At 45.2% G+C, this 144,179-nt stretch overlaps 4 protein-coding genes across 4 annotated transcripts; 2 read left to right on the forward strand and 2 right to left on the reverse strand.

The window, feature by feature from the left end:
- Positions 1–23,305: 23,305 nt before the first annotated feature.
- On the forward strand, positions 23,306–59,642 carry LOC118785935 (calcium/calmodulin-dependent 3',5'-cyclic nucleotide phosphodiesterase 1A-like). The gene is made up of 16 exons (XM_036540885.1): positions 23,306–23,647; positions 25,328–25,354; positions 47,490–47,603; positions 51,443–51,625; positions 52,290–52,356; positions 52,621–52,737; positions 53,565–53,705; positions 54,162–54,262; positions 55,458–55,583; positions 55,833–55,934; positions 56,679–56,799; positions 57,284–57,365; positions 58,021–58,141; positions 58,538–58,722; positions 58,951–59,235; positions 59,493–59,642. The coding sequence occupies exons 1-16, from the start codon at positions 23,547–23,549 to the stop codon at positions 59,537–59,539; spliced, it is 1,920 nt and encodes a 639-aa protein (XP_036396778.1). The 5' UTR covers positions 23,306–23,546; the 3' UTR covers positions 59,540–59,642.
- Positions 59,643–61,982: 2,340 nt separating this feature from the next.
- On the reverse strand, positions 61,983–74,316 carry LOC118786163 (protein phosphatase 1 regulatory subunit 1C-like). Its single transcript, XM_036541238.1, has 6 exons — positions 74,115–74,316; positions 73,020–73,080; positions 67,199–67,236; positions 66,810–66,876; positions 63,260–63,421; positions 61,983–62,809 (listed from the first exon to the last, which is right to left on the reverse strand). The coding sequence occupies exons 1-6, from the start codon at positions 74,193–74,195 to the stop codon at positions 62,721–62,723; spliced, it is 498 nt and encodes a 165-aa protein (XP_036397131.1). The 5' UTR covers positions 74,196–74,316; the 3' UTR covers positions 61,983–62,720.
- Positions 74,317–78,138: 3,822 nt separating this feature from the next.
- On the reverse strand, positions 78,139–108,800 carry LOC118785405 (protein ITPRID2-like). Its single transcript, XM_036540019.1, has 19 exons — positions 108,694–108,800; positions 99,139–99,356; positions 98,629–98,671; positions 97,493–97,542; positions 95,549–95,602; positions 93,033–93,075; positions 92,837–92,932; positions 92,483–92,691; positions 90,026–90,657; positions 89,609–89,663; positions 87,704–87,792; positions 85,408–87,102; positions 83,739–83,810; positions 83,420–83,547; positions 82,851–82,995; positions 82,275–82,340; positions 80,698–81,135; positions 79,931–80,043; positions 78,139–79,188 (listed from the first exon to the last, which is right to left on the reverse strand). Exons 2-18 carry the CDS (start codon positions 99,314–99,316, stop codon positions 79,936–79,938), a joined length of 4,101 nt encoding a protein of 1,366 aa, XP_036395912.1. The 5' UTR covers positions 99,317–99,356; positions 108,694–108,800; the 3' UTR covers positions 78,139–79,188; positions 79,931–79,935.
- Positions 108,801–115,073: 6,273 nt separating this feature from the next.
- Positions 115,074–118,448, forward strand: LOC118785353 (neurogenic differentiation factor 1-like). The gene is made up of 2 exons (XM_036539965.1): positions 115,074–115,221; positions 116,046–118,448. The coding sequence occupies exon 2, from the start codon at positions 116,055–116,057 to the stop codon at positions 117,087–117,089; it is 1,035 nt and encodes a 344-aa protein (XP_036395858.1). The 5' UTR covers positions 115,074–115,221; positions 116,046–116,054; the 3' UTR covers positions 117,090–118,448.
- Positions 118,449–144,179: the final 25,731 nt, after the last annotated feature.

Consider the following 144,179-nt stretch of genomic DNA (forward strand, 5'->3'; position numbering starts at 1 on the left):
GATGATGATGTAGTTCACAACTTGTTGCGTAGCTTATCTGGTATTTTTGATATCTAGTGTTCTTTATATGGATATAGATAAAACTGCAAATGCATGTAAAATAAGTGAGTGCATAAGGCCCATCTTTCCCCTGACAGTGTCTTATTTGATGCTTACTGCTTTAGAGCGAGCTCATCTTGTTGCCGTGATCTCCCTTTTCGGAGCACGGTTCCAGAGGAGCTGGCAGGTGTCTCAGGGGCTGTCACGTCTGGAAGAGACAAAGCGTAGGACGATCAGGGAGAAGGCTCAACAGAGCACAGCAATCTACAGTAACCACCAGCTGAGGACAGCGCAGGCAGACGCACCAGGTCTAGCAGTCAGGGCTCTTTGTCACTAGCCTCCACCATGCTGGATGGCAGATTCAGACAGTGTACACCAGCCTCCAAGTGAGATGCTCAGTAGGTACTCATGTCATGCTGACTAATAGGCTAAAATATCCTTTTTTAAATTACTTAAACCATTCACTGAAATGTTGAACATTCAACCAACAAGGCACAGACTGCAATCCAGCAGAACCGAGTAGATTTGACTTTGGGTAGAGGGGTCAAAGCCACACTGGACAAGGGCTTACTTTTTCCAGGACACAGCACTTGCTGTTTTGGCTCGGTGTTGGATCGGGTTAAATCCCTCTTCTTTTCAGTCAGTTTGGCATTGACCTCAGCCAGTCTGGACAATGATAAAAGCGTACCAATCAGATACCAATATCAGCTTCTATATCTCTTAAAGGATATCCAAGTGAACTGAATACATTCACCACCGCAACGGACAGCACTGAACTTTTAATTGACCCAGGTTTACCATTTAATATCAGTACTTTGCCATTACACATCCCTATGCTCATTGGTCACCCATTTAAGCTGAATTCACTGGCTACTGAACTCACTGTTCATGAAGCACGGCTGCCTCTTCCCTTTGGTCTTCCAGAGCTCGGTGTGATTGGCAGGCAGACATCTGGTGACGAAGAAAAGAAGAATAAATATTCTCTATTTTCCAAACGAATAAAAACACTTTGAATTGTGATTCTGTTCTTCCTACCAGATTCTCTTGCGCCCTTCTCTGGTGGAACTTGATCTGGAGAGAGACAAAAAGCATAAGATCTGATATGAAAATCACTGAAAGCAGTAGACAGGACAGGCAAACACCAGGAAGAGCTCTTTTGACAATGACCAATGAAAGTGGTGCATCTATCTTAATCTGAATTGTCAGTAAACATGTCCTGGAGATTGGAGTTAGCAAAGCTATTTCTCACTAACCTACTTCTATAACACTCTTGTCTGTAATTGCATCATTACAGAACCTTATTAAATGTTTATTAAAACCTTATTAATTCATGCCCAATTGACAGGAATAAACTTGTATTAAATTCATATTATGTGGACTGATGTGAATATTTTGATATAGGTGATGACTGTCCTGTATTTGATAGTAGTGCTAGGTGAACATGCTCACTTGGGCTGTGAGGGAGGCCTCCTTTTCCCTTCCTGCATTAAGCAGCTCCTGTATCCTCCGCTCATAATTATTCCTGATTTTATCCAACTCGAGCTGGTATTCATCATTCTGTGCCAGAATCCTGCAAGAAAACACGGGGCCTTTTACAGCACAAGTGATTATTTTCTTCACGAGCACAATTATTGTTAACTTTATGCACAGATGTAATCACGGCTAAAGTTAAGATCCTGAATCCAAATGTCTGTTACCTCATTTTCAGTGCTACGAGTACACAAAGTGTGTCTTTCCCTGTGTACTACCTTGTTTCACACTTACCGCTGCAGAGCAGTATCCTTCTCCTGGCAGAGTTTGGTGACGGCCTCCAGCTCCTCTTGAGTCTTCTTCAGGTGTTTCCCAAAACTCTCTCTCTCAGATTCGATGGACTTGTGGAGGCCAAACAGCTCCTCTGCCACATCTGTGTTCCTTTTGGACAGCTCGTTGATCGTGGTCTTTCGGAAATACGAAAGAATGTTAATATAAAATCTTTCCATTTTAGCCATGGTTTTTGATGCAAGCCACAATTCTGAATGCACTTCAGATGCCAACATGGTATCACAATGGTAGGTACTGGTGACACTGACAATGTTGATAAATGGGCCAAATCTCAATTTCAGCTCCTTACCTTCAGCTCCCCGTTTTCGGATTGTGCTGCTCGCAGGAGTGTGTCAGATTCCTCTTTTGTAGATTCCAGCTCCTTGATCTAAAACAGAAGAGCACAGACACCGTGGTGATGAAATGTGTTCCCAAGACCTACATTTATGTAAAACAAAATCCAGCGACGGAAAACTACTGTGTTAGTATCAGCTGGACTTCTTCACCTTGGCCTTGTAGGTGCTCTCAGCTGACTCATTGTGTTCCTGGAGGTTCTTGATGGTTTTGCGGAAGTCCTCAATTTCACGGGTGATTTTAGCCTCCCTTTCCTTCCGATCCGTCCTCTCCTGAGCCAGTTCCCTGCAACGCACAAAGCACAACATTCTGCCTTCCACTGCACAACTCGTTATTACTTTCACCCCATTTTCTACATACTGTCTGCATTTTCAGAAAATGTTACACGTCTCTCTTCCATCAAAGGATTTCAACAAGTTTATAAATTAGTAACTTTTTTTGTATAGACACAAGACTAAGTGTACCAAAGCTATGGCATATTAATTTTGATCATTTATGGTTCTCTGTAAGCACTTTTGGTGTTTCCAGATCCTTATAAATGTAACAATGAATATATGTACAGATGTATTTCCTTTCATCACGTTTTCCTTGATACTTACTGCTTTAGAGCATCTTCTCTTTCCTGGCCCAGTTTGGTCAGCCTCTCCAGATTACTCTCTGCAGACCTGTGTTGGTTTTCCTGGGCTTTTGCCTGATCATCTCCAGTCTTCTTCAGGCCAGATAGCTCTTCAACCAAGCTGCTGTTTCTATTCTGAAGCTTGTTGATTTGTTCCTTTTTTTAAAATATGAAATGGTCAAAATCGGAATTGTATGAAGTGAAGTTCCATTTTTTGAAGCAACAGATTCCGTGTAAAAGTCAACTGAGATGTGTCACGATTATTATTATTATGATAGGTGTTATTAACAATGTTAATAAAATGACCGTTTCAGCTCCTCACCTGCAGCTCCCTATTTTTCGTTTGTTTAAAGGAGGCCACTGCTTGTGTGAACAGCAGGGTCATCTCCAGCGTCTCACTCTAAAGCAGACAAACACAGGAAACATGATTCGAAGGTGTTCCCAAGACATACACATACAGGAAAAGTGCTTCTGAAATGTACCTGTTCTTTCAGGTCTGCTAATTCCAAATCCACACATTTCTTCTCGTCTGAAAGCCGCCTGGCTTTTTCCTTTTCTGTGGCTAAAAAAAAGAAATAAAAACAAACATTGTCACAACATTTAATAAATTTCACAATAACCTGGCAGGTATGACATGAATGATAGAATAAAAGTAGCAACACATACCCAGGTATTTTCTGTTTTTAACCTGAAAAAGACAAAGAGAGCATTATCAATACACAGTCTTTAAATACATGCAAGGGAATGTTGTGCAGAGTAGCTAAACCAGACACGGTGGGAACATATGAAGGAAGGACCACAGAACAGTAATAATACAAAAAGGCTTACATGGAGCACCATCTGCCAGATGAAGGTGGCGATGGTGAGAACCTCCACTACCACAGCAAGGAAGACCGGCCGCCATTCCCCCAGCAGACTGGCGAGCTGAACAACAACCAGCAAAAACAATTCAGGTAACACCACCCGCTACCTGGGGCTGCACTGGGCCAATCAAACCCACTTTTACTGACAAACTTCACCCCCATACACCCACACTTAAACTCTGCAGGCTGTGTTTGTGATTTTAAAGCCATTTACAAATCAACATTACTAGAACAGTCAAACAGTAAAATCCTAAATGGCATTTAGGCCAACTTGATGCAGTTATAAAATCAACTAACTCAAACCCTAAAAAATGTAAAAAAAAAAAAAAAAGTGTCATAACATACCATTTCAGAAGCACCGGGCAGGAAATGACCATTTTCGGCACAATAAGAGGTATTATCTGAAAACAGCAATAAAGTTTTAGATATTAAAACATGAGAAATTGCCCACCTTACCACTGAATGTTCATATTAAAAGGAGTCGTGTAAGCCAGTCACCTGCAGCTGGGCGGTCCACCTCAAGGCAAAGGAATTCGTCTTGTGGTAGACAAATACGCTGACGCAAAGCACTGAGGTCTTTGGTGTCATCATCATTTGTTACCTGAATTGAAAAAAGAATGACTTTTTCATGACACAAGGCTATTTCTTGAATAGAAATTCACGCATTCTAATCAAAATTCCAGACCAGTAAAACACTGTAATACACATTGAGCAACGGTTGTCATTGCTGAAGACCGACAAGGCCACCAAACCATCAGGTAGTGAAGTACACCTGCCAAACAGTGCTTCTCAACAAAATGCAATTCTTACGTCAATGCGTTCAGCTCCGCTTTTTAATGAGTTTCAACAAGGTGCTTACAGTGTCTGAGCAATCATTTATCCCGCTGACGCAGGCATCAATCCGCGAGTACTGCGGATCCTCCCATAGGCACTGCAGCACTGCGGGAAAGGGCATTCTGGTCAGTAACGCTACTCCTGACCTCGCAGCTCACTTAAGACAGAATTCTCCACTTGGTAACGCAGCTAGCTATTTCAGATAAGTACCTCCAGGGCTGGCTCTCCCGTCCACTGTATATAGCAATTGCTCAATCTGAGAAAGGGTTGATGCTCATATACATGCTTTGCTAACTTGCCAAGTGATTCCAAATATCAAAATTATATTTAGCTAGCGAGATAACTGGGTTTCCCGTTTATTGTTTGCTTGTATGGATAATGAACTGTATGATGCTATTTGGATAGCTAGCCAGCTAAGTAACCAGCTGTAATGTTTTAACTGCTAAGTATTTGTTTCTGTATTGGCTATAGCATGTAAATTGTTCGTATATGCCGATAATACACTTATATTTCACATTGAAAAGAACAGTTAATCACAAAAGTTTAGCAGTGACAAGTTCCCATGTCGCCGCTAGGCATGTGCTATTTCCAGTTCCTCCGCTAGTGTTATTCTGACCTTTACAGCTATACGGATCGGGGCGTCAGCTGTTAATAGTGGCGTGATTACTTACCCTTACAGAATTCGTCTTCACATGGATCGCACTCCGGAAACTTATGGATACCGTGTTTCGGTATGCCTAAATTCAATAAAAAAACAAACAAGTACCAAGGCCAAATAGCTGCCATAATGGCAAGCTATTTTGCTGTTGGTTGTTGGTCCTAGACCAACGCAGTTTCAACAAACTAGCTATCACTCAGAATATGAGAGTCGTAGTAAATTCGCTTTTTTCATGCAGTCAATCGAAGAATGTTGCTTCCCGAGTATAAGACCAGTCAATTAAAAGGCAGCGGACAGGTAAGTTCATTGTGACGTAAATGATGGAGTTGTATGATGTCACAGAAGGCTCGAATCGCACAGTGGAAGCTCTTCTGTTGAGTGCTGTAATGTTCAATGTTATTATCAATGTAATGATAATAATTATGAATTCTGCCGTGTGAGATATGAAAATACGTTTCTTTGGAAATGTTCACGGGAAACAGCAGACTTAACTCAGCAGAACGCCTTGGTTCCACCAAGACAGAACCTGCAATTTCCCCAGCCTTAGTGCACAGCTAAGGGCTGCGTAGCCAAGAAATCAGTCACAAGCCCAACCCCAAACTGCACCCCCACACCAACCTGCTCACCGCATTCTCCAGCCAGTGCATTGGATCATGAACTTTCTGCTGAGTGAATGTGCCTTCCAGACCATGTCATACATCAATGGGGTTTATGACACATGAAGGAAAAAATGACTGCTGCAATTTGCAGCCTATTTCCGCACGCTGGATGTGAGGAATTATTTCTGAATATGTTTGATATTTTATTCAAGACTTATATTTCCTTTGATAAAGAGGGGAACGTCATTTTCCAATGTAGCTGCGGAAGAGAGCTTTAAAGTCGTAATTACAATATGTGCACAGGAGTGATAAAGAGGTTAGTGTGAAGTAAATCAGCCTTGTCCCAATAACTCCCAATAACCACACAGTGGCCACTTGCTCCATGCTGTGAATGACTTCCCTCCAAGCCTATTGTTTTCAGTGAAGCAGACCAGTGATAATCATCGCTTGTCTGTAGAAGTCTAATTTTGAAAGATCTACCTTTGAGTGTTCCATATGTCATTTTCACCCTCTTTTAGTAAGGATGCTTTGATTTAAATCCAATTCTGTGCAGATTTGGAAATCTCTAAATAAAAGACACACAGGGGGTCACTAAATTATAAAATTTCATTGGTCTTGCTGGACCCAAGTGCTGGAGGGTACAGCAGTCACAGTCCATCCTCTGTTGTATGATTTAGTTATGGGGATGAGTAACAGAGAATCATATAATAATTCTTTGTTATATGATTTAGTTATATATTCCCCTGCAGTTTGATATGAAATCTTATCAGTTATTTGAAAAAAATACCATGGTTTAAACTCTATTTAAATAAAGACATTGTATTGGAGACTCAGCCTTAAGGGTGTGCTGTTTGTTTTCTCTCTCCACAGTTTTGATCTCTGATCAGTCAGCATGACCTTCTCCTTTAATTGTATGTTCAATGAGCAATAGTCATTACCAGCAGCCTCACAATGCGCTTGTCTGGATTGGAAAGGGTCACGCTTTTGCTAATGTCAGGGACTGCCTCTGGAGAGTGTTAGCGTACAAGCAGCAGTAAGTGAAAATCAAGGAAAAAAGATCTTTTATCTTTTCAAAAAATTCTGAAACCTCATTTAAACATCGGAAAAAAAAAGCTTTAAAGCTAATTATTGCTGCGGAACTAATTAACTCAGAACAAATTAGCGACAATGACAGATTCCCCGAGTGCGGAACTAGTTGCTATTCTGAGGAGTGTCGGCGGAGCGGCACTCTGATTTGAGGTAACATGGAGCTCAAAAGCTGCGTTTATGTGCTCAGTTGCAGTGGAATGTTTGAAAATGTTTGGCCGCATGCATTAAATAAGAATCAAATCTGTCTTCAGACAAAGTCCTCTGATGTAGCACTCATCAGCTGCAGTGTTCTAGAGCCCCACCGTAGAGACAACACCATGTGGGTGAGGTGGAAAAAGAGCATTCTGACGATGAGATCTTTGATTTGAATGACCCGTAACAGCTCCGGTGGGCTCGTAGACAGTGTGTATTATGTTCGCTCTCTGCACAACATGGCTGCACGCCACTCTCGCTTTAGGGATGGATGAGGAAAATGCGACTGCAGTATGACTTCCACACATCAGAATGTAGGCCATTCAGTATCTAGAGATTTTCATCTCTGACAGAACTAGAGAGGGACACTGTTAACAGAGATGGTCTCATGTTATAACAAGTTTTCAATTGCCTGATGTGCATTTTCTAAGGGTGATACCGTTACCAATATTTTAAATAGCAGGATAGGTTGGTGTAAGCCAACACATGGTTTTTCTAACTTTAGTTGTGATGGTCCTTATGTTTATTTCAAAAAGGCCAGTGATTGAAGTACTTATCTCTCTTGTTCTTAGTACCATTCTAATATTGATTGCTCTCTTGACATGCTCTCACCTTATTGTGGTTGGTTAACAGCACGTGGCTTGAATCACAAGAATTTCTCAAACACTTCTGTTTTGTATTGCTGTCTGTCTGTCAACATCAGTGATTCCAATGAGGGGAACTCAAACCCTTGATCTCATTAGCAGTTTGCAGTGGAAATGCGATTCCGCACGGGTGTGGAAGTGGGCTACACAGCCCACATTTCCGGTGGTTTCTGCTGAGCTTCTCTAACTGAGTGTTGAAGCTGTAAAGGTCTCCGTTCCCTGACACACTGTCAGGGCCAGCAGGGAGTCTTGTCCTCATGCTGAGTTTCCAGCTTTGGTGACCGCTTGCATTACATTTTTACAATACGTGACATTACATTATTTTCATTTAGCAGACACTATTATTCAGAGTGACTTACACAGGTTTTACAGTTTTTACTGGTTATCCATTTATACAGGTGGATATTTAGTGTGACAATTCTGGGTTAAGTACCTTGCCTGAGGGTACAGCAGGAGTGCTCCAGTGGGGAATCGAATCAGCAACCTTTTGGTTACAAGCTCTGCTCCTTACCGCTGTGCTACACTGCTGCCCTTAGTACATTATTTCTCTGTTTACGTGAGCCCTCTATTGAAAGCAACATACAGTACTTGGTTTGTAATTTCACCTCAATCCAATTACACAGCTGGCAACACATGTAGGCAGTTCAGGATAAGTACCGTACTGAAGGCTACCTGCTGCCTCTTGTAAATGAGGCTGTTTCCCACACACCCACACGCTGCTGACCTGCCTCCTCCCCCTCCTCCGATTGGCTGTCAACAGGAGCAAAGGTAAGATGTGGTTGGTTCATGTCACAGATCCTCTGGATGAGACAGAGTGAATGTACACTGATTAGGCCAGTGATTGACAATCCATTTCACCTGACAGATAGGAACCTGTTGATGCTGGATATTTAATTAGTCTTAACTTATTGTTGCATATTGGCGTGCTTTGTGAAGACTGCCTCAAGCCACTTAGGCACGACAGATCAAATATTATTATGACAAAATTAGCAATTTGTAACTGTATTGCTATTTACTAATTTTTTTTGCAATGACAGAATCCTTAATTACAGCCGTGGTTGTTTCCATGTTTAAATAATGACACTGCGTATCTTTTGGATTATCCATTCAACAGCTTCTCTTCCCTCTGTGAGGCGAGAGGAATAAAGTTGGCATTCATTATGAATATCAAGTGTGTCCGAGTGAAAAGGATTCAGCGCATTAGCCTTTGTGAGATTTTCCGCTGCTTCAGTGGATCTGCTAATGCCATGGATAAGGGTTCTCAGAAAGAAAGTCTTCAGCCCTCTTCTTAATTACAGGGCACAGCACAGGGAAATGGCGTATGTAATTCGATTTTTAGTCAGGCGAGAGCAATGCCTTGAAACTGACAGTAGCCAGATTTGGGATTTTGGATGGATTTAAACATTTTTTTTAAACCGTGTGAGTAAACCTAAAATGCAGTGCTAAAACTGCATTCTGCATATTACATTACTGTATTGAAAGTTAACAGTGACAGCTATGAACAATTACATACTACTCATTACATAATGGCTTCTGCCAAGTTAGTAGTTAGTGAATGGTATGATGTGAAGTAATAGTGATAAAACTATCGAAGAACGAGAAAGGGACAACAGTCACACTCAAATAAACCGAAAAGCTGGGCAGACAAACCTAACGGACAGAGACAAGCAGACTCATTTCTGATATTGTCCCCCCAGCACATCATTAAGTTGTCCACTTTTGTTATTTTAATCAGACATTGTTTTTCAGTTTCCAGGTAGTATCTCATTACTGCCGTTTTCATTAGTGAGCCAAAACAGTTCCACAGCTTCCTGAAGTGGGAATTGTTTTGGCTTTCCATCTTTTTTTAAATGATTTTTTTAAGGGACAAGTGATGAGAAAGCAATCCTCCATTCTGAGGGCTGTCTCACTTTTTGGCCTTTTGGAATATGCAAAGTGAGGCTGGTAGGTTATGACTGGAACCACTGGCATTTAACATAACAACATATTGCAGAAAAGGGGAATATATACTATATATTCAGTATTGCTACAATTTGATTGCAGGTTGAGTATTTTATAACCCAACATGGTAATATGAAGCCACAAACAATCTATAGGTGTGCATACTGATCACACCTGGAGTGTACATTTTCAGCTGCAGTACATTGCATTAATAAACATGGCCTGCCCCCTCACACTGGTCTTGAGTGTGACACATGAGGACCACATTCTCTTCACATGGCCAGGCTATGCTAAAGAATTTAAGAAATGTTGGATAGATTTGTTTATGAATACCGCTTCTCCAGTTCGTGTGCGGTAATGTCAACACTCAGCTTTGAATTATCAATATAAATAATTTTCGTGGCAGGCCAATTTTCGCAAGTGTTTGCTGTGACCTATAGAGAATAAGCACTTAGCGTGTGTACACTGAAAGTGATTTTAGAAGGTGGCAGGGACTGTAATTACAGTGAATCTTGCTGAATATTCTCTCTGGGTATACAATAAGATGGTAAATTAGGAGTCTGTTATTTGCCTGTGGCATTAAAAGAAAAAAGCAAGTGAAAAAAATCCCTGTTGCAATGCATATTCAGAATTTTACACATAAATAATATGAAGACAGCATTTTTTACATCCTTAGCTGCAGTTCTGCTCTGTCTCTAGATTACTAGCTGATGCCTTTTAAGATGGAAGAGAGTCCGCTGTCTTTTAGCTAACTTAATTATATTACCACCAGTGTAAAACAAGCATCACAACACTGATTGAAGATGTGAAACGGCTGGTTTCCTGGTTTGTTTGTTAGCTACCCTGATGGGCGAAATTAAAAATAAAAATATCTTCCTTTCTTCAGCCCAGAATATTTTACACAAAACACATCTGATAAGATTGATGTCTGTAGCCAACTAACTACAAATGCTGTTTGGCAGGTTATAGGTTCCAGATATAATTGAAACAGAAGGAGACATAGTTGGTTTATGGGAAAAAAAATGTAAAAAAGTGCATTTCTTTTGCCAAGTGTTTAAAGTGGTTAATTGCCACAATTATTGTTTTTACATAATTTCATAATTTTACATAATTTCGCATTAAAGTCAAGACAGGCAAAAAATGTGTTGGCTCCCAGATGCAGGATTGAGCAATGCATAAACTGTAATATAGAATTTAATTTAAATTGTACATTTAAGATAAATATTATATTTTAATTACAGAAGAAACATGTAATAACAGTGTAATTGCACAGGCATAATGGCTATGAAAAGTATAACTTGCTGAAACATGGAAAGTTATTTGATCTGTTTTCCTGATCCTTTTGGTGAAAGGTCAAGATTGGCAGATTAATTAGATTTTTGAAAATGATTTACACTGTTATATTTATACATTCCTAATTTGACATCCCCGTTGTGTATGACATTTTGTGAGGGTTTACAGTTCTAACCTGCCGGCAGGCTACCATAATAATAATCCCATAATAATACCATAAGGCTGCTCATCTTCTAACACTGGAAAGTTTCCTTTCATTTACGTCAGTCCTAGTGTTGCTGTTTGTGTTTATATTTTATATTCTAATATTAATTAGCATTATTAATTGAAAAAGACAATAAACGTTGTCATGAATTGTCAACCCAGATCTAGTCTTGTGTTTTCTTTGACATCGTGACAGTGCAGAAAGTTCAGAAAAGTACATATGCGTATTTTGTATTTTGCTGAAGTAGCTAGCTTTATAGATAGATACAGTGACAAATTGAATCATCATTTTATGTGGGACCTGTGTTGTTGGCTAAATAGCTGGTCAAATTCTTCTAATTAGTAATTGATAAATTATGACAGTTTCCATGCTTGTGAATTGTGGACTGTAGCTTTAATTAGACAGTTGGAGCTAGCAAGCTGCCAGCCTCCCTTCACATTAAATAGGGCAGGGCCAGGTATCAGTTCCCATTTCCTCCTATTCACAGACTAACTCCTGGGTTAGAAAATGCGTGGCTAGTTTGAGTCACTCTGTCAGCTTCAATCTGACCACATGCAGGAAGACTGCAGACAATCTGGACACTATGTACAGTATTTTCAGTAATACCCTTCATAATATTAAATATTATAATCAGAAGCCCAGTTAAACATGTGTTTCACCCACAAAGCCACAGCTGTAAACATGCAGGACGCCATAGAGAACAACAGAGACAGACGCAAAGGCACTGGAACAGGCTTACTGCTGCTAAATTAGCCCTGTGTGTGTGTGTGTGTGTGCAGTGCTGTTAAAATGTGTAATCTGTTTATTTAAACGCGATCAGTTTCAATCAGACGTAATTTCTCAAGCAGAGATTCGGTTGATTAATTGGTCCAATTATGTGTCAGTGCGGTGCTTTTGTCTTGTAGTATTTAAGTAAGCAGTTGAATGCGGGCGCAGTGCTTGGCAGTTAGTGATTACACCGCTTATGGTGTATTGCAGCATGCAAGCCATTCTCATTTAACACGAGGTGTCCTTTGATGAAGCTGGGCTAAAGTATGTGGTTTCTTGAGGTCAATGCTAGACATGGTCTAACAAGATCAACCATCAAGGATGGTCAGTATGCCTGGTCCATTTTAATTGACTGTATATTCTCTAATTGAGTCATCTTCCAGAAGCGGAGAGGGCGTTACTATAACAACAGTGTAGCTAGAGTTCATGTAGCGCGTTAGAGCTTGTAGGCATTGCACCTATGCTGTTAAGGACCTCGCCACAGGTCTTTAAACACCATTGTCTTTTATAAATCGTGGCAATACAGACACATTCTGAGATCATGCTTTCTTTCCTTCTAATAATGTAAATACCTGTCGTATGTCATCTGTGAAATGTGTGCGTATTTCCCCCGTCCGTCAGGGGCGAGATGAAAATGGCCACACTAACCTTCCTTTAACCCTTCAGAAATGGGCTCCTCCATTTGACTCATAACGTTTCTTGTCCTTGAAGGGATGCGCGAGGCAGAGGGCATCGGTTGTTTTTATTTCACCATGGCAACGGGAGGAATGCTGCCTGGCTCAGCCTCGGTCGGACGCAGTTCCGCGTGCATCTGCTGCAACGCCGGGCGCACACGGCCCCTTTCGGCGGAATTGTTTGATTAGGAATTAGATCACTCCTCTTCTCAATCCAGGAAAGAGGGGACATCTTATTTACTACAAATGTGTCTCTGTAGGAATCCAACCCCTGGGTTCACCAACTGCATTTACCAGAGATGGCATTCAGAAGAAACATGACTGTGATGAACTCAATGCTTCATATGTTAGCATTTTGTTGGAAGATTTTGTTGTATGATAGGGACACCACAACCCCGCCGACATCCTCAGTCAAAGCCCTGTGTAGCCTGCTGTAAGGGATGCGGAAATGTGTGAAATGTGAGTTATGTGAGTTATGTGAGTTTTTGTTGTGTGTGTGCTTTTTGTTTGAGGGATGATGTGGTTAATGTGCTTTAGAAAGAGAGAGCAAGAGAGAGTTGGGAGGGAGTAAACCAGCAGACTCTCATCTGTACGATGGCCTGCTGAAGGACTTTAATTTGTGAGCCATTGAATTCAGTGTGCTGGAGAGGGGTCCTTGACTGTCCTCGGTATTTATCACTGCTGGTGGACAAAGAGCACTGGGAGCGTGAGGTAATGCACTTTTACAGACACACTGGGGCTTGGGGTAATTACTCCTCAGCCTGGAAAATAAATTCGTTATTGTTCACGTGTTTGTGAAAATTTTGCAGTCTCCCGGCCAGATCTGCATTGTGGAACTGTCTTTTGGCTTATCTCTCAAAGACACTGTGTAGCATCTGGTGATGTTGATAAGACTGAGATACATTCAGCTTGTTCATGTTTTAAAACACAGCCTCAATCTAAGGCAAATGTACTGTAGATATCATCTGGACATCACTACAGGAGCGTCTGAATGAAAGCTGTTGTCATGAATCATGGGCTGCTCAGTTATACAGATAACAGAAGCAACATTAGCATAGCCGTGTAATGGGATCTGTGATATTCACACACATGAGTACACTGATGCTTGAATGTGGCATTTGTGTGGTTTGGTGTTTTACTGAAATAAACTTTTTTTTTGCTGAAATGATGAAAGAGGAAAAATAAAGTGTGTATTTCTGTGCAGTTGGCAAGTTTGGAGGTGTTGTATTCCTGTACTCTTGAACGTTAACACTTGTCACAGCATAACATAACTGCTGTATCAAATGTGAGAATGTTTTGGGACAATGTAATCTGTTTCTATGCAAGTTTCTATGCAAATATTTTATATAAAATTTCAGTGTTGTCAAAAATAGTGTTCAGAGATGTGTAATACTTGCAACACCCAAAATGAAACAGGATGCAATTCAATTGAGACTTTTATACGGTCTGGTCTCTATACCCCTGTGAGGGTGAATGCATGCCCCCTCTCCTTGCATATCTGAGATCTGATTGAGAATCCAGTTCCCAAATGAGCCTCCCAGCTCAGTCTCAGTGCCTTTCCAAAATAACTGAGGATATTAACGTATTTCATATTTAAACATCTGCAAATGTCAGAAAATAATTAGAAATTCCAAAATGGAGCTTGATGACAATAATACATTCTAGTTCTAATAGGATGTCAGATCATATTTCAGAGAGCGACTGGCATCGCAGAAATGATTGTTCCAGAAAAAGAAGTCGTTAATGGGTGTATTTTTAACTCATGCTTCAGAAAATTAATAGTGTATGAAATACTGCATGTCACTATACATTTAGTAACTTTTTCTTTGTCTTTTTTGTTTCCAAATGTAATGTAATGTAAATGAGAAGTATTAAATGTACAGTATGCTAGTAGGGCTGTGCGATATGACGATATATTTCGTGTAACGATAGAAAAACGTCTATCGTTTCATATTATGCTCTATCGTTTATTTCGTTGTGTCGCAAATCACACACTTTACGGCAATATTTTTCGTCATTTGGACGACGCTTTGCGTTCTTTCACACGGCAGGGGTGCAGGCAGGACAGTGAACATGACACAGAACTATAGTTGAAAAGTGTTTTCTATTTACCTTTTTATATTTTATGCATTAATATTTTATATTTTGTTACGTGCTTAACCCTTTTGCACGTAACTTGTTTTTATGCTATTTAGCGCGCGTGTTACCTTACGTGGGTCGTTATGTTTTCTTTAGCGTTATTAGGCTTCTCATAGTTTTCGGTTAGCATTTGCTATATTTTTTGACGTTAAATCGCTGTTTCCTTAAAGATAAAATTAGCTAGAAATTTTCCAATTGAATCCAATTTAATCGCACCGGTTTTAGCATACGCAGTAAATGGCTAATCACACCGGTGTGACCGTAGGCGCGAAAGGATCTAAATAAAAGGAGAAAAATAATCAAATACGAGTAAGTACCTTTTATTTGTCGAGTATATAATTCAAAATGTAATAAGAAATAGAGCTTTCCATGTGGTCATTTTATATAAACTATTCATTCATTGAATTTACAGAGAATGTGCTGTATCGTGATGTGTATCGTTACCGGGATGTGAAATGACATATATCGGGATATGCAATTTTGGTAATATCACACAGCCCTATATGCTACATTACTGTATAACAGTGAAAACAATAATAAAAATATAAAATGCAGATTGTATGATATCAATTGCCCTACCTTCGAATGTTCTTGAACTGGTACCATCTAAACTGAAGGCTTTGATTGACTTTGATTGAATGATTTCTAGTCAGGAACTGGATATGGGAATTAGGTTGAGAGATAGGGACAGAACTGACAGATTTAAACTGTTGTGAAGTGGATCATATTTAATATATGGCAGGGTACATTGTGAACTAGATTTCCCTGACTGTGTGGCACTCTGACCTGTGATGGTAGGTGTGTTGGGGAGCAGTAGATTTCCCTGTTAAAGTGCGTTCGCTGTGCAGCACTGTGAGCCGTGGTACTAACACAACCCCCCCCCCCTACGCAGGCAGCTCCGAGCGCCCCACCCCCATCGCACGGCATGCCTCCAGACACCAGAGGAGCCGGAGTGACACCTGTGGGGGACCGGAGCGTGGGCAGGCCGCTTCCAAAAACCCCAGGATCAGGTAAGAGATCCTCCACATTCCTGACTGTCTGTCGCTGTTAGTACCACCACATTACAGAATCCCATTCAGCTGATCTCTGCCCCTGCTGTCAGAAAATCGCTGTTTCAGAATGGGGCGTGCAAGAAGTTATGCAAGAACAGCTGAAGCAAAAGTCCTCTTACAGTTTTGACAATCATCTGTGCTCCTGTGCCCTCTTGAGTACACGTTACCGAACGGTGGCGTTACTGTTTAGCTGGGAAAAGTGCAGCTATGTGCACACTGTAGAGAGATCATATTGAACATTTACTTTGAGCGTGAAGTTGCTCGTAGAAACAGTACTAACAGTAGTAGTCATTTTTTTAATGAAAATTAGTTAGCTTAGTCTCAGTGTACACTTCCTATTATGTTTGATGCAAAAAAGTAAAACTTCAAATGCTGGGAAAATAATTTACGTCACTCATCTGGAATGTTTAAAGTATGTTTCAATACTTGGCTGTTTGCAACACAATAGTTTCAAACGTGATTTTTCCTCCATACATTTCAAATGGAAAAATTGAGCGATTGTTGAGTCATTGTGTAAGAATTGCTACTTTCGAGACATTTCCAGGTTCAGGCAGGTCACAGTAAAGTGATTGAATCATGAATGTGATCATGATGTACCTGCACAAAGCAACCCAAGGCAGGCCAAATACACAGTAATGTTACAGAGTGTCTTCATAGCTCACAGACCCGCCATGATGGTCCACCCTCAGTTCAAGAACAAAGAGACTGATGAACTTACTCTCCTATGACAAGAACATGTTAATGCATGGACCAAATGGTAGCCTGTAGACAGAAGCTCCTGCAGATGTGTAAATGAGCCTTCTGAGACACAGGTTCTATCATCTGTAAATCAGTTTACCTCACAAGAACACTTAAGGAGACAGAATCAATGTGGCCAAAATTCTTTACAATTGTACATCATTTGTATCAATTATATTTCATGGAACATGGAACATGGAAAATACATCCATATTTGATGTTGTTTCAAAGAATCTGTATTTTTTAGATATTATGCTGGCAGGATTGCTGCTCTTGATGGGGACAACAGCCAGTTTTGTCCACCACATGCACAATCTTTTTCATTTCTTTATTTGCCAGTATGGACATGTTTATGGAAATGCAGACCTGTAGCTGCTGTGGGGTTATGCTGACTCACGAATCACTGCACACTGTGGCCAAGATTCTTAACTGCAACACTTATTAGAGTAATTAATTTCGGATATTAATGACTCTTTCAAAATAAGGTAAAGCAGGACTTTTATCTGCTGTATTCTGCTGTGACGGTACAGGATTGCTTGCTGTTTTCGATTACAGAGTGTGGAAGTATCACCTTTCCTCATGTAGTAAGGTTGCTGATCATTTAATGGTGGCTCAAAAGAGAACAGGGTGGTGCACACCGCAAGTAAAGATGAAAACGAGGGATGACATACATTATATGTCTGCTTATTTTGAGGCACACGTTTGGATCGAAACACTAATGCGTTTCGGCTGTTCAGGCTTCATCAGAGCATATCTGTCTAGCTCCTTTCAGCTGCCATTGGATCAATAATACTCATTGATCCAAACGACTTTGAATCAATGACTTGATTTGTCAATGTTCCTGCAGTTTTCGTGGAGTAATGCATATCTGTCGAGAAGCTCATTCTTCTTCCAGCCCTGTTGTTGATCTTTTGTTGTGCTCTGTGTGTGGAGGAATAAGACCATGGTACATCACAGTACACAAGCTGTCCATCATGTGAAACAGCACTGCCTTGTAGCTGTTCATATGAGTAAAGCAGTGTGTCAGTAGCACAATTTACTGTGTGTTTAAATCATTGCATATGAGTCACCTCATTAAAGCTCTCATGAATTCATTATATTTCTGAATAGAAAATCAGTGCCGCTGAATGTGAGTTACTGCACACAGATTCATTGGTTAAAGCTGAAAGTGAAAACAATCAGGCTGTCAGTTTGCTTGTCTCTGGCAATCTTTTTGTTGTCTCTTCAGTTTTGAGCAATTAATGAAAATTTGTGCCCAGTTTTGCTGGAGTTTTTTTTATGGATCTGTGTGAAGGTAGCAGAGTTGGCTACTGTGGCCACTGTGTCAAGCAATGATTGGACAAGAAAACCACCAGAGGAGGGACGTGGCCAATGGTTTTTCACTTCCCTCACCCTGGGGTAAAGGTATCAGGAATAAATACGCATCACTTTTCAGTACATACAGCAACAGAAAGAAACTCGGATCAGCAGGGTCGGGCCGACAGCCAAACAGCAGTGTAGAATAAATGGCAGTGGGGTGAGTATGGGAATGCGTGTCCTGGCCAGGGAGCCCTGTCTTCATTCAGGTCTGCCTGTGATGCAGTGAGCTGTGGAGAGCCGCAGCTGCTGCTGTGCATGCAAGCAGGGCCGAAGCTGCAAGTAGCTACTGTAGCAACCGTTAGTATTAGCGTTTATCGAGCGTCGCATTTATTTTCATTTATTTTATCACTTTTATCACATTATTTTAGTTTTAGGCATCACGTTAGCATTTCAGATCAGTTCTGTAAGTTAACTTGGTAGCTGGACTGTATATTATGACACAAGACTACCAAAGTCTACCTAGCTAGCTAGTCTGGGTAATACTATACTCTGTACATGCATATTCATCATATGTACTAAAAGATTTAATGGACAGTAAGTATACACTACGCAGCATATTAGTGTACGGAATGCTACCCTGTGTGCTGATTGGACAGTGGCTGGAGTGCTGCAGACAAATGTCCCCGCCCCTAGGCCTCTCTTCCAATCATGTTGCAGCATCAAGCTGATGAAAATAAAGGGGTGTGTTGTTGCAACATAACCACACATGCACATTTGAATCTGCAATATTGTTATATTACGTCTGCAATGGAAAAGACCAAAGCATCGTAACAGTTCCTGGCACACGATCTTAAGCATTGCCAAACAATGGTGCTATGTTTCTGTCTGGTTTAGCATCACAATACAGTGTGCATGTACCCCGTGGTGTTTTGTCCATGGTGCATGCCATTACCTAGGAATGAATTATGGAGCCATTCAGGAAGCATCCTTTCATTGTGCCCAAAGCGGTGTCATTAGCACATGCAGTACAGAAAGTCCCTTTTGTGGTCCACACTATATCAGCTCTCAAGTATGTTACTAAGGCAACACCAGAGCCATTTTCACACCAAAGATGCCGGGAAAGTGCTGGCATTGAAACGCTGCCGTCGCCCCTTGATCCCTGTTTACACCAGCACCCACTGCCAAGAAAAGGCCGAGCTCTTAACATGGCACTGAGTATGCGTGTTGGATGGAGGAAGAGCTGTGCAGTATCCGCAGTGCGGGTCTGAGGCTTCGCATACGACACACGCTCTGCTTAGCTTAGACTTCCAGCTGGAAATAATACGCAACAAGTGTACATTCCACCTGGAAATAATGGCTAACAAACAGAGCGATGTACATCCAAGTTATGATGAAAACATAATCAGTGTGGGTTCTGGAATATACTGTATATATGTAAACACAATAACGAACAGAAAGTACAGTGAGCCTCCAAGGCTTTTTCTGTGGGGACATTCGACTGCAAACATCTAACATCAGCTTATACAGGACCTTCTCTCTAAATATTTGATGTGAGATGTGGATTCATGACCAGTTTTCAGGGATATAGTTTAGGTATGATCTTTCAGCTCTCTTCACAGTGAATTAATGAAGGCAATATTTTTAACATCTGCTGCAAAGAACGAATCAGTGAAACTTGTGCTGAGTCTTTGGAAATGCAATGCTAATGTCAGCTTCTTTTTACACCAAGGCAGTATTAGAAAAGCACAGGAATGCGATTTTAAAGCCTCTCGTGGAATGCGAATGGGAGTGAGTGACAGGGGAGCTGTGCTGTGTGTGAATTCATACGGTGCTTTTCCGATTGAGACAGTCACTGACTGACACCGCTACCCAAACTGTGTCATGCATTGCGGTGTTTTTATGCGGAATGCACAGAAACCTCGGTGGCCGCTTCCTGGCTTTGTGGACATCTACCTGGTGCATGAATGCTCGAAGTGGGTGAGTGGGTGGCTGTGGAGTTAAGGTCAGCCAGATCAATACCCTCAAATGTGCTAATTCCCCATTAGCGTAATTAGCAAGATCAATGAGGGGTAATGGAAGAACATGAAGAATATTATTCAACAGAGCTCTCGGGAGACGAGAGAGAAGCAGAAAGAGAGATAGACACATGTCCCTATCCAAAGAACAATGCTGCCTTTATTTCTCTAAGAGTGTGTATAGCTTTCCAGCAAAATTTATACCAAATTTGAGTCACCAAGTCTTTTTGTAAAATAAAACAATGATCCTAACCAAGGCCAGTCTTAGAGTAGGAGGAAAACATACAGAGCGATAGAGGAGCCAAAAAGAACAGGATTTGTCTATCACAAAATGGAATTTTTGAATGTAAGAAATGAATTTGAAGCTGATCAGATTTAAAATGATATATAAGGAAAGAAATAGTTAACAGTATATGTTGAGGTTGGTAAATCAAACAGCAGAACCGTATAATGAAATGAACAGTGTGCGATTAAACGTCCCAAACTGTTGTATCAGTAATAGCTTGGTCTTTACAGGTACCCCCACCCCTCCCAATCCACCCCATCCCCCCAGTCCACCACCCCCCACCACACTAGACCTCTCATTGGTTCACATCACTTTAGAAGCCCGGGAGTGGCAGCGCTCAGAACCCAGCTGTGTGTGTGATCTGTGGAACCCAGCTGCATGTGTGATCCGTGGAACCCAGCTGTGTCTGTGATCCGTGGAACCCAGCTGCGTGTGTGATCCGTGGAACCCAGCTGCATGTGTGATTCACGGAACCCAGCTGCGTGTGTGTGATCCGTGGAACCCAGCTGCGTGTGTGATCCGTGGAACCCAGCTGCATGTGTGATTCACGGAACCCAGCTGCGTGTATGATCCGTGGAACCCAGCTGCATGTGTGATTCACAGAACCCAGCTGCGTGTATGATCCGTGGAACCCAGCTGCATGTGTGATTCACGGAACCCAGCTGCGTGTGTGTGATCCGTGGAACCCAGCTGCGTGTGTGATCCGTGGAACCCAGCTGCATGTGTGATTCACGGAACCCAGCTGCGTGTATGATCCGTGGAACCCAGCTGCATGTGTGATTCACAGAACCCAGCTGCGTGTATGATCCGTGGAACCCAGCTGCATGTGTGATTCACGGAACCCAGCTGCGTGTGTGATCTGTGGAACCCAGCTGCATGTGTGATTCACGGAACCCAGCTGCATGTGTGATTCATGGCAGGTGTAGCCATGACGGCAGCTCCTGAAAGGTGATCGTCGCACCGAAATGCCCTCAGCGCGCTGCAGCCTGCGGATGTGAAGGACTCACATCACTCTGCTGATGAGTGGGCGGGAAAGAAAGAAAACTGCACCGGCATTGTGAAGCCTCCCGTCAGAATAAATGGCACTTAATTATAGGAGGGAAAACAACTATGGAAAAGTGAGCGAACTGTAGCTGCTGCTTACCAGCACTTCTGGAGGAGGTGTGAGTGTGTGTGTGTGTGTGTGTGTGTGTGTGTGTGTGTGTGTGTGTGTGTGTGTGTGTGTGTGTGTGTGTGTGTGTGTGTGTGTGTGAGGGAGAAGGGGGGGCATATCACTTTTGTCACAGGCATCATCACCCCCAGCACAGCCATTTCAGGAACAAGGAAATGTGTGTTTCTATAGCAACCCCTCTTATCAATGACCATTTTAGAAGAGAAAGCAAAGATGAATAATTTTTGATTTAGAGATTCAGCTTGAGAGTGCTGTTATAAATTTTGCTTTCATTTAAACGGCTTCATATAAAAGACTGAATAATACCTTTGTGTTTATTTCTGTACTCACACCCACAAAAAATGCAAAACCCAGCTCCTGAAATGATGGCAAACGGAAGTGCAGTGTTTCCTTTGCAATGTTATTGTGACAACAGTCCGTAGTTGCTATGGAGCCGTGCACTGCGGCAACAGGATGCTTTATTTCCCTGAATATTAACTCTGAATGAAATTGGCATCATCTTTTCCGATTGCGTAAAAGCAGCAAAGTAATACCTTTCCAACAAACTTGTGTGTTACTTTTGGGTTGCTTTTGGATGTTGATTAATTTACATTTTAATTTAGGAGTCAGATGTGCTGTTGTGGTTTTATTCTATCCAATGGGAGAAAGAGAAGTGAGAGGAACCGAAAGATACGGGGCAAACAAATGAGGCACTCTTTTTAACGGGCAGTCATCTGATGGAGGAAGTCTCTTTCTTTGTTGCGCCAGGGTAATTTCAAAATGATTAAGCTGCTCTCTGTTACAGTGTAACTCAATAAAGAACAGACCAAGGAAATCATTACAATACAGTGAATGCAAATATTGCCTGCAATGTCTGGGAACATAAAATATTCTACACTCCAAAACAAGTAACCAGCAGCGACCCACATTTTACCCAAACTGTTTCTGAAAATTTGCCAACTTTTAGCAGATGAGACTAAACTTTTGTACAGATACACAAATACGCATGGAAGTTTTCCCATGCACTTTTCAGGTGAAGCCATGCTGCAGAGATTTCCCCACTCTGTTTTGATCAGATTTGTGTTTGATTTAGATCCTCCCAGTTTAATCCCAGCCAGAATCCTGCATCCCTGCTCCCCACCTCTCTCTTTGCCCTACTAACCAGACCGGATGATTCTCCTCTTTACAAACAATCATGAAATTTTCATCAGTGCATCTCCTCCTCCTGCTGCCGCGGCGGCCGCTGCCGGAGAGGGGATTTCAGGGTGCGGGAGCGAGTCCGTGCGGCTGGAAGAAGCAGGAAGCTCCTGCTCACTCTAATTTCATTACCGCACCTTTCTGATAAGGAGTCTCTGAAGGCTTTCACTGCCACTGTGTTATCTCTGCTTAAGCCTCCGCTCTCACACCATGTGAGGTTTCAGGGAAAAGAAGGGTAGACAGGCCCGATTACAGCATTACAGCCACCTGTTTTTTTTTTTTTTTTTGAGTGCTTTCCTGTGGAGCTCGACAAGTGTCAGGGATTTGTGTCCCTCAAAGGATTTTTTTATGCCCTCTTTTTTTTCTCGTTTCCTTGTCAGCTGTTGGATTTTGACGTGATGAAATTTTTCCTCCTTCTCGGCTGAAATCTCCTCTGATGCCAGCAGCGCACCAGAGCCTGGCTGCGTTATCTGATAGCGGGAGGTGCCGCCGTCGTGCCCGCTGCCATCTGTCAACCCTGCCGCCGCGGTCTCAGCCTCCGACCGAAACACGCACCTGCGAGGCGTGCGGGAGCGCTCTCCGCTTAATGGCAGGTGTCCATGAACTCGAGCGCGTGTGTGGGAGAACGCAGATGACTCTGTGTCGGTGGGGGGGGTGAGGGGGTGGGGGGGAGAGCCGGGGATGGCTCTCCGCCTGTTCACATGCGTTTGGGTACACATCACTGCGGAGGCCACCTGTGTGTGCGGAGAGAAGCTGGGCGAAAGCGTGAGAGTGAGGGAGGGAGGGAGAGAGGGAGAGTGCAAGCGGGAGAGAGAGAGAGAGAGTGTGTGAGGGAGACAGAGAGGGAGAGAGAGAGAGGGAGAGAGAGAGAGAGAGAGCGAGAGAAAGACAGACTGGACCATCTGACAGCTAGAATCGAGCGGTTTGTGGAAGCGCAGCGGCGGGAGAGAGCATCTCTGCTCTGACAGGCGAGTGAGAGTCGGCAGAGAGAGAGCTCGGTGATAAACAGGTGCTCGGCTTCCAGGATGCGCTGAGGACACGGAGATCCAGCCCGTGGATTGCGATCGCTGCTGTTTCACCCCTCGGACGTTTTTTAGGGCCATGGATTCTCCCATCAGTGACTCCGACGCTCAGGAGAACAACTACCTAAAGTTCCCGAAAACTGAGCCGACCGAGAAGATGTGGATGCGGCTGAGAGGAATGTAAGTGGAAGCCCATGCATAACTTTGGCCGCCGGGGTGAAGTGCGTGCGTTTCGTGAATGTCGTTAGCTCACACGGTGCCTTTCGTGTCGTTTCATTGATGTGCTTTCTGCAGAGCGAATAGTGGGGGTCAGTATTGACTGATCCTGTCGAGTCCCTTCCCACTTTAACCAGCCAGAATGGTGCTGCTTTTCCCACGATCAGAGCTGACACATGTTGCTGCAGTAGCTCCGTACTCCAGAATATGTGAAAGAGTAATTAAGCAGCTTTAAAGGCGCTTTCCAGCGTGTCTGTTGAATTCTTTTGCTGTCGGTGCATACAATTCACCTGTGCGTATTTGTACTCTTATGGTGACAGTGATATCAGGTTTGCTGGAGAGAAGGATGAACCCTGCCAGAAGATCGCCGTGTTTCTCTGCACTGCTTTTTCGACTCTTGACTTTGCGGCTGCGTGTGCCGGAGACGGGTCTCAGGCAGGTGCAGGCTGCACTCTGCTGTCGCCAGGTGTTAGCGATGCATCTCTGCAGATTTGGGTGCGCAGCTCGGATAAACACACAGATCTCTGGGTGCTCTGAATTTCAGCGCGCCCACTCTCTCATAGTCCAATATTACTCAGCATCCCAGCAACACCTGTTGTCATTTACTAATAACCAAATGAGTCAGTTAGAGAAAAGCCTTGTGCTGTATAACCATCAACTGGAGATTTAAAAATATGCCAGTTAAAGCCACCGTTACAGAATGTGTCAGAGAGGAAATAAATCGTAAATCAGTCTGTGATGTATGACAAGGGGAGGTATCCCTGTGCACTGTACACATGACGCAGGTGGAGGTGTTTTACCAGCGTAGTACCTGTTGGTGTTGTGGCAGGAGTGTTAGCATAGCCACACCTGTAGCGTCAGAGCTAGCATGGGGCAGACGTATTACCCGTGACTCCAGCTGAAGCAGGTGAGCTGTAATAGGAGTTATTTAAAGAAACCCCAAAGGAGCGTGAGACATATTTTACCACCACGGAGCAGGAAGCATACTCATCGATGCTATGGTTTTATGGCCTCATTGCTGGGTTCATTAAAAGTAACGGAGGAGTGTGTGACACCGTGAATTCCTCGGCTGATCTCACCTCTGACGGTATTCCCCCCGGGGGCGGTGAGTCTCCACCATGTGAGCTCGAGTGCCAGGTCTTCATTTTAGTCTAATCCCCCCCGAACGTCCCTCCGCAGCCAGGGGAAAGAGGGTTGCCATGGAGCAGGGGGCGGACAGGGGGGTAGTCTATCCTGCCGGAGTGATCTATGTCAACACTGTCGCGAGAATTAATTGCACATTTGTTTTCCAATAATGCGGTCCAGGCAGAGAAGGGCAGGCTCCTGCCAAGACCTCAGCATTGTTATCTTTTAATCATTTTTACTTTCTGTCTTATTAATCAGCTCCGGAGGCTGGTAATGTTCAGCTGAAGTAGCTTCAGAGAGAGAGAGAGAGAGAGGGAGAAGGAGAGAGAGAAGAGGAGAGAGAGAGGAAAAGAGAGGCTAAATTGCTGTTTTTGTGTTTTTTCTGTGCATTTTGGTTGGTCATATTTACATTTCCCCTAATGACAGTAATATAAATACCATTTGCTTACAATAATGATTTTTCCACAGAGCGGTGTGCTTTCTTATGCTGTGCTAATGAATGCCTATCTTGTTTTGCAGGCAGAAGTACAAAAACACGTCTCAGAGGTAAGCCACTGCTTTCTCTCTTAAGCCCTGTTCAGCCAGACCTGTAGTTCAGGTTCAGGTCAGGTTGAACCTTGAATAAAAACTCAACCCTGTACAAAACAAACTTAGCTGAAATCAGTCTTGTTCTTGCTGAATAAGTACATTTTTCTGAATGAAATCTGGCCAGCGTTAGATTGCCCTCTGACCCCTGCCATTCAGCCAAGCATGTTACTGTACATCATATTGTTTCCAGATAGTTAGGAATGAAGCTGCTATGGCTTCAGCTTTCAAATTTAATAATTATTTCATTATATTATCCGGCCACTTCCCTTCCTTTCAGAAGTATGTGCAGACTTGTACCAGTTTTGTGTTAACATACACATCGAGATCAAACCCTACACTTGTGGGTTTGCGGCTGTGGTTATGTGAAGCTTGGCCATTTGCAGGTGGTGTGATCGATTATTACTGTCTGAAACCTGTTGCTAGTGCCACCCACGGTAACAGGGCAATTACATACGAAGCAGAGATCTGAATACAAAGTGTCCACAGACAGGCAGTGAGTGGGCTGGGGGGGGGGGTGTTCATGGCATACCATGTGGGTGTGGGTCCCACTATAGCAACCCTGCACCCCCCCAAGCCCCCCATGGTCGGCTTCTCTCAGTCACAGCACCGTTACAGGAGTTTAGCTGCGGTGAAGTGGCTCTTACACACCTACATAACTGGCCCCACTGCAGAGCTAAGCCCCCCTACGGAGAGACCGCATTTATATAACACACTCTCAGAGGTGCTTGTCAACAATGGGCTCCATCAAAGTCAACCTCTGCGCTGTCAATCACGCCGGTGTGAGGGTGTCGGGCCTGTTCAGGTACCGCTCCGTGACTCATAATGGCGTTTTTACATTAGCGTTTTTTTCCCCCCTGTTCCAGTGACAGATATTACACTAATGCAGCCACACGGTTACATCCGCTCAGAGATTCATGCAGCAACCCGCTCAGATTATGCCATTTATCGCAGGCTAATATTATTAATAATCTAGAGCCGTGTCACACCACTTTGCCGCTTGCCAAGTTGTTGTTGATTGGCTGCCATGCGATCTGTTGCTGGTGGCGATATGTACTGTACGAAGAGGAACAGAGGAGACGTTTGGTTTCTGATTATAAGATTGAGAAATGCTCTCTCCCTTCATCTGAGGAAATATGTGCTTTCAGAAATCGTCACAAGTTCTTATCTTGACTTGAAGAGTTAGACACTCAATATTTGCTGTGCCGCAGTAGAAGCAGGTAGCAAGTATTTAGCTTAATGTTTTGCCCTTATCTTTAAATTGAAGTTAAACATTACAGCCTTGCATATATTTTCACATTAACTCTGACTCAGGCTGTGTTTTTGGATTACTTGGTTTATTTTAGGCATGAATGAAGACATGGTCAGCATTGCACATTGCAGTTGTTTTAGCTGTTGCTCAGAATGCTAATACTTCATGCAATGTCGTAATGTCATCCATGATGTCATAGTGCAGTCAATGAAGTGAATGAAAAAAAGGAATGTGTTTAACCGTAAGATTTTAGGTCAGTTGCATGTCATGTGCTAAATGACAGTATCATTTGTCATCCATAATCTGAATATCAAATGAATATTGATATCTGGAGCATCCCCACTGCCTCTAAGGTTTCCCAGCAGAAGGTGAGATATGGCTCCAGAGGTGTCTGTTCACCTGTCTCACCAAAGCCATGTATCTAACGTGACTGTTGTCCAGAGCTCTTAGTAGCTCATTATTGTCAGATCTGCTGCCCATGATCAAACGGGACCTCTTTAACTCAACAGAGCAGAGGTCTGCTCATTCATCTCACTGTTTAAAACCGACGTAGAGAATCAAGGTATTCTCATTCCTGACCTCCTGTAGTACCTTATTGAAGCTAGTTTTTTTCATCAACAGCTAATTGGCAGAGAATGATTCTGTCCTTATTTCCTTTGCATCATATGATACAGCAAAGGAAGCTGAAGCAATGAAACTGAATACTGAAAAATAATACAATAAATAATAAGACAATAAATCCATTTTTACACCTTTGTGTTTTTTGTGAAATAAAATTATACTTTAACAATATGACAATGTGTGTGTGGTGAAAGCATCCCTCCTGGTGAGAAAATCACCTTTTGTGATCTAGGCAAGGAGGCGGAGTCGAATCTGTCTGTTCCCCTTAACGAATGACACAATTACAGCCGGTGTGTCAGGAGACATAACTGCTGTCATATATTTTAATAGCACCGCAGTGGAAGAGGAATGCGATAAAACACAATTCCCTGCTGATGGCCGATTCAGGAATGTAATTTCTGGAAGAATCTAAAGCTGTAAAGTGTGTTGATTTAATACGTTTAAATTTGATTTATTTATTTATTATTATTTTTTTTTTAATTGTTTTTCATGGTTAATGTTCAAGATGGTTTTATTGGGTGCCTCATCCAAATCATTGGTAGTGGGTATGTTCATAGTCAGTTATTTCTAAGCTTTACAAATTCTGCTTTTCAGTCATTGAGATTGCTGTTGCTCTCATTATTGTCTAGAGAAAGGTCCACATGAATCTGAGGACAGATAATTACACTGTCTTCCTTCTAAAGAACATCCAGTAAGAGGTCTATATCACAATGGAATTTAAAATGTAAATGTAAATGAGTGACAGTGGTTTAAAAGTAATACTATATTTCAGGTATGATTAGATTTCAGATGCTTACGTGGCTTTACTAGTAAATGTAACCTGTCAAAATTTTGTGCTCAGTAGAAGATAATCTTAAGAGGCAGTGTTCTGCAGTGGATGTGTCACAGGTAGGTGAACTCTGGCACCCTCTCCATATAACACGCAGTAACTCCCAAAAATCACAGCATAAAAAGACACGATACTCCCAGAGCCCCCGATGTTCTCCATTTGTTGAGAGGTAGTGTTTAGGGAGGTCGTCACAAAGGATTATAGTATTTGGTATCCAATAGTTACCGCAGCAGAGCCTCACTTTGGCATTTGGGTGTTAGAGCAGCAGATACTCGTTTCATGTCACTGGTCCTAAAGCACTGTCAGGCTGTTTTTCAGGGCTTTGAAAAGCATGTATCACATTCTGTTCTAGCATGTGGCATTCTCCGCACCGCACACGTTCACCTGCGACTCGCCCCCGACGATGTGGTCACCCAGCTACGCTTGATTTTGGTCACATCGCCTGCAGATTTCGGCCCTTTGATGCCCCACACAACCCCCTGCTTGACCCATGATCACACCTTTACCTCCCTCTAATGTTTAAGCGAGCCAGCTGACCTCCTCCTGTTGGTGCAAGAATGTCAATCACATAATGATCGAGTTTGAATGATTACCAGCACGACACAGCACATCGGAGAGCCTCAAAGGAGGAAATAGGGCAGAATGTTTATCCTGAGGGAATAATTTAATGTCCTGAGGAAACGACTTAATGTCTTGAGGAAACGACATCCTTATCAGGAAGGAATGGCTCCTGATAAGGATCATGTTGCCTTGAAATATGAAGTCATTCCCCCGAGATACTCAGTTCTTCCCTCAAAATATTAAGTTGTTCCCTTGAGATAAGTATCCTGCTCTTTAATATTATTGCTCTCCATGTCCCTTTAGGGGGTCTGAGTATAAGGTGAATTGGCACCCATATAAAATCACAGGTGACAGGCAAAACGCTACTGTATTTGGAAAGAAATAACACTGATAGTTAATGCCTCTGGTAAGTATGGTGCCAAAATCCGTCCAGCCAAGCTTTCTTAAGTAAAGTAAATGAGGTACCCCCTGCTTCTCCAACTCTATTCGTCAGCTGGCCAACTGTTCCACCCATTATTAGCCATTAGTCACCCACCCAATAAAATTGATTTAAAATTGATGTTCCAATATTTAGGAACATCTTAAAATGAGTCAGTGTGAAAGTTATTTTTGTGAAACGACTGTGGAAGTAGAAAAATAGCACAGCTTAGTACTGAAAAATAACGACGATAATTTACAGGCTTACGATAGTGTTCACAGAGGGGAACAATAAGAGATGCACAGATATAAAGAGATTACCAAGCCCTGTTTGTAGCGGTCATAATTTAAGGGCGATTTCTTTATCTGTTCTTTTCCGTGGCTCTTCTCTGCTGTGAGTGCAATGGTAAGCTCTCCTGGGGAACCAGAAGCCTGGCTACCTTTCTACTTTAAGATACAGTACAGCTTTGCCGCATTACAAATGGGGTTAAAACATCTTTTTTTATTATTTTATCAAATGCTTTTTCACCTTTTTGGAATCACGAGGTGCACATCAGCCGTGTCTTCCTCCAGGAGTGTTGGGATGCAGTGAGTGCCCTCCTCCAGTACGCTTACCCGCCGATGATTATTCTTCACTACAATTCCCACGATGGAACGATGAACCAGGTGGGCGAATAGTGAATGGGTAGGCACATCTCTCTGACATTATCAGAGTGACTCATAGGTGCCTGAAGAGTTACAGGGTGTGGATAGCAGAGTCATGGAGGCGCAAGGCCAACTCTGATACAGACCCCAGCCATTGTCAGCATTCATCCTGGTCTGAGCTGCAGGACCCAGCTGACTGAGTCACTTGGAAGCCCCACCAGCACAATTTTCTTACGTTTGTATTCTGTCTTGTGTGTATTTCTCCTCTCAGCCTGTCTTGGGGTATGCTATCAAAGGAGAAGTAGAGCAATGTTTATTTTCAATCCCAAAGTGCCCATTTATATTTCAGTAGAAATGACTTTTTAATACAATAAGAGGCATTGCTGTTGATGAGGGTATAGAATTACTGGTCTTTGGCTCAGAGTCCGAGGAAGGGGTAACACCTTGCTGTGGGGTGTGAGGTTGCTGACTCCCACCCCATTGGACATCACACTCAGAAACAGGAAAAAGGGTAAGATGGGGTGTAGATGCTGTGAAACACTACCACAGAAAGGGAGGAAGTGGTGAGAGGGTTTTCTTTCAATACCATGTCAATATCAATCTCCATGTGGCACGTCAGTTTCTGTATTTACAGTATACTCTTTGTTGCCTTTGCACCACTAAACATCATTGGTAGCAAACGCTGTGGTACTGAACCATAGGTTTTTCATTCAGTGCTGTGGCATGTGGACTGACAGGGGTCTGGAATGCCCCTTGTCATAAAGTACGCCAGCTGTCACTGGAATGTCCATTTTCACAAATTGCACTCCATAGATCTAGTTACTTCATACATGCGATCGTCGGTTATTCAAAATGGATGCATTATTGATATCTGATTAATTTCTTTTTATGTAACGACCTTGGGAATTCAAACCCTGAAAGCAACGTTTCAGTGAAACTTAGAACGCATAAAAGCTGGTGACAGTGGCTGTGCTACCACAGGTGACAGCGCTGTAACCCTGAGTTCTGCCATGCCCCTTTCTTCCCCTCTCTGCTGGCTCTCACGCTGCTGTATGCGGTCCACTTCACTCGGCACGCATTCATCCCCGCGGCTGCCCGCGGGTCGATTAGGATTCAAACATTCGCTTAAGCAGCCTAATAAATATTCAGAGAAGAATTTATTCATGTTGCCCGTTGTGATTAAAATGAGATGAGAGTTTTGTCATGGCTGTGTTGCATTAGTTTGAATTGATGTAGTATGGAAATAGTAATGATTCTGTGCTCTGTAATGGGTGTGATTATAAAAGCCTGCCGTTGTCCTGCATCCCGCTCTGGTTTTCCTCCATTCAGACTCAGCGGGCTGACGACCCTGGCCCCGGCGCTGCTCTGAGCACACAGGCTGCTCTGGACCGGAATCTCTGTCTGCCCTCACGCGTTTGGGCCTGGTGCCCCTGACACACGTTAATTAAAAGCTGATCATGGTAAAATGGTTTTAATTAAAAGTGGTTTGTGCCCGTCGGTTTGGATGCAGTCCCAGCGTAATCTATTGGCCAGCGTTTACTCCATTGAGCAGATGAATAGAGGTAAATAATGGGGAAATTAACATGTTTAGACCACGCATATCTTTAGGCTGTAAAAGCATAATTATGTCTCCATTTAGCTGTCTAAACAATGCACTGCATGCAGTATGGTATAAATATTTCGTAACATAATTTTCACTGAATTGCTGTCCATGCCAGGTTGTGAATTTGTAGCTTTCTGCTGATTTTTATTTTATGCTGTATGATTTGTGCCATCTCCCTGGCTTCGGCTCCAGAGATGACTGCTGTTTCATTCAATTGGATGAGGCCCCCGAGCAAACACTTTGTCAGAGAATCTTACTCTGCAGTGAAAGTGGTGCAAAGCAATTATCATTTTCATATATTGTGTCTGACTCAGACTCTGTCAAAAGAAATGGCCATGAAAGAGAGCATAATGTTACTTCAGTTTTATGCCTGTGTAATGATAATGCCTTATACGAACATACAGGTCAGCACACGCTTTGCGGTGGACTCGTTTGCGTTTGTACATTGTTCATTGCTATATAAGTTATGTTGAACACTCACGTTGGAGATAATATTCAGAGCTACAGCAGTCAAGATGGCAGTCAGCTGTTTGCAGAATGTGAGATCTGTCTTAGGGGTACCTTTGAATAAAAAGATATTTATAGTTTATATAGATTTAAATTATTTATATAGTACAATTGTACATGTGGCACAGCATGTGGTCTGAGGGCTGTACCCAATGAGACAGGTTTCCTCTTTTTATCCACTCATAGCAAATGTACTCTCACCACCAGGTGGCACTACAAGAAACAAAAAGCAAAAAACAAAATGCAAATCTAGTAACCTGGTGTCTTCTGACAGATGGCGCAGTGCCAACAGCCAGTCTTAGACTTTGCTGTTCCTCTTGGGAAGAGGAGAAAGGGACGGTAGTTCAGTTTCGGCACGCCATTGGCTAAAGCTGCACACTATAGTTACGGTTGCTATGGACTGCTGTCCTTCATTGGTCTCTCCATATGTTGTGGTGAGCCAGTCTTTCTTCTCATTTTATTTCCACTGCTCCTGAGAAGGTGACGTTCTGTCAGCTGACACCACTGTGGCCTTGATTCGCAAGTGGTGGTACGATCATGGTTTGCGGATGGATGCAGCTTGGAGCTGCAAAATGAATTGTGCGCTATGCCAGCTAGCTGAAACGATGCAGTCGTGGTTCAGGTATCCAAAACTTAAACAGGAAAAACACTCATCTGCTTTTGCCTCAGCTGATGGGGAGATGAAGAAATTTGGTCTGGGGGAGGCCTTTATTCCTGTCTAATAAACAGCGGCCTGTGATTGCTCTTTACTGCCTGTTTCCTGAAGGTGTGTTACCTGCTGTTGCAGGCCGAAGGCCGGAGCACTCCCAGGTGCCGGGTCTCAGGTGTGATGCGGGCTTTGCTTTGTGCTGCAGCAGCCGTAGCTGCTGTCACTCAGGGACAGGTGGGCGGGGCCGTGGGGCTGGACGCAGCGAGGAGACCTCCCCGCGGTGCGCCGCAGCGCATAATGCGTGTTCCACTGACATTCTCACGTTTCCCACTCAAACAGAACAAAAGACAATTTCAAAACTGTTGTTTTCCGTATGGTTGCCACGGTAACGCATATTACCGGGTGCTTCGTGCGGATTCAGGATGAAAGTGAGCAGAGGCCAGCACTCTCTGTCCCTGTGCGTAAAATAAAATGAAACAGAGAGTAAACTGTCATTTAGCGCGCTTCCACACCCCGGAAAGCACGGTGTGCTGACAGGCCGACTTAGGGACAACGTGTGTGAAACACAGACCACCACAACACATTTCCCCTTTTTCCCACTGAGCCATTTTGAAGACGGAGATCCAGCTGCAGCCAGCGACAGATTCCCTGTCTTCACTGTCAGGGGTCTGAGTGTTTCAGAGCGCTTTTACGTGAAAAAGAAAAATGTGTACTGTGTAGGGCCTTGTTTTAAGTCTGACTGTGAAGTCATCTACAGCTCTGTGCAGTAAGCTCTGGGCTAATATTTAAGCAGGTTGGAAGGTCTGTATTTTAAACTGATCCAGAGTCAGTACGGCTCATATAGTTTTTGTTTGCAGGCTAGCATGTCGCCAGTGTGGTTTTATGTTTGATGCAAACTCAAAGCAACAAGTGTAAGTTACAAGGAAACTTTTTTTTTTTTTACTTATTCCTCAAAAACTGATGCTACCCTCTTTCCCTAAATGTCTTGGATTCAGTCAATAGATGATCACGTAATCTGTGGTGCCTGACATCAAGGGCCATTTTGAGAGTCTAATCTAACCTGATCATCACTGCGGTTGCTTCTTCTCCAGGTTCTGCCTGAATGCTGCTTTGTGTCTGCAGCATACGTTCGGTGAGAGGGCGGGCGAACATTAGGGAAATGATGGGAGTGTTGGTGATTAATGCGTATTAATGCATATTAATCATCCCCCATAGCGAGACTGTCCCCAGGGTCTGTATGACCAACCTCTCTTTCAGCTCATTTGTCCTGATAAAACATAGACAAGGCTAATTAGCAATATGTTACAGCTAACGTACTAATGACTGCTGTGTCTCACAGTCGCAGTGTCTGGGCTTTAAAAATCGCAGATCCGCATCACGCATTTTTATTTAGACGCAGTGGCGAACTTTTTTTCCAAACTGATCGTTATTTGTCATGGCAACCCAGAGGCCGCTATTGCTTATTTTATTTCTCCAGGGCAACAAATGTATTTGCACTCGTACCCGTTTATGCAGACGGATATTTACTGAGGCATTTTGGGTTAAGCACTCTGCTCTACTGTAGGGGGCCTTGGGAGAGCCCCACAGGGGCCCCGGCGGGGGGTCTCGCTGTCACAGGCTAGGGTCTGTACTCACCCCTCCACACCAGGCCCGGGGGTTGTGGGGGGAGCCTGGTACTCTGGACTCCTTAATGTGGGGGTGTTACTGCTGCCATTTGAGGGAAGAGATGGACATGACAGACTCGTAACCGAAAGGTTGCCGGTTCGATTCCCTGCTGGGACACTGCTGCTGTACCCCTGGGCAAGGTACTTAACCTACAATTACCTTAACCTTCAAGGTACTTAACCCACAATTGTAAATATACAGCTGTATAAATGGATAACATTGTGAAAAATACTGATATAAGTCGCTCTGGATAAGAGCGAATATATGCCAATAATGGAATATAATGAAGGAGAATTTGCCTCAGTAAACCGAACCAGAGGCCCGTGGGTCAGGCCGCTGAGGGACACAGGGCTGGAGGTGCCTGCAGAGGGGAGAGCTGTGAGCGCTGAAGGCGGTGTTTCCAGGAGAGATGCACTGAGTCCACCATTAGTGCTCAGCAAAGGGCCCCTGGACGGTCTGGCCCTGACGTGGTCCTGTAAGCTTCCCGGGCTGGTCAGAAGACTGCAGAGTTACTGTCTGTCTTCCCGTGCAGACTGAGAACACGTCCTCAGACTGCAGCTCAGCCCCCCGTCCTCATTCTAAAAAATAACACTTTTCTTGAGTATTACTGGAGGGTATTAGCACTCTATTATTTTTGCAGCACTTCTGTTTTCCCTGGTAGTTTTAGCAGCGTGTGACGGACTTATTCACATTCAGATGTGGTCTGTTGCTTTCTGCATGCCGCGCTGTTCATGTGGCCTTATGTGCACTTGTTATTACCGCTTTGGAAGATGCTCTGGGTAAGAGCATTTGCCGCATGGCTACATTTAAGTGTGAATTATGAGTGTTTCCTGTAGGCATGCGTCAAATCCAAGATTCGGTTTCAGATTCAGCCCGAGGCTTTGGGTGTTTGGTATCAGGTGAGCCAGCTCTGACCTGGGTGAGCCCACGTGTTACAAGGCTGAGTGGAAGTACAATTTGAATAGTGGATTGAAATGAAGGTTAAAGCATATACAACACACTGTATTCAGTTATGAATTAACTTGTGATGGTGAAAGAACAAAACCATTGAACTGAATGCATTTGTAGCTATTCAGAGCAGAGTGCTGTTGTGTTTCACACATTTTAAAAGAAAAAAAAGCAGATTGAACGAGCTGTTTGAAATTGCTGGTTGGTATCCAAAACAAGGGAGCCAAAGTCCACAAAAATACTAACAATGGCATTAATTATCAGCGGGACTGGCATTTCACTGGATTTGCTATTTGACTGAAAGCCAAAAAATATGTATTTGGTGCATTTGCCGCCTGCAGGATTACTAGAGGAGCTTTAAGTCCATTTTCAGTGTCCTAAAAATGGACTTAAAGCTAAGACCTTGCTAATCATGTAGATGCACATTTAACCTTTATTATGGCCATGCTCTCTGAAATTAAGTTAGGCTTATACTCTACCAATATACATGCTCACGTCAGTGTAACTGTATGCAATTCTGGTGGTAAAACAAGCGACAAAGGCGTTGTCAGTACTTCAGAAAAACACTGGAAAAATATGTGGTGGGACAATTATAATGGCCTCTAAATTTAGCCTCAGATTCCACGCGCTGCAGCCAGTACCAATAATCGGCTGGCCCGGACCCAGAGCTGGCTGACTGACACTGCTCCGGCCCCAGCGAGGCCCAGCTCTTTGCACATGCAGGGCCATAGGTGTCAGAAATGACAGGCCTTGTTTCCTGAGGTCTGCAGTGTGAGGGAAGAGCATAGCCTCTGGGGGGTGTGTGTGTGTGTGAGAGAGAGAGAGAGGGAGAGAGAGAGAGAGAGAGAGAGAGAGAGAGAGGGAGAGAGGGAGGGAGAGGGAGAGAGACAGAGAGAGAGAGAGAGAGAGAGAGAGAGAGAGAGAGAGGGAGAGAGAGCACTCCCTCCCATCTCTCAGAACCTGCGCTGATTCCCTCACCCCACTCCCCCCGCCCCCGATACGCTGCGAATTCGTGAAGGAGGAGTGAAAGAGCACTTGAGTTTACTGCCGGCCGTAGATCACCATGGAGGGCCCGGGCAGTAAGACCCCCGGGAGGGGCAGCAGCGAGACGCCGAGGAGCCTCTCTGTCTCTGCCGTTTGGCCTCGGCCGCGTAACGCTGAGATCATTCATTGAGATCGATCTGGGATGCCTGCATGATGAGGGGCGTAATGAGCGTGGCTCTGCCGAGCTGAAGGAGAGAGCCGCCTCCCCTGCAAGGCCTCTGATTGAGTTACACTGGCTGATGACTGCATTATGGCACATATTTCAAAGCTAATCGCCGAGTGAGATCACCCAGATCTGGCAGATAAAGACGATGCTGTAATTATCCCGAAGCTCGAACCCCGCCATTTCTGCTCTGCTGCTCTCTGTAATGAGAGTCTGTTTATACGCGCTGCGTGAACGATCGGCCGTGAGAACTCAAGAAACAGGGGCCTAATTTCAACTGAAGGAAGCTGTTAATTCCTATTGACAAACAAGTCTCTAAAAAATAGACTGATAATATTTATTACGCCTTTTGCAAAAAAAAAAAAAAAAAAGTTGAGTCAGTTGGTACAAGTCAAACGCCAATGCATACTTTTGATTCTTCGCTGTAGAAACAGCTGGAGGAAGGGAGCTGTGCCCTCCCTGTTTAATGGAATGCAGTTTTAATGCCTGTGCAGTTTCTATGTCCTCAGCTAACATCCAGTCAGGTCTTTATGTTGGCACCTGTTCCTGATATCACTTAAATGGCCAATTGCCCAACATCGCAAATTGCATCATACTTTGCTTGGCAAAAAGGTGGATTTAGAAAGACAGATTCAGGAGCAGGCTCACTTTGGGCAGTAAATATAGTAGTCTGCACTCATTACAGTTGGTGGCAATATTACATTTGTGACCATCTGATAAATCCAGTGAAGAGGAAGACACGGCTAGGTGATAGCTACTCTTCTGCAGTTGTTCTGCAGCCTCACTTTCTCTAGTCAGAAAATAACTACACTTTCTGTTTTTTGGCAAAAAAAATATACAATTTTGATAATGCTTTTCTTTGAATTACTTACTACAAAACTAAAGTTCCCAAAATTACATTACAGTACATTCATTTAGCAGACGCTCTTATCCAGAGCAACTTTCAGCACAGAAGAACAGAAATGCTAAATTTTGCATTAGCTCCATAGGACTTCAGCGTTCATATCCAAACACATGCGCTGGCACAGACAGATGGAGCACAGAATTCCTCAAACTCATTCTGGCTGCTTCTCTCATGTTTGTTTGAATTTTCTTTCAGAGATTTCCTCAATCAACAACTGAAATAATTTCACACTTGCAAACTATGATTCTGAGCTGCGTTTTCCATTTTCTGAGCTGTAGATCAATACAAGAACTATGTCACATATCGGGCATAGGGCAGGCAACAGAACAGATAGTTTGTTTTAATGTGAACCCAGACAAATTCCTCACATCTTGTTTCACACATAAGTGACACATCAAAAGGTGATGGGCCAGAAAATGTGAAAGAAAGGGACCTAAGTGTACCGCTGGGGAAAAAAGCAGACCTGGTGGTTTTCAGGGGGCCAGGTTTGAAAAACACTGGATGAAGGAAGCTACTTAAGTAACACTGGTCAGCAGGCTTGATAGCTACTGTAATTGCTGAATTCAGAATGGTATTTTGTGATTTACACCTATTCCTGGTGGCTTTGTTTGTAATGTAGGGCGAGCATGAATGAAGTTGTGACACAGCTGTGTGTTGCGTTTCTAATGAGAATTTCTGGCTGGTAGTAATATGTCAAGGTTGTGCCATCGACTGGCGGGTTGGGTCTCAGGTGACTGACGTGGGCACAGTTCAGCATGCTCAGTGTGTCATGGAAGTGTTCGACAGACATCGTAAAACAAATCTGAATTTTTGACCAGAGCTCTCCTGTAAGGTTTTCATAGAATTTCATTATTTTCCTGTTGTGAATATTGACCTTGCTGGAATTTGTAGCTGTATTTTTTTCGTGTGTTAATCAGTTGTCCCTCAGGAAAGCATTTCTGAGTTTGGCTCTGGGCCGTAGCTTAAAGGGCCAAATCTCCTGTTGATGCAGGTCGTTCGGTCTTCCCCGCTCTCTCACTCTGCAGTCTGAACGGATGAACGCTGCTCTGCCTGGCACGGCCTCTTCCACACAGCGTTCACTGCGAATAAAAGCCAGACTGTGAAATAATTACTATTTCCTGATGCCGGGCCAGCCCTTTCCAACTGGCCCTGTCTGTCCTCTTCAATTTGTGTACAGAACACACGCTTACCGACTCCCTCAAACAGAGGGCTCACGTGGGACAGAGGCAGGCAGGCGCGGGAACTCTCTCTCTCCGTCCCGGCTGGGAGATAAGAGAGCTGTGGAGCTCTGAGTGCCTCCCACAGGTCACTGCTCGTGGGGTTAGAGAAGGAGGCCAGCTCGGAGCGGCACGTGGAGCCAGGGGGCAGGAGGAGGGACCCGGGCGGTGAGAGAGTGAGAGAGCTCCTGCAGTCCCTCTGTGCGCTCCCCCCCCCGCGCTCTCAGCCAAGGGGAGCGGGTCCCCGATGCGGTGTCCGCAGGCCCGTCTCACCGTGCTGTCGGGCAGAGGGAGGCAGAGGGAGGCAGAGGGAGGCAGGGCCAGCCTGCGTGCGCGCACGGCTCTCCCAGGGGCTGCCGCTGGGGACACGCTCAGAGTGCCCCGGAGCCCCGGCGGCTCTGGACTGGGACTTTAAATGGACGATCATGTGACTGTCAGGAGGAAGCTGCTCCATAGGCCCATCTTCAGGTAACAGCACCTTTCACTGCAGGGGGGGGGGTGCTCTGGGTCTCTACCTGTTGGTCTTTTCCAGCTCTGCGTGTGTGTGTGTGTGTGTGTGTGCGTGTGTGTGTGTGCGTGTGTGCGTGTGTGCGTGTGTGCGTGTGTGCGGGTGTGCGGGTGTGCGTGTGTGCGTGTGTGCGTGTGTGTATGTGGGGAGAAAAAGGATGGATCACATAAACGCTGCTTACTTTCATAAATAACAGTGTAGGTACCTCTCTGCATGACTTTATGGCACAGCATGTAAAACCCACTCTAAATCCTACCCTCACTGCTCTCCGCTGAAGGGCTTACAGCAAGCAAAGTATTTGGAACGGTCTGCAGCCAAGTAAATTCCCCGTGTGTTGTGGTTCCGCGTCCATTAGCTGCAGAACGTTGCAGCACGCTTCAGCGATCGGCCTCATTATTTCGGGCAGGTTGCTAATAGCTTTCTCGCATGTGAAAAGGGGGAGGTTTGCAACGAGAGCAGCTGTGCGACAGGTACTTTGCAGCACTTTCATCCTGCAGCTGGCGTAAACATTTACCAGCTACCTGCTTAAAGAGCCGCTTGCTGCACTCGTTGACGGAGCAGGAGTAATTTCACGTGTTGCATGACGAGTTTGTGAAAAGGATACAGGTGAAGAGTTTTCTTGCGAGTAATGTAGCTGGGTGGTGTTCTGTGCGTGATATTGAAAAGGGGAGGCCAGTGTCCTCTTGTGCAGGAGTGGACTGTTCCCCTTGACTTTGGGGGTATGGGGGGTGAAGCTTCGCCAGCTGTCTTTGATGTCAGCCCGCTGAGAAGCTGGCGTGGGAATGATGTTTTTTCTGGCACTTGCTGCGTGAACTCTGTGTCTGGATAAGTAAACCAGTCGCTTGCTATCTTCCGTTTATAACGAGTGACATCCTGGGCAGCTCTTAAATTCCCATTGGATGAACCGGAGTGACGTGTGCAGTTTATCAGGGCAGCGGGGCTTATGGTGAGCCAAATAAACTGAGGTTTTCTGTGGGAAAGGATAGACCAAACAGGCCTGTGTTCACTTGTACCCGTTACATTACATTACATTACATTACATTACATTATTGTCATTTAGAGCCGCTCAAATCCAGAGTGAGTTCAATTGGTTACAATTTTTACATGTTATCCATTTATACAGTTGGATATTTATTGACGCCATTGTGGGTTAAGTACCTTGCCCAAGGTTACAACGGCGGTGGCCCAGAGTGGAATTGAACCAGCGACCTTGTGGTTACAAGCCCTGCTCCTTACCACTATGGTGCAGTGCTGCCCTACATTGCCTGCCCACAACCCAGACTCACTCATGTCCTCATGAATGAGACCAGGCAGCCTCCTGACCCAGGGCTCTAACCGGGAGGTAGAGGCTGGAGTCAGGGCTCAACTGCATGCAAATAACAGGTAATACAAATATCCACAGCGCAGCCAGAGAGTGAAAATAACATGCACATACTTCAAGATTTATTTTAAGCTTAATTATTCATGTCATCCTGAGAGCAAAAAAATTGCATTGAAAACTTTTACTGAATAAATAAAGTTTCACATTCCTTTATTCTAAAATTCCTTTGCTGTTGGGGTTTTATGCAGTGCAGATATTTCCCCTTGTAAGGTAGAAAAGCCCAGAATGGGCCTGAATGTGGATTACCCTTTATCCCAGCGCTGAAGCTTGCACGCATAAAACACATTTTCTGTGGAAGTGTGTAACACAAACCAGCTGCCTGACTGGTGCCTCTGGGACAGTCTGGCTTTCAATAAAGTAACGGGGCACAAGAGAGCATTCTTATGATATAAGTCTAGCACATCCAAAATTATATTGCATTTTTGAGACTCAAGCACATTCATCCATATTAATGGTTGCAGCTTTCACATAATTTCACATTTTCATAATTAATCGTTCACAAATGCAGTGGCATGTCTTTGTTTTTGTCTCACCGTGGCAGAAATCCCTCTGTCTTGTGACTCAAAGCGTCTCCCACTGTGCACTTACCAAGATCTGTGACCTCAGTCACAGAGCAGTCCTGAAGTGCTTGTTGTGTTTGGAACATAAAGTTCATTGTGCAGTACACTGGTGTCTTGCAGTGTTTGAATGCATAAACCTCTGATCCAGCCTCCAAAAGACTCGTTTTGGGTCACACAGTAAGATCAGTAGTGGAAATTACACTGGTGTACTTCATCTTACTTCATACTTCATAGACCGTCTTAAAATCGTGTTAAGAGCCACTGATGGACCGGTGAACATTTACACACATATTTGTTTTTAAACTATTTAAAAAGAATAATTACAGTACATCATTTTGGGTGACAGGAGAAATATCTGATACAGCACTGTGTTGCCAAACCATGAATATATCATGAATTTGTAGCTTTTTGTAAGAGTTAATGTGATTAGTCACAGTTTAGAATCTTTAACAGATTCTGTTCAGAGGCTCATTTCTGACAGGATTTGGGAGGAGGAAACAAAGACCTGCCAAATAGGTTAAACCCTTTTATCAGCCTGTTTATGATGTTTGGCAACAGATAGAACCAGTTCAGTTTTTTAAGTGCTATTTTTAGTTTGAATTCCCATAAATGGCTGAAAGTGGGAACATTCTGGTCTCATAAGGAAGGGAAGCCCAAGGGGAGCTTAACACTGATCAGCTTCCTCCCCCGGAGTTAGGGAGCTCGCCTTTGCTGTGTCCTCTGAAACTGTAATGAGAGCTGGATTTGGATTGGCGTGTAGGGCGGGAGTGGGTTTGTGAGTTTGCAGAGTTTTGTAGAAACTACTATTTCCAGATTAATCCACTATATGTAGCTGGTGACCTGACATTATTATGAAGGGTTTTCCAGTTCAGAATGAAGTATCACAAAAGTTTTAAAGCACTTAACTCCCTTACGACGTGCATTTGTGCATGTTGTGCTGTTGAAGACGTGAGACAGGAATGCAACACCTTAGTGCTGAAAGCAGTGCTTTAGACTCAGGTAGCAAACAAAGCCGACATTAAGCAAAATAAAGGTAGGTGGTGCATTGCTGAAACTCTGCATTTGGCCAGAGACTGTCTTAGCTCAACTTATTCTGTCATAGTAACTAGTAGAAGTTGTTCTGCTACAGAGGTCTGTACAGACATGATGGTCTAACTTCAATTTTCCAGTTTATCCATTGGAAATATCTTGTACACTGTGTTCTTATATTCTGTCGTTTTCTTTAGTATCGCATTCAGAATTTGTGCTCAGTGGTATCTCTCTGTTGCTGCAGTTAAAGTGATGTGAGTTTTAGAGGAGAAAATTCAACAGACAGCTGCCCAGCTGCCCCTGTTGTGTTTTTTTTCTGTAAATGCTGGTGTATTTACGTAAAGGTCAGAAAGGAGATCATATTTTGACACAGGAATTTACCTTTAGTGCATTTTAAGACACACTGTCATACTTTGAAATATAACTCTCCCTACCCTACAGCTTTCAGTTAAATGGCTTTGTTAAAGTGGTGAATGAATTTTCAGTTGGAAGTTTAAGCAGTACGCAGATCTTTTGCCTGCTAGCATGTGTGAAACACGGGAATGACGCCCCACTTATTGCAGTGCCTCGTGTTTACAGACAGTAATGTAATGAGGCTTGCGTGGCCTCTGTGACCTGCATTGTTTCACATGGCCTTCATGTAAGAGCTTCGTCTGGATTATCCAAGTGCGTTGCGCAATCAGACCTCATCTCTTTAATAATAATGCTGCAATCTTTCAAATGAACAGAGACAGAGAGAGAGAGAGAGAGAGAGAGAGAGAAAGGGGGGAAAGGAGTTCATGTCTGAGGTGGATTTGATGGCCTTCCTCTTTCCAGTAAAACAGTTTTAAAAATATGTTTTTAGATTTTCTCCTGCAGGTTTAATAATACTGGGTTATTGACTGCTAATCGGCTTGCACCCTGTTAAACAGGCTGTGGAGGTTTTCTGGGAGAAAAACAGGCTGTGGAGGGTTTTCTGGGAGAAAAACAGGCTGTGGAGGGTTTTCTGGGAGAAAAACAGGCTGTGGAGGTTTCTGGGAGAAAAACAGACAGGCTGGGTACCGCTGTTGACTCAGGCCTGATGGGTCTCACCTGCCAGTCCTCGCGGGGTCTCTGACGTCATGCCAACGGGTATAGACATGGCGTTGTGATCCAGGCCTGGGCGCTGGTTAAACAGTAGCCAGGGCAAACACAGCGCAGGCACTGGGGTGGCAGAGCGATGCAGCACACACTCCCAGGACGGTGTGGAGCAGACACGCGCTCACAGGGTTACTCATTAAGGCAGCTTTCGGAACGATCACACTACCTACTCTCAGCAGCAGGGTGTGTTTAACCAATCACAGGCAGCCTGTGAGGTTCTGGAACCAGTGTCTGAGAGAGAAAGCCCCGCCCCCACTGTCCTGCAGGGCGCGCGGTGAACCCTGGAGACAGAAGGAAGTGTGCACGCCGAGGATCATGGGAAATCCCTCTTCATTAGTCCCTCCCCCTGGCTTCCTGGCAGGTCCTTCCCCTCCAAAGGCCCTCCCATGTCTTCAGACACATCCACTAAAAAGTTCCCCTCAGTTAGTTCCTGGCATGAAATATAAAAGCTACGAGGAAAGACTCAAGTTACTTAACCTATTTAGACTTAGCGAGAGGAGACTTAGGGGTGTTTTAAAAGAGGTTTTTAAATGTATAAAAGGACTCAATAAGGTTGATACATTTTTTAGGGCGAGTTCAGTCTGTAGAACAAGGGGACATAAATGGAAACTAGGTAAGAGTAAGTTCCTCACTGATATATGGTACTATTTTTTTTACACAAAGAGTTATCAATACATGGAATAGGTTGCCAGGTCATGTAGTTGAGGCAGAGACCCTTGCTGTGTTCAAGTCCAGACTTGATGCAGTTTTGGATACTCTTTAATTGTAACGGCGAGCTCAGTTGGGTCGTATGGCCTGTTCTTGTCATGATATGTTCTTATGTTCTTCTTATGTTCTTAATACACCTGAGGTGAAGCGCAGATTCCTTGGAGAGGTGACAGTTTTATACCAAATTCCACACTGAGTTGATTCTGGAAAAGCCTCGCTGTCCCTCTGTTTGGGAGGAGGAGCCCTCCCACATTTCCTGACTGGAGGAGGCGGCGAGGTGGGCGGTCTCAGGGGAGCTGCATCACGACGGTCTCCGCCCCCACAACCCCTGACCCCCACGTGGCCGGATGCAGTGAAAATGACAAATGTCCTCTTTTGTTTTTCTTCGTGGAGACCAAGTTCAGAAATAAAGGAGTAAACGTTTGACAGAGAATCTATTTAAAGAGTCACTTTGGCATTTAATTTAACATTTATATTTTTATTTCGGATGACTCACAGGGTGGCTCAAGGCTCCTCCCATTCGCATACAGCACTGCTCACAGACGAGCTCTCACGGCGGGTAAATGTACATATACAGCAGTCTGCTTTGCTGAGCATAAAGGACAGGATGATGCTTTTTTTATAAAAAAAAAAAGAAAGCATCCTTTTGAAATGCAGGCCTTTATGAAAGGCCGAAGCCCATAAGTAATAATATGAGGATACAATGACTGTACACTGTAATACAGCGTCTGAAAATAGCCCGCTCTTCAAATGCTGTTTGCTGTGAGAGTCTAGCATGACCCCCGCACCTTCAGCTCTCATGTTACGCCATGCAGTTGTTCGCTAAATGTCAGTGTTTTCAGGATCACTGCAAATAAAATGAGGTGAAAGTCACGCTAGGTCTTGCTAGGCCTTTGCCATGCATGGTTATAGATGACTCAGTAATTAGTCACAACAAACTCTGTAACACATCACAAAGGTAGACTTCTTTTTGACATGTTTTCTTCCATGAAAAATTGGAAATATTTCTTGATGAAATATGTCTGTGCTGTCTAAGGACAGTGAGTAAGGTTCTCGGTATCTCTCAGTCTTATGGTGTTTAGTCATACTGAGGAGTATGCTGGGTGTGCATTAATATGTTGTGGTAATTTCAGCAGAGAACAGGCAGAGTGTGACTTTGACTCATACTGTGTGGTACCTGTGACCCGTATGGCTGATGCATTCTGGGATTTGGGGGTAGGACCCGGTGAATTTACTTTGCATTATTTGCATTTAGTAGACATTCTTATCCAGAGTGACTTTTATAAAGTACAATTATTTACATATTATCTGTTAATACAGTTGGATACTGTATATACTAAGGCAATTGTAAGGTAAATACCTTGTTTAAAGGTACAACGGCAGTGGCCCAGCCAGGAATTGAACCTTTTGGTTGCGAGTCCTGCTAATTATCCCTGTGTCACACTGCTGCATGAACTCAGAAAAGGCAGTGTTACCCCTCTGGCTTTCAGGTACAAATGGACAGACACACGGTTATATTGCAGTACAGGACTCTCCCCCACTAACCCTCAAAACCAAGCCTGATTCCAGCTTACTTAGCCATGCTCTGCCCCCTGCATGACCGCTATCTCCAGCACTCCGACCCAGCAGACACCTGGTAAAAATAGACCCCGATAGGCCGATGCAGCTCACAGTTATGAAACATTGGCATTCCTCCCATGGGTTTCTATGAAGAGTTTCAGCTGGATGTGTGCTGGGGCGTTTCTGATCCATTTCTGACCAAAGCCCTAAAATGGCATGCCTCACAGAACTGGAGATCACAAACGTTTGTGGAATTCCGAATTCCTTTTGAAGGATTTATTCATGTGCACAATTTGGACGAAAATACTATTGGAAATACTCCACAACCAAACCCTATCACATCAAGGCAGACAATGAAGCCAAACTGCACCACTTAAAATACAGAAATGGAAGTTGTCATGAACATATGTAACAGCTCTTAGTAATCTTGCTGATCAGACAGTTCTGCCTTTGTTGGGGTCTTTGTGTGATTGTCTGAACAGGTTTAAATGCATTTGCATGGACACCTGCCCATTTACTTTATGATGTCCATTCCAAAGCGCCAGTCTAGCCAGTCCAGCTTGCTGTGATCCCGTTGTTTGGCAAAGCCTACCCAGAATTCCCTGCAGCGGCCTGCCCAATCAGCTCACAGAGCCTGGGCAGTATTTCCCCCTGAGGCTGCTGCAGTTGGCTGGTGAGGCTCTTGCACAGTGACCGACTAGATGGATGTAGTTATCAGTGGAGGCCAGTCCAAAATTAACCACCAAAGTGAATGTGTTAAGGCTCAACCCCTACCTCCACACACAAACGCTACATTATCACTTTGTAAAAGTCTGTGGCACCCAGGAATGATGACACTAAGGAGACGCCAAATCACGAATGATCTGGTTTATAAATCTTGTGTCATTATCATTGTGTGTCATTTTCCTGTTGGTTGTGTGGTGACGGATCGTGTTTATGGAGAGATTGTGTTTCATTACCTGCCTCCTGACCTTACCTCAGTGCTGCCTTGTTACATCGATCGCCAGGAGGTGGAGCCAGCGTGACTGTCCCTTCGTGTTTTCCTGCCTCTCTGTCCAGGCTGGGGAAGGTACAATCAAAACAGCCTTGGACAGTGTTGGACAAAACCTGGTGAAATCATTTTGTTTTGGGTCGCGGGGGAAACCAATGCAGTTTTAGTGCGGCTGTACCTGCTAAAGCAGGCAGGTTCAGGCCGTCTGCAGAGTGCCGTTCTAGCTTGTCGCCGTATATTCTGCAACATCCACACACACAGTTAAACAGACGCTAGCGTTTCAAACCCGTCTGCGTGAAAGTGTATGAGCGGGATCTCTGCCTGTGTTCGCTGTGTGTTTGTGCCTAGCTGAGGGGGGATAAAAGCCCCGTAGCTCTGCAGATCCAGTACTGCTATTGCGCGCGTTAAAAAGCAAATGTCAGCGCAGTCCTGTCTGAGTGCAGCTGCCAGCTCTGTCGCTGGGCTTTTTCCCACCTCAAATCACAAGAGTATTTCACAACAGATGCACAACAAACCCTCCGAATTAACAGCTTCCTGATATAATCAGTGTTCTGTTACTTGGTTTTGTTTTTTTTCTCTCTGCTTTCTCCTCATAAACTTGAGGCTACGCTCTTTGTTTTTCTCCTGACATTTAGTGAACCCTCGTTGCTTCACACTGAGGGCAGTTTCAGCTTGCGTGTGGGTGTTATTATGTCATACGCTAACATGTGAAGCGCATGCTGTAATGTGCGTTGGCATATGGAGACATTGCCATGTTGTGTACTGCCAAAGCAACAGAGCCGGGGGTACACAGCGAGGAGGTTGCTCTCGGAATGAAGGCATGTTACAATGTCCATTACATTCTCTTTGTAACAGTTTCTTCTCTTTAGGATCTGAAAGCCGAGATCCATTAGCAATTGTATTACTTCACTGACTTAGAAAGTTTGGGGAAATACTGTGTGTGCTAAGCTGTGGCATGTGGCAGTGTTCCCTCACTGACCGTAGGTAATGTAGTTATTATATTTATGTACTATAGTTATGATATGTAATACTGGCCTCAGATAGGCCTCCATGCTCTCTGTGTTGACCAGTCAATTTGCAGCTCAGTCTGTGTGTCTGTGTGTGTCTGTGTCTGTGTGTGTGTGAGAAAGTATTAGGGGATGAGCAGGTGTTGTCTCCTGTTGTGTGGGCTGTAGGTTATCCATGCTGAGCATATTGTTGTTGTGTGTCCTCCAGGTTGAGGTGTCTGCTGAAACAGCTGGAGAGGGGGGAGGTCAACGTCCTGGACCTGAAGAAAGACATTGAATATGCAGCCTCCGTCCTGGAGGCCGTCTATATCGATGAGACCAGGTGAGTTAGCTTCACCTCTCTCTGCTCTACTGGGTATGGATACCTAGAGTGATACAGTGGCCAGTTTCACTCCACAAATCTAAATATTTCAAAAGATTCTGACAGATTGAAGGCTCCTGATTGATCACTTGCCCTGCATTAATTCTATACAACCACATGAAACAAAAATATATACTTTTTTTATTTATAAAAGAATAATAAAAGTAATTGTACCTATTATGAAGGGAAGTCTGATTGTTTAAATGTTATAGCATTGGAAATCTAAAAATTAATGTGTTGTAGTTTAACTGGCACGCATTCTATTACGAAAGTTAACGAACCGATTTCACAGTGGGCAAGCTTTTTATGCTCCCCAGTATGAGTATTGCCAGAAATCTAATTTCAGGCACATTTTGATATCAAATATTGCCTTTAAAAAAAAATTAACCTTGACAGAAAAATGCGCATTCACTGTTAAAGCCACAGTCCAAGCTTACCATTTGCATTACATTATCGGCAGACGCTCTTATCCGGAGCAACTTACATAGGTTACAATTTTAACATGTTATCCATTTATACAGCTGGATATTTATTGAGGCAACTCTGGGTTAAGTAACTTACCTAAGGGTACAGCAGTGCTGCCCCAGTGGGGAAGAGAACCAGCAACATTTTGATTACAAGCCCTGCTCCATGCCACTATGCTACACTGCTGCCCTGCTCCTTACCGCTATGCTACACTGCTGCCCTGCTCCTTACCGCTATTCTACACTGCTGCCCTGCTCCTTACCACTACACTGCTGCCCTACTCCTTACCACTACACCACACTGCTGCCCTGCTCCTTACCGCTATGCTACACTGCTGCCCTGCTCCTTACCGCTACACCACACTGCTGCCCTGCTCCTTACCGCTACACCACACTGCTGCCCTGCTCCTTACCACTACACCACACTGCTGCCCTGCTCCTTACCACTACACCACACTGCTGCCCTGCTCCTTACCGCTATGCTACACTGGCCATTTGAGATCAGGACAAAGGTGGGCAGGCCAGGTACGCTCTGAAGAAATGTGGGCGACACTACATGGCCTTGGTGGTTCTGCTGTTATGCTGGTGATGGGTGGTTTATTCAAACTCTGAGAGGCCAGGGATTAAACAAAGAAAACCCTGGGACCACAGGGGAGACAGAAACATTTACAACATTTAGCCTGCCTGTCAATCAAATTTAATCATCCATTCCTCCGCAATCAGACTCATACCCGGCACTTAATCCTCAGCTGAACTGACCTAATGAATGATGGTGACTTGCTGCAGATAATGAGGTGTATGACGTGGAAACTTTGATCTAGCAGGTGACTAATGCAGTTTAAATATGCAATGTATCAGGGCTTGTCCTGGTTTGACACATGCTCTTTCGCAGAGATCCACTTGAGGAATACAGTCATGCGTTTACAATCATGAAATACAGGAGATTTTTTTTCAGCTGTTGCCTCTGTACAGAGGGTTAGTAGTTTAGTACAGCACTGAGGTCCCCAGGAAGTACATTCCCACCCACTATCCACCCCTGCAATTACAGGTGTAGATCTCTTTCCCTTTACCGATAGATTTGAGGACACTATACCATTACATTACATCACACTATTGCCATTTGTCAGACGTTCTTATCCAGAAGCACTTGTGTAGGTTATGATTTTTACATGTTATCCTTTTATACAGCTGATTATTTGCTGAGGCTGGGTGAAGTAGCTTGCCCAAGGGTACAGCAGCAGTACCCGAGTGGGGGATCGAACCAAGAGCCTTGCAGTTACGAGCCCTGATCCTTACCACTATGCTACCATATTGCAATAAGAAGCTCAGAATTATTCATTCGAGGAAATGAGCAAATATATGAGTATTAGTTTAACTTTTCCATCTTTCCTTCTGGCTGTTTTAAAACATTTAGTACTCCCAAGAAAAAAGTGGAATTTTTACCTTAGACGTTTCCCCTGTGCGTGGCGGGCGATGAGGGTGTCTGTGCACGTTTGTGTTTTTGCACGTTTGTGTCTGTGCACGTTTGTACTTCGGCTTTTACTGTAGAGTCTTCACAGAGGCCTCCCGTATCTGTGAGCGTTACCGCCCCCCTGAACCCCGTCTCTGACACCCTGCTCGGAGAGGGCCAACGGGCCTGATTCTCAGTCCGCTCTGATTCTCAGTCCGCTCTGACTCTCACTGCGCTCTGACTCTCACTGCGCTCTGACTTTCACTGCACTCTGACTCTCACCTCGCTGATTCTCACTGCGCTCTGACTCTCACCTCGCTGATTCTCACTGCGCTCTGATTCTCAGTCCGCTCTGACTCTCACTGCGCTCTGACTCTCACTGCGCTCTGATTCTCACTGCACTCTGATTCTCACTGCACTCTGACTCTCACCTCGCTGATTCTCACTGCGCTCTGACTCTCACCTCGCTGATTCTCACTGCGCTCTGACTCTCACTGCGCTCTGATTCTCACTGCGCTCTGATTCTCACTGCGCTCTGATTCTCACTACACTCTGACTCTCACTGCGCTCTGACTCTCACCTCGCTGATTCTCAGTCCGCTCTGATTCTCACTGCGCTCTGATTCTTCTCACTGCAGTCTGACTCTCACTGTGCTCTGATTCAGTCCCGTGTTCCTGGAGGCTTTTCAGTGTTGATACAGAATGTGTCAGATGTGCTCCTGGGTGATAAGGGGGAGGTGTTTCTGTAGGAGTCTAATGGAAGGCATGTTCTCAGCGCTGCTGTTACACTGAGCTCCGGCTGACGCAGTGCCAGGGAGAGCTCCCTTCCCAAGGAGCAGGTCCTCAGAGACAGCCTCTCTCTCCCGCACCGTCAGACCGGGAGGGATTTTACCAGAGCCTAAAAGTGATTATGATGAACTCGGGTGCCGAGCTCTTTCGGCTCTTTCTTTTCCAGCGTTTTGTCTTTTGAGGGTCCACCTGAGCTCACTGTGGCATTCATCAGCTCGCGGGCAGTTAACAAAAAAAGTCATTAGCATTCAGGAAGGAGCTCGCTGGTCGGTGCACTCCGCATGCAATTTGGTGATCGCTCATATCATGAGGGTGAAAAAGGGCTTGCATTTGTGTGTTTTCTCCCTCTGTCTCTCTCTGGGATGATGCTAGTGGTGCTCCTTCTACAGTGTTGTGGGGGGGAGAGTGAAAAAAGTACACAGAGCCACTGGGCGGAACACAGTGACTCTATGGCGTTCCCATTTTCCCCTTCGGGTGAGCGGGAAGGCTGAGAGTCTGGTGGTGAGCGTGTCCACTTGCAGGGGTGTGTGGGATGGGTTAGAGTCTGACGGTGAGCGTGTCCCCTTGCGGGGGTGTGTGGGATGGGTTGGAGTCTGACGGTGAGCGTGTCCCCTTGCGGGGGTGTGTTGGATGCGTTAGAGTCTGTCGGTATGCGTGTCCCCTTGCGGGGGTGTGTGGGATGGGTTAGAGTCTGACGGTGAGCGTGTCCCCTTGCAGGGGTGTGTGGGAGGGGTTAGGGTCTGACGGTGAGCGTGTCCCCTTGCGGGGGTGTGTGGGATGGGTTAGAGTCTGACGGTGAGCGTGTCCCCTTGCGGGGGTGTGTGGGAGGGGTTAGGGTGTGTGGGATGCGTTAGAGTCTGACGGTGAGCGTGTCCCCTTGCGGGGGTGTGTGGGATGGGTTAGAGTCTGTCGGTATGCGTGTCCCCTTGCGGGGGTGTGTGGGAGGGGTTAGGGTCTGACGGTGAGCGTGTCCCCTTGTGGGGGTGTGTGGGATGGGTTAGAGTCTGACGGTGAGCGTGTCCCCTTGCGGGGGTGTGTGGGAGGGGTTAGGGTGTGTGGGATGGGTTAGGGTCTGACGGTGAGCGTGTCCCCTTGCAGGCGTCTGCTGGATGCGGAGGACGAGCTGAGTGACATCCAGACGGACACGGTGCCCATGGAGGTGCGCGATTGGCTGGCCTCCACCTTCACCAGGAAGATGGTGATGATGCGGAGGCGGCCGGAGGAGAAGCCGCGGTTCCGCAGCATCGTCCACGCCGTGCAGGCCGGTATCTTCGTGGAGAGGTACTGATGTTACCTATCTGCTGGAGCTGTTACCCACAATGCAACGGTACTGCCTTTGTAACAGCGTATCGGTACAGTCTTACAGCAGTGAAACCCTTGTAGATGGTATGATTAAGTAAAAACACTCTGTACTTTTCCATCCGGTAGCTGGGATTAATATGAGCAACTGCTAGGATGTGTTCTTTAGCTCTTTATAAAGATCTCTCATTTCCATGGCAACCGTTGTAATGTCACTGTCACCTGTTGCACATTGAGATCAATTATCTAGAGGCAGCACAATACAAAATAAACCACAGAACGCTGATGTTTGATATTTTACATAAACCTTCAGCAGGTTTATCCGGCTGGAATTTATCTCTCTTAGTGGTAAATTTTCATTCAATTTTTAGTCAGAACTGGAATTTGAACAGTAATGTCTTTTTTTTCTAGGCTATGTAAAATTGTTTCTGAATTGATAAAATAAGGCTTGCTTATCTGTTTTTAGATATTATTTACATAAACAGAAACACTGCATTTGTACATGTGACTATGACATGACCGTGATTATGATGTCACACCCATTGTGATGACTCCACATTCCTTCCTTGTTGACTCCACTCCTGGCTCGGCAGACAGCCACATGGCATTATGCCGTTTAACGTGTAACACTGGATTCTATGCACAGGATGTACAGACGGACGTCTAACATGGCTGGCCTGACGTATCCTCCAGCCGTGATATCTGCATTGAAGGTATCAACTTATTCATAATAACCGACCTTCAAAAAGCATAGTTATAAATAAACAATATTGAGTAAATACTGATATTCAATAGAACAGTAGTCTTATCAAGGACTGGAAATATTTGTGACATTATATTTACATCACACAGAAATAAAAACATCATTAACTGTTTGATCACATGAATCAGCTTAGATTTTATAGAGGTACCGAACATTGTGTTGGTATGTGGGTATGAGGTGTTCTCTAAGCAGCCTCTGAATTTGTTACCCACAGGATGTTGACAAGTGGTCCTTTGATGTGTTCGCGCTGCACGCGGCCAGCAGTGAGCACTCTCTGAAGTTCCTGGTCTATGATCTCCTCACCCGATACGACCTGATCAGCCGCTTCAAGGTGAGTCCTCACCCGATACGACCTGATCAGCCGCTTCAAGGTGAGTCCTCACCCGATTCGACCTGATCAGCCGCTTCAAGGTCCGTTCCGCACGGTCATGAGCTCCACCAGTGAGACACTCTGCAGTGTGCAGAATATAGAGGAATAATACGCTTCCAAACATCCGGGAGCAGTGCACTTCCAGTGGGACACTCCACTGTGCATTACGGGATATAGAGGAATGTTAAGCTTCCAGTGAGGCACTTTGCAGTTTGTGTTACATAATATTGTTCCTGTTTTTGTTTTTTTTTGAATTTGCTGTTGTGAGACTGGGACAGCAGTCTGGCACAGCGGTAAGGAGCAGGAGCTCGTAACCAGAAGGTTGCCGGTTTGATTCCCTGCTGGGGCACTGCTGCTTAACCCATGACTGCCTCAGTTAATATCAGGCTGTATAAATGGATAGCATGTAAAAACTGTAACCTGTGTAAGTCACTGAATAAGAGTGTCTGCTAAAGTGGAGATAATGTAATGTAACATGTCGGCAGTTGTCAGAATCCCTGGCGAGGTTAACAGCAGTGCTCAGATGGAGACACAGGGACAGGAGGCTGTGTTTAGCTCTGGTTTGGGTGTGTAATGTGTGACGCGTGGTGCAGATGTGTTGATCCGCGTGGCTTTGGGCAGCAGATTGCCGGGACCCGGGACCCGCTCTCAGTTTGACCGGTCGTAGGCGTTAGGCCCACGAATGTGACGCTCCCACACGTGCCACACCAGCTGTGAGTCCCTCGCTGCGTTCCACGTCGCCTTGGAAACGGGACAAACCCGGATCCGTTCTGGTTGTCCCCCCTCAGATCCCCGTCTCCTCCCTGGTGTCCTTCGTGGAGGCGCTGGAGGTGGGCTACAGCAAGCACAGGAACCCCTACCACAACCTGACCCACGCCGCCGACGTCACCCAGACCGCTCACTACCTAATGCTCCACACCGGCATCATGGTAAACCCCACGCAAAGCCGCAAATGAAGCAACACTTCTAACAGTTAAGCTATTAATTCTAATTACATTAGCTAATTAGCTAATATGGAAGTGTCGGTAAAGATAGCATTGTAAAATTGGTAAAAATTTTGTCAGCAAAACCATATTCTTGTTTTTCTTGCTCTATTGTCTGTTGAAATGGGGGCAGCAGTGTAGCATGGTGGTAAGGAACAGGGCTTGTAACCTTTTGGTTCGATTCCTCACTGGGGCACTGCTGCCGTACCCTTGGGCAAGATACTTTACCCAGAATTGCCTCAGTAAATATCCAGTTTATATCAGTGGAAAACTGTACCCTCTGTAAGTCGCCCTGGATAAGATTGTGCGCTAAAAGCCAGTAATGTGTAATGAAAGGTCCAGCTGTGTATGTGAGTGATGCGTGGGATTGTCTTCCAGTGGTTGATTTTGTGTTTTTCCTAGCACTGGCTCACTGAGCTGGAAATACTAGCCATGGTGGTTGCTGCTGCTATCCATGACTTCGAACACACAGGGACCACCAACAACTTCCACATTCAGACCAGGTGAGACGCGCGGAGCCCACCTGCGGCCAGGTGCGGTAGAATGTGTTCACTGTGAGGTTGCGGAAATAAATAATGGAGGAACCTGTATTACTGTTTATTTTTCATATTCTGGGTCCACTCGTAAGGCAGGGCTGAATTCATGATTGAGCGTCTTGTTATGGATGTAAGCTTTTCGGCAGCTGGTTCCTTGTTTTAATATCATAAAGCCCCCTGCTGTGTTTCATGCGTGTGATTAATTCACTCATCAAATAAAAAATAAATGTAGAATAATTCTGGGGGAAAAAAAACAGGGAAAATTTCAGTGTTTGCATATAAAAATGAGCAAAAACATTTAGAGTGCTTCACAATTCCTCAGTGGTACAGCCCATAAGTGTAACAGCAGGATGTGTGAACAATACAAATGCCTCAATGTAGGGCAGTGAACATCAACAACAGTTAATGCACACGGGGACTTCGGCATTAGAACAGCGTTTCCCAAACCTCTCCTGGAGGACCCCCTTGTCCTGCATGTTTTAGATCTCTCCCTGCTCCAACACAGCTGATTCAACTCGTTATGAACTCCTGAAGTTGCTTAATAACAAACTGATCATTTAAATCAGCTGTGTGGGAGCAGGGAGAGATCTAAAACATGCAGGACAAGGGGGTCCTCCAGGAGAGGTTTGGGAAACGCTGCTTTAGAACCTGTTAGTGTTATTTGCGATGGAAAGCAATGGGATTGTCTTTCACTGGAGTCTAGATTCTGTGTGTTTCTTTACTGAAGCGCGGCCTGCTCTTCTTTAATGTCTCGTTAGTGTGATGGAGCTCTCGACAGGCAGTTAAATGGAGGGGAAAATCAGAGAGTGGTGTGTAGGAGAAGGAGACCCTCAGCACTCACAGATCATTGGAAATGGCATCTCATTATGTCTGAGACGTCTGACTTTTTTTTAACATGAAATCATTGAAGTCATTGCTAGCTGGCGAAGGGGGCTGCTGGGAAATCGATGAATGCGAAATAGCCTCTCGGTAGCGCTGACTCCTCAGTAGCGCTGGTAGTGAGTCTTTCTGTGAAGGAAACGACTCCTCAGTAGCGCTGGTAGTGAGGCTTTCTGTGGAGGAAACGGCTCCTCAGTAGCGCTGGTAGTGAGGCTTTCTGTGGAGGAAACTGGGCCCATGTTTGGTGAAGCGCAGCTCGTAATTACAGCTGTTCTCTGTGCAGGTCAGAAGTGGCCATTCTGTACAACGACCGCTCCGTGCTGGAGAATCACCATGTGAGCGCTGCCTACAGGCTTATGCAAGAGGAGGACATGAACATCCTGGTGAACCTGTCGAAAGATGACTGGCGGTGAGGTGCTCTTCTGTCGTGGTTTTAATGCAAGGCAACAGAAAGGTGTATTAAGGACTGGGTACACACAGTTGGAGTTTAATAGCAGAGCCCCAGTTTGGTATTGCAGGCAGCGGCTGAAGCTGAGGGGTCTGGCTGAGTGTAAGCGCAGGTCTGACGCTTGACCCCTGACCTCTGACCCCTGTCCCCTGACCCCCGTCCCCTGTCCCCCGACCCCTGACCTCTGACCCCTGTCCCCTGTCCCTGCAGGGAGCTGCGTGCCTTGGTCATTGAGATGGTCATGAGCACGGACATGTCCTGCCACTTCCAGCAGATAAAGACCATGAGGAGCGCTCTGCAGCAGCCTGATGGGTGAGTGCAGCCCCCCCTGCCCTCAGACCTCTCCCCTCCCCGAGCCCTCTGCCCTGTGAGAGAGAGTGAGAGAGAGTGTGTGTGTGTGTGAGTGAGCGCGCGTGTGTGTGTGTATTTGAGTATGTGTGAGAGTGTGTGTGTGAGAGTGTGTGTGTGTGTGTGTGTATTTGAGCGTGAGTGTGTGTGTGTGTGTATTTGAGCGTGAGTGTGTGTGTGTGTGTGTATTTGAGCGTGAGTGTGTGTGTGTGTGTGTGTATTTGAGCGTGAGTGTGTGTGTGTGTGTGTGTGTGTGTGTGTGTGTGTGTGTATTTCAGCGTGAGTGTGTGTGTGTGTGTGTGTGTGTGTGTGTGTATTTGAGCGTGAGTGTGTGTGTGTGTGTATTTGAGCGTGAGTGTGTGTGTGTGTGTGTATTTGAGCGTGAGTGTGTGTGTGTGTGTGTATTTGAGCGTGAGTGTGTGTGTGTGTGTGTGTGTGTGTGTGTGTGTATTTGAGCGTGAGTGTGTGTGTGTGTGTGTGTGTGTGTGTGTGTGTATTTCAGCGTGAGTGTGTGTGTGTGTGTGTGTGTGTGTGTGTGTGTATTTGAGCGTGAGTGTGTATGTGTGTGTGTGTGTGTGTGTGTGTGTGTGTGTGTGTGTGTGTGTGTGTGTGTGTGTGTGTGTGTGTGTGTGTATTTGAGCGTGAGTGTGTGTGTGCGCGCGTGCCTGTGTCAGTGTTGGCTGATGTGGTGTTGTCTGTGGTTGGCAGAATAGACAAGGCTAAAGCGCTATCTCTGATGCTGCACGCAGCCGACATCAGCCACCCCGCCAAGTCCTGGAGGCTGCACTACCGCTGGACCCAGGCGCTGATGGAGGAGTTCTTCAGACAGGTACTCTTCCCAGGTGCACACGGAAGCACCTGCCTGTATTTCAATGAGTAACCTGGCTGCTTCTCCCTGTGTGACCACAGTATGAACATAATGTGAAAAAAGTATCTGCCTGTAAATTTAATCTCATTATAGATGTTATAAGTGTTAATGGAGTTTACATTATATTACATTGTTGCCATTTAGCAGACGGTCTTGTCCAGAGTAATTTACGTAGATTACAGTTTTATCCATATATACAGCTGGATATTTACTGAGGTATTTTTAAGGGTTAGATGCCTTGCCCAATGGTACAGCAGCAGTGTCCCGGTGGGAATCAAATCAGCAACCTTTCGATTATAAGCCCTGCTCCTTTCCACTTCACCACACTCCTGCCCCGGGGATTACAGGATGTTTTGAAGTTCTGATGAAAGTGGTGCAGGACGTATTGCAGTTGATTTCCAGAGTTGTTTAATGATGGGTGCATGCGGCTCTTGTGTTTCTGCAGGGTGACAAGGAGGCAGCGCTGGGGCTGCCGTTTTCTCCTCTGTGTGATCGCAAGGCCACCATGATCGCCCAATCGCAGATAGGTGGGCGTCTCTCTCTCTCTCTCTCTCTCTCTCTCTCTCTCTCTCCGACCAGCTCCATTTCCATGGTGTTGGTTCACCAGGAGACGGTCCTGACTGCGTTCTGAACCTCGTCTTTCCTCCCCCTCAGATGAGGCGGTGAATTCTGGGCTGCAGGAGGGTGTAGGAGCAGAGAGAGCCTGTGGAGATGGACAGTTGTTTCGCTCTTAGCATCGTTTGTCTTTGTTAAATATTATGGAACTGTCTGTCCTCCCAGCAGAGGGCTGTGCTGCAGGGGAGGTGAACCCAGATGGTTTATTAGTGATGAATATTCATGAATGAATCATTACTTTGCAAGATATCAGTGAGCACAAAGTGGAAGCCAGTGCATATGCTTCAGTTGGTCGGTTGCATACTTTGGATAGTCAGACTTCTCGGAGAGGCCCAAGCAGCACTTTAGCACCCCCATGTGGACGAACAGCATGAGGATTTATTTTTTACTTGAGTAGTCTCAGCAGTGCATAAAGACAAACTATAATTGCAGAACAGGCGTATTGTTGAAACTGAAATATAAAAACGGAATCTGTTATTTCTGACCATTATTACATGTTGAGATTTCAGTAGTGCTCGTATCTGAGGTTTTCACAAGTGAAAATTAAAATTCTTTCTTCTCCTCCAGGGTTCATTGACTTCATTGTAGAGCCCACATTCTCTGTAATGATTGATTCAACGGAGAAGATCATTTCTCCTCTTGTAGAGGAAGCTATAAAATCAGGGGACACTGGTATCCGGAGATCCAGGTATGGTCCCCATGAGAATACTTAAACACGTGCAAGCTGTTGTCATGTCTGTGATAGTTAACGCAGTTGTCTGCCAATGTTCTGTATTTATATGATTTCATTCATCTAAAATGAGCTGACATCACAATATAATTGGATTCTTTGATATGAACATTGGACACTGTGGTTTTGTGTTAACAGGTTCTCCCTGAATGTTTGGTTTCAGCCTGAACAGTAACTGTATCTCATTGGCTGTGGCATTTGACTCCTCCCCTGTTGCATATTTTCAGACTAAAAAATAGCTGTATCTCATTGGCTGTGGCATTTGACTCCTCCCCTGTTGCATATTTTCAGACTAAAAAATAGCTGTATCTCATTGGCATTGGCGTTTGACTCCTCCCACGCTCCGTGTTGCAGCTTGACTGGCGGGACGGGGACGGTGGTGGAGTCGGTTCAGAGACACAGCGGCCGGGGGTCGACGGATGACCAAGGGGCTTCCACAGACTACTCCCTCCCCAGCATCAACCTGAAGCAGGTCCGCCACATGCTGGCCGAAGTCATCCAGCACAACAAGGAGCGCTGGAAGGAGCTGGCTGTGCAAGGTACTTATTACATTACGTTACTTTATTGGCATTTAGCAGACACTCTTATCCAGAGCGGCTTACATAAGTTAGTGTTTTTTTGTTACAATGTTATCCATATATACAGCTGGATATTTACTGAGGCAATTGTGGGTTAAGTACCTTGCCCAATGACCTTTTCCGTGGGTCGCTGTAGAGAGAGCAGGCTGCTAAAGGTAACACTCTGCACTCTGATTTTCTGCCCCCCAGAGCTGGCGAGTAAGGAAGCATATCTGTCCTCGGGCGCAGAGGGGCCTCTGACAGACAGCATGTGCGAGGTCGCCGAGGAGACGGGAGTCACGCGGACACGCGTACAGACGGGGAACGAGTCGGAGTCCAACTCCGACAATGAACTGAACAACATAAACTCCAGTGACTCTTCCCAGAAGTCCCTGGGGCAGGGCTCCCTGTCCCCGCCTGTGGAGGAGGGGTCAGACTCTCTGCTGCCCAGCGCAAACATGCAGACGCTCAGATCTGAGCACTTCCCTTGGAACGGTAATATCCCTGACCTGTAGCGCATGCGGTATATGGGTGAATACATGACCCTATAGACACAGTATATACAGCGTGTGTGTTTTTCAGTTTTAGCTGAATGTGCATTGATATTCTCCCTAGTTTTAAACCAAATAGCACAGTATAATCGCTTATAATCTCAAGTACAGAGTTGCTGTGACCCACTGCTGTACATTCTGTATGACAGTGACCGGCGTATGACAGTGACTGGCATATGATGGTGTGTGATGTTTTCACAGGAGAGGGACCGGAGCCAGCCATTGACGATGACACGCACCGCTCCTGATCCCCACTGCCTCAACTTCGCTTCCCAGATACTATTTTTCTTTGTTTTATATTTTTTTTCAGTCTACTGTATTGTAATTTATTAAAGTTGGGGTCCAGTTCCCCTTTGCACCATAGTTTATTCTATCTTTTTCTTCATTCATTTTAACTAAAACCAGCTTATAATGCACGCTGTGTAACAAAAGCAGCATCACAATATTCTTCCTCAGGAGCTATTGTAGATGTGGCTGTTCATGTATAAAAGCTCTTCTGACCGAGGTCACATCCTACACAGGTTATCAGACAGAGCAGTTAGGAAGCACTGGTAGGAATGAAGGTGTAAGTCTGCTGAGAGACGGCACTCACTGTGATGAAGATCTGAATGGTGTTTTTGGTAAAGAAGGGAAAAGGAAGGCCCTAGTGGTGCCATTGGCCAAGCTACAGGCTGCTGCCCCATACCTATACAGCAGGGAGAGCTAGGCCCTTTACCCCATACCTATACAGCAGGGAGAGCTAGGCCCTTTACCCCATACGTATACAGCAGGGAGAGCTAGGCCCTTTACCCCATACCTATACAGCAGGGAGAGCTAGGCCCTTTACCCCATACCTATACAGCAGGGAGAGCTAGGCCCTTTACCCCATACCTATACAGCAGGGAGAGCTAGGCCCTTTACCCCATACGTATACAGCAGGGAGAGCTAGGCCCTTTACCCCATACCTATACAGCAGGGAGAGCTAGGCCCTTTACCCCATACCTATACAGCAGGGAGAGCTAGGCCCTTTACCCCATACCTATACAGCAGGGAGAGTTAGGCCCTTTACCCCATACCTATACAGCAGGGAGAGCTAGGCCCTTTACCCCATACCTATACAGCAGGGAGAGTTAGGCCCTTTACCCCATACCTATACAGCAGGGAGAGTTAGGCCCTTTACCCCATACGTATACAGCACTGAGAGTCAGGCCTTTTACCCCATACGTATACAGCACTGAGAGCTAGGCCCTTTACCCCATACCTATACAGCAGGGAGAGTTAGGCCCTTTACCCCATACGTATACAGCACTGACAGTCAGGCCTTTTACCTCATACGTATACAGCACTGACAGTCAGGCCTTTTACCTCATACCTATACAGCAGGGAGAGTTAGGCCCTTTACCCCATACGTATACAGCACTGAGTCAGGCCTTTTACCTCATACCTATACAGCACTTTCTTCAATGTTTGGTCCCTTCTGTGTGACACAGGAACAGCAGCTGAAAGTAATGACCTGCACATATGTTCACACGTCAGTTTCATCAAATGCGGTGTTGATTCTACTGTATGTCACAGTGCAAAGGTTCTGAAGGTCTCTATGTTACAAGCTAGCCCTGGCATCTCCCTTTTAGAATGTAGGTCCTGAGCAACAGTCTGTCCCTTTGAAAGGAACTGGCTGTTGTCCCATGGCCATTTTCTGCATTAGCTGCTTAGCTTAGCACACTGGGGAAGGCCCATTGTGTTTCAGAGGCTAGAATGATAAACTCTAGGGCCCATTGGCGAGAAGAGAATAAACACGAGGTAGCATTTGTTTGGACTAGTGCCTCTGTGGTGTTTGTGTGAGTGTGAGATAACCTGGACAAAACTGTTGGCTACAGGCTGGTGTCATGTTGAGTGGCAGAGCTATTTTTGCAAATAATCTGATATATATGAATTGTAAGTGTAAGTAAATTGGCATGTTTGCATGAGCATTTTTGTTATAGATTATAATACTTTGTAATTCAGAAGAGGCAGCTAAGATTGGAAACAGGCTCGGATAAATTTTCTCATTGTAACCAGCGCATAAAAAATAGTGCCAGGATGAATGAAAACCCTTTCATTTCAGATGGTTATAAAACACCTCATTTAGGAGCAGGTCTTTATAGCCACGTCTAATTGGCATGGACATCATAAGATTAGCTGTTTATAAAAAGGGTGTTTATGAAGTCATACTGCCCACAGTCCAGGCTTTTCAGTGGAGTGCAGGCAGAACAGAGAATAGGTTCATTCATCTTAGTTAATCTATTTTATTTGTTGTAAATACATCTACACACACACACACACACACACACACACACACACACACACACACACACACACACACTCACAAACTAGTGTAAAAACGGACTCTGGAGGGGCAAACATTTTTTTTAGGAAATATTAGTAAAACTAAGTCCAATATAAACTGAAGATACAGTATTTAAAGGCTCGGAGTATATACTAAAATAATTGGAAGTGCTTAGATGTGTATTACTGGTTTTTGCTTTTAACAGGGGTTTGAGAAACCCTGTCAAATCTATCAAAATTTTCTTTACACACCTGTGACTCACCCACAGGTGTCAAATCTCAGCCAATCAGAGCACTGTGCCCAAAAGGTGAACCTGCGTGGCAGAAGTATACGCAATACTCCCGTCACACCACTGCCATCTGCAAGATTGTGTGTTTAGTGTAGATGTTTGCATATTGGTCTCATATCTGTTTAAAAAAGTGTAGACAAAAATCTACAGGGGGTAGTCAGACATGATTAGGGTTAAGATTAGCTCCTGGGTTTTGCACTTGTCTGATCGGGGAGGCATAAACGTACCTTAACTGTAACCCGGTGCCCCTGGTCATCCACAGAAACGCGCTGTGCTGTGTCTTATTCCTGTTCCTTCAGTGCTGTGTTCTGTATTAAAAACATTTCCCACAGAAAGAAAACCCTCTACAAAATTCCTCACCTTCATTTATCAGAAATTCATTTATCAGGCTTTATTCAAAAAATATTTTTCCACATACACAGAGGGCATGAAAGAGGTTATCGAATAGAAAGGAATGTTTTTCTGGCCTTCAAAAATAAAGATATCATTTGTATCATGTCGTCAGGTAATTACTAAATGGATTTTCTCAGTATTGCTACAATAACTGTAAGCTGGTCGTCTTGTCTCATCACAATTTCAGATGATCAACAACAATGAAGTGCATGTACACTGTGAGAGTGAGAGAGAGTACGGTCAATGTCTGCCCTGGAAAGAAAGGAGAGGCTAATCAGAGCCTAACTGGCCTGCCATCGGACACTAAGATAAAGGATGCCAGCGTGGGCAGGAAGTAGTCAGACTGAGTTCCTTTGGCGGTAAAAAAAAACGTTTTTCCTCCATTCTTGCGTTTTGGTCACTGACGCAGAGGTTCTGGATGTGGGGGTGCTTTTGGACCCCTTTACTGGTTCCCATCTTCCTCCTGCTCGTTCAGGCCCTCCTCCTCCTCAGGAAAGGAGGACTCCCTCGCCATCTTAAGGAGCTTGCCCTCTGTTTGGGAGAGAGGCCTGCGTAAGGCTCGCATGCGAAGAGTAAGACACCTTCATCTGCTGTGACATCGGAGAATCGAAAGAACCCCCGCACTAAGCCGGCACACGTGCCTTCAGCTATAGAGAACGCTGCTGTGGTCGTCCAGCTGGCTAAGAATAGAATACTTGCTAAACAAACGAAACGCCCAATGAAGAGAATCAGACAAAAGTGACACGACACTTAAACTGAGTTTAAGTGCTTTAGCATCACATACAGCTGTTGGAAAGGAGAAGATTTGGTGATCTCGCTAAGTGGCTCATGGCTAGAGACTGTTGCCACAGGACTGCAATGTGACTGCGCTACATCCAGGCAGCTTTAAAAAGAAATCTGACCAGGGAGAGCACTGTCCCTGCAGGTCCAGTCTGGGTGGGCGCTGACGCTACGGGGTGCTGGGTGTCAGAGCGGCCCTACCTGGGGTGAACAGGTGCTGGTGCTGGTAGGGCGTGTCTTTGCGCCTGGGCGGGGTCCCTGACCACTCCTCTGTGGGCGTGTCTGGGTGCGGCTGTGAGTGTGAGCTGCGCTGGCCATCCCTCTCGTCCTGCGCAGATCTGGGGAGGAGAGCCTGATCCCTGCCTGTGGGAGGGACACACAGAGCCCTCGTCAGCTCACACTGCCTGCCAAGACAGCCCCACACCCTGAACCCCACCCCCCAGCGCAGATCTCAGACAGACAGCCTCCCCCCTGCCTGCGGGAGGGACACAGGAAGAGCCCTCATCACCTCACACTGCCTGCCAAGACAGCCCCACACCGCCCACCCAGAGAGCCTCACGCCCTGAAGCCCCTCCACCCCCCCCAATGTGGCTCTGAGGGAGAGAGGAGGAGCCCTCATCAGCTGAGCCTGCTCGCTGAGAGAGCCCCCACACCCTGAACCCTCTCCTCCAATCCCCGAACGCTTCCTCACCACGGCCGCCATTCCCTACGCGCCCACATCAAAGCTGTCAGAGGAAAGCCGGCCACTCCATTGACTGGCCTTTCATCTGTCTGAATGCCTCTCTCTGCGGTCTGAGGGAGCCTCTCCCTGCGTTTGTGAGGGTGATTATCATCTTATGCACAAGGAACAAAGGCATAACAGACAGCAACGTATTTTTTGTTAAAATCATAGACGTATGAAGTCTCACTAAATTAAGACCTACTGGCACTACTATGAGCTGCTTTATCACATTTAAAGCATCACGCTATGGCTGTATCGCTCCATTCTGTTGCATCCGCTTTATGGAATGCATTTGCGTTAGTTCAAAACATTCCAGGAAAGCAGAGCATGGAATTTAATAATAAAAAAATAATGTCTCTATGAATTCATCTACTGCAAAACATTTTCGAAAGAGTCTGTTTATTCAATTTGTTACGATTCCTTTCACAGAAAATCAACATTCCACATACAGATAAAATGAACAACAAAGCTGCTCTTTCGTGTTCCACTGAACATGTTACAAGTTTTTCCTTGCTGGAAAATGATAGCCACGTTTTGAAATTCTCCAGATACGTCAAAGTATTCTGCTGGAAAAGGCTGGGCCACAACAAGGGCAGCTACAACAAGACGCAGCCAGGACAGGCCTGGATACGCTAACCTATCGAGAGAGAGACGAGGGACTGGGAAGGTTTTCCTGTCGAGACTCCGGTGGCTCTCCTGTATAGATATCAATAAGCAGGGAAATGAATGGATAAATGAAAAACAATAAAACATAAGGATAAGAATGATAACAACAATGGAAAAAGAAGCAAAAGAGAGGCAGAGGATGCACATTAGTCATACCCAGAGTAAGATAAATCTTACCCCTTATGCCTGTCAACTTCACTGCCCAATGCTAACAGCTTACATTTGCTCCAGCTTCATAGATGTTTATCTGTTGTAATTAACTCACTAAATCCATCCATTATAACCTCTATATCGAGCACAGCAGTGTGCTGAGATGGTACCTAAACCACAGGACTCAGACTGGAAAGCAAGACTACCTTTGACAGGACTCAGACCATATTATAGCACACAGATTCACCAAGGGATCTGTGTTAAGCAGATGGTCTTATCCAGTTAACATCTGAGGAAACGGGATGAAAGCCAGTGGTCTCTAAGTGACTCTACATTATCTTGACTTAGAATGCTAAGGAACAAAGCGTGTTACTGTGTATGGTTCTTCCTTTTGTTTGAATGAAGGAGAGAAGCTGTAAGCCCACCCTCATCAGACAACATCTCCCTGAAGGAGGCCAGGCTGACCAGCCACACAATGGGCTAAACCAAGGCTGTCCGGGCAGGAGGTGATTAGGGATACTTAGGCAAGCCGAAACTCCCTCCTCTGATCAATAGCATGAGCTAATGTGCATTTAGTGCATCTATTCCAGGAAACGCTTCCTTCGTAAGTCAGTGATGTGGCCTTCACCAAAGCCCTCTCTAAGCTGTCTCTGTTAGCGGTGTACCCTGCTCTCGCTAGATGCGAGGCTGAAAATAACGCACACACACACGCACACACACACGCGCGCACACACATACGCGCACACACACACAAGGGTACCACCTCATGCAGCTTGTTAATTACCACAGCTATCTGCATTAATGCCCTCTCTCTGGCACCTTCCTGGAGACTTGCTAAGTAAATCACTTTCTGTGAATACTCTGTGCCACAGGAGACTTTAATCGCAAACAAAAAAGATGAGATAAAATTATCTACAGTAAATACCTATTGTGATGTTTTCTGAAAATGGTATGTCTGGATCTGGAGGAAGCTAACGCTAACTGTAATTCTGATATCCAACAGCAGTAATGCAAGAAAGGGTGTGTGTGTGTGAGTGTTAGTGTGTTTGTGTGTGAGTGCGCGCACGCGTGTGTGTGTCTGTATGTGTGTGTGAGAGAGGTAACTAATGGGACTTCAGTCATATTCTACACATCACTGTATATCATGCATCTCCCGTCAGGAGCTATTACCCTGTACTCTCCCTGCTGCAGGCACTGATAATCTCACTTCTGTATCTCAGCCCTGTCTCTGGCCCTAATGAGGCCAATACATCACCAGCACAAGGAGTCGTCATCCTCAGTGACTTCATGCCTTTTTCTGTCACATTCATAAACTTTGATCAGTAAGACTACATGGAAAATTACAATCCAGACTTAAAGGTACAGTACCATACAGTGGGACTTCAGCATCATTCTGTGGAACAATCATCCCCACACCTCTGACTGAAAACTCAGTCAAGTATTAACATGCTTAGCAGCTTATAATAAGGCAGTTATCCAAATGAAAGTCACAACAGACTCTCTACAGTCTTTCACAGTGTTTCACTCTCACCATCGCAGGTCTAAACTTGATTGTTTCTGATAACTTCCTAGCTGGAAATCGGTAAACTCTTGATTCATCTGGAAGTCTATCTCGTAATCACATGGAATCCAAAAGCAGGAAGCCTGTCATTGTATTACACCGTCGCAGGGAGCGTATCATTATTTTAGCATGAACCTCGGCCCCTCAGGGCAAACACAGACTCTCAGTCGATTCGTCCAGCGCTGTACTTAGTACAGTGTATGCTGTTTCCAGGGGAAATATGACAATATATTCAAGCTTCTTCTGTATTTTCCATTAAAAGTAATACGCTAAGAGACTCCATGAAGCCACTTATTCAAGACATATTAATAGCTATAAAACACAGCAACTGCAAACCACGAGAACACAGGCTCATATTCTCGTATCATGAGACCCCAGAAAAATGAATCCGCATTGGTTGAATAGCCTTTGTATTTTGCATTGTGTGCACTAACAAAGCAAGAGTGAGAAGCATGTTTTGAAACATACAGTGGTCTAACTATGAAAAGAAATATATTCATCAGGCAAAGATAAACAGTGACGATATGGACAATTGCAGTATCTCCTTTAATTTAGGTGTGTTGCTATGTTTCTCTGGCATGTACACTTCCTGTGAATGTTGGTTGTGACAGACAGCAGACAGAGAGATGCTCATGCAATGGCTGATGGGATACCTTTCATCACAGGAGGGGTGTAGACACTCTTCTTCCTCTGGGCAGGGGATACCTCTGCACTCTGGCCCTGGTAAAAGGGAATCGTGGGAAAAAAACATGGAAAAGGTCCAGTTTCATAAATGCTATTTCAAGAACGGAAACACCATGGTAATCAATGACAACTGCATCAGAAATGCCACCACATGAGACATAACTTCCCTTCTTATAAAATCAAAACGCCATCTGCTCATCTGTAGGGGGCCTTTCATATATTAGTGTACAGAAAAAAAAACACACAAACCAACAATCTGAAGCAGCTTTTCTAGACACAAGGCTTTGGTTTAGAGGAGTGCTCTGTCAGATAACAGATTTAACATAAATATAATGTTTGAAGGTGCCTTTTGTCTCACCTCTGCCTGGCTGCTAGTGTTCCGTCGGTCTTCTGATCCTGGGAAAGCAGAAGGTAATTACAGGAGTCATTATCGGCCATCTGACCTATTACTGCCAACTCAATCAATCTCCAACCAATCATCTTCTGTCAAAAGTGTCCCAAACAAACCAGTATTTTACACTAAATTAAACAAAGAAAAAAGAAGAGGTTAGTTTTGCAGTAGCTAATCATGAGGTATTCATAAGAAAGACCATTGTTACAGAGTAAGTTAACAATAGGAAGAAAGCTTTACTTTTAAATCAGCTAAGGTGATGCATGCTGACACTCGATCACTGAGGGAATTTGTGTCGAGAATGAGTCCTGGCTGGTGTGAATAATGGTCAGCGTCTGATAGTTTACGACCCCACGGTCCTTTAGACAGACCCCATCTGACTTATTGGCTCAATTACCCATCCATGCTGACCTGTTCTGAATTGAAATTGATCATCTCACTCAGCGGTGTATGATCGATCTGGGCCAGCAGGGAAATGACCACAGGTCACAGTACAATGAAGCCTGACTGTGGATTGGAGCCCTTCCAATCTGTTACCGACTCTAGTGGCAGTGTAGCATAGCGGTATGGAGCAGGGCTCATAACCACAAGGTTGCTGGTTCAATTCCCTGCTGGGGCACTGCTGCTGTACCCTTGGGCAAGGTACTCAACCCAGACGTGCCTCTGTAAATATCCAGCTGTATAAATGGATAACGTAAAAACTGTAACCTATGTAAGTTGCTCTGGATAAGACCATCTGCTAAAAGATAATAACGTAATGTACTCTAGATAGGAACAACTGACATGTTAGCATAACCACTTCACCAAAAAAGTCATCTAAAAATGCAAACCCATCACATGTTTACAGATGAGACACTTTGGAAATGGATTATTTGAGTAGTTATGGGTTACTGATAAAGGCTGTAGGTTCCATATTTCTTTGTGGTTAATTCATTAAAAGCCAGCTTGTTTAGCATTTTCACATATCGGTAGCCTCAGAGTGACAGCTTCATGCAGAAAAACATGGCATCAAATCAAATCAAGCATAAAGTGTGCCTTGTTCTACATGTTGATATCCCAGTGTTCACGGCCCCAGCACTTCAGAGAAAGACTGCTTTATTTTAGCCTTATTAGCCTTATTAATAACAGGCATGACGCACATGCATACCATGCTGAGACATTTCTCGTTACAGGATTGAGTTTGTTCTCTGCTAATATTAAATAATTCTCACTTACGAGTACACCCCAGAGTCAGAATTTCCTTCATAAAGGGTAGAACCTTTAATGTTCTTTCATAACAAACAAATAAAAATTTTACAAATGACGGCTAAAAAACTATTTAAGAAGTGCTTGTGATTGCACAAATTTGAACACTGGGAGAATATCATATTCATAATTGCATCGTGTAGAGGGAAAATTAGAAGCATATGGAGGCACCATATATGCAGCATATGGAAACACTTCAGGAAGAAAGCAAACACAGAGAGCAAGTTGTGAAAGAGAAGCTAGTGTAAATGACAGAGCTGCTTAACGGTAAAACAAACAGAAAATGTGGCCCAGGAATCAGAGGAAAAGAAATTAAGGATTAAAAAAAAGAGGACAGTTGGTATCGGCCATTGTCCAGCAATCTCCTGCGTGGGCAGGTAACATGCGGGGAGTCTGTGTACTCAGGCTCCATGACGTAATGCAGTGAGGAACTGTGGCCAGGAAAAAGCCTTGTGCTGATCCCAGACCTGCATAAAGTGCCTGGAAGAACGCCCTTGCCTTCCTTTACAAGAGCACTGCTGATGCAGAGGAACTCTCACATCACAGCAGTCCAGGGAAAACACTCGCTTACGGCTTCATTCACAGTCTTTATTGGAGGGGAGACTTTATGAGCTGACGGCTAAAAAACATATTACTTTTAATAAACCGTAGCGGCCCTAAGAGTTAATTTTATTAGCTCCCCAATCCCACCCCCCCTACTCCCCACGCCCCTCAAAATGTCATTCACAAAGAGCACTGTGTTCATACAGAACCCACTGGAAGTTAAACGCAAATGATTACAAATGTAGATATAAAACTAGGCACAGGGGACATACACCTATGGACACACGTCAAATCGCAAAGCCCAAGCACTCCACTAGAGCAGTAAATAATAAGTAGCTGAATAGGTAGCTGGTGTGATGTTGTACAGTAATGAAACTGTCCTAATACCAGGTTAATGCTTCAGAGAGTGGGTGAAGCCAAGGTGATGTCCTATATCTGCACACTGCTGAAACTTGCTAGTCAGGTATACCCTAGATGCTGGATCCATATATATTTTCTTTCTTGTACTCAGATGAGATCATGTATTTTTAAGCAAAGAAATAACAACAGAAGAATTATTAGCTAATAACACTACATTTACTATTAACATTTCAATCCCAGAGTTAAACCCCCTCAGTTAAATGCAGTTTTGATCAATTCAGTAATAATGACTGATGCGAATTGTGGTTTCTATTTATCATAAATGATCATATATAATTCATTGAGCATATTGTCTATGTAGCCAATATGTCTGTTGTGAATGTCAAGTATGAGACAGACATAAATCATTCAAAATGAATTTTTTGATACAACATGAGACTATAACACATAAGCCAAACAGTCATGTATTCTGACACCGTTTGTCCTTACAAAAGCAGCTAATAAGGACATACTGGGGTTAAACTGACGTGGTGCAGAAGATAGTGCAGTAGGTGACGCAAAAAACATAAACCAGTGTTCATTTCAACCTCGACGAGAGTGACAATGGTAAAGAAGCCTCTTTTGTTATAAGAGAAGGCAGTGAATTACATGTGAATAACACTTGACCCCTGAGCTTCGGAGCGTCGCTGTGTGAAAGAATGAATGTGGGAATCTGATTAGAGAGAAGTGGCAGCTTGACAAAGAGCCGCTTGTTATTAGCGGAACGTTCTGAAGAACAGTCCCGCAGACCGCTGACTGTGGGTCTCCAGAGAGAGCCGAGAGGAATGAGGGTCTGGGATCAGTCTGTACGCAGGCTCCCGAGCCCCTGCACACTGCCCCACTGCGCACAGCGTGCACCCAGATCAGCTGCGAGCCCGGTGCTCTGAAAATGAGCGCTGGCTGTTTCACAGGCTTTAACACCCTTTATGCAAGTGCATTAATGCAAATCTCCAAAAACAAAACTAGCATCAAAACATGACAACAATCACCATGAAGTATTAAAACCATCCATAGGAGTGCCGTGACAGGACACTGGCATAATTACTCTGCAGCGGAAAGCAGACAATCACAGTACATAAAACACACACACACTCAGCAAATCAGGTGAAATATATAAAACTTGGACAACTTCCCTTGTACATGTTGCTAGGCTTACTAATTCTGAACATGCTGTGAGTACCACCCTTAGATCTGCGCACGATACTTTGCCATGGAGACAAGAACATGAGCAAGGACGCTGCCCAGCAGTGACCGGGACAACACGTTCCATCCAGCGGAGGAGTGACATCATCGTTGTTCATCTGTCTCCCCCCCTCCCCTGCCACACACATACACACACACACACACACAGGCACACGCGCACACACACACGCACACACACACAGGATAAGTGCTTCTGCTAAATTCCAATGTAATGTAATGTGTGCTTGGTGAGTGAATGGTGTGGTTAGCAAGATATAGAAGCCGAACAGGAGGTATCTGATGAGGACGGTTGAGCTGTGGACCCCTTGACCTTGCTGGCAGTCACATGGTCACATAATTACATGGTCAAGGTCACTGTGAGTCTCAACTTTGCCGAGGATGTGATTGAACCCCAGATAAGTGTGAACATACCCCACTGAACAAAGGCACTGAGACCTCTTGTTGGACACTGATCTGGAAATTGCCTTCTCATTGGGGATTCTGCAGGAGATATATCATGGACAGGCTGTCTTGTTTGTCAGTGAGTGTAGCCTGTATGTTAGGAACACTCAGTGTTAGTGTTAATCAGTGAGTGTAGCCTGTATGTTAGGAACACTCAGTGTTAGTGTTAATCAGTGAGTGTAGCCTGTATGTTAGGAACACTCAGTGTTAGTGTTAATCAGTGAGTGTAGCCTGTATGTTAGGAACACTCAGTGTTAGTGTTAATCAGTGAGTGTAGCCTGTATTTTAGGTACACTCAGTGTTAGTGTTAGTGAGTGTAACCTGTATGACTCAGACACAGCACCTCATCTCTATCTGAGATTTCATACACTGCCTGAGGACTGGCATCCTGATACTAAAACAAAATGTTGTGAAGCTGGCATGAGGCCCTCCTTACCTTTCAGAAATGTGCAGAACATTTCAGGGAGAAACTAAAAAATAATGCTACAAACAACAAAATGGGCTGACACTGTTACCTAAATACAATTTCAGTTATTAACTGAAATGACATTGTTAGTACCCTTTTCGTGATTAATGTAAAATGCTGAAAACAAAGGAATAAAAAAAAAAAAAAAAAGGGTTGTTGTGTTTTTACTGAACTGATTTCCAGTACTGGAGGAGGGGAATAGGGATTGATTGCAATGATGAGGGCATTGAGGATTCGGCTTCTGTTTTAGCCCTGAAACGCGCTGACACGCGTCTTGAATTAAAACTCATTTGACCGATCTGTGATAAAAGATCACTGAAAACTTACTTAAAATGATCACTTATAATGATCACTTTGCTGTGACTGCTTTGGCACCTCTTATGTGTAATTATTTATGTGTTTAAGCTTTGCTTAGGGTATGCATTAGCATGTATTTCCTCTGTCATATAGGTTGCGTTGATCCGGGAATGCTTTTGCGATCTCAGCACTGTGATTGGCATTGACACTGTTGCTCATTCAGCTGAAAGGATACACTTCTGTTCTCTTGTGCTGGAAGTCACTCTGATAAGAGCATCTGATAAATGAAAGTAATGTAACGTACATAAATATAATCTTCTGAACATGACAGCAGTACCATTTACTTCCTCTATAATGTTCAGGCTCATGTTCCTCTCAGCCTGTAGAAACTCTTTATGACACGCCCTGTTCGCCCCTTAATGCAGACCCTGAAGGCTCTGCCTTCTCAATCGCGGGGAACTTTCACACTGAGTAACTGCAATCAGGTCACTCAAATCCTCTCCCCGAGGGAGGAACTGGCTGCTCTTTCTCTTCTTCAAAGAGTGATGTCATCTAAAAGCCTGCAGTCATCCTACACTAACTGCATAAACCAGCACACATACACCAGTGACTGTGCACGCCAGATTCTGATGCAGCTTTAGAACCTACCGAAGTGCTGCACTACACGGCCGCGATGCTGGGCTGTGATTGGTGGTGAATGTCGGTTCTTTGTGATGAAGGCGGTGTGAGAGGGCAGGAAGTGGACGTGCCTGTGGTTGCGCTGACCCTGCAGAGAGGACTCTGCTGTGTCTGTACTACGCTTTCGGCTCCATATGCCGACGCCACGGGGTGGGGATGAGGGAGGGGGGTGTTTCTGACGCGGGCCTGCTGTCACGCACGACATGTTACGCCGCTGAAACTCAAGGTTAGATTTCAGATCCGAAACTGTTCTCCCGTTCCCTCAACGTCCTCCCTTTTCAGACAAACATTTCCCCGCTATCTCTTACTTCTAACAGGAAGAAGACAGCAGGAGCAGGGAGAGCCGTCTGTTTTCACGCCTGTCTGCCCTCTCATCCTTGGCGGTTATCGGACCAGAGAGGAGGTTACTGTGTGAGAGCCAGTGGAGTGACGGCCTGGTTGGTAACCTGAGCACATCCGGTCACGGCACTGTACCGCATCGCAATCCCCCCCAACCCCCCCATCACTGAGGCTCACCTGCGGCTGACGGGTCCTTGTAGATGACCAGCGTGGCTGGTGTAGGTCTCCTCTTGCGGATCTGTGGGAGACAAGGGGAGGGAGTGAGGGTGTGGGCTCGGCTCGACCAATCACCCGCCCCGCCGGGCCATCCTCACATCTACAGTGTGCTTCATGGGGCTTCAGCACAGAATATCACTGCTATTGGCCACCGGCAGCCGTGGCAGACCTGCCATTTAATCTCTGAATTTTCAGGTCAACACCACATTTTTACATGAGCTATTCTGACACCAGACACCAGACCCTGCTTTAACACCCCCCCGCCCCGCCGCTCCCCCACCCCCTGGCCAGATTGATAACCACTTAAAATGATGAATTTGATACACTGGGTCCTCATTACTTCTTTATTTTAGCTCGCCTAGTAATGAGCGAGCCGTATGGGAGATTTTGTTCGACAGCCGCTTCAGGTGAGGCTAGGCTTTATACTGCAATAACAGCAATGCCAAAAACAAACTCAGTCCCCGCTGGGTCTCTGGCGGTCACTGTGTCCAGTAGAACTCACCCACAATCCCATGCTGGGTGAGTCAAGCCTGTTTCACACACTCCTCTTTCTCCCCCTAAGGCTAGATTTCAATACACGGCGGTACGCTTTTGTAAAATTCACCACTTTGACCTACCCTGGTCATTGAAAATGCCTCATCTCAATCCAATGCATATTCCTGATGGATATGGTAATTATGTGAAAGTAAATGCATTGGGCATTTAGAAAGAAAGGACGAAAATGTGTTCAAGATAATTAATGCGCCAGACAATAAAATGATACAATTTTCCTCAGGCACTGCGTTCCTTACAACACTTTGTTCCAAATTACTGTTTGTAAGAGAAGTGGCGACTCAGACAGTTTAAACTCACAGCACAGACTCTAAGCCCTTTCAGTCCAATCTCAGTCCAGAATAATCACAATTCCCCTGTCCGCCATCAACACTACACAAAAACAAGTATGTGCAACTAAGGCACAGCGAGCACACATTATCACCAGCTCAAATGCAGGAGGATAACCCTCCAGCAGCCCCACACTACAGCCCTCTCCCCCCACACACAGCCGGGTCCACTCACATGTTCCGCTGCCTGCGGGTCCAGCTGGCTCTGGAAAAGAGGCACGGAGAACTGGATCTTCTTTGGGCTGTTGGGCTCCATGGTGTGAGCAGACGGAGAGAGAGGGAGAGAGAGAGAGAGAGGGAGAGAGAGAGAGAGAGGGACGAGTGCTGACGCACAGAGACACTCCGCGGCTGCAGTCTGCACTGCTGCCCCTCCTCGGGAACCCTATCACTGCTCTCCCTCCCGGACAGCCCGCCTTCCAGCAACCCAGTCAGAGAGAGAGAGGACGGGCCCCGCCGCACTGCCCCTGACTCCCAGCGTCCCCCCGTGTCCCGCGGTCCGAAACGCGCTCGCTGGCCTCAGACTGGCCCGCTTCCCCAGGACCGGCACAAACAAGGCTCCTCGGCGTCTGATTTTAGCAACCCGCTGAAAAGTGCAACATAACCCCCCTTCGGGACCGGCTGATGTTCTCTTAATTATTAATGAGCCCAGTTCAGGAAGCCGCGGCTTTTTTTCCTGCCCTCCACTGGCCGCTGTAGGCTTCCCTTTCAGAGGTGCGTGCACCTTGATGGAAGAGAACTGACTTTATAATTTGTAACATACTTAATCATACAGGGACATCATTTACTGAGCTATTGATGAATGTAAAATTTCTGAGATGACAGAAATTAATTCTATATTTTAGCTGCTATCCTCAGTTTTATTGTTAGGATGGCATATCTAATTATGGTCGTTAACTGGACATCAACAAACTTACCATCCACCTTAATGATGAAAAGAAACTGAAGGAAAGTTATCTTAAATGCTCAGGACTCAATTCAATTCAGAAAGGAGAGCTGCTGCCTTAACCTTGTGAAAGCTTGTAATGTAATTACTTATCAAGGAAGAGGAAATGAGAAACAGTGAAACATTCAGGAACACACTTTCCACCAGCTTTCACTGGCTGAAGTGCATTTAGACTGAAGACTTTATGCAAAAATATCCTGTTGTTTGTAGTGGAGAGGAAAAACTCACAACGTAATTTACTGCATGTACATTATTCTTAAAATCCACCATGGATTCAAAATGAGTCTTGAATAATTATTATATAAATAAATTACTGAATTTGAATGTAATAATAAATAAAACATTTTTGGTGCAGACAAAATGAGACATAAGTTTGTTTTGGATGCATCTGCTTCAACACAGGCAGAGAAGAGCAATGTTCTCAGCCAATGCATGGATACAGCACAACAGTCACATTTTGTATCTTCATATGATATGCTTATTAGCTTCCACTCCACGAGATGATTATTAGATGCACTTTGTAAATCGCTCTGGATGAGAGCGTCTGTTCAATGGCAATAATTTAACGCAATAATGTAATGAACATGGATCAAAACTTCTTTGTTCCCAAAATCATCTGCCACAAACATGTCCCCCCTGCTTTACCCACTGCTGATTTTCCTGGCACGTCACACAGTTAATGACCTCACGCTGGGACCCCAACAGACAGTTTTGTAATGGCCCCATTTAAGCAATCAAACTGACGCAACCTGTGGCTTTTTAATGATCTGATACTCCAAATACATTAACAAGATCAAACCATTTCAAAATACCAGACCGCATGACAAAATACATACAGCATATGGCACCATCAGCATATATTATTTTGTTATTGTTATGTATGCATTTGGCAGATGCTTGTACTGGGAGCAGCACATTAGGTTAATATTCCTCTATAGTTTAAATACATATCACATGAGGGACAACAATAAGCCCATAATGTCCCAGTCAGATTTACAGCATTTAGAGTACACCAAGTGGCAAAAATGCTCAGATAAAAACAATAAACGTTTCTCATTAAGACAAATATACCTCCCTCGTACTAAAGCGAAAGTTGTGTCTACCAGCTACGAAAACAACATGACCTTAAATCAGTGTGTTCACATGGTGCCACAAAATGATCCATACACACTATATCAAAATTCACTTGGCCAAAGCAACACGGAATGGTATTTTTCCGTAGGACAGCCCAATTGTGTGCTTAGTTTGCTACTCTTGCTCGGTAGCTTTAAACTAGCCTCTGTACATTGGAACATGTGTCTCTGTAGCTGAGTATTCATTAGCCTGCTGGCTAGCAGTCCTAAATTTACCAAGCTACTCTGGTTTTCTTCATCTAGTTCATCATGCTCTGTTGCGTAGTCTGTATTTCCACGTCTACCGACAGATGGTGACGGGATTAATCAACTAACCCTTGGAGCTGCAAGGCACAAAGTCAAAGAAATGTTAAAGGATAAAACGGAGCTGAGGGAACCAAACAGAGAAACACATTTCAGACTTTTCAGTTTCTTCGATTTAACCTTATGGTCATTTGAAAAATATGGATGAATATTCATCATATACAAATGTGAATTATTTGCCTCACACTTTTTAGAGACATTTGTACTTAGTCATACACTGGCTGTGGATATAACCCTTAGACAAGCAGAACCCGTAGATAAATAAAATGCATTTGGAAACTTTGCTTGTCCTAGTTTCACCCTGTTTTCTTAAATTCTAAACAAACACATGATGATCCAGACCCACATAAGAAGCTAGCTGACCTTAAACCATTTAGTCTGATGAATACCACAAGCTAGTTAGTTAGCTAAATAGTCTAGTAATGCAATTTACCTAATAAAGTGATTAGGGGCAGGAAGACCAGCTAACTAAGTTGCAGTAGCATGAGGTAGTACAAGCACCTGGATCAGGAGCTGTGTAGAGTAGCCAATGCTAAATAGACATTACCTGTGTAACTTATCAAGCCATGCTTGTTCACTAATGTTCACAAATAGTCAACATAAAGTATAAATGCTAATCTCTGGACTGAAAGTTATAGCTACTCAAGTGAAAAAGAATACTTTGCAAACAGTTCTGCTAATCATCACTAGCCCAGAGCTCGGAAAGCTCATTCTTGGGCCTCTCTGCTATCAATGGTACCATTGTACAGGGAATGACATCATCTCATATCCCAAACACACCTGGGCAACGCCAAATGCCATGGTGAGAACTGACATGGATACAAAAGTTGTCCAAATATGGAGAGTACCACAGATCCTTGCTGTAGGGAGGGGCCACAGCGTATCAAAGAAAAATGGGCTCCTTATTTGGGCTGCAGTTGAGGATGTCATAATACCTGAAACTGTCAGCACTGGGGCACACAATCAGGGGTCAGCACATCAGGGGTGAACTGCTTGATCAGTTACCAAAACTTGCCGACTTGTTACTCCTGCCAAACCCTCACCTTTTGTCCACTTGGTTTAAACCATCTTGAAGCAACAATTGACTGGCAGCAGTGGTAAACATAGCCGATAGCTTCAGATATTATTCATCCTATTCTTCATGTGCACAAAGGAACTTTGTACTAACTAAATTTTGCTTTCATTTGCATGATGTTCTAGAGTCCCACAGCGACAGACATGGATTCCCCTTCAGGACTGTCTTTCTGTATGTGAGACCTTAAAGAAGACAGCATTACCTGGCCTGCAGCAGTGAGACCTCCCTTATGAACTTTCGTCTCAATTCTTTCGATCCCCCCCCCCCCCCCCAACACACACACACACACACACACACACACACACACCCTCCTTTCTCTGCAGTGTACATGAACTACCCCAGAGTCACCAGAACACAAGCATCCCATTGGTGTGCAAAAGCCTACCGCAAAACTTTACCCACAATCCCCTTTTCACACCCAGATTGTGCCCGTTTCCATAGGAGTGAATTGCTGCATAGGATGTATGATATACCTGTTGCATTAAACGTGAGTGGTCGTATTTTTCTGTGCTGGACATTTCATAAAGCATAGCTCGTGTCATTGACAAGGTGCAACATGCATGACTGAGAAACATGTGATCATTACCAGTGGTTTCAAGTGAGAAAAACAGAATTTAAGATCTTCTAAGTTATCACAGTTCTGCTGACACTATAATGTGCTGATCTGTATCTTGTCCTCTGCATATTCCAAACACACAAACACGTCGTTAGTGTATTAAAAATAAATAAATCTTTATTAATCTTTTACGTTAGAGATATTCCCTCATGCATCCCAGGTGACCAAGGTAAACAATCCCTTTCCAACGCTATCCATTTTCAGATGTGGACAGAAGTTAAAACAAATTAGTATTACAAATCATTTCAAAGTAGTTAAAATTACCATCTTTAAGGAAAAATCCCTATGTTTCTGTTTAGGTTTGTGAACAGCAGGGCAACTCGAACATTAACCCTAAATGTGTTTATGAGTCCTTTGTGGTGCTAACATTTGAAATACATGCATTTCAAATGAACACGTACAACACAAAGTATCTACTATAAAGAAACACAATGCATCACATGTAAAGGGTAAGACACCAGGACAGCTCAACCCGATCAGCTCTCGAGATTACATTCAACTCTCCTAAAACACACACCCACCCACACACACACACACACACTCACATTTTAGTAACATTAGTGCCTGGAAAATACATGTAGGAATGTGACTTTTTCAGACTGCATTTTTCATAAGTGCTACAGTTTCTGACCAAAAAGACACACTATGAAAAAACAAACGTGTCTTTTAAAGTGACACACCTGAAAACAGTAGTTAACAGCCATTTCAAGTTAAGGGTGAAATGTATTGCACAGCTAGTTCCTCACAGAGGCTGGGGTTGGCAGAGGGCACAGTTTCGGCACACACACAACCTCCATGCCTTCCCCATCTACCAGGCCCAGCCTTCCCACTCGAGGTGACCTTCGACCTCGCAGACACACTCTCAAACCCACATCACTTACTAACAGCCAACCTGTGGACACACACCACAGACACACACCGTAGACAACCGCAACAGTCACGGTCTTCAGAGGCCTAACTCTCTGAGCTGAAGAGCACGTTAATCTCACAGTCAGTGTTGAAACCGGAGGGCTGGGAGCAGTGTGGTTTAAGCAGCATGAAACTCCGTAGGTGGGTAGTGTGCTACATCCTGGGACTGCTAACATAAGGCATCCCTGCACACACACTACATAGGGAGTGGGCTCTTCTCAGTGCAAGACTTTGCCAGTGTTCAGAGTGGTTCAGAGTCCTCTTCATCCGCTATGAAAAGAAAAGGAAAAAAAAAACAGCACAATCTCAGAGTCACAGAGTCTCAGAATCACAGAGTTCAAGTTTGTGCTGGAACAAAAGGAAAATGATGACTTCAACATTACTGCTGACACAGAAGAGGGCTGAGAAACTCCATTTCCTCAGGGCTGGATACCTGCAGGTCTTAGAGCTGGCTTTCAATCTGCTACACGCTTCCAAGTGGGACTACAGGTGTTCCCAGGCCTATGGGCCGTCAGGAATAATGAGGCAAAGTCAGGGGTGTGAATGTGAGCAGCAGGGATCACAGAATCCCTGAGGGAGTACCTATTGCTTTTCTTGTTATATATCCTTGTTTTTATTTGGGCACATGGACCTACTGCCACGAGAAAGAAGAACGTTTCATCTCGTTGACAAAAGCACTTAGTTTCTGAATGAGACTCAGTTTCTCAGCAGAATCGGCACTGAAGTTGTTCGCAATTTCTCCCAACTGCTCCCCTGAGCTTTCACAAAAGATCAAAAGAAAAGGTGTGCTTTTAAAAGTGTTTTTTTTTTTTTTGGCCAAGGACTGTGAACCTCTATTTTCTTATTGTAATCCTTCTGTTCCCACATTTCCCTGCTGTCTTATACAGACGGGACATGCTGAACTCTCAGACTGAACGTGGCCACCATGGGAACGGGAGGAATGCCCCCCCAACATACATGCAATTATTTCTCAGTGTGACATGTCTCTGGTGTCAGTGGAACATTTCGTTACCATGCTCAGGAGGTGGTCCCTCTGGTTACCGTGGGCGATTTCCGTGGCGACGCGGCAACCAAGAGCTCGTTGACTATCTCCTGGCGGATCTCCTCAGCGATGCTCTCTTTGATCTGAGAGAGAGGCAGAGAGGCGCAGGTCAGCGGGGGGGTTGGGGGGACACAATGGCCTGTTACGGGCCCAGACCCGGTTCGCGCTCCGAGAGAATGGAACGGTGGCAGGAACCGCCTGTACCGTGAGACACCCGGCGGTGAGCGCACACTGCACCCTAACGGAACATCCCGTACCAAACCCGACCCGAGGCCCCTCCAAACCATGACATCACTCCATAAAGCCGGGAGACAGCCGCTGCTAAAGGCCTGCAGAGCCAGGAGTTTCACAGTTTCCTCTCTGCGTTTCAGAGGTGTGCGGACACTTGTAGCCAAGCTCTTAAACCGGCCTGATGAAAGCAGTTTCACCAGGAGTTCTGTCAATAGCCACGCAGTAATCACATCAATCATCCTAATGAAGAACAAGAACCTGCCAGGGACACAATAAAAGGTTCTTGGCAACAAAACAGCCTTCTGCAACAGAACAGCCTTCTGTACTTCATATGAAATGTAATTAAGGCAGGGAAAAACTGCGGAGAATCCTTCTGCAATGAGGGTATTTAATTTGATAATGGTCATACAGAAAGTGTCTGTGAGCAGTAGCACTGAAACATTGTGTAAAAGTGATACGTTATCAGCAGAGAAAACAATGGCCTTCCTCCTCAGATAGCCCCTCACCTCCTTGATAAGCTGTTGAAGGTAAAGGTTGTCTGCCGGCTGCCTCTCTCTCTCCTCCTGTGGGTGGAGGCTCTGGGCTCCTCCTCTGGCTTCCTCCTGCAGGCCCGGGCTCTCGGCTCCTCCTCTTCCTCTTCCTCCTCCTCCTGCTCCCTCCTGCAGGGTGCGGTTCCCCCCTGCTGGCCCTCCTGTCGGTGGTGGGTCAGGTCTCTCTGCCGGAGCCCGAGGTGGTGGGGTCGGGGTGAGGCAGACGGAGGTCCGGTACACGCCTACCCTCTGCTGGGAGGTGCGCTCAAGTGCCAGGCCTGCGTTTCGGCTGGGCCTCACGGGGCTGGTGGTCCCGGACGAGGAGGCAGACCCCAGGCAGGGGGCGCTGTTTCCTCTGGCCTCATACCCCAGCTCTGCCTGGAGGCTGAGCTGCTCCCTCAGGAGCTCCGACACCTGATGACACATCACATCACATCACATCACATCACATCACATCACATCCCATCCCATCACATCACATCACATCACATCACATCACATCACATCACATCACATCACATCACTTCGTATCACATCACATCACATCACATCGCATTAAGCAGTTGCTGGTATCCAGAGCATCTTCCAGCACAATAGAACAGAAGTGTATCCATTCAAGGTGAATGAGCAACAGTGTCAGACCAGGCTAACAGCACTCCCAGGCCAGTGAGTGTGAGCAAAACACCATTAAAACCCTGAGAGAGAGATCTGTTACAGGAGAAGAGAGATCTGTCACAGAGGGAGAGAGATCTGTCACGGGGGGAGAGAGATCTGTCACGGGGGGAGAGAGATCTGTCACAGGGGGGAGAGGGATCTGTCACAGGGGGGAGAGGGATCTGTCACAGGGGGGAGAGGGATCTGTCACAGGGGGGAGAGGGATCTGTCACAGGGGGGAGAGGGATCTGTTACAGGGGGGAGAGGGATCTGTCACAGGGGGGGAGAGGGATCTGTCACAGGAGAAGAGAGATCTGTCACGGGGAGGAGAGAGATCTGTCACGGGGAGGAGAGGGATCTGTCACAGGGGGGGAGAGGGATCTGTCACAGGGAGGAGAGGGATCTGTCACAGGGGGGAGAGGGATCTGTTACAGGGGGGAGAGGGATCTGTTACAGGGGGGAGAGGGATCTGTTACAGGGGGGAGAGGGATCTGTTACAGGGGGGAGAGGGATCTGTCACAGGGGGGGAGAGGGATCTGTCACAGGAGAAGAGAGATCTGTCACGGGGAGGAGAGAGATCTGTCACGGGGAGGAGAGGGATCTGTCACAGGGGGGAGAGAGATCTGTCACGGGGAGGAGAGAGATCTGTCACGGGGAGGAGAGAGATCTGTCACAGGGGGGAGAGAGTTCTGTCACGGGGGGGAGAGGGATCTGTCACGGGGAGGAGAGGGATCTGTCACAGGGGGGAGAGAGATCTGTCACGGGGAGGAGAGAGATCTGTCACGGGGAGGAGAGAGATCTGTCACAGGGGGGAGAGAGATCTGTCACGGGGGGGGAGAGGGATCTGTCACGGGGGGGAGAGGGATCTGTCACAGGAGGACAGGGCAGGAGACACTCACCGGCTCCACTATGTTCACAGGAGAGCCGCCGTACAGGCTGTCCATGCTGTGGCCTCTGCGGATGCCCTGCAACAGTGACTGGGGGTTACGAAGAGCCAAACACTCACCACACAGACTGCGAGAGGCACCGTTTACCCAGGCTTCTGACTAAATGACAGAACGAACTGAACTGAATGACTCAATCGAGTTTTCAACCAACCGAAATGTCAAACCCCTCCAAATCACGCATGGACATTATAACAACCTACTTTACCAAACTACTGTATATGTTATTACTATGTGAAAACAATGAATGCTAATACTGAAAATATTTAATGTATAAACATTCCTCCACAAGAGCATAAAGAGTGTAAATCAACTCCTGGCATTGCTGTGATGTAAACTAAGATGTATCCATTTCCGGTAACCATGTAGTCAACACTCTACAATTTTTCAACACATTGTGTCATGCAGAAAACTGCAGTGATTAAACATCACCACTGTTAAATATGAAAATGTATGTTAGCCTTTCAGCCCAAGGAACCAAAGTGACACGGATTTAAAAACGTAAAAAGCGCTGCTGTTGCGGAGACTGACCATGAGGTGGCGATAGAGGCTGGCCTGGGAGGAGCTGCGCAGCTGCTCGTCCAGGAAGAGCAGACGGTCCTCCAGCTGCAGCTCCAGCTCCTGCAGCTCCTGCCTCACCTGACTGCGCAGCTGCTGCAGCTGCTCAGCGTCTTGCCTGATACACAGACGCAGACGCACAATCAGGACACCGGTCAAAGCCACAGAGTTACACACGCAGACACGCGCACACGCGCACGCACGCGTACACACACACACACACACACACACACACACACACACACACACACACACACACACACACACAAACGCGCACGGTAATGCACTGCATGTCTGAGGGAACGCACGGTCACATTACATTACATTACATTACTGTCATTGACCAGCTGTTCTTATCCAGAGCGACCTACACAGTGCATCTAATAAAACAGCACGAAAAGTTGCACGAAAGTGGACCACCAAAATGCGACAGGAGTTAAACCAAAGAGAAAGAACCCAGATGTAACACTGCATGTGTGTTCAGCCCTCAGTCACAGTACATAGAGAGGCTGGGGGAGAGAGAATCAGGAGACAGGACCCACCTCTCCTCCAGGGTGAGGTCCTGATAGACCCGGTCCTGCTGCCTCATCAGGGCCAGCTCCAGGTCCATCATCTGCGTCCTGAAGACGTTCAGACTCTTCCTCATCATCTGCAGCTCCTGGAAGGTGTTCTGGAGCGAGGAAGAGGAGGAACACCGTCACACACAGAGCCACGGACAGCTCATCCCCCGCGCTCACTGTAAGACCCACTCTGCATGCATGTGTGTGCGATCTCTTTCAGCACGGCCCGTGGAATCAGGGTGCTGTCAGAGAGTCAGGCTACGGCTTCATTTTCAGCTAACTGCACTGGGTCCAAACACACCTCGTAGAGGGGAAGAGCAGACCTCCGTGGGGTCAGCATGGGGGCACACAGGTCCCCCTGCAGAGACGAGCACTGTGGGGGGAGACAGCAGGATTAATACGCACTCTCAGCCATGGGGTGACCTGACCACTGCAGGCTGGTGAGGGGACCAGGCAGCAGTGGCTACAGTAGACATGTCTGCATCTCTCAGTGACGAGAGCAGCATGTTACACATCACACAGGCACAGCGAGATACAGAAACAGCAGAGACAAAGAGCCAAACGAGAAAAGGAAAGCTATTACTGTACACTATGTTTGATATCTGAAATTACTTTTCAGATATTGATATAATGTGATTGTTAAATTGTTAAATTTTTTAAAAAGTTCTGATTTAACTTCCTTTTCCAAAGACAAACTGCACTACAGAGTTAACAACAGTTGTGTTTTACTTTGAAAATCAACAACATTTTCAGGTTTTGGAGCGATTTAGATCCCGGTTAAATTCTTTTTCGGCATAAAGCTGTAAGGCTGTATATTCAGGTGCACTCCAAGAAAAAGGCAAAGCAAAATTAGCGCTCAGTCCATGAAACTCTGCTTGCTGGTACCTGTCGGACGATGAATGCTATCTGTTAACAGACACATCTACAACCGAACAGTGCCAAGTTGTGGTAGGTGAAAGCTGTAAAGCTTAATATCCCAGAACCACTGTTTGGCTGGCAGAACCATGTCATTGTAAGGGCTCATAACTGCATGTTATCCTAACTGAGCCAGAACAATTAGGAACGTCAGGCATAGCATGTGGCCATCATAATGACTGCAATCTGATTACGCTGATATATACATGACTCACTAACACGCTACCAAACCCAGCCTGAAGGTCAGGGAGATTACTAGGACTGATGGGAAAATTAAAGGATAGCAAACTTCAGCCTCTTGGAACAATCACTCTTGTGCTTCCAGGATTTCAGTCAGTAATTCTAACCATAATTAATTAAAATCATGAGGCTCTACAAACAGTAAGTTCTTTATGACAGTGCAGAATAAGTTTATTTTATGATGGTGCCCTGTGAGTTTGGTCTGTGATGGTGCACACTATGCTTAGTCTATGATGGTGTACTGTGAGTTCGGTTTTTGATGGTGCATTTTGAGTTTAGTCTATGATGGTGCACTGTGGGTTTAGTTTATGGTGGATCACTGTGAGTTTAGTTTACGATGGTGTACAGTAAGCTTAGACTATGATGGTGCACTGTGGGTTTAGTTTATGGTGGATCACTGTGAGTTTAGTTTACGATGGTGTACAGTAAGCTTAGTCTATGATGGTGCACTGTGGGTTTAGTCTATGATGGTGCACTGTGGGTTTAGTCTAAAGAACCATAGAAGCCCAGAGAGCAGCTGCCAGTGAGCTGGACCCTGCGCTGCACTATGGGAATCCACGTCCCTGAAGGTGCTATTCTAACAGGCATGATGCGTGCTCCACAGGTGCTGTGTGTTGCAGGTGAAGAGATAGCAGTATCAGCAACCTGCTGACCTGGCCCATGCATCCTGAGTGATGAATACTGTCAGCGCCGGATCTCCGTGCACCTCTATCTCTAACGTTAAATTAGTGTGCATTTGCATGGCTGTTGGGGTTATCTAGAGAGAGGCTATGCAAAGCGTCCATGTGTCCCACAGAGAGGACAGGTGAGCTCACCTGCGTCAGGCTCTGCACCGTCCCCCTGATGTCATGCAGAACGCGTTTCAGCTGCATCTCCGTGGTGGAGGGGGGCCGGACGGGGGGCGGCAGGGGGGCCGGGGGGTACGGGCATGGGGGGTACGCGGGCCTGGAATACGGATCGCTGTATGGGTCTCTGTACTGGAAGCTGTGAGGGGCGTCAGCGCTGTAGGGGGCGGAGCGGGTGCTGCCGTAACCCAGGCTGTAGGGGGCGCTGTAAGGGTTTCCATAAAGACTGCCGCTCCGGTGCTGAGCGCAGTGGGGGCTGGATAGGGAGGCACTGTAGGGGGCGCTGTAGGGGGCGCTGTGGGGGGCGCTGTGGGGCACAGTGTAGGGGGCACTGTGGGGTGCGCCTTGGAGCCGTAGGTTGGGCATGCTGCAGGAGCTCCAGGGCCGGGACATCTCGCTCGGGGGCGGCTCCACCCACCCTGGGGGGGTGCTGTGCAGCGAGCAGGTGGAGTCGCTCAGGTGGGGCGGCAGGGGGTAGGGGGGCACCCTCCTGGGGGCCTCCTCCTTCTCACGGGGAATGTCCTGCTGGCGGGAGGTGATGAAGAGGGTGGATGAGCAGGACGGCTCCTCTTCCTCCGGCTCCTCCTCGATGACCCTCGCCTCCTCCTCCTCCTCCTCCTCTTCCTCGGGGGTGTAGCGGTAGGAGACGGACGTTGGGGTGCAGCGTTTGGCCTTCCCGGGGCGCACCTGGATGCGGACGGAGGAGACGACACGGGCAGGGCTGAGGAGGGAGGAGGGGAGCGAGCGGGATCTCCGCAGGGGGAAGAACCCCCCGCCTCTCCGCAGGTCCCGTGCCTGCACCCACAGCACCTCCTCCTGCTCCTCGGAGGACGGGCTCTTCCGCTGAGCGCGCAGCAGGGCCTCGTGCACGCGCTCTGAGCCGCCCGCGATGTCCGTCACGTCACACCCAGCCTCAGCACCCGGCTCCGAGGGAGAGCCGGACTCTGCTGTAGGACCGGGCTGCGAGGGAGAGCTGGGCTCCAAGGTAGAAGCAGATTCTGTTGGAGAACTTGATTCTGCTGTAGAACAATGCTCAGGGTGAGAACTGGACTCCACTGTAGAGGCGGGTTCTGTTGGAGAGCTGGACTCCACTGCAGAACCAGGCTCCATGGCAAAATGGGAGTCCGCTGTAGGACCGGGCTCTCTGGAGGAGTTGGATTCTGCTGTAAGAGCAGGCTCTGTCAGAGAGCTGGAATCTACTGTAGAACCAGGCTCAGAGGGAGAGCTGAACTCTGCTGTAGAATCAGGCTCATTAGGAGAGCTGGACTCTGCTGTAGAGGTGGGTTCTGTGGGAGAGCTGGACTCTGCTGTAGAGGCGGGTTCTGTGGGAGAGCTGGACTCCGCTGTAGAATCAGGCTCATTAGGAGAGCTGGACTCTGCTGTAGAGGAGGGTTCTGTGGTTGACACAAGCTCACTTTCCATCTCAGCAGCTCCAGCTTTGGGGTTCTGGTGGGGGGTACCTTCGGGGACCTGTGCCATGCCCTCCGGCTCCCTCTGACCATCTCTGTGGGCCTCGGTGTTGGTCAGGACGGTGGGCATCAGAGCAGCCTCGTCCCCCTGCAGCCTCCCAAACGCGGGGTGGTCCAGGACCAGAGGGGTGCTGACGTCCCCAGCAGTGGACGTCACTGTGGTCTCACTGTCACAGCTGTCTGAGCTCTCCTGCACCTGCGAGGCCATGGAGCAGGAGAACACCGAATTATCCAACCAGCCTTATCTATGGCCATGCATTCAAATACACCCTGAACAGACTGATACTGTGATAATCCTCCTCTCTTTCTACTGACCTGCAAACTCACAAAGAGACTCTGACTCAGAGACAATATACTCACATACAAGCTAACATATTACATTACATACATTACATTACATAATTATCATTTCACAGATGCTCTCATCTAGTGTGTCTAACAATTTCATCCATTCATACAGCTGGATATTTACTGAGGCAATTTTAGGTTAAGTACCTTGCCCAAGGGTACAACAGCAGCGCCCCAATGGGGAATTGAACCGGCAACCTTTTGGTTATGAGCCCTGCTCCTTACCACTACACCACACTGCTTCCCTTTTTTAACAGATGATTTACCCTCAGCCCTCATCAAATTAAATTAACCAGCAGTCAAACCGCCTCTGCTGGACCCAAACGCAACAGGTCCTTTTCAGTGACAGAATAAAGACTCTGATACACTGGTGCTACCTTTCCGCAGGGGGATTTGACTGACAGCTCCAGCCCCGGTGCTTTCCACAGACACCACAAAGCAGGTTTTACCTTCAGGTAATTAGCGGAGCCGTCTGTGGAGGGGTCCTCCGCGAAGCCGCTGCTGTCGGAGTGCTGGCTCGCCGTCCTCAGCAGCTGCTCTGCAGGTAACATCAGACAGGGAGATCGCGATTCAGAGGAGGGACGCCTGCCGACGGGCTCCGTCAGCACCGACACACCCTCATTACGGAGCTGCGCGGACACACCCTTCGGCCGTGCGGCTACACCCCGCGCATGTTTACAATACCGCACAAGCGACGCTATGGAGCAGGGTGTCGGAGACGGACGGCTGAAATTCACCAAGCACATTTAAAGTAGAAAGACTGAATCGCACCTGTAAATCAATGTCAAAAGTGCAAATAAAGTACAGACCAAGTAGGCTACATTTGCAGCGCAACACCGATGTAACGCTGGTGTCCGGGAAACATCTTTAACGCCGACGTTATAGTGAAACTAACATTTACCTCACTGAATTCGTAGAATAGTTCACACAGGCTAGTGCGGCGCACAGTATAGAACAGTGACTGAGACAGATTTGAATTGTACTCGGCTGACACACATTTCTGTTATTTACTTGCATTTTAAATTTCCTTCTCGAAACGGATGACTTGGTTTGATCAAACTAATGACTGCGTTCTGTCGTACGTAACTCTTATTATTGGTCAGGTGCAACGGGTGAAGGAGTTCAGTCAGCCTGTTCTAACCATGCGATCGCTTCATTAGCTAATGCTTTTTCGCATTTCGTTCAGTTTTGGATATCATCCAAGTGGCGTTAGTGTGCGAACTCTTCCCACAAAACGCGATTTCCCCACCTTGGAAACTGCTCAGACGCACTCTCGGCTTCAACCCAAGCCATCAGGTTATTTGCTCCAACATTTCCGCCCAGTGGACTGCACGCAGCTGCCACTTGAGCTGCAGATGCTAAGTGAAGGTCGCGCTTAGTGATCCAGCAATTTTAATTGCCGGTAAGCTCGATTCTTGCGTATCGTTCGTGTGCGTGTTTTTTGGACGCGCATTCCTGTTGCATCAACTAAAAACGGTTAAAGTGCAAAAGGGCTTCTTTGGACAGTAGCACAGTATAATAGAACTGTCTAAGGAAACTCTTGACGAAGCTCCAAAACGCCCAACAACATAATATGGACATGCACAGCAGATTGCAAATTGTGCCCTCTACACTTAAATAAATCGTTCGTACTGAGGTACACAGTAAACATCCTACCCGCGGTATATCCGAATCCGTGATATAACACAGCGCGTAATGCTGAAGTTGCATTCCATTTCAGAACTTAAGAGGTGGTCGCTTTCACCAGAAGAGGGCAGACTTGCCTCACTTGTCACACACGAGCGGTCCCTTCAGACCAATCTCCACTTGCCTCGACAATTTCATCATCCAGACACCACACCAAAGGTATGTTAGTATTGCAGCACTTGCATGAGAAGTTATCAAGCCAATTTTTTATTCACAATTTTGGATGTGAGCTCCTGCCGGGATCTTCAGTAGATTGTCAGGTGCTGATGTATTCTCACAGACTCTGTGTGTGACCTAACACAATGATTCAGCTTTTCGGCTTTGTTAACCATACTAACCGAGACCATACGGCACAACTATTTCATAGGACTATGACAGCAATGGATTATGGCAGTCTGGAATATAATGTCATTATCATTATCACTGCCATAGTTTTGTAAGAAAAACAAAATTGAAGCACTGTCATGCAGCTCCACTGTGATTTAGCAGAACTGGCAAAGTTTCCATCAAATAAACTGCAATGCCTAACTGAGCATAACCGAGCAAATGTATCTACCTTCGTCATTTCAACCAACAAAATGTACGAAAGAAAAAAAATCACAGCAAAAAGTGAAACTGATTTGGAAAGACTAAGTTAGGGACACAGTGCTCCCCCTTGAAAAACTCACCAGCTCTTGCGGGGTCACAGACACCACCAGGAGCCTCACCTTCGTTACTCTGCACCTTAAAAAGAGGCCAGATTTTCTCTCTGAGTCTGCATTTCTCAGGATTTTCTCAGTTATGAGAAGGTGAAGCATTGCCTATTGTCTAATGTAAGAGACATACTGTGGATAAGTTTACCAGGAAGGAGTAAATCACTTAGTGAAATGGTGCCTCATGTTCCTGGATGCTTCTAGATTTAAATGACTCTCTTTGAACTGAACATGTTTTTCTGAGAAAAAAAATACTTTGATAAAGAGAGAGGCAGCATTTCCCTTCAGTGAAAGCAAGGCATGTAAGCATTTCAACACAGAGCTACAACATGATGCTTGGCTAACCCCCAAACTGGCCCAGGGGGCCTGCAGCAGGCCGATCTAGCACAGTACCTCTTCCATCTCAAACGAGTCCCGGGTTTGAGTGAGGAGGTGGGCGATGCGGGGGTTGGCCAGCTGGGCAGAGGGCTCTTTGTCTGGGGTGGAGGTGACGGCACACTCCCTCTCCTCGGTCCTCTCCAGGTCGGCCTCACTGGAGACGCTCATGTCTCTGTCCAGGGCGGGGTCGGGCTCCGTGCCCGGCTCAGGGCTGCTCTCCGCGGCAACCGGCTCTCCGGGCGGAGCCGGGTCCCCACTGACGGAAGGGTCCGGAAGGCCGGCGTGGGACTCCTCGGCCACCGTGGCCAGGGAGGGCGAGTCCTTCTTCCTGGACCCTCCTCTCTGCTGCTTCTCTAACTCCGAGTCCTCCACGAGTGGGCTCGAACTGCCTCCCTTATCCGAGTCGGAGCCCGCTGGGGCGGGGCTCTGGTTTTCCGCCCCAGGGGAGTGCAGGTTGAGCTTAGTGATGGTCTTCTTCAGCATCTTCGCGGCGTTCAGGACAGAATTGTTCGTCTTGAGGGGGGTCACTGTGGCGGACTCTGTGTCACAGCTCCCGATCCTCTGCACCGGCAGGCCAGACACTTGGGAGTAGAGTGAGGAGAAGGCGTTGGTCACTGTGGCCAAAACCTCCATCTGCCGGAAACGGCCTGAGGGGGAAGAGCAGAGAGGACCTTCCTGTAAACCACAGCGTCACTGAAAACATCTGTGACATCACAAATATGCCTTATTACCTCACATATACTAGGGCCACTCTGTAGGATAATACATCAAGCTCCGTTCAATAAAGATCAACTGCTTAGAGACACAATGGTCATACTGAATTATTGGTGATCACCTTTCTTATACAAGGATCCACTGTGACGTAGCCACAAATGAAAACAGTGTATATGAATCACTAGCAGAATTAAACTAGCAGCAAGCTCAACTTTGAAAAGATATGAATCAGAGATGCCATTATGAAATAAAGCCGTTTTAATTCATGTGAACCTTCTGGCATATTTAATGCAGTAGGTTGTTTCGATATCTAAAGTCTGTGTCACAATGCTATCTCTTCCTTACAGCATTTTTCTTATCAAAAGTGACGGAGCCTCACAGAGGCACAATAAACCAGACCACAAAGCAAAAGGAGAACTGAAATTTACTGCCCTCATCTTTAAAAATAAATCAACTTGGACTTGACACACACAGCTTGTTTTATTCAAGCTAAACTTGATCGATATGTTGTCACGGTGACAGACCTGTCAGCCTCTTGGGCCTGCTCTATGACAGTGACACGCATTCCTGCAGATTGGGCTCTCTAGGTGCCCGCAAATAAGACAGAAACGGCACTCCTGTGACCGAAGTCAGCACGGCATTGTGGGATAGCTGTTTACTGCCGCTCTGGGTGGGCTCCGGCAGCTGTACTGTGGTTGAGATGCTCCCCAGCGTTATTTCTGTTTTCAATGCGGGTCTGATGACCCCGCACGCGTTTCTGGGGTTTGTGCCTGAGAGACGTCTATCAGGGCCACCCCGGTCAAACGGGGGGGCGCAGAGAACATCTGTTTCAGCTCTGGGAGGACGCTCATCTGGCCACAGATGTAAAGCACTCAGGCTTGAAACTGAGCAGACCTGCATACCTGAGGCGGCAGAAAGAGCTCAGAGCCCCGAACGGTGCTCACACAGAGGGATGCGAGTCCAAGGGGCTAGAAAACAGGCTTCTAGAAATCTAGAAGCTTCTTGAGCTCTGGTTGCGCAATCCTGCCCACCATACCTCCCTGCTGGGATGTGGGGCAGTCTGATCTCTCCCTGCCTGGCAGCCTCACGTCGGTTATGCAAATCTGGGGTAATAAAGAGGCCCAGCAGTCCACTGGCAGACTCTCCGGGACCACTGTGAGAGGGCTGCGAAATTGGGTCTGATCCACTGTCGCCAGCCATAAGTTTGTTTGACAGGGGAGAACAAAGGGCCCCTTGTGGGACTCTTCCCCCCCCCTTCTCGTGGGAATTATCCTCGCTCATGTCCGGCCCTCGCCTCTAGATCTCTGTGTGCCCGCTGTACAGATGGATAAATTCACCAGTGAGGAGGAGCACAGACCCTGCACATCTCCCACAATGCAACAGTGCTGCTGTACCAACAGGTTGACAACATATCTTCTGTGCTAATGTCTAACACCCTCCCCTCACATTTTTCTGAATGTGAGTGTATGTGCTTGTGTTTGTGCACACATTATATTCTTCAGTTCTACATTTATACAGCTGGATATTTACTGAGGCAATTCTGGGTTAAGTACCTTGCCCAGGGGTACAGCAGCAGCACCTCAGTGGGTATTCAAACCAGCAACCTTTCGGCTACGAGCCCTGCTGTGCGTGTGCGTGTGCGCGTGTGTGTGGGCGCGCGTGTGTGTGTGTGTTTGGACAGGGCCGTCAGCATCACGCCGCTGCAGGGACAGGATGTGGAGCGGCACAGTGACACCGTCGACGCTCGGTGCAGCGTACTTGTCAGGGCGTAGTTTGGGCTCTCCAGCTCCATCCGCTGCAGCTGTGCTTGCAGGTAAACCTTGATGTCGATGCCTTTCGCGGAGGAGGACGAGCTGAAGAAGCGGGGGGGGATTTTGGAGGCGATGTGGGGCTCCTCCGTGCCGAAGCCCAGGTTGTAGAGGATTTCCTCGGGGTCCTCCACGTAAAGGTCCAGCAGCTCTGAGACGCTAACGGGGAGGAGGAGAGAGAGCGCTCAGCCGAGGGGGACGGAGAGATTTACCGACGCTCCGCTAAGAGGGACGTCCGGGGTGATGCGTTCCAGGCGCACAGAAACCCGTTACCCAGAGTGCTCCTCTCCCCGGCCTCCCTCACCTGGACACAGTGCTGCTCTTCCCCGAGCCCGTGGAGTTCATGCTCAGGCCTCTCTGGTGGAACTGGCTCCTCTTGTCTTTGGCCAGCATTCCGCAGCTGCAAGGGAGAGAGGGAGGTGGTCAGCAGGGTCACCGCAGGTCACCGGACACAGTGCGGGGGGGGACAAGGGGGCGTGGCCATCGGGATCATGACTCACCATGACTGCTCCTTGTCAGCGCTGCTGGACTGAAGATGATTGGCTGCAGGAAGTACACAGAACAGGACAGTTCTTAATAGGGCCACATTCTCCTCAAACGTTCCACGTACTAACGCAAGACGACGATGTTTGGTCTAGTTAGCATTAAACACGGTTTCTTTTTCTAAATACTCGGCAGCAAGTTGTTAAAATGAACCAAAACCAGTTAAACTTTATTTTTATTTTTGTTTTGGTTGTTTTATTTGTGGTTGTTTTTACAAACCAACCGATAGCCAGTCATGCCCACCTGGCAGCTTGTTCATGGAAAGCATGCTCAACATGTTGCCTTTGAGCGTTTAGCCGGAGCTCTTCCTCTCACCGTGCTGTTCGCCACTTTGCTGCTACTGGCTGCCAGAACTTTTTTTTTTTACTGTTGCAAATGAATGCATTCCACTCATGGCTCCAACAATTACAGGAAATCTCAGTGGCTTAGAGATCAAGCATGAGCCAACAGTGTGTGGCAATACCCTTCCAAGTGAGAGAGGCTGGCCCACTTTTTACTGCCCGTCTGAAATGAGAGAAGTGCTGTTTGCTTTTCCTCAGCTCACATTTCATGCTTAAACTCAACATTTTCCTGACATCACAGGCTTCTGTTACAATCAGACACACGTGGCATCTGTGACCACAGAGGAAAAATCACTGCATTACCTGCCTGACCACATCCATCAGAGAAGGTTTCTATTCTATTTTATTTTTAGGAGAAATTTTTCAGAACATCGGCAAAAGAGGACATTCTGAGAACTGCCGATTTACCGTGATTCGCTCTAGGAGCAGAATCTTCCAGGAACTGCCACTGAAGAAAAACTACTCCTCATGACAGGACACTGCTACGTCCTGATGTGAAGTTCAATAATCAAGAAAAAAAAATGTTAAAGCCTCCTCAGAGTACTACATTTTACCAATGCTATTAATGTCAACAAACAGCAGGGAATGCGGTATTCGCGCACGGCACGACTCAAAGGAGCGACTCCACAGCCCAGCACAGCTGCAGAGTCCTCTAACCTCTCCACTTCACGGCGGGATTATGTTTTATGGGCGATTTCAGCCCTGAGGCCTCCACCTGCCAGCGCTGTGTTACACATAAAAAGAAAAGCCAGGTTTCGCTCTGCTGACAACTTCTAGGCTGCGCTTTTCCAAGAATTCAAACTGTCAGCCGGGGACATTCACCAGGCCGCTGAGAGCTGCTAGGAGCAGGGCAGAGACGGCAGAACCCGGCTCAGTCAGCCCGACTGGTTCTCCCGCCTGAGAGGGCTTGTTAACCGACTCGCTTTTCCAGTGAATTAGCCGCGATTTTCGGCGCCGCTGCTGCCGCGGCAGCGGAGCGGCTCTCTCCCACATTCCCGGGCTGTGAGATTAGCGCCGGGCAGCGTGTGCTTGCCTGCGCTTGCTGCAACACATCCTCGCAGGATTAGAGACGAGGGCACGGCCCGCGATCGCATCACAGCGACGCAGGAGCGGAGCTGGCCCAGACACATTCCTGCTGACGTCACACACTCCCACGGAGCCGCAAGCCACAGGCCACAAGCCGTGACAACATCCCAACCCAACACGCAAGAAGTGACACTGGGAAGCCAGCCTGTTTCCACAAAATAACCTTTTACAATAAAGAAAAGGATTACAGGAAGACATCTGGCAAATACTGAATGAAGTCATGTACATTATTGTAAAATCAGAGGCTTTAAACACTTAGCAGGCTTTAAACACTTAGCAGTCATTTAGCAGACACTTTTATGCAGGGTGACTTACACTTTTTTGATCCATTTCTACAGCTGCATATTTACTGAAGCAGTTGTGGGATAAGTATCTAGCCAAACCATAAAGCAGCAGTGCCCCAGCAGGGAATCAAGCCAGTGACCTTTCGGTTATGAGCCCTGCTCCTTACTACTACACCACAATGCGGATCTATACCGGAGAAAACTGAGTAAAATACTATCTGTTAGCATAGCGGCAGCATGTGCTATGATCCTACACCGCTTAGCAGCAGACAGACAGGCCGTTACCGTGGAGCTGCTGGACTGCAGCGATGAGTTGTGTCCCCTACAGAACTTGTTCCTGAGAAAACAAGACCATCTAGAAACTCTGACCTTTTCTCATTTCTGTTCCCACACCACTCTGCACCCCCCCCCCCCCCCCCCCCCAACACACACACACACACACACACAACTGAGAACGAAGGTGAAATGAGAGATATGCTATCTCCACACTGTCCTCTGAGCCATGGAGTTTGAGCACGTGGGCGCCGCGTAATACTTGTAAAACGCACTAGTCAGGGTATTACGAGAATTTTTACAGAGACGCGAGTTTCATGTGAAAACAAGGTGCTGTGTCAGCCTGTAGCTTCTTGATAGAACTTGACAGCTTGGTCTGTTCAGTGGTCCACTTAGAACAGAGAAAAAAAAAAACAGCAAGTCCTTCAGCGAGAAGCAGTGCATTTTAAAGCTGCTAGGCTGCATTAAAAAGAAGGAGCCAGTTCTTACCTTCTGCTCCCAGGGACAAGTCGTCTTCAAAGCTGCACCCATTCTTTACCACCCCTGTCAAACACAGCAGACCCTTCAGACACTTTTTAACAATGCACATTCGCAAGGCAAAAACGTTCCAAAGAATGTCCAACGCATCCATAGACTTGTACCACGTGTGTGGTAACCACACACACAAAAAGACAAATACAATTCCGATAAGCTTCAGTACCTCAAAACGTGCAAGAACCTACAACAAAAAAAAAATAAGCTATGACAAATATCCTCAAGTATAAATTCTAATGAACAAATATTTCTGCTGACATTTCCTTGTCTTACCCGCACAGCCATTGTTGAAAGGACAGCTCATGAAGTTTCGGCTTACTAGGACAGACAACCCGCTATGATAACAAAGTCTTGCTTTCGTCTTGGTGCTGGCTAATCACAAAGGCTCACAGCGATTTGCTTGGCTCCGTGTGGCAGGAGGAAGGTCAGCAGTGTGTGTGCACGCATCTGTAGGTTTGCATGTGACCGTGTGTATATGTGTGTGTGTGTGTGTGTGTGTGTGTGTGTGTGTGTGTATATGTGTATTTGACAGTGCCTGTGTGCCTGTGTAAGTGTGTTTGTGTGTGTGCATGCGGGAAAAACAGAGAGAGGCAGAGAAAGACAGAGACAGAGACAGAGAGGGAGAGAGAGAGAGAGTGAAGGACTCTGGTGAGCGTGCGCGACTCAGAGTTCCAAAGTTCAGGCTTGAAGGTGTGGTGAGGCAGGGATTGTGTTTGCAGCAGGATCATTCGACAGAGACACACCCAGAGACTCCTACACAACTCGCAGCCTCATCGTACAGCCTAACTCTCAGCCCCACTCTCTCTGAGGAGAGAGCCACAAGTCCCAGCAAAATGACATCATCAGTCAAAGTCACAGAGTCAGGCACACACGCGCACACACACACACATGCACACCAGGGCTAGACATTAACGGTTGCCCAGTTACCCAAGGCAACCAAATTTCGCCTCAGATAAATCATTCTCCCTCTCACTCCCTTGCAGTGGTGGCCTGCCATTACAATATTATCGCTCATCATTGCAGAAAATCGGACAGCCAACCTCCTCCTTTCTTCCGTAAAACATGACAACATGAAGGCTACTTCTACCCGATAAAACTGTGGCATTCATAAGACCTTACGGATCCCATGTGTAAAATTCTTAACCACTTTGTTACTGCTTCGTCTGGTTTGGAATTGACAGTACTGCTGCAAATCAATAGGCGTGAGCACTGTGACTGAAGGAGCATCTCTTAACCATCCCCCTGTGCTGTGTCTCACTCCTGACTCACGCGCGCTCTTCAATGAGTCGCAACTCCACTGACCAACTCGCAGTTCTTGGCCTTCTCATCAAGCAAACAAAAAGTCCTTGCCAGCTCAACATTAGCGGCAAGCAAGCCAGCCAGCTTGCCAAAAATGACAGATTAACTTGAACATAGATTAAATAAATGCAGGTGGCTGTTCTCTTGTCAGCAATTTACTAGTGTGAGGGAGCAGTGCTGGGGGGAAATATATAGTGTTAAAATATGGCAACCACAAAAACTGAAGACGGGCAATCACATTTCAAGCCCTGCACAGACACACAGACACACAGACACACACACACACACACACACACACACAAACAGACACAGACACAGACACAGACACAGACACAGACACACACAGAGAGACACACACAGATACACACATAGACACAGACACACACACATAGACACAGACACACACACATAGACACAGACACACACACATAGACACAGACACACACACACAGACACAGAGAGACACACACAGATACACACACAGAGAGACACACACAGATACACACACATAGACACAGACACACACAAGCAGTATGATCCTTCACATTTCCCTGGTGTGAGTGAGGTCATGTGGCTGTGTGTTTGCAACGAGAAGCTCACCCTTGGGCACTGTGCTGCTCTGCTCATCCAGAGAGGCCCCTAGCGGACTCCTGCAGACCAGAGAAGAGAGGTCACAACCCACACCTTGTAACACAACCCACCACCCCTACTCCGTCTAACTGCCTCTAATCTAATGCACACCTACTCTTTTTCTCTCTCCTGCTCCTGACACACAAATACACACACACAAACATACACTCTCACATGCACATTCGCATGTGCACGCACACTCGCACACGCACACACGCATTTACGCCCTCACGGAACACCTGTGCTGAGTGCTACAGCCACTTTCACTGTGAACTGTTCAGATTCTACCAGTCAGGGCTGAACGCAGTGTGCTAACACAGCGTGCTAACGCAGTGTGAAAACGCAGTGCGCAAACAGCTGCCGTGGCAGATAAGACCAGCTTGCCGCCGGATGGGACGTTACACAACGTCCCCTTCTTCACACTTCAGACCAATCAAAACCCACTTCCACGTACACCCTCAAGCACGACGTCCAGAGTCTCCTCTATAGTGCTAACTTCCTTCATCTTAAACAGAAGGCCTACAGCAGGGTGACACGCAAACGGAACGTTCACGCTTAGCCGATATCCACAGAGGAGGACGGAACATTGCACAGGTAAAAATCAAACTCGCACAGGTCTGCCCAGCACAAACATGAACGGCCGCCCTGCAATGTAACTAAGCAAACAGGCAGAGTGCTTTATGCAGTGTAACTAGGTGAACAGTGAGAGAGCTTTATACATGCACACAGTGTAGTCAGAAACAAACACTAAATCTCCTCTCAGCTATAGCAGAACACACAGCTGCCACTAAATCAGCTGAAACCTGACGCACAAGCAAGGCATAGAAATAACGTCCAGATAAACCTCTCCTTTTCTATTCAGCAGCTCTTTATAAGCCATCAACAAGAAATCAGTCACGTCACCCGGCTGTCATTAATGTATAACTCATCAGTGGTAATATCACACTTTCACACATAAAAAGAGACAGTAACTGTCCCCCCCTAGTATTCAAACAATTATCTGGATTCTAACAGAGCTCACCACAAAGTGACAGCAAAACATTTGTACTACAAGCGCAGAGCATACTGAACATTCACACACAAAACAAAGTGCAAATCAGCCGTACCTGCATTCTTTCAACCAGCTTGTGATCTTGTTCGGAATCCGACCTAAAACAAGGAACCACAAAATCCAGATTCAGATTCTAACCAAAGGACAACAAATATTCAAGGTGTCAATGTAACTGAAATCACAGGAGTCGACACTGGAGAAACAATAGCTTTTGACAGTGAGCTACCATTCATTTTTGCCGGCAAATACAACTGTAAGCAGAAAGTAAAAAAACTTTCACGAGACTGGCTTATCATTACTTGCAATGAGCTGCTGTGAGTGAACTGGCTGGAGCTAATGCATTAATTTCCCCCAGCTGTCTTTCCTGTAGTCCACCCAAATCCACCCGGAGTGTTCAGAGCCTTCAGCTCCACACAGCCCCTGATAGCCTCACACGGCCCCTGATAGCCCCACGCAGCCCCTGTGAGCCCCACGCAGCCCCCGGGAGCTCCACTCAGCCCCCAGGAGCCCCTCCCTGCCTCTCCCCTCCAGGGCCGCTTCAGGGCCGGGTGCAGAGCGGCAGTACCTGGCTCCTCGCTGAGAGCTGCCTTCTCCTCCATGCGCCGCGGAGACGTCTGGCCCTCTGAGCTCCCGTCCCGGGACTCGGAGGCCTGCCAGGACCCTCGGCTCAACGCCCAGGCCTTCCTCCTCGCGCTGGCGGCCCTCCAGGAGTGCGCAGGGGTGCCTGACGGGCAGTCCTCCATCCCCACTGCTCCCAGGACCCTACAGTACAGGCCACCTCACCTGCCGGGGGGGGGAGACTCCAAGTCACATGACCACAGTCCGCGTTCTACACCCAGGTTACATCACCGACACCTGTGTTTGGTTTCAAAGGCAGTCCGCGTTGAAAGCACGCCATCTCAAATTTATTCATTACACGCACCCGCAAACTCAGTGCTAATGTCAGTGTTCTATCACATTCTCACCAGGTGTTCTGCATCACTCAGGGAGATATTAATCTATTATTAATCATTAACAATTGTTAATCATTAACAGTTATTAATTCTCCGTCACCAGGAGATACACCACAAACTGAAATCAACTGAAAATGATGACATTCAGCCATAACTCACCACGTGATGCAACAAAAGCAATCAGGAGAACCAAATCACATTTATCATTTAAACTTGTATACAGGTACAATCAAAATTATATAAACGTACAATAAAAAAGCCACGAGCAGAAAAATTACAGCAATTATGACAACAGCACCATTGATAAATCAAATAAAAAGCAAGGCCAGCCGGAGGAAGCGGAGCTGAGTAATGACTAGCATGAGATAGCAGCAATCCCCTGGGAGTGCTCTCACTCGGAGTAACTGCACTGAGCAGCAACTCTCACAGAAGAAGCCCGGCAGGGAGGAAGAGAAGAGGGGGAGAGTCAGAGAGTGAGTATAGAGGAAATGTCTGTTTAGTTAAAAGATTACAGGCTGGTGCACAGTCATTTCCTGCTCCAAATCTGCACTTTTCTGGAAGAAAAGACAACCTTGCTAAAGTAGGATGGATTTATCATTGAAGAGTGCAGTCTCTGGGGTTTGGAGGAGCTATTTTTGGACTTCTCCAATTCATAAGGAATTTAAGCCTATTTGTGGAAAAAAAATGCCACTGCATTTACAAAACAATTAAAAGTTACGGAAATAAAACATAAGGCAACATCCAAATGAGTAAATTATGAACTGCTCCAAATAGCTCATGACATTCAAAAGTAAACGAGAAGAAGAAAATAACAGCTTTGAATCACTAGTGATAGATATTTGTGATTTATGCATAAATGTCTACACATAAATATCTAGGACCATTTTCTGTGAGCATAATAAATGCTTGAGCCACAAAATATTATGCAAATACATTTTTATACTTAAATGCGTTCATGCTCACTTCTTTGTTGGTAACCACAGAGCATGAAGGGATTGCTAAAGGTCAGGGCTTCTATCGTGTTTCTATTTCTATTCAGTAACAATAGGAGCTCCTCCTATATTTGTACAAGTGTGATGACGCAAAACTGTAACAGGAAGTGCAGCTGCACAGCCTGTCACCTGGTGACACGCTTTCACTGAGCTACAGGTATCTCTCTGAAGGTATTCAGGCATGAGGGGTATTAGCATTAGCACTACCATTGTCTCCTGGCAGGCCTCTCTCTGAAGGTATTCAGGCATGAGGGGCATTAGCATCACATTAGCATTATCAGTCTCTCCTGACAGGTGTTTCTCTGAAGGCATGAGGGGTATTAGCATTAGTGCTCTCGCCTGAAGACATTCAGACATGGGGGTATTAGCACTAGTACTAGCACTGTCTCCCGTGCAGGTCTCTCCCTGAAGGCATGAGGGCGTGAGGGGTATTAGCATTACCATTAGCACTCTCTCCTGGTGTCCAATACCAACAGTGAACCCTTCCGTCTTGCGTTTTTTACCTCTTCCCATTTTCACACCAACAGCAGGGGGACGGGGAGTGGGGGTGGTGGGGGGGTTTCATCAAACAATGACTGCTGGTATCATCAATCCTCCAACATCTAAGCTGTCAGTAAATGAAGCCATGCAGACCGTTCTGTGCTGAACTTAAACAATAGCTTTGTTTTCAGTTCTACGCTGGCAGCATACCCATGTAAGTGCAGGCAAACGCCGTGCCGGGAGAGCGACACACTCCGCTCCATTTTAGACCTTGGGTTCGAGCTGTTACTCTAAACACAGGAGGGCGAGAGGCATACTCTCCTTTAAAAGGGTACAGCATGGAGCAGGGGTGGCTGGGTCAGGATTAATAGGAGCAGAGCCATTCTCATGTAAATAACCCTCACAATGCAGGGTAAACTTCACCTTCTGCTCACGAGAGCGGAGCTCCACACAAACTCCGGTTCCACGGTCTGTGGGTGAAAGAGTCACCTCCTTCGCTCTGGGAGTTCAGGGCAGCAGAGAGCAGATGTGAGAGAGCTTAGATCCACAGCACAGCAAAGGGCCAGCGTGCTTGGCCGTAGCACGAACGATAGCAGTCTTCGATACAGAACACACAGTAACCACAAAGACCCTCCACAAGCTGCTCTGAGTGGAAGATTCTGTTATGAAGCACAAGGCCATTCTGATGCAAGATCAGTTCTCATGGAACATGGAGACACAGCAGACTGGTAGCTCTGGGCCTGACTGTAGGAGAGGGAAAGGGAGAGAGGTGAAGGACGGTGTAGGCCTGTAGTTCTGTTGTAATAAACAGGTGTGGTGAAAAACACAACCAACACAGTGGCACCAGACAGAGAAGGAGGTCACGGCATGACTCCCTCTCAAGCCCAGAAATGCTTGAGAATGAAGTGTTTTCAAATGGTGTTGCTGCTGGCATATCTGCAGTGCTGTCTTCCCAGGAGCATAAAACATAAAACGAGCATAAGAGTGTAAGATGATTGGGTGAACATGAGATGACAGCGGTTTGGGATTGGCTGAACGTGAGGTTAAAGTGGATCGGGATTGGCTGAATGTGAGGTGACAGTGGGCTGCCTTTTCAGTTCCTCAAGGTGACCAAATCACAAAAAGGGGAATCATGGGTAACTGCGAGACAGTTTGCGTTTGTCTTTTTCATTACTGTAAATAGACGAGGACAACCGTAGTCTGACCTTAACTGAACACTGCCCTGCACAGCTTTCTGTGAGATTGCGAACTCTCTGAACTTAATCAGTGTTTTATTACGACAAGCATCGTCAAAATCTCTTATCAATAAGCCACACCCGCTGTGCGATATGGCACTAAAACAATACCCACCCTGCTGTTCCCATTACCGATTCAAGGAGGAACTGTTCACTGCAGCCACCCCTAACCTTTCCTTCAGATTTCTAAACAGAGCCTGACCTTGGCAGGCTGCTCCTGCCAGCGGCTGACGTAAGGCTTCCACTGGATCGTGTGCAGAAAGGAGAGCTGGACAGCACCCAGCAGCCGCAGAGGAAATGTGCCTTCCTGTGCCCCGCCCCCCAGCACCCCAGGACCAATCACGGGCCTCAGCACAGCTGTGGCGAGATGGCTACAAATTCAGCTTTCAAATAATGGCACAAACGCAGCTGTGACTGTGATGCAACAGCATTCATTTAAGGAGGTACAGGGTCAACCCAAAAGCCACTCACAGGCCCAAGCACAAAGCTCCCCCCCACAGCAGGTACTCAAAGGGCACATGCATGCTGCTGTCTCCTCAGGCAAAGCCAGGAGCAGGTCTGTCATGGTAACACATTAGAATCCATTATAATGTAGTAACACCTATAATTCCATCATGGTAATAAACTTCAGCTCATCTGGCCAGTAAAGCTCTCCGCTACTCTGAGACTGAAGAATCGTGCTCTCACAGACTCATTAAAGCCTTTCTGGAAGCCTCTGACTTTCAGGCCTGTCTGGGATGTAGTAGGCCAGGAGAGTCTCAGACACTCCAAAAAGCCCTAACAGTCAACATCCACCACTCATTTTAACAGTAATGGGACAAGGCTTTATTTCAGAAATGTGGCATACTGCTTATAATAACCACAAGTGTAGTAATGCTCCAACTCTGCCAGGATACGAAACTGCTTCCTCCTATTTAAATAACACAGAGCATTTTAAATAAACCAATAAATGACAGCGCATCCGTGATAAATCCCGAGGAGATGAAATCTAGCCTGTTCTAAGGAGGCTGTAGTCCCATGTGAAATGCGTCTTCCTGCTCACTGAGCGGACAGGCTGTGTGAGAGCACCGTGGAGGGTTTCTACAGCGCTGCACCACCCTGCATGAGCGAAGTCCTCCTTCCACTGCACACACACCTGCTGCTGTGCACACCAGAGGGTCAACATGAGCCACTACACAGAGACAGGAGGTGTGTGTGTGCGTGCGTGCTTGAGTGTGTGTGCTTGAGTGTGTGTGTGTGGTGTGCGTGTGAGTGTGCGTGTGCGAATGTGTGCGACTGTGTGTGTGTGTGTGTGCTTGAGTGTGTGTGCGAGTGCGTGTTCTTGAGTGTGTGTGAGTGTGCGTGCGAGTGTGCGTGTGCGAATGTGTGCGACTGTGTGTGTGTGTGTGTGTGCTTGAGTGTGTGTGCTTGAGTGTGTGTGTGTGTGTGTGGTGTGCGTGTGAGTGTGCGTGTGCGAATGTGTGCGACTGTGTGTGTGTGTGTGCTTGAGTGTGTGTGCTTGAGTGTGTCTGTGTGAGTGTGCGTGTGAGTGTGAGTGTGAGTGTGCGTGCGAGTGTGCGTGTGCGAATGTGTGCGACTGTGTGTGTGTGTGTGTGTGTGTGCTTGAGTGTGTGTGTGCATTTGTGTGTGCCTCTAGATGGAGAGCCGTCTCTACAGTAAAGCGCTCAGATGAGCGTGGTCTCTCCGGGTGGAGGGCAGTGGCAGCTCCTTTCCGGCTCTTCTCTCTGCTCCTTTGTGGCCGGGCCGTTTGGCACATTCTGTGACCCACACCGTGCGTTACGGGGCAACGGGCAGAGGAGTGTGCCAGTGTATCACACAGGGACAAGCACACCGCTGCAGCACTCTCCGGCCTTCAGGGCTGTACAACAACGCGCTACACACCCTAGGCTAGCAGCAAGCAGCAGGCACAAACTGCTTTGGTGCATTTTTGGAAGACTGAAGCTGGTTTGCCGACAGTCACAGTCGAGTTTGATAAACATCTCGCACAAAGCGCACCAGATGAAATCTCAGCCATCATTGTCCAAGGCTCCGTGGCGGCTCCGAGATCAGAGGCCTGGCAGCACAGAACAATAATAGAGCCTAAAATAGCCCGGGGAAAAGTCAGACAGCAGGGTTCATTCCTCAGGCAGGACGTTAGGGTACACCACCCAGGAACACGCCAAGTACCAGCATTCCGGCACATTATCGTAACGCTGTTAAATCATTAGCCAGACCAAGGTCAACGCTACCTGAGCTTAAATGTGCAGTGCGGAGAAGGACCCACACTGTGACCCTGTACTGCAAACACCCACGGGCCGTGAGCACGCATAAGCAGCCTACAGGGGGACCGAACTTTAAGCACTGCCAGAAATGTACCAAAACAATAAATGACAACAGCATGGGAGAACGGCTAACCTAAAACAGCCTAACTCTGTAATATAAACAGCGCTGTTGTGTTAGGTTACATAAGAACACCAAAATGAAACTATTTTGTAAACATTTCCTGGTTACGAATATCAAGTTCCAAAGACTTTCAGAAAGCCAGGACTTCCTTCCAATGAACATTTGAAACTAATAGCATGCAATTTATTTCTGTTTCATGCTGCTACCTTTGCAGAAGAATTTGGTCAGATATACTAGTCTGTCTGCATGCAGTAATAATGTTTTGCCACTAGAGGTAGAGCAAGGGTCTGCAATCTCTCATTATCACACTCCTGTTCAGAAAGAAACCTCAACAGATTTTTTCCTCTGTGGCAAGTTGCTGAATAGTTTACTTAATTCATGCATCTATATTTCATACCTACAGATGCCTTTTCTACAAAGTAGAAGCATACTGAAATGTCCCAATTGACTGACTCATGTATGGTGACATGATATATAAAATATATAAAACCCATTTGGCATCAGAAATTTAGTCAGTGTTGAGATTGGTTAAACAGTGGCATCAGATTTTGATTTCAGCATTTTCAGAAAAGAAAACAGCTAATTAAGACAGCTTAAAAATGTTATTTGCTACACAAACATATGTGATAGGCAAACGTGATACGCCTCACTCCCTGACCAAAAGGCAAATACAGCAAATGTATTCTGGGCACAGGCTAATAGCTAATACATGCATGGCAGGTAGCTGAGCGTTTAGGACAAACTGAAATCTCCATCCATTAGAAATACAGCGAGGCAGCGCAGGGTCTAGAGTCACAGAGGACAATAACACATCAATCACATGCCTCACATATGGGAGTCACTGTGTGGAGCCTCAGCGGGGCTGTATTACAGAGCCGTCCGTGCAGTAAACACACATTCTGATGTTTGCATACTGAGAGGCCTCACAAGTCTCAACAGGACTCTGGCCCTCTGAGCTGCTCTCTGTGCCAGGTAAAGGGACCCACAGATGTCCTCAGAGAGAGCTGGGAGGGAGAGTCACATCCACGTGAAAACAGACATTTTCTCATAAGTTATGAAACTGCAAGTACAGCTGAAGTACAAGGCAGCCATTGGCCAGGAGAATGTGAAGAAGGCCTAACTATGCCAGAAACATTGGTTTTTACCAATATGTTGAACACATCGCTCTGTCTGTGGCATTATGAGGCCAAGCTCCCCTCTGTTCAATGTAATGTACAAATATATTAACTTTCAAAATTCTGTCTCAACTATAAAACTAAATACGCATCACAAGTCAATCACTAACACAAAAATCTTCTCAGATGCTTAGTGACTCCTTCAATGTTCCCATATTTTAGCGTGAGTCACTCTACACATTCTTTTCAGAGAAAAAAAAATTGGATGGGGGATCCTTTCTGAAATGTTTTTGCCCCACAATTTCTCAAGAAGACAGAAAGACAGGAACTGCCAGCAGCTTCAGCCTCCTGGCGGGAGCGGAGAGAAGCATGTGACAGGCTGCTGGTTCATGTTAGCTGAACAAACACACTGTTCAATCACAGTATGGTGCTCACACCTGCAGCAGGTCTCACAGCGAACCCTCTCCCACACACACACACGCACACACACACACACACACACACACACATATGCAAACACACCCACAGACACACACAGACACAGACACAGACAGACACACACACCACGTTGGTTGCCTAAAGACTACAACTGGCCTGCTTTTTCAACACTGAAAATGTGCCACATACAGAAATTCGCTCCCGCACACACGCGGACACAGCCACCCTCACAGGTGACCACGTTGTCACTCGCAGAGGGACCTGCTCTTCTCAGGTGTAAAGCCTCACAGCTCAAAGCGTGCCTTAAACAGGTAAACACGCTGCCCAGGTCTCCCCTCACTTCCTCATTCCTGATTACATAAGCGGGCTTTCTTCAGGAGCATGTGCCGATACATGTCCCAGATCACAGCACCTGAAGCAGATCCACACTGACAGAAGGTGGAAATAATTCAGTCTGCTGTGATCTCAATCACCAAGAGCAGCGTGAAACAGGGCCGGCCCTATACCGCGACACAATTTAATATGACATATCACACAACAAAGGGAGGCCTTGCGCAACAACAAACTATTCTCCTGTTGCAATCCAGATTTCTCAATCTCCCACCCCCTTGGTCTAATTCGCAGAACTGGTTACCGCAGTTTCATCACCAGGCTGCGGATCACAGATACTGTGCCAGAAAGCTCACAGTGCATGAGACTGATCGACAGCTCTAATCCACCACATGCGTTCTGGCTCAGATATTTCTGATGTTGACGTTTCTTGCAGATCTTGCTTGTTTTGACTCCAGGATTTTGTTACTGGCTGGCATCTAAAGGAGTCCTGACAGCCCTGATCAACCTAACAGGAGCGAAACCATTCCATTATGATTCACAAAGACAAAAAACAAGGAACAGGTTTTACATGTAAATTCGAAGTTAACGATTGTTGTCAATGCAGCCAACATGTATTAACAGGTGCTGGCATTTTCTGATTTCAGCATCACTGCATCTCAGTTCAGTACTTGGTCACGCCAGACAAAGCTGTACAACCCTGCACAAACACCAGCACCTTCTCCCAGCCTGCAGCACACCAAGAGCCCTTACCAACAGGCAGGACAATGTCTTTCTCCCATTTGATTCATCCACACAGGGTGAGGGGCACCTTGGCCCAGTGGCAAGAGCATATGCACACACAAAGCCATGTTTTATGCTCTATCCTCCTTACTGTTCAAAGATGGAAACAAAAGGAAATACACAGCATGCATATTCAATAGCACGATCTTGTAACCGCTTGTTCAAAAAAAAGTTACAAAAACATTTGCAAACACAAAGAGCTTTAAACAAAAACATTACAACAGCGTGAGCAATGTAAGAGTTAAAAGTAAGAGTTAATTAAGCCATTACCAGCAGCCATATCACATTTCTATATGTGGTCATAGAACACAAAAGAACCAGAAAGGGGGGTGGGTGTCGAGCCTCAGCAAGTGGTTCATGGAAAACACGAAGACATCATAGCGTTCCCCTCCTTTCTGTAACCATCCACGGAGCGCCAGGAACCCACGGCAGTGCAGCCTTCACGCAAGGACACAGAGCGATGTGCAAGAGTGGCCACGTCTTCTCATATCCCACTACGTCCTCTGCTTTATAATATCACTGAATGACACTGTTAGTGTCAATTTTAAGAACTGTTCGCAAACTGCTAAATCGTTTGCGCGTCGTTGTAGCCTGTCTGCCATATTTCCATAGCCTTTCACTACATGCTGGTACGTTAAACTTTGCATAATTGCATTTTAGACATTTGATTTGAGAAGGAGCAATGGTAGAAATGTTTCTATCACTACATTGAAAAATCACATATAATGCACATATTCAAGACAAAAAATTTACACAGAAGAAGGAAAGTCTAACACGTTCCAGGAATGCCTAGATAAATTGTACTGTATTATTATCTTGTCTCCTCCTGTGAAGAACAGAGTTTACTGGTTTTTATCTTGAAATGCTCAGAATCGCAATCCACCTGATACTGGCGTGACCATCAGGTAAATGCATGATCCAAATTAAGATGCGAAACCCGTGCACCCGCCCACAGCAGCGCGCGGTTCCAGTTCTCACTGATTTAATTTTGCCTTTATACGGTTTCCTCTTGGATAAATAGAGCTAACAGCTGATCGGTTGTGTCGAGAAATTTCCTTTTGTTGCTGACAATTCACACTACTTCTTTTGACATCAGCTAAACAGCTCTCGTGAAATTTTCCTTTGGGAAAAACTATGCAAAACTACAACAGCTAAAGTGAAGCGTAACGAGTAACTGCGAAGGTAAAACAAAAACAGCACAGATACGAATCGGACCACCAGAGTATCAACACTTTCTGCAGTACAATAAGGGTTGCAATATTTGGGTTCAATACTGCGCAGATTGTGACAGTTGTTTCAGGTGTAGCTAATTGCTAACGTTAGCTTCTCTATTACCTAACCCTGAAACGGCGGTTAGAGACACAGCGATTCTATCAAAACCAGATTTATATTACGAGTTTAAACGGCCTTACCATAATAACGCAGTCAGTGTAATCGCTTTTGAGATCATGCAGCAGCAACTTCGTCAGATTTACCAAACTTTCATCGAACTTTTTAAAACAACTGCGCTTCCGCTTCCGCTCAGAATACAAAGTAACACAATGATGCGGGCCGTCTCGCAGTGGGATGCGCTTTCCGCTTTCCCGGAGCCAGCTCGGTGCAAGACGGGACACGAGCGGCCGTACGAATCTGGCCAGGAATATTATAATCACGTGTAGCCTACCACGTTGTGTCAATAATACACTGCAAATATGCGAAGCAGAAGAGAAGAGTGACGAGCATTTTCCATCTTCCCCACATGTCGCGCTTCTCATACTAGCGACCACCAAACTCACAAACTTGTCCAAATGGAACAAAACAGCAACAATGACAGATTTCGTTGTTCAGAAATAAGATGAGATCTAAACGACAAAAAATCGTGTTTTCATTCATTTAATGTATTTATTTATTATATCTATTCATATGTATTTATTTCAACTGAAATGCAATGTAAGGTGTTGCTTGGATAAGGTGTCATGACTCATCCCGGTGAGAACAGGCGTTGGCAGCGCTCCATCGTAATGGTTCAGAATTCAGACTTTTTGAAGATCTAGGCCAGATTACAGTGTCTTTGACGAGCAGCTGTCAGTAAATCTCACTGGTCAGAGTTAGGTCAGAGTTTAGATCATAACTAATTACAGGACGTGAAAGTAAAACGAGTCTCTGTTTTCTGCGCTAGTTTTATATCTGAACCTTCTATGATCGTGCAGTTAACAATGATCTGGACACTAATACAAAACCTGTGACGTGCCATGTGTAATGACTGAGGAGCTTCAGAAACTGCTACGCCTGTTACTGGACCATTAAAGTTTTCCATCTGTACTCCTTAGGGGTGGGTTAGGCTACGGGTTAATTGCTCACTTAAATAAGAATTTGCTCGTTTTTAACTGCAATTTTTATCTCACAGTGCTCATTCTTCAACAAATCCCTGTTAGTTTAGACGTTGACATGAAAAGGAGGTATGATTGTGATGTAAAGGTACTATAGAGGGTTTTCAGTTAGGGCACTGCCATTGTACACATGACCAAAGTGCTGGAGCAGAATTTATAGAAAGTATAGCGCTGTACAAATAGGTAATCTCATCACGTAAACTATAGCTATGGAATGGGATATGTTTTCCATGTGGAAGTAAAGAAGAGGCTTGTGGAAAGAATAAATGTTTCTGGTGGGTGTTTTTAGCTAATGTTTGATTAAAAGTAGTAAACTCCCGGCTCTTACTCAATATCAGCTATAGCAATCTTAAGGAGGTCTACCCGCAAGGGCGTAGTTTAGGTCTCAACATTGGTAGGGACACAACAACCGAGGGGACATTGGAATTATGTAATATGACTTCACTCCAAAGATAATGCGAACGAGTTCGCTCAGATATTGGTAGGGGCATGTCCCTACCGTCCTTATGCAAAATTACGCCCTTGTCTACCCGTCCGTCAAGACAATGCTGAAGCACTGCTTTTACTGTGCCGATACCGGTATACTCTTCGTTGCAGATACAATCTCCTTCACCTGAGAACAGCCTTTATTATTATTATTATTATTATTATTATTATTACCACTTTCACTGCCCGAACAATGACAACTGATAATTGCGCCAGATTGTGAGCACGTCACTCAATGTCTCATAAATTCCACTCTGGTGTAATTGAACGTATTTTCCACAAGAGGACACCATTGTATTGGTGATAATGAGAGCACAATCGATAATCGACTCTCCTGTGGATGATTGAATTATATCTTGACCAAACATATTTTTTTCACGAATCCATTTGTCAATGAATATGCATGAGTAGGCTACATGCATGAATATGCACATATATGAATAAGCACATGCATGTATTCACACGGAAATGCAAGTGTCCAGAGAAAGAGAAAGAAGGGAACTCATAAAGCTCGCACAAATAGTTTATGCAGTACAGCACTTTCTCTCAGTCGCTCTCCTCGTGACTTTCTGTGTCCAGATCTGCAGCCATAACAAATGGAAATTACGAATATTTCAAATCGTCGTTGCTTTATTTTTATTCGGCTTATACATGCGGTCTACAAGTGCACACAAATAAGTAACACGTTTAGCAAACATTAAACATTTGGTACACCTAATGAAACACAATTATTGTTATTTTATGTTGCATCCTTGGTTGCACTGAACATTAGTTGATAACTTTCCAGGCTCAATCAAATCAAACTGTAGTTGTTCTTTTTTTACAATGGAAATGGGCAGAAAACGCTTGTCAAGCGAACAGGAGATACCAGATCCGCTACACTGCATTCACAGATAGACTGATGACTGGAGTACTCCTAAGATGGTTTACATTTTACGTTAGTCTTCGGCTACTTTAAGCAACTTTATGGTAAGTCATAACTCTGTTACTCGCGGTAACTTGCTTTGCGCACTTAAATCTGCCTTGTTCATTCATTCATGCATTCATGCATTCATGGTCGTGGATTTTAGGAAGTCTCACGGATAACGGTATTGTCAAAATAGTGTTGTTACAAAACGTACTCTTGAAAGTAACCAGTGCATTCTTTTCTTGACTCAGACTACGTAATATAACGTAATAAAAACATGTAAAACGAAACACAACTCTCTCATCTCTGTTCTCTCCGGCTATTGTTACAGAGTTCCGGTCACCGTCTGACATCTTCTGAACTTGAGGAGTTCCGGCGGTCCGTTTCAACATTGACAAGTAGGCTACATAATTTTCACAGCAAGCTATTCAAAGCCCGACAGTTTGTTGCATGCTCATAAACTCTAGTGATGTACGTGCAATATGCACAATAAGTTCCCGAAGTAGCCTTAGGAGGCATTGTACATCGACATCTCTGGCTAAAGCATAGACGACATTTTCGCCAATCACATTAAACTGCGTTCATATGGGTAGAGTATTTCCTCCATTATTTCAATATCAGTTGTCACTGTATGATTGAAATTGTAAATGGAGTAGTGAAAATGGATTTGGCTATCCTGATCAACAGAACGGACAATCTTAACCCGTCAATTTAAAAAATACGGTTGCAGAGTGTCAATACCACGCACGTTTTTCTGACGTAAAAAATAACTGCTCATGCAACCTGTAGCTCATGTTTAAGATTTAAATGGAATCGTGTTACAATTGCCCCAAAACATTTACATAAAGTGAACCAACACCCGTAAATCATCATTTAAAGCATTTATTTAGGTGTGTGTCTGTGTATTCTTGTATGTATTTGTGCGTGTATGGTGCTGTAGGCTCAGCATGTAACTTTAGCTGCAGTGAAAAGCCGTTTTCCCGCAGATTTCAATCATTACGGTACCGGTATTCCACCACCGACCGCATTTTTTTGCGTCACGAGACAAAACTTTTATGCCTGCATCTTTCCTCATGCATGATTTATAATGTGAAAACAGCAAAGAACTAATTAGCAGAGTAACTAATTAATACAAATCTGCATTTAGCAGAAGCAATTAGTGTGAGGACCGCGCAATGAAATGGAAGCTGAATTCTTTTAATCTAACTGCTTATTCAAGCAGAAACGCGTTGCGTTTCGAAGCGCTGGGTCCTTGCTGGGAAAAAAATCTTTTGATTACGTAAAAGAAAATAAGGTCAGGTCATCAATATTTAAATTACATCGATCTATGCAACAAAACTCTGTCCCTTTTCGGCATGCTTCGAGTGCAAAACATTTAAAATAGAATATCGTGAAGCTTCGAATTCCCTCTGTGATTTGACCATGTGCTGTCATGCTGCTGTTGTTAGTGGTATTACTTTACCCGTCTCTACTCTATATTTAAAGTTATGTGCGCACATCGAGACACGAATGTTTACTCGATGTTACGCAAAGTACGACTGAATTGTATTTTGGTTCTAATACATTCAGTGTTGATCCAATTATATCGTTCTTTCCCCTTCTGTAACTTGGTCTCCAAATCAATCACTGTTTACACTGGACTGTTACTTATTTTGAAATCGTAATAGCAAGAAATATTTAGAGGACAGGTGTCTTAACTTTCTCCTGATTTCCCTCTTTCACAATCAATCAATCAATCAATTATCCAATCAGTCAATCGGTACGTTTATGTAACTCCTATAGGATACGTAGCTACAAAACATGACCCTATAATATAACGCTTCTTTTTAATAACATTTATTTATAATCTTACGTGCACGACTTCTGCGTTGAAAACCTAGTCATATTTCCTCTTCAGTCAGTATCTGGCCTGGTTTTATTCAGTATTAATGCATTAATATAATGTAGTTAAATATTCAACTGATTCATGTAAACCTAAAAACGATACATTATATTATATTTAGAACAATCGTCCATATGGCGAAAAAAACCCTCATTTCGAATGTCTCGTTGAGACATGTTTAAATTTTGCATGAAATTAGTCTGAATATTCACCAAATCTGATGATTATCTGGACTGTTATTTTTCGTAGAAGCGTCTTCTTAAATACGCATAAAGTTTCATTCATTTAATTCAATCAAATTATAGACAGACAGCGATGGATGGGTAGCTGTCGGTGGTGCTGAACTCCTCACTGAATTTTGGTTCCGTGTATAGCCGCAGTGCTGCTGCCTCGGTTTGCTTAGTAACTGTGGAAACAAACAATCCGGGTGAACTTTTGCTCCATGCGCGGAATTCGAGCTAAACGTTTATGAGAAAGATTAGCTCTTGTGCCTTTGCGCTGTGTGGCGCCGCGTTTCTGAGAGCACTCAACGGTTACCTGGCTATCCACCTGCGGACCAGTGCTTTGCGCATATGTGCCCGTCAGATGTTAAATATTGATGAATCAGAGCTGAACAAACATTGTTAATGCAGCGTGCTATATTCGTGCTATTTCACATGACAGCCTACCCACCTAAATTCAATTGCAAATTTCTTTCGGAAAGAAAAGAATTCATTTCAGTCAAGAGTATTTTTTAATTGACAAGTATAATGTATTTGGTGTAGAAAAACTTCTTTATAAGCTGTAGATGAATGATATACTTTAAAATGACAGGATTCTAGTAATATCTCTCACCACCGCCAATATGCAACAGAAATCAGTTAACTAAGATAATACAAAATTCCCAGTAGATATAAATCATAGTTATTTCATGCGGGCATTTTAAACTTGTTCATTAAATTAATCTCTGCAATATATTGGTTGGGGTATGTGTACGTGAAGCAGCGTGCATGCACATTTTCATTTTGCCATTGCTTTCATTTTATCGACGAATACGTATATTAAAAAACAAATGGTGATTTAATAGGAATGTCCATATTGTCTGCAGTTATTCTTTGAGGGGACACGCCAGGAAACTTTGCGTAAGTAAACTCTCCTAAAAAAGACTATCTCTCTGAAGAAAGCCGAAACCAGTTAATGTCTCTTCTTCTTCGTCTTATTCTTGTTGCAGTTGTTGTTTCCCGACTCACATCGTTCGCAGCTCAACGGTCATCGTCGAGTTTGTACGGATTATATGAAATTGAATAGAAGACAGCAGATTTGGGCCGCCGGGTCGGGTTAGTGAGCCGTGAAACAGGCTTTTGTTAGCGCGCGTGCAGCTCGCGTGCCGGCCTCCAGTCATTACTGAGCACGCGCTCCGGCCTCCACAGCCGGCCGCCAATCAACAGAGCAGATACAGCGGAGTTTACCTCAAACAGCTTTAAAACAATGCGTCATGTTGTTTCACCTACTGGTGTGCTGTGCCTTCGGGTATACAAGTTCTTTGATGATGTACTCTGTGATTTTTCTCATCTTGCTGTTCAAGTTGAAACTTTAGTGTAGGATCTCATGATGATGATGATGATGATTATGATGATGGTGGTGATATTTCTGCTACAACAATCGATCGTGTCATCGCATCTTCATCACCATCCTCCAAAACGATTAAATTCCCACCTTTTGTACAATCATACACTTATAATGAGATTTCACTTTTACGTTCTTTGATTATAGGAGCGTTTTAACAACAAAACGGATTCAGTATTGACGAAAGCTAGCTAGCATTTTAACCTTTACTAAAACACACCCTGTACACACGGGCCACACGTGTGCGGGATGGGATGGGCGCACGAGGGGTTGTGGGTTTGTTATCTGCAAGAATATGTCCTGTGCTTGAAAGGGTTAATTCATCCTGCGGGTACAAACAGGTCCACGGAGTCTCTAACTGGCGACAGATGGCCACTTTCTTTTGGCCACAAAGAGATGGAATAGAGAGCTGTGTTGAATACAAATGGAAGATGTCACGTGACGCTGAGGGCCGTTTGCCTGACGTAGCTCGCCATATGGCGTGTGCCGGGGAAAGGGGCGGAGCCACCGCCAGCCGCCGCTGCAAAGGCATTAACCGCGGAGAGAGATACACACGCTCATCTCCCAGCATCAGCAGCACAGCTATATAACCTCAGCATCACGCAGCTCGTCACAATACACTCCGCAGGAACCGCCACGCACGGAGGAGAGCATGTAACTCCCGTCACAAAGGACACACCGCAAGAAACAGGTAAAATCACCAAGTTAATTGTCTGCTGGGTAATTATGTCACTGTTGTTTTTGAGGTTATTTACATTTACATTTATTTATTTAGCAGACGCTTTTATCCAAAGCGACTTACAAAAGCTTATGTTTTTGAATATGTGCTTGGGGTTGTAGGGGAAAGGATGTGCGCATTATTTTTAATTTATATTTCAAAACCTAGGAGCTCAGCAAAAAAAAAAAAAAAAAATTAATTTTCATAGTCAATTAGTGTAAATACTATGGGATTGAGGCGGAAATATAAACCACTTTGTAAGGAACGCAATACTTTCATCAAATGTATTAAAGTTTAAATTATTCTTGGGTATTATTATTATTATTATTATTATTATTATTACTATTATTATTATTTCGAAGCCTCTTTTTATTGTAGAAGGAATGTCAAAATTATCTGATTTCTCACAGTAGTAAGATAGTATTACATGTGTGTGTGAATAGATGAAATTGGCAATATAATTTCCTCTTGAACATAATATTATAATTCTGTTCAACATTTCCAACATTCACAAACCGTATTGAATTATTTGCCAATGAATATAGGGACATAGAGCTGTTAAGAGTTTAATCTACCTGTGCTGTGCTCACCGAGTTACATAATGGTATTGGAAATGATGAGCTGTTCTGATTTCATATACAGCTGACAGCTTTGTCTGTTTTTTTCCAACACGCTTGAAACTGGTTGTGCGTCATATCGCCTCTCTGTATTAACTCCCAAAGAGTGTCTGATCACTTTAAGCGTTATTGTGGGTACAACTACTCCGTTTAATACTAATTTTGCTCCTTTGCTGACAGGGTTTGATCATGACAAAGTCCTACTTAGAAGACAGCGAGATGCCGGAGTCCCAGAATACTGCAAACTGGACTGACGAGCGTCTTGACGATCACGAAATGGAAAAGAAAAACGGACAAATGGAAACGATCACTAAGGATGGTGATGACGATGAAGATGCGATCAAAGGACTTGAATATGATGATGAGGAAGAAGATGAGGAGGAGGAGGACGACGACGATAAGCCCAAGAGACGTGGACCCAAAAAGAAGAAAATGACAAAAGCTCGGCTGCAGAGGTTCAAACTGAGGCGCGTGAAGGCGAATGCGCGAGAGAGGAACCGCATGCACGGGCTCAATGACGCGCTTGAGAGTTTGCGTAAAGTTGTGCCATGTTACTCGAAAACCCAGAAACTGTCGAAAATTGAAACACTGAGGCTGGCGAAAAATTATATATGGGCTCTCTCAGAGATCTTGCGTTCGGGTAAAAGTCCGGATCTGATGTCCTTTGTGCAGGCCCTATGCAAAGGATTGTCCCAGCCAACCACTAATTTGGTAGCAGGGTGTCTCCAGCTGAACCCCAGAACTTTCCTTCCAGAACAGAGTCAGGAAATACCCTCCCACATGCAAACAGCAAGTGCTTCCTTCACCTCGCACCCCTACTCCTATCAAAACCCTGGTCTTCCCAGCCCTCCGTATGGTACAATGGACAGCTCCCATATCTTTCATGTCAAGCCGCATTCGTACGGAAGCGCTCTCGAACCGTTCTTTGAAACCCCCCTGACGGACTGCACCAGCCCCTCCTTCGACGGACCCCTGAGCCCACCTCTGAGCGTGAACGGGAACTTTTCCTTCAAACACGAGTCCTCTTCAGAGTTCGAGAAGAACTACGCCTTCAGCATGCACTACCCGGGGGCGGGTCTGGCGGGAGCTCAGGGCCACGCTTCCCTTTACGGAGGCGCCGCGCAGCGCTGCGACATCCCCATGGAGAACATAATGGCATACGATGGTCATTCTCACCACGAGAGAATCATGAACGCGCAGCTTAGTGCTATATTCCACGAGTAATTGGTTACTTAACGAGAAGAAACGGCCACAGACTTCTGGTTAAGCGTTCACGCATTCGGGTATCGGTAATACAAAAGTGGAAATTATCACACGCTTAAACTCATGTATGTATTGTTGTTACTGCCTTTAGGAGAAGTGGGGACGCACATTCCTACTGACTCATTATATTTTGCGCTTCTACGCGGGTCACAATCAAAAACTGAAGTGGCCATATTCAGAATGCGTATATTATATGAATCATGTAACAAAATCACGAGCAATAATTAGGAAACTATGCAATTTTAAACGAATAACGGGCCAATCAAGAAAATGAAGATTTATATTTTTCAACCAGCATTTTACTACAGATCTATCCCATACTGAATTATTTTGTTGTGATTTTGTACAGAATTGTTATTTAAATTTTATAAAAATCGATTTGTTGTTTCATCCCACGCGGCTCCATTACTGTCCTGTAAAATATAACATTATCTCTTGTTTATACAAATCAGTGATGACGATAGTAATAAAGTAACGCGCAGACGAGTGCTTAAATCTGCTGTGTTGCCTTAGCATTTCTTTATTTCAAATCATGCACCTCAAAGCACAATTTTGACAATGGGATTTCCCTCAGAACTGATCAAATTTGCATCGGTGGACATGACAGCGCTGGAAGTTCATTATTGCTATTGGGTGAATGGATATATAGGCCTATATATACCTGCTAAGTAATTTAAATAGATTAATTAACGCATTATGATCACTGGAAATATGCACCCAAGCTATTTATTTCGTGATTCATCTTTGTGTCCATCTTAATATGCTGTTACGACAGGTGTTTTTTTTTTTTTATAAAACGGTATTATCATAAATGTAGAACGAGGAGGTTTCTTTTTAAATTTCAAAATAATAAAACATGGTACGTGATACTTGCAGATGACAAGGTTGTGTAGTAATTCCTCAATATTTAGCACAATAGATGCTGCATGTCTGATGCAGCCCAGACTAATCGAAGTGTTCAGACGATTCGTCTTGAATGTATTTGTACTCTGTATTTCCTGTAGGCCTGTATGGTGTGATGTATTGCAGCAGCGTATTGCAACTTCAAATAATATTTCTGAACCGGTTATGATACAGAGCCTAATCAAGACTGGGTCAGAAATCTGCGTGTCTCTTACAATGTGATTTATTTGTGCATACTTCCCATGGGATTTTTCTGATTACGTTTGCAACGCGCAAATTATTATTTGTACAATAAATTCAATTATGACAATTTTGGCATTACTATTTTGTTAACCCGTTGATTGTACATTCTAAAGTCCTTAACATGTGGAAACGTCAGTGCGTTTAGTGGACTTCAGTGCGTTTTCTGAAGGTTTGCATTGTAGCCAACATTGTTCATCGGCGCTGCAGAAACGGTTTTTAAATGTGTTCTATCGATAGGTGGGTCAGCCCTCAGCCACGTCAAAGTGCAAGTTATTAAAGTATCTTTGTTGCTCCATGTATATCCTGAAATCTGTCATTTAATGAATAAACCTGTGAAAAGTATTGTATATTTGAAGGCTGTGGGTTCATAAGTGCACTTACAGGGATTCTAATTCCTAAGCTAGACACTATAGCTCTCAGCGTTGGGTGCGTGGATGTTACCTTCTCTGACATCGAGAAGAATTCGGTTGGAATGAGCTGGAAACCTCTCGCTAGTCTAGCGCCATTTTCTGTTAATATCAAACCCACCGGGACACTTTCATTTCTCTTTGCACTGTTTGCAACTACCGTCGTCACGTTTGTCAAGAAGGAAGTATCCTGGAAATATTTATTTGGACACATCTGGCTGCCCTTAGGTAGTATTTTAACATATCCTGCTTTTCAACCACGATCATAGTTCGGCAGCTTTATAACGTTGCATGCTTTGAGTCTTTGACAATGTATGACAATGGGAGGGGGGGTTCTCCTTTATTTCCAAGTTGTTCTAGCTTCAATTTTTTTCCACCGAAAGAGGAAATGAGGAGAACCATTCCAAAGCTACCAAATTAGGGGACAAAATAAACGTGAAATTCCGCAGAGATAATTTATTGTCCTACGCCATCAATACGTAAAATCTGCTTCGCTGATGCTGACACCAATAATAATGACAAAACTGCACAAATAAGTAAAATTAGTAAGACTAGTAATACGAGTAAATGGAGGCAGAGAGAGGACACTTTGAATAACAGAACACTACGCTGAAAAAGTGGTTCAAGACCAGAACAAACTACATTTGACGAGCCAGGGGCTGATGTTGTCAGTAAAGGGGCATGCGCCCGTCACCATCTTTTATGCAAACCGAGCGAAGCACAGATGTTACGACTGAAGGGAGGTTTAATTTATGAAAATGATCTTGTTTATGCATGGACACTCGCTTTATAACACAGTACGTGTGATCGACAAACAATACAGACCCAGCGCAAAACGTCAGAAACATATTCTAGAAAGTTCCCTTGAAGTTGAACATTCTAAGAAGCACCCCCTTCTCTAAATCTTTTCAAAATCGGATTATTTCCAACGATTGTTGCTACGAAACTGGACCTGACCCGCAAGTCAATACACGGTTAGATGTAAGGACAGTTACGTATATGCACATTACTTCCTTACATACACACTCACTTCTTATTCATACAGGGTATATTTATTTATGCTGCTGCAAATAGCTACAATGCCACACATCATTATGCATTTACATAAGGCACCTATCATGTATTACCATATAGGTGGCTTTTATGACTTTTGCTTGAAAAGTGATCAACTGGCACAGTAGCCTCGTAGATCTTGTATATTATGTTATTATCATATTGTGAAACAAGTCATTTATATTATCATGTTTGAATCACGCCATAAATACATGATACCTTCTTACATCATATTGTTTGAAGTACTAGCCTTAATTATTAGACTTAATTTCTTTATTGGAAAAAAAGTTTTCTTTTGAAGTGTCAGAAGAATCCTCCCTATTCCGCGTTTGGTGGCATTACAAAGCCAGACTGTGTGGTTTCACGTGTAAATTCCCCATTGAGATGCATGCCTATTAAAAACAGTGGCAAAAATTCAGTTGTTGGAACTATACAACATTCTGAAACATTGACCCTCTTCTGTTTCTTTCCGCAACCTAAGAATTGCGGAATAAGCGCAGTTTGGCGATTGATTTAGGAACTGTCCATGGTGCTACAACATTCTCAGCCCCTGTACATTCCAGGGCACATCCCTGTGGTAAATGTATACGAAAGGCGATCGATTTAAAGTTAAGAATATAATTTTAAATTAACCCACTTCGTGAGACTGCAGTACTCAGTCAGTAAGCACCATTGTCAACTGGAAGTTAACATATGTATGTAGGCAGGAGACCTTCCACAAGTGGCATGTATCGAACGTATAATTTCATTATTTCGTAAAAGGCTGGTTTATAAAAAGTTGTTCGGTTGAGCTCATTAGACTGTTTACACAAATTAAGAACAATAATAATAACAAAATAAATGTTTTTAAAATCGCCAGGCTTCCATTGTCAGAATAATCCGCGTTCCAGTAGAAAGCAGAAAACATCATATAGGACTACATAATCCATCCATGTTGCGTAGCTTCATTATCCACTAAAATTTCCTTTTGTGGTTTTTAAATAGCTTTACAAGCTGCCATATGGGACACGTTTATGTGAGTATAATGTCCGTTTAATTGTGTATGCATCCAGGGTGGAGTGATGCACTTGCACCAGGGGGATATTTATTTTGGGGCGATCTGAACATAATTAATACGACACGACTAACTGCAGGGACAGCGGTTGACGGTGAATATTTGTAGTTATATGTAAGATCCTCTTTAAATCCGTAACCATCTTGAATGCTTAGTCGAAGTTCAATCGACATTTTACCATATATGCAACAGCTGTCTGCTGTGCGCCCACAAACGGCAAAACAACCGTCTCAATTCTGCGGCGCGAGTCCCCTGCTACAGGCTTTCATTACTGTCGGACAGACCATGATATCCATGGCCGCAGTGTAATTCACAGTTTTGGGTTACCATCCCAAGTCGGCATTCATATATTATAAATATGAAGCGTTTCTCTGCATTCCTTAGGCCATAAAAATATTGCATAAGAAAATGCAGAAGGTAAGGTCCACACTCCTGATTTTGATTCCACAGAAGTCTTTAATCAACAAAAGCTGGGACAGATGCGGCTGCGCACAGATAAAGATTTCACCCGCGCGAGGCTTTGGCAATGTCATCGAAACCGTGTATCCTGCGTTCTGCATAGAAGATCTATTCTGCAGCCGACGAAGAACAGGCACTCAACAGCTTATTCAACACATTCAGAAAGAATAAATGTTGCAAATGTAATTGCACTGCCATGATTGATAAATCTGTGAAAATAAAAAAAGGGTAATTCAGGGAAGACAAACTCTACATTGAGTGACTCATAAATGTCATATCTGCATACAAAAAGGGACATAACACTGGTATATGGTTTTCAAAGTAATATTCTGTGATGACTTCATGTTTTATGTAAAACTCAAGAAAATCAATGCCAGTATTAACGTCTAAAGCTTTTCCAGAGGGGATGATAAGAAACAAATTCAGTTATTCAGTGACAGATCGGCCTACCTTACAAGAAGCAAGAAAATCAGAAACACTTATGTAAGTGGTCAATAAACAGCATCAATAGGACATAGTCTCTTTAGAAGTGCTTTCATACATAATGAAGTTTGTCATTGAGAGAAAGTGTTATTAGCTAAATAAAAAGGGGCAGTCTGAAGTCAAAAATCCAGAACCTCCCTCCTAAAAATGTTTTTATGGACCTATCATCCACTATTGCAATAGATGCAAGTTCAAGCCTACAACAGTATAGAGTTGACAGAATGAATTTGAAAATAGGAAAAATTATTTTGAAGTAATATAAATAACAGGAGAATGACCTTTTCTTGCACTTTGTGTAGTTAACAAGAAACTCCTCCTGCATTTATTTTTTAAAAGACGACTGCATAAGTTAATTAGCATCCTGTTGTATCCTGAGCTGCTGGTTTTCTCTGTTCTCCTAATCTTGGTATGTGCAGGCTGACCGTTCATTCAGGAGATCAATGAGTCCCTGCCAGCTCCGGCAACTTCTTGCCTCCACATCAAGGCACACAGTTTATATCGATCCGACTCTACGCAAGGCTGTGTGCCGTCATGTATGGAGTATTACGTTCAGGCAGATACAGTGCAGCCATTTATTCGTAGGATTCTTATTATCAAGCCATATGTAGGAAATGAAAGAGAAACCGGGCCTAAAAAAAAGAAGGCGAAGAAGAGCATGGCCAGAAAAGTGCTGTGTAACAGATGTGGGGGTAATGGACACCGGCCGACAGTTGTGACCACCTAAAGCAGGACATCTGTCAGTCTTATGGACAGTTAGCAAATGCCCAAGTAAGTGATACTAAAAAAAAAAAAATCACTGCATGTGATTGCATGCAGAGAAAAATGAGACACAACTTCTGTAATTTAATTATTATTTAATTATTTAATCTACTGCCGAAAACTGAGAAGCTATAACAGTGGCATAGTTAATACAGTATCATTTCATCAGACAATTTCAATTTTTAGATTTTTTTTTTTTTTGCTTTGCAGTTTATCAAATGGACACAACGATTAAATTTTACAGTCGTTATTTTAGTCAATTTCTTCACATTGTTGATTGTTGATCTTTTTTAAACCCAGATGCTCTGGGATTTTTGTCGGGTACCTACATCCTGCTTAATTGCTCAGTGGAAGATAGCTCCCAGAAGAAGGATGAATGAATAAATACCTATGAGAATATGTTGTTAAATGAATACAGATTGTGTCTATGGATGGTCATGTGGTAAAATGATTTTGTCATCTTCATGAAAAGAAAAAACTTAAAATATGTGAAATATGTCCAGCATTTAGAGACAGATACTTATTTTTATGTTGCGGTTTCCTTGGTCTGAGTGCTCAAAGAATGGGTGTAAACTGCACTCTCAGTCTGTGTCAGCTGTATCCACAGCGTTTTTTTTTGTCTGTGATGCAGGCCAAAGTTATTAAGCCAGCACTCTCATTACAAAGAGAACATCCATCTACTGTAATAACCCCCTATGGCCTTTACCAAATGCTATCACAAAACTGCCAAAAATCGCCAGCAAAGCGCTGATATGCTGTGGATCCCTATCTGACGGTTATGCCTCTCTTTTCTGCCCGGTGATAACTCATCCTAATAATGTCCCCTGTCCTTAATACGGATGTTTTTGTGTATTAAGCTGTGCGGTAATTACAGTTTGTGTGTGATGAGTAGGGTGAGTAAATGGGACAATTATGACCTTGATATGATTCAAAAACACTGTATATATGTAGTACTCACTGATATTATATACACATACATATAGCAGTATATATAGCAATATAATACATGCAATAAATTTATTTAAACTGTATGTGTATTGGGCAACAGATATTTTTCTGCAAAAATATCCATATAATATGCAAAACATGCAAAAATATATTACATTAAAGCTGAATTGTATCACTCTCACAAGCCAGTCTCAAATTGCATAAGAATGTTTAGTAGCAGCGGTCATAGAGAAGGAGATGAGGGCAGATAGCTTACCTTTATTTGTCAGTTATACTGAACCTCTTATTGAATGTCTTGATCAACAAGCACGCCAGTTTCAAACGGATCCTCACCCGGCAGTCGTTTCCTGTTTTCTTGAGTTCATCCAATATGATAGTGTTTCACTTCACTTCATCTGAAATTATTATTACAACAATTTCAGATCTCTGCATTATAATAACAAGTGAATTTAAATGGTCATTCTCATTAAATATTTTTGCAGGCATCAACAGGGTAGCATTTAGCTTGTAGCTTGTCAGGCTAACTAATGAAACTTGGTCATGCAGCACTTCTAATATTGTGACTCCGCGTATGGCTTTCGCTTGTGTTGATCTCTGCATCACTTGTAAGTTGCTTTGTATAAAAGCGTCTGCCAAATGAATAATGTAAATGTAAATGTAATGTAAACATAGTATTTAATATAACTGATTATAACTGATTTCTTTATAGTTCTAAAGATGTCATAACCCAATCACATGTTATATTTGGACTAAATGAGAGGTGGATGGACTCTCTTAACAATTTTGTAAGCTTCAGTTTCAGAATATTGGAATATTATGTTTACAATAATTCTCACTATTCCGATCTGCATCGGAACACACACACACGCACGCACGCACGCACGCACGCACACACACACACATATACATTTTCTGTGATTTCGGATATCCCTGGCCCAGGGCCCAGTGGGGCCAGCTCTTTGTCTCTGTCCCTGTGGCTGATTTGGTCTGTCTGTCCTTGGGTTTCAGGGACAGATTGCACCAGTAAGGTTACACGATCCTGTCCGGGGAGGGGAGAAAAGTGAAAAAAAAAAAAATTCAGGGATGGAAGGGTTTCTTCCATTCTATCCTGCAGGCTGGTAAAGGCTGCAGCAGCCTTGGTCTCACTTCACTGGCATGCTGCAGGAGCACGGGGTGTGTGTTTTGGCCCTGTTTTAGGCCGTTAGTTTAGAAAGGAATTCTGTCAGTGTAGATTTATACTGGATTGTGGAGATTATGGATCCCTCTTCTGCAGACAGGCTCAATTCTCTGCATTATTGCAGTGGCTTGTCAAAGTTTTATGGTTATTTTGCAGATCAATAGATGAAAATAGAAGTAACAGCAGCAGTGTGGGAGCTTCACACATCAGGTAGTCTTTGTCACAGTGGTAGTCTATGTTATTTTTCCCTTTGTCATTTAACAAAAAAAAAAAAACATTTGGCAGTCAGGGCACAGCATCGCTAACATTAATAATGACTTATTACCTAACAACATGTCATGTGTTTTCAGACACACAAGAGATGCAGTTTGGAGACACACAAGGTCAACTGTGAGATATGGACACCTGGAGTGAAAAATCTGTATCATTACATTTTACGCAATTACAGTTGCAGTGCTGACATTCACCAGGGCTCCTAATTATATTTTAATTCTGGGTTAACATTTGTAAAACATAACAACGTGATTTCAGATGTTGCACAGTGGTTATTGCTTGATGTATTGGACCAAGCAATAACAGATATTTTTCAACTCATGGCCGTTAGCCTTGTTTACCCACATCAGCACAAGTCAGACACACACTTTACAATCTAACCGAACATGGCTTGGGGGGGGGGGGAGGGGGGGTACAAACAAACGCACATCGTCAGCTGCTCTGTTTGGTTCCTGTGCCCCGGAAAACAGCAATATAAAACTGTAAATATTGGTTTTGGTGCGTCGTCTGCGCGCGCGCGCGGGCCTCCACGGGCACAGGTGGAAGATCCGGGCTCGGGGGCCGTGCTGGGAAGCACATGGCCCTACGCAGCATGGGGCAGGCGGCCGCACGCCGGCCTGGCACAGGCCTCCTGCGCTTGGACACTTTTCAATATACAGTATTAGCCTCATCTGCTCCGTGAGCACCCACAATGGGCTGAGGAGCGAGACAAAGGCGGCTTTAAAGCAGACCCGAAACCCCGCTAACGTCGCGCGAGGCAGAAGTGTCAGTAACAACGTGAACCGCGCTGGCACGGGGATGGGGTGCGCTCTGACGCGATTGTTAAAAACATACGTGCTGTATAATAACTGCAGAATGGTGTTTTTTATTTAGATGGATGTGTTTTATGCTGTTAGGGGGTCATTGACATTATTTTACCTTAAGACTGTGCTCTTTGACTGAAGAGTCATACTATGGATACTGCATCACAGCTATATGTGAGACAGTCACTGAAATAATGCAAAAATTGATGCATTTTGGCCACTAATTACTTGCATGCTAATACAAAGCTGACCCCCTGTGTCTGTCGTAAGCAGCGGTGACTGGATGAAGCTTGTTTCCATGCGGAGGCAATAAACCTTCCTGTCAGACTGCACAGCCCCATTGCCCTGCCTCGTCTCAGGGCTTCTCACTGTGACCCAGATGAAGGGAGTCTCCCATCCCATCACTTTAAAAAACAGCCTCGTGTTTGTCCACAAGTGACTCCCCTCCGTGCTAGAAAGCAGTTGGCTCATCATAGGAATCAAGAGCTTTATTTTTTTTTTTACCTCGGAAATGCCAGCGCATGAGGGGTGTATGTGTTTATGTGCCTTAACCAAAGCCAGGGTAATTCTGAATGATGGAAATATAAATACTGAGAACACAGACAGACATACAGACACATAGATAGATAGATTCATCCATAGATAGATAGATTCATCCATAGATAGATAGATAGATAGATAGATCCATTGGTACAATAATGGCAGAATAAAATCATGAATCAAAATCAAATGAAATTGCAGTTAGATAAATAAATAAAATCACAGCGAGATGACAAGATGATGTGCTAAGAATAACAGCAGGACAGCGATATTGAACTGGTGGACCAACAGGGTCCAGTCTGGCTCCAGGCTTGGCGCTGCCTGTGGGCTAACCCTTTAACAGTCTGCGGGTCTGTGTGTTTAAACTGAATTTTTACAAACATCTCGAGTTTTCAGCCACTGCAAGCATGTCCAGCACGGCCTGAGTCTGAAAAGGACACTCGCTGAAACCTGGACCCATTATGACGGAGGGGGGGGGGGGGGGGGGGGGCGAAAGAGCGGACATGTGCAGAAACTCCAAACACAATTAGCGTCAAGCAGATAAGTCTCACTCTAATCCTGTTTACGCCCTGCATCAGGCAGATGTGCCAGGATTGATTCAGACAGGGCGCCAGCTTACTGTAACGCTGCGAAGGAAAGGGGGGGGTGTGTCGGGGGTGGGGCGGGGGGAGGGGCCAGAGCCCCATTCATCCCCTCGCTCTCCATGTCCGTGTTGTTTTGCTCTATATTAGCGCTAACACCGGGCACCTCGTGGCCTGGCCTCTGCTTATAGAGTGCTCTGCCGGGAGAGATTACCTTTATTCCCTGTAATTAAATTGACTCCCTTTTTTCGGTGGAGACCGCAACAGAAGGGGGCTGGAAAGTGAAATAAATGGTGCGATATGAGGAGGTACGGGCCGCGGCCTGCGTCGGAGCAGATGGTGGCGGGTATCTTGCAATGTAACGTGAGAGGACAGTTAATGTTCTGAAACACAGAGGTGCAGCGAACGGTGGTGCTAATGAAGAGCAGGTTACAAATGAGGAGAGGAACGGCGTTTTTAACGCTGAAGTCAGGCTGGGAGATCAGCCTTCGGCCCCCTCTCACTCAAGCTCAGACACACCTCCTTGTGTCTATCTGAGAGAAACTGGGAATTATGGGGAGAAGACGTGGTGAAGATGGAGGTACAGGGCTAAGGGATGCTGCTGGGTGTGGAGTGAAGAAGTGGAACAGCAACACAGCTGACGTCTTTACATTTGAACACTGTAATATTAATACACGTTTTTCAGAACCTTCACTAGAAACGTTTTGTTGTTTGTTACAGACTATCACACAGAGCAGGGAGGTTATGGTATGAGAAGATATCAGAACTTGCTTTCATATCATTTTTTTTTTTTCTTTCAAAATAACGGCTGTGTCCCTGAACTCCTCCAGGAGAAACATGCATTTAGTGACGGCAGGAGAAGGTGGAAGGATAAGTGCAATAAAAATGCAGCAGGTTCTCCACTGGCCTGCAGGAGGTGTTCCACTGGCTCTGACCCTCCTCCAGTATCCGCAGATGGAGCCTGAGTTTAAGGAACCTGTCAGCCAGGTACAGGGATAAGCACCTGACAGGTTTTATGAATGATAGGTGTTTCACCTGAGCTGCGTCCGTCAGTGAGTACATAGCCGTGCGGTACAGTGGATCGACCCATAGCTGTGAAAAAACATCTCTGACAACTGGAAAGAGGTGCCAATCAGTTCAAACCACCTGATCCTGAACAAAAAAAGATGTTGTGACAAACTGCTCTGAATCTTTCCCTGATCTCCTGAGCTCATGTAATAAACTGAAAGAAGTATTACACAGATCCAGTTATTGTAGGGGAGAGCAGTGGTTGTGGTTTGTTGACTTTACTGATAAAACTCGAGACCAGAAAGGAGAGCGCATGCTGCTTATCAGTATCTTCATGGGTGTCTGAATGGATACAGAAAATCAATAAAAAGATATTAGCAAGGGTAATTGTTTGCTGTAAAGTATATTTGTCATATGAGTCTCTCATTGATTAACAAAACCAACAATAAAAGGTAAAAACAGTTAAACGGGTGACTATATCACATTATTTTCATTCAATCCAACACAGGTTTGTTTAAATAAAACAAGCTTCATACTGTACATTGCCTTACATGATTGTGTCTCCTATGCTCTCTCAGTATAGTGCTGAGTTGAGCCCATATTTGCATGGTAGCTACAGTATGTTTCCATCAGACTGACTAAAAGGCAAGGGGGTGCGCATGTACTGATCATGTCAGCGGTCTTCAGAGAGTGGAATTCAGGGAGTCTCAGTGTTCTGAGAGTGAAATGAGAACTCCTGTTTCCGCTGAGCCGGCCACACCATGTCCCCTCATGGCCACTGAGAAGTGACTCTAGTGAGGCTGGCAGGCATTGGGAAGTGTAGACCCGGTCTGGGATCCTCATCCTTTTGTTTGCAGAGCGCAGTATCACGCAGCACGTCTGCTGTTCTGTCAGACCCACCGGCCACGGCTCAGCGGAGGAGCAGGCTGGCGGCGACCACCCTGCGGTTTGTAATTATCCGTCTCTCTCCGACCCCAACTGCCAAGACGGGCAGCGGGCTGGACGCTGTCCCTCCCAAACATAGCGGGGGTCTTCCTGTGATCCTGAGGGAGACGGGGCAGGCGGTGGGGAAGATGGGGCCACGGCATGCTTCCTCAGAGCGGTGCATTGTGGGAAGGCCTCCACCCTCCACCCACTTGTTCTTAAAGTCACGACTGTTTCATCAGCGCTAACATCATGAGCACAACAGATGCTTCATCATCATAAAATAAGTGCCCAGTCTGAGGATGGTGGTAGAATTAGCCGTGGCCTGTAATCTGCATTAATCCCAGCATTAAGACGCTACTGTGGTGCATACTCTTCTGTCTGATTTACCCTCTCCACTGTAATTCTGAAGTGAAGAAATCCCAAATCCTTAAAATACAAGGTGTTAATAAAATATGCGAATAACGAATGTGGAGGGGCATGAATTCAGGCAGCAAAAAAAAAAAAAAAAAAATCAAAATCTGAAAACGTGTAAGTAAACTTAGACATAAACTGTCAGCAGGGCTGTTGCATGCCGTGAGGTTGGGATATAACACTGCAGCCGTATTAATACATCATTTCCTAATCCCAGGGGTTTGAGTCACCGCTGCTAATACACAATGATGTAACCCTCCTGCTGTAATAGGCCTGCTACTTGCAGGGAATTAAAAGGTGTCATTTAGGACTTCGCCTGCCTCTTCAGCAAAACCTCTGTCTCTGATTCTGCTTTGTCTTTCACCGCTTTTATTTGAAGGCTTAGTTTTTGGGGTGTCCTCTTTTATCGTGTGGATTAAAGTCCTCTGTCTTTATGAGGAAATTACACGAGAGCTGTGGATCTACTTTGTTCTGTGCATGAATTCATTAACGCGGCTAATTAAAATAACACGCCCTGAGGGGGCCTACAGGACACGGCATGAAGTTTCTTATTTTCAAGGAAGAAAAGGAACAAAAAGACTTCTTTTCAATCAACAAATCAAGCAGTGTTAAATAACGATTAAAAATTATTTCTAATTATTATTGGAGAACTGATACAGAAAGCGATGTAATGATCCTGAAATACGTAGCTGCAGTTTTGTTCTTTCTTGTGTGGGATAACTCCACGGCTTTTCGGAGAGAAAAAAAGCTAAATGATAATGAGGTGATTAGCACTGTAGTGTACCCCTCTGTGTGTGGGGCGATGTGAACCCTCTTTGTTCCGCATTAACCTTCATCATTATTATTTGGCCATTTTCTTGAAACAATCACGCTCTGATTAACAGATACACGCTGGTGCCTTGCACTGCATTAGGGTCCCACATTAGCCGACCTGGGAAATGCATTGCTTGTGCCACATGTTGCCTCGCGTGACTGACTACTAAAATTATACCTTGATAGCTTCTCACACTGGTAAATAAAAGATGGCGGCCTCTTTTCTTTGTGTAAAGTGGGGGGGATTATCTCCGTTGTTTTATAGACTGGTAAGTCGGTGGTACTTAGCCCCTCTCCCCCGGGGGCAGGAGCAAATGTGCCTGGATTACAGGAGCTCTGGCAGCCCTCACCTGTTAGTGCCGCCCGGTGGACCGCGTTTCCCAGGGAGCCCCAAATAACGTCGCACAATGGAGGGTGTGTCCCAACTGACACTCAGCACAAAGGTAGAACCTGAAAGACACCCCCGCCCCCCCCCTCAGCCTCTCTTTACGGCCCGATTCTGAATGCAGGAGGCCGAATTGCTCCGGTGCTGGAAAATTGACCTGACAAACCATGTGATGCCCTCTGACACATGGGCTGTGGAGGGCCAGTTGGGCTCAGACGCGGGGGTTTCAGATTAAACCTGTCAGCAGGCCCGGCCGTGCCGTAGTTAAACGCGGCGCGGGACGCAGCTGTACAATGGCAGCACCTGTACAATGCCGGGCCGCTCTTCTGATATCCACGCTCGATGCCTCTCCGTTTCTCTAAAACCCCCTTTTCAAAGATTACGAGGCCGGGTTTCTGTGAGGCGGGTCAATCAGCCCGCGCCAGCTCCACATCTTACTGCGCCGGTCAAATAATGTGCCTTGGTGCTCTTGTCAAAGTGCATGGTCACACCCGAGCATCAAGCTGAACCTTATTGTTGCCGTGGCAAAGGCCCTGCGAGAGAGACAAAGAGGAAGGAAGAATATCTGGGAGGTCACGCGGAGGGTCATCCTGTCCGTGCGCACGCCATTGTCTCCCGGCTGAATTCAAATGTGCATTGGAAAAGGGCCCCGACTCATAACTCAAAGCACATGTGTTACATAAATTACTCCTCAACTGTTTAAGGGGACAACCGTGGGGTTGCAAAACTCAGGGACTTTTTTACAAATCTGTTTTCTTACTTTACACATTTAAGCAGGCATCGCGTATTTTTTCAGCTGGTATGGCTGGGGCTGGATTTGGTGATTAAATAAATGTAGAGTTCCAAATCATTCATCATATTATTTGAATTTAATTTCTGACTGAGATGATATGCTGCATTTAGGGCTATGCCTGGTGCTGAATTGAATGTGTGTATTAATATATACTGTAAGTCTGTTTATCTGAGTTAACAGCAGACCCACAGTGATTATCCCGTCTGCTCACTATCATGCTGCCTCTGACTCCATTCTGTTACTTATTAACAGGCTAGTTTTCCATCTACTGATGCAGTGTCTCCAGGGTGACACAACCTTACCATCTTGGATGAAACTTTTCCGTCACACCACACAGTGTCATGTTGTCCCTGGTCAGGCTGTGGGAGAATGGAAGGATTTCTCCCCCATGTCCCTCACACAGGTTACCTTTGAACAGACGCTGTGCTGGTTCACTCGCAGTCTTACAGATCCAGGTTAGCCTGCTGCATGCTGTGCTAATTACTGCTCAGCCAGACCGGCTTGCCCCACACCCCACACTAAAGAGGGGACAGAAAGGCACCTCTCTCTGTAGGCCTCAACAGTGCTCAACACTGAAACATGTGGGCCTGGTATTTACAGCTCCAGTGGTCATGCTACCCTGTCTGGAGCAGGGAGTGAGTGAGTGAGTGAGTGAGTGATTGGGTGAGTGAGTGAGTGATTGGGTGACTGAGTGAGTGAATGAATGAGTGTGTGAGTGAGTGATTGGGTGGGTAAGTGAGTGAGTGAGTGAATGAGTTAGCGATTGAGGAGTGAGTGAGTGATTGAGCAGTAAGTAAGTGAGACAGTCAGTGAGCGAGTGAGCGAGACCATCTGCTTGAGGATCTCTGTGAGTGTGGGGTAACCAGGGCCTGGCAGATGTGTGTCTCTCTGGCAGAAGTATCACGGCGGTTTCACTTTCATGGAACAGAGAACGTCAGTTTCTCATCCCACTCCTTGCAGACGACCCTCATTTTTCTGTCTGTCAAGCCAGACTTTTCCTGGGAGGGGCAGGATGGAGTTAAATCAGAGCACCTGGGTGGACAGGAGCACATCGGATCCGCTATCCGTACAGAGCACACCAGCGTGTGGTACAGCGGCCCGTCGGATCCGCTATCCGTATAGAACACACCAGCGTGTGGTACAGCGGCCCGTCGGATCCGCTATCCGTACAGAGCACACCAGCGTGTGGTACAGCGGCCCGTCGGATCCGCTATCCGTATAGAACACACCAGCGTGTGGTACAGCGGCCCGTCGGATCCGCTATCCGTACAGAGCACACCAGCGTGTGGTACAGCGGCCCGTTCACAGGACAATCAAGCGTGTATTTACTAGCCACTGCTTGTAGAAATGTCTCATTGAGGCATGCCGCATGCTGATATACTGCAGTGTAAAGTAAAGCTTTGCTCTAAATCTCAGTGGACAAATGACTTTATAATATCCGCATGAAAGGGAACGCATAAAAACGTCTGTGCCCATTTTCTCTTCATAATTAGACAAGCATCAGCTCTTCAGAGCTCTGCTCCATTATACTGACTGCCCATAATGATGATTGCCCACAAAGTACATGCGCACTCTAACAATTATCATAATTCATACAAAAGAATGCCACATAATGCCACAGCTTTACTTCGCTGAGATAAATCCAGATGTCATAATCTCACAATTCCATTCTTTTATTTGCAATCTTTTTTCCCCCCTGTGAATTAGTGTTTCTGAGTGAATTGGACTATCAGAAACAATATGTGCTCTGATAATCCAGTTATTCTGCCTCCTCGTATGTCCCGCTGGGCTCAGGGCGGATCCTGTACCCTGATCCCTCGGCTGAAGGGGGACACGTTTGAAGAAGGCTGGGCCCCCCCCCCCCCCCGCCTCTAATGCGAGATAATGCCGGTTCCTGAACACGGGCCAGACGCGCGGCCTGGCGGAGGATCTGAGGAGGCTTCTGGGTGTTCACCGCAGCGGAGAGGGCGGGAGGGCAGGCAGGAGAGGAGTGGCTGAGGACAGTGCCCCCCCCCCCGGGCCAGACTGCGTCTCCGCCTCCTGTATGTCTCCAAATCCCGCACCTCCATCGACCCGGCTGGATCCGCACTCCCCCCCCCCTCCCTGGGGCGCTGACCTTTCCCACACCCCTGCCCCCGGGCTCGGGCGCAGCAGCCAAGAGGACCCGCTATCCCTCCACCACCAACGGATGAGCGATACTCACGGAGAAAATAAGACATCTGCTCCCGGGGATTAGCAAACGCACAGGACTCTTCTAAGAGTCAGCGCGGGTTTTGGAGGCTCAGTCGCTGAACTGCAGCTCCTGTGGTGCCCAGCTCTGTTGGGGCTCTACCATTGGACACAGCGTCCACGACAGGTCCAAGCAGCATCCTCTCATAACCAGTAAAGACATGGGCCCAATCAGCCAATGACGGATAACATGCAGGCCCTTTCTGAGCTGTATACTGTGAGGATAGCAGCCATCAGCAATGCAAATGCATTCTGGTCACCTCTGATCACTGTAGAGTCCTGCTCACATTCTCGTTCCAGGCATCGCCGAATGGGAGGATAAGGGCAATGCAAAAGCTTCATTGTGGGGTTTATGTCAGAGATGCAATCAATGTGAAACCTGACCCTCCCTATTCCCAGGTAATATGCAAGGGATAATGGGAAACTGGTCCTTTGTGACATGCACATTACCTCCCTTGAGGAAATTTCAGCATACTCTTCATCACAGATGTCCTCTTCACTGCTCTTAGCTAAAAGGGCAATACAGTGCCATGTGATATTAGGATGACCTAATGGTCTTTAAGAAAACAACTGTAATGAGTGGGGAAGAGAGGGTCATTGTGTGCAGAGAAATCTAACAGAAAAACCGGAAACACCATGGGCCACAAAGCTCACCTCAGGTCACATGTACAGCAGTGACCCTTACCACTGAACACCTCACACAGGGAAAGAACTATGATACTATTGGTACCATATCCCTGATTAGATTAAAGCAATTTTGACCGCAACTACAAAAAAGCTAGTAGAGACAGCATATACTTTACATAAAGTGAACTATATTTCAGCAGAAATCAATGACAATTTAAAAAAGCCTTGTCTTTTTAACTGCAGGAGCTGTTGATCAGGTGTACAGGCTGTTGATTGTTTTTGATAAATGACAGCAGAGGGATTTACCCTTACAGTCTGATACTGAAAGGGGAGGAGGGGGTCAACCCAAGCTCTATTCCCTGCTTTCCCAACCTCACCTACTCATACAAACCAGATCGCCCCATCACTGGGGGAAGAAACAGGAGTACAAGTGACAACATTTTAAATCAGGTCCATAACCACTGCTAACCACTCTGCGTTAAAAATAACACTGTTTGTCTTTGTTACAATATGTTTAACCTGTATCTTGCCCAATATGGAATAATTTTCTGATGGAATCAATTTGATTTAAAAACCAAAACTCTAAGTATAAACGTTGCCAGAGCACACTGATTTTAAAAAGCATTTTTTTATTCAAATCTCCGCTCGTTTCTTAGAACTGTTTCACTGTTCAGCAGATTCATCACGGTCAGAGAGCTGGAAGGGCTCCCTCCTGAGATGATGAGATTATGTGTCATAGTAACAGCAGCCTGCACACCCCGAGCTGTGTGTGCAGAGGGTCTCCATTTCCTCTCTGCTCACTACCATTCACAGAACCAACAGGCCAGCCAACATCCACTCACAGTCAGGCAGGCCCAAAGACATCACTCTGCTCGTCTTGTCTTGTGGGGACTTTTAATTACAAATCCCTGAGAGCTGTACATAAGCATTTTATCATGTCTGAATACACCACTGAACAATATGATTTGAGCTGACTGAGAGAACCTTTCAATCCTGTTCAAATTGTCCCACCCAGCACGGAACACATGTTGTCTGAGCAAATGTTTCTCTGGTGAATTAGGGTAAGACTCAGTGTATTAAAAGCTCATTGACATTCAGTGTATTAAAAGCTCATTGCTGTGCTATTTTAAGAGTAAGTGCAGGAAGGAAGAGTCTGACGGAGGGTATTAGACCGGGTGGCGGTGACGTGGGCTGTTTTAAGGGGATTGACTCCTGCTCCGTGACTCCCTGGCCTGAGGAACAGCGGTATCTCCTCTATCCACCTGCTCCTCCTGCACCCCGGAGTCCCGCTGCTCAGGAGTGGGGAAGGGCTGCCGGAAAAATCGCCAGGCCAACCGTGCGCCGACACCTACGCTTTACTTGATATATTGATAGCCCATTGACTACAGTTATAGACAAAGGATTTCAATTGTTACATTACTAACTCTGGGAAATTATTGGGGCATCAGTATATTATTAAAGTGATATTTTCCCCCCTCAGATGTGTTGGGATGTGCTTTGTTTGCCTGTGAGTAGTCTACCAATGTCCCAAATCCTGCTTTTCAATATTGGGAAAAATCATTGTAGGAGAGGATGCAATGAAATATGTAGTGTTAAAAAACACTTTCACATTTGTGTTTGCTTCAAAACACTGTTAATTCACAACTTCAGAAGTGTGATTGTAAGAAGCATCCAATCTGCCTACGATCACATCATATCCATGTACTCTAAATGTCTGAAAGGAAGGAAAAACATAAATAAAAATGAAATGCGTGAATGAAGCTAAGTACATAGTGAAGTGCATAACACCAACATTATTATCACTATGATTTTGTGTTGTGCATATTTTCACTCTTTTTTTAAGTGACAATGAGCTAGAAGGATGAAGGTGCAGCATATCTAATTACATCACATCATTCAGCAGATGCTCTTACCCAGAGCGACTTCCAAATAAGTGCATCAATATGCTAAGAGTAGTTATCGAGAAATATTATGAGAGGTCAGGAAGATACTGAGTTAAGTGCTAAACTAATGTAGAGTGCTTTTTTAAAATAGAAAATAGGGATAGATAGGATAGAGATAGAGAGGAAGGTACTACTGTAGAGATACAGCTTGAAAAGATGAGTTTTCAGCTTTCTCTTGAAGGTACCCTGGGAGTCTGTTGTACGAATCTCGAATGCACTCTCATATATCCCTTCCTACAACATACTTAAGTGGCACTGTAAGTATGAACTCCTCAGCTGACACCTCCCTGGCTCGGCGGGATTGTGGCACGGTCTTTGTCTCGTGGCTGTGATGTCATCAGGAGGGAGGCTGGAGCCCTGGCTGGAAGCTCGTTAGCAGGCTGGATTAGACTAATGAGGAGGGTGTTGGGAAGGGGAATTCAGAGCTCTCGGGGGCCCATTGATCCAAGCCACCAGGAAGGCCAGGAGAGAAGACTCCTAAATCGGCCTGAATATTTCATAGTTATCAGTTCAGCATATGGCCGGAATAAAGGACAGGAGCTGGGGGGTTCTGTGAGGTAATTTCAGCCTCTGCAGAAACTCAAATCCTGTAAACGAGGCCCTGTATCTCTGATTTCCTAAACCCTGCCCCTCTCACTGTGAAATCCAGGGTTATTTTTCAGCACTCGCACGTAGATAAAGCACAAAATCATGAGGAAACAAACATTAGACTCCACCCCATTTACATGTGCTGGGATGGCATGTCTGAGGAACGTCAGTTAGGGGTTTTTGGGTAAACATCAGGTTTATGATTACATTATTTCTTTTTTCTTTACCGCACTGGTAACCAGAACAGACCCACTGAAAGGTGTACCAGGTTGAAAAGAATAAGGCTATCCAAGAAATGGACTCCACAATTGTAACAGGAGACTTCAAACCAAGATCTGTGTGTTCTGTGGGTGCAGGTTTCCTCCATTCAATGCCATTCACAGAACCAACAGCAGAATGTATGCTGGATGATTCAACATCTACTCAGAGTCAAATGGGATTAAAAGACATTATAGACTTAATTTATGACTGACCAAAGACACAAGATAGATACAGTATGATCTGGCTTATATTGTGTGATGGGGACCTTTAATCACAGTTCTCTGAGGGATATGCCCAAGCAAAGCGGTGTGTATGAATGCACCTCTGAACAGTATGGATTAGGGTAATTGAGAAAACCCTTCATCCCTCTTCACTCTATTGACCTGCAAAGTGCTGAACACCCAATGTTTTACAAGTGAAGTAGGTATTGAAGTAGGTGTTGGGCCCCCAAAATATGATAGAGAATTCACTGTGTGATGCATTCCTCACTCTACAGGAACGAAGCTGTTGTCTTTTCTCAGCAAATCAAACTCTGTTCACTGTCTGACACATGCCATCCTGAAAATAGGAGTCTCTAGCACTGAATAAATAATTCATTTAAAAACAGTGTTGCAACTTCAACAAGAATTATTTTCTAAAGGTGAAGAGGTGAGTGAAATCTGTACCAGTGCAATGTGTGTGTGTGTGTGTGTGTGTGTCTGTATGTTTGCAGGTGTATGTATGTGTGTGGGTCTGCATGTTTATGTATGTATGTGAGTGTGCGTGTGTATATGTGTGTGTGTGTGTGTGTGTGTGTGTGTGTGTGTGTGTGTGTGCATGTGTGTGTGTGTGTGTGTGTGTGTGTGCGTAGATGAGTGTGTGTGGGTGTCTGTGTGTGTGCATGTGTGTGTAAATCACTGTTGTAGCGCACTGGTGTGCAAGACCCTTAAGTGCGTTACACAGCATCTCCTCTCTGCGAAACCCAAGCCGGTGGGAGGGGCCGAGCCCATCTGTTCTGACAGGCTGTGGGACGGTCCACCCCGGCAGAGAGGCTTCAGGTTGGGAGGCATATCTCACAATCTGTGCACTAATGAACTGCGATACCCGACTCCAGAAGCTATTCCAGCAGTAATAGAATCTGAGCTCTGATAATGTGCACCCGGGGGCCAGCAACGAGGGGCTGAGGTGCAGCCATTAAAAGATGCTTTGCCTAATAGAAATTAAAGATCTCGTTCTGAAACTCAGCTTCATCAAATGGCACCGGTACATGGAAATTATTTTCCACACGTCCTGTAGGCTCATAAGGGCATTACATGCGTATGGTCGTGTGAGAAATCTATCAGTGGGCCTCTTTTGAAAATAGTAATTTGGTAACAGTAATTTACCCTTGCCATGAGATAACTGAGAAGAATATGGATAACATGTAGCAGAACAGGATAATCTGAGATAAAGACAGGTACATTAATTAAACAATAATTTAGCCACAGTTATGAGACATGAGAAATTCGGTGGTGGTGTTTCAGGTGCTGAGGTTGGAACAGCTATGTCTTCAGATGTTTCTTGAAGACAGAGAGGGGCTCAGCAGAATGAATCACAGCCCTTCACCCCCCCCCCCCCACCTTTCTTTCTCTCCATCACTGCTGCCTGGCTACAGTCCCTCCATTCCAGCATTCTCCCTCCCTCTTTAATATATTTCTTGAGCTACAGGGGACTTTTGGTTATCTGCCAGTCTGATCACGCCTGTTCCTCATCTGATTGCCGCACTGAGAGCCCACATTTCCGAAAGCAGGGGGATTGGAAACAGACCTCCTCCTAAACTGCTACACTTCATCAGCTCAGCCTCTTCTAGGTGAAACGGCCTGATTGTATAATGAAAAACTGGCTGGATATGAAAAGATCAGGAATACTGTCCTTGCTGAGCGGCTCCTTTGCATGACCAGGGATTTGCTCTCCTCTCTTGATAAAACAATAAAAAACATAAATTAGAGTCTAAACTGGAGTGCTATTTTTTCATCTTTATATCCACAGTAAACTGGATGAATGGATAGGAATATAATGACCATCAGATTAACCATAAGTTCGCACAACAATCATGAAACGTCATTCCCCCAATAATTTGTGCAATACATTTTCCTCAGTTTTTTCAGCTATTCAGTGTGTTAGAAGAACAGCACCTCTTGTACTGCTATCAGGATAATACTAGAGCTTTCAAGACAGCTAACCAGTATACTGTATGTAATTCCAGAATGGGTCGAAAGCAACACTACACATGCATGTATCAGTGTCTGAGTGGCGTTACGGTGGTTTCCTCCTGAGAAGAGGACGTTACTGGGCTGCTGTGAATGAACCCGCTACAGAGTGAATGGCAGCTGATGGAGTGATCCTATCTCTGCACCGCTGTATTTTCTCCTGAGGTGACATTCAGCTGGAATAAATAAAGCCGGATTTGGGGAGACAGATATGGGTTTTAACGCTTTGATTAGAATATTGAGCTGCGTGGCCCAGCAGTGTGGGACCCGCTGAGGGAGGCCTCTCTGGTGTGGCCCGGCAGGTGGCCCTTTAATTACCTGTTTTGGAAGCGGTGATGGAGCGCCTCGGTCCCACAGGCTGCCGGTGCCCGGGTTTAAAGCCACAGCTCCGCTCCCACGCGTCTGCATTAAAGTTGCAATTAGGCTGTCTTAAGCATTCACACCCCAGGTTCAGCGGGAGCTGCCTCACCACCCAGCAGCTCGGCTGAGAGCGCACCACAGAGCCCCAAAACCTGGAGGGAGGGGGCGGGGGTGCAGCTGGGGGCCCCGTGCTCACCTGCTCTTTGATTAAAAGGAGGGGGGGCCCATTTATGCTGGAGTCATTTAAAGGACAAACTGCAGTGGTGACCTCAAGTGGAGAAAACACACACACAAAAAAAAAACGATTCAGAGTGATCTGAGCAGCATCACTGCTCACTTTCCCCCAGCTCCTGCAGTTACAGTGTCTTACCACCAGAGGCGCTACAGGGTGAGACATCCAGCAAAATACTGGCAGCTTCTGCTCAGCTCTTTTCTCTTAGGAGTTTTACAGTAGCCTTCTGTGAATACTGTGGGATATGGCAAAGCGTTGACTTCATTGCAGAATATCAGGCTAATTTTTTAACTAAAGTAAAACCACTGAATGCCCGGAGCTTCACCCCCACAGTACATGTCTTCTGAAGAATGCATATTAAACAAGCATCACTTCAAAGCCAGCTCACGGAGAGAACTAACTAATTATAACTGTAGATGCTGTTATTATTTTGGCTGATGAGTGGTTTATAGTAGGAATAATCAATATTTGATACATCACAATTCATCTCAAAGTGCTCTACAAGATAAAAAGCGAGAAAAACGCAATAAAAAATCACAGGAAAAGGATCAAAAACAATGCATAAATCATTTCAATGCACAACATATGAACTATTATACATGAAAAAGCAACTGAAAGTGCATCATATGAGGAGGCCAATAAAGATTAGAAACATTCTCAAACCTTAAAGGCTGAAGAGTAAAGATGTATTTGCCTTCTCTTGAAAACATGAATGTATCCACTTATCCCAGTGTCTTTTGGGAGATCATTCCAAAGTTGTGGTGCTGCATTTATGAATTCTTTTTTCGCCAAATCACAATGTTTACTATGCAGAGTAAACAAAAAAACCTGAACTGGAGGATCTAAGACTACAACTGGCTGTGTAGGGTGTAACAATTTCGGAAGTGCAAGGTGGTGCCAAGCCATACATGTCAGTGGGAAAATTTTACACTGGACCCTAAATTACACTGGGAGCCAGTGTTGATCTGCCAGAATGGGGGCTGATGGGACTTTCTCCTCATAATTGTGTATCAGACCCTCATGCCGGCTCTATATGGAAATCTTCATATGAATCATAAAAAAAACCTGCCGTACAGAATCTGGAAATCCTACATTGTTGTGTTAAATTTTCATTTCCTATTTGCAGCGCAAACCACTTGTTTATCCTCTGTCAGAATACCTAAGCTACTTAACCCCAAATACCCTCTCTGTGCTGTTTACAAAACCCGGATGATCTTTAGACAGGACAATCCCGCACAATGGAAGCGTCATGCAATTTCTGAATCAATCGCTGCCCCTGCATGATTTGCACAGAGGGCTTACACACACATGCGGTGCGGTCCAAAGCAGCACACACATGCGGTCTGTTGTACTGGAAATTCACTGTGGAGTTATATTAATGAAAACCCATTGTTCCGTGTCACAGATTATTTGAAGAATAATTCCTTTTATAGAGCAATGCTCCTCCTTGCAAAAGCTGGCTCAGACTCCTTTTATCCATCAGAGCTCTATGAACGCATAAGATCCTGTCAACGAAATGAATTCAGGATTTTAGAAAAGTGCTAAGGAAGCTAAAAACACAATACAAAGATCATTATTAGATCCTTCTTTCCACAGAAGGTAGTAAGTTATGATACACATATTCTAGTCTTTATTGCATGTGTTATCCATCTCTGTCATATGTCTTTTACACCCTGAAATACTGTATGTCCACACAAAGGTGCTGATGAGTTTTGTCCTCCAACCTCCATTTACAGGAACCATGACTCTCTAGGTCATTCAAGACTAAAGGTAATACTGATCTAAAATGTAATCTAATCGGTTTGCGTTGTATGTAGCAATGCAATCTACTTTATGAGATATGGCAGTTATAAAAGACTGGAATTTTACTGTTAGAAATAAAGTAACACCACATGGAATAAGACAGTTTTGCCACGTCTGAGTGTGTAACTCGTTTAGAATCACAGAGAGGTGACAACTCGTCTATGACAGCCATTATTCAAGTTGCTCATTAATGCTAATCATTAGCACCTCAAATTAACACCTGTTACTTACACTCGAATTTTACTGCCTTGCTGCTTCCTGGTGATAGATGGGATGAAATCTACATTATGGCTTCTGTTCTTGTGGAAAGAATGCAATATCAGAGAAATGAGCGTAATGTGCTTTCTGCCATTGCTGGAGCTTGACACACAGAGTACCCAGATCAAATCTAGCTTTAGCATTACATTATGTTACTTTACATTATTATCATTTAGCAGATGCTGTTCTTAAGAGCGACTTACATAGCTTACAATTTTACATGTTATTCATTTATGCAGCTGGATATTTATTGAGGCAATTCTGGGTTAAGTACCTTGCCCAAGGGTACAGCAGCAGTGACGTGGTGGCAAATGAAACCAGCAACCTTTTGGTACCGAACCCTACTTCTTACCACTGTGCTATACAGCTACCCATGCAATTTACACACACAAACACACACACACACACACACACACACACACCCACTTACATTCAAAGTCTACTTTTAGATGTATCATAGCTTGACAAATGGAGTCCTAGTTGCCCTTACAGTGTGACAGCTTAACACAATACATTTATAAATGCCACAGTTATTTATGTTGAGTAGCGACTATGTTCTGCTTGCTAGTACTGGTTAATTGACCTAAATGTAAGGAATGTGGTGTATAGTTTGAGTGAACTATAAGTATATTTCATAGTGATGCTGAAAGTGAAAGTCATTATCTTAAGCCTTGCAACAAGCAGGCCAAACTGTTGTTGCTGTTTTTTTGTACAAAATACCAGAATCTATTAATTCTCATTGGTCCTCAAACCTAGACTAATCTTTTTGTGAATTAGTTGAGTATTGCTAAAAAGCATTTCTAAATTGATCATAATCAGCTTTTCTAGGCAATGTTCAATTATTGCCAATTTGCCTTAATCTGATTAGTGAGATGAACCTTTTTAATGATCTATTTTGCAAGAGAGATTTGATTTCCTCATTTCACAGAAAAGAAGTCAGTTTTCCATTTACAAGAAATGAAGAAAGAGAACAAATTGTTGTGAAAACGTACATGCTACAATCCAATTGTTCAATGCATGCAGTGGTCGTGTGTGTGTGTGCGTGTGTGTGTACAGTATGTGTATGCATGTATTCATGCGTGTGTTTGTGTGTGTACGTGTGCAGTATTGGGTGGTGTATTTCCAGGCACTTGTGATGTAATTAAAATGCTTGTGCCTTCCTGTGTAAATACTCGCCAGTCCCCTGCAGTGTGATGATGTGAGGAATCCCTGCTTCCTGCTCATGGGAGTGAGAGTTTGAATCCATGGGTGTGGCACAGCCCAGCGGGGGGTCCTGTTCTGCTACATAGTCTGATACGTATCAGAGGGGACAGCTCTGTTACTGGGGTGATTTGTAGGCTTGGAGCCCAGGAGGATGCTGGGAAGCCCGTAGACTCCATGTTCACACCCACCTGAGATGCACATCTTCAGGTGACATGGCAAGGTGCTGATTACCTTCACAGCTGCCCTTCAACCAAGCTGCAGATTTGGAGCACTTTTCCCCAGTTTGATGCGAGTTTGTGTTCCTGCAAAGAAAACATGGATGATTAGGTGAAATTAATGTAAATGAAGACTTTCAGATTGTAGTTTTGGCTTTAGCTCTCCAAAACCGAAGGAGGAGAAGAAAAACAAATGACCCAAAGAAACACAGAGTGAGTGTATGGGTTTCTATTTGATTTAATAGCCAGCAGCCAGGAGTCAATTGGCCATTTATACAGTGAGCTGACTGCCTACCAGTGCATGTGAAACAGAGCGGCACTTTCTCCCCTTACAAAAAGGTTACTATTCATTTAACCTCATAAGAAGAGCCTCAAGCTGCTGTTCAGAGTACAGAGAGCTCCCCACTCCAACGAGGGAGGGAGCCCCAAAACTCTCAGGCTGAGGCCCTCTTAGCAAGCTGGGGGGAGAGGGGCTTCGGGACGCGGGAGCGGGCCCGCTTTTCGGGCCAACAGTTTGACCTTCACTTGTCGCTCCGCTCATGGCAGAATGGAGTGCGGCTGTCGGGAGAGATGGAAAGCCTCCAGCCTCCCCCCCCCCCCCCAACCCCCTGACTAGATGCGGTGAGGTCACGGTTTCTCTTCATTAGCGCGCCCTCCCCAGGGATTATTGGTAAACAGTCTCCATCACAAACAGGAAAGGCAGGTGCCCCCCCCGTGGAGCAGATGCATAATACCGGGATTAGAGCAGTCAGCAGACATGGCCGCCATTGTTCCCACATCTTCTCCTTTGTTGCAGGGAATGTTTAAAGCTGCCGGGTTTTTGCACAGTCAGGTAGAATATTCGAAGGTCTGTATCAAATTTCAGATATATGCACAAATATGTGTACATCCTACATTCATATATGTTAATATTTAAGTAAAAAATCATGTACAATTTTACGTGTTGTTGAATTTGAATTAATGAATTATAAAATCATTTACAAGCTCCTTATCAATTGTTTTGCAGACAAAAGACAATGGCAAATGCACTTATTGTTCGATAGCTTATTAAGGGATATTACAGAATAGAGCTAAAATTAAAATC

The sequence above is a fragment of the Megalops cyprinoides genome, chromosome 11, assembly GCF_013368585.1.
Source record: "Megalops cyprinoides isolate fMegCyp1 chromosome 11, fMegCyp1.pri, whole genome shotgun sequence".
NCBI classification, from domain to species: Eukaryota; Metazoa; Chordata; class Actinopteri; order Elopiformes; family Megalopidae; genus Megalops; species Megalops cyprinoides.

Excerpts from the sequence above, each read along its gene's own strand:
- LOC118785935 (XM_036540885.1), top strand. The coding sequence starts at position 23,547 with ATGGATTCTCCCATCAGTGACTCCGACGCTCAGGAGAACAACTACCTA. Across the intron at positions 23,648-25,327 it reads TGGATGCGGCTGAGAGGAAT|GCAGAAGTACAAAAACACGT; the intron begins GTAAGTGGAAGC and ends CTTGTTTTGCAG. Across the intron at positions 57,366-58,020 it reads GATCGCCCAATCGCAGATAG|GGTTCATTGACTTCATTGTA; the intron begins GTGGGCGTCTCT and ends CTTCTCCTCCAG.
- LOC118786163 (XM_036541238.1), bottom strand. The coding sequence starts at position 74,195 with ATGGAGCCCAACAGCCCAAAGAAGATCCAGTTCTCCGTGCCTCTTTTC. Across the intron at positions 67,237-73,019 it reads CAAGGACCCGTCAGCCGCAG|GATCAGAAGACCGACGGAAC; the intron begins GTGAGCCTCAGT and ends CTGCTTTCCCAG. Across the intron at positions 63,422-66,809 it reads CACCCCTCCTGTGATGAAAG|GCAGGGATCAGGCTCTCCTC; the intron begins GTATCCCATCAG and ends TCCCTCCCACAG.
- LOC118785405 (XM_036540019.1), bottom strand. The coding sequence starts at position 99,316 with ATGGAGGACTGCCCGTCAGGCACCCCTGCGCACTCCTGGAGGGCCGCC. Across the intron at positions 95,603-97,492 it reads GAGCAGCACAGTGCCCAAGG|GGGTGGTAAAGAATGGGTGC; the intron begins GTGAGCTTCTCG and ends TGTGTTTGACAG. Across the intron at positions 83,548-83,738 it reads CTGCTCTTCCCCTCTACGAG|AACACCTTCCAGGAGCTGCA; the intron begins GTGTGTTTGGAC and ends TCCTCGCTCCAG.
- LOC118785353 (XM_036539965.1), top strand. The coding sequence starts at position 116,055 with ATGACAAAGTCCTACTTAGAAGACAGCGAGATGCCGGAGTCCCAGAAT.